Source organism: Neolamprologus brichardi, chromosome 3, assembly GCF_056152115.1.
Source record: "Neolamprologus brichardi isolate AB-2024 chromosome 3, ASM5615211v1, whole genome shotgun sequence".
In the NCBI taxonomy this organism is placed as follows: domain Eukaryota; kingdom Metazoa; phylum Chordata; class Actinopteri; order Cichliformes; family Cichlidae; genus Neolamprologus; species Neolamprologus brichardi.
The window spans coordinates 19,699,908-19,844,086 of NC_142106.1; the positions used below are offsets into that span (position 1 = coordinate 19,699,908).

The following is a 144,179-nucleotide window of genomic DNA, read 5'->3' on the forward strand; positions in this document are numbered from 1 at the left end:
ATCTGTCCAAACAAGAACTGGGTGCTCGCTCCCCTCCAACCAGTGATGCCATTCCTCTAAAGTTAAGTTTGATAGCAAGCAGCTCTCGATCCCCCACATCACAGTTCCACTCGGCCTGAGACAGACAACATGAGAAGAAGGCACGTGGATGCAATTTACCTTCAAATCGCTGTGAGAGGACCGCCCCCACACCAGAGTCCGAGGCATCCACCTCCACCGCGAATGCTTGATTAAGGTCTGCCTGAAATAGAACAGGTGCAGAGGAAAACAGGCGTTTCAGAAGGTCAAAGGCCTGCTGTGCTGCTGATGACCACAGGAACTGCTGTTTGGGAGAGGTAAGATGAAGTCCCAAAGGACTTAATCCTCAGGACAGGATTCTTCTCAACAAAGAAGAATCCTGCCCTGAGGGGTGACGTGGACAGCCGAATAATGAATCTGTGATGTAATGCTCTATGGCCTTGCGCTCAGGCTTAGAAACTCTGTACAAACGGCTGGTGGGCAGAGATGCGCCAGGGAGAAGATCAATACCGCAGTCATAGGGGCAGTGGGGTGGGAGTGACTGTGCTCGACTCTTACTAAACACTAACCCAATTGCCAACTCACGTGTTATCCTTTCATTGAGGCCGTTCAGGAAAGCTCCTCTAAGTACCTTCTCTTTCCAGCCCGTCTCCTCTACCAGGGTCGAGAACTCCATGGAGAAATCAGCCATACTCCTTCTGCCCCATCATATGTTCTCTCTGAGAACATACGATGGGCAGCTATCTCCGGGCTGGAGCCCTTGTCAAAAACACACCTAAACTTATAATCTGGGTAGGAAACATTAGGATTGGTGCTTAAGACAGCTTGAGCCTACTTCAAAGCCCTACCCGTCAATAACTGAACAATGAGAGCGATCTTGGCACAGTCGGTAGCTATTATTATTCAGCTATTATTATAAATAAAAGGGAAACAACTACCTATTGTGGCTAGATGTGGGTGAACTGTGGGGCTTTGTGGTCAGGACAAACCTATACTTATCCCACTTGGGGGTGTCCACAAGTGCTCAACACCAGGTTTGACCTTTGGGGTTCCTATATGGGTTTTTCATAGAAAACAGTGATTTGCTGGGACAAGACAACTCAGATGCCTTTCTGTAGTTCAGCTGCCTGCCTTTCTTTTAAACTTCATTCTGTGTTATCTATCTTGATAACCACAAGTAAAACTGTGCAGGACAAAATATATGGAGAATCTTAAGTGATATGCATGTCTCTTTGAAATATGTAAGAGTGGGCTCTGGCCTGCAGGTCCCAATTTTGATATACGTGCTGGATTGAGCCACTGACCTATGGATAGGTAGATAAACTCTCAGACTATCACCAGTTCTCACCACTGACTGCACCAGATGTCACATTATTTTATGCCAAGTTGTGGACACTAGGATGTGATCAAAACCTACCTTATATTTTCTTCCTTCTCTGGTCTGCTTCAGGTGTATTGACCAACAGTATGCTCCCACCTACATCTTCCTCAAGAAAGTGAAAACCACTACTGAGATCAACATGCTAGCGACAGAAAGAGTCCTTCTGCTGCTTGTCTCACTTCTGTCTTCTTTGTTTCTTTGTGAACATTCACTTGCTTTTTCGCTAAAAAACTGCACAATCCTCTATTCTGAAAATTCAAACAACGTGTCAGTTACATGTGCAGAGCATCACCTCACTGCTATTCCAGATGACATTCCTGGTAATGCAGTATCGCTCAATCTCAGCTCAAATGGCATTTCAAATATTTCCAGGATGGATTTAGGAGGTTTATCTAAGCTTGAAGCTCTATATGTTAAATATAATTGGATTTTGCAAATTGATGATGGAACTTTTGCAGACTTGGTAGAGTTAAAGGTTCTCGACTTGGGTGAAAATTTACTCACAGCACTGACAAAAAACATGTTTCAGGGTCTTTCCAAATTAGAGACCCTATCTCTGAACAACAACGTTATCTCATTTATTTCCCCTGTGGTCTTTCAGCCCCTGGTCAGCGTACACTCAGTAGATTTGAGCTATAATTATCTGCATCAAATTTCAGATATTGATTACATTGTTAAACTTCCAACTTTACAACATTTGATTATTACTCACAACAACTTTACTTCGTTTCAGTCAGATGACCTCCATGTAAATACCTCAAACCTACTCACTCTAAGTTTGGATTCAGTGAAGAAGTTCAGAATTACAAGAGACATTTTTCCTCATCTGCAGTCTCTGGACTTGCGAGGCTGGTCCAAGGATATTGAGTGGGAAGTGTCAAACAAGACCTTTTTGAGGAGCCTAACAAGACTGCACATGAGTGAAACTTCTCTTAGCTTTGAAGTGTACAGAGCGATTCTGCAGACTGCTTACTCTCTTCAAGAGTTTCAGATGGATAATATACAAAAGTGGATAGATGATGGTCTCATTGATGTTGCCTGCCAAATTCCTTCTCTAAGAACAGTTGATGTGAGAAATAGTGAAATTCACAACATAAAAGAGCACATGCTGCAGTCTTGCTCTAACCTTACTGAGCTCAACTTATCATTTAACAATATAAACAGCATGGCTGATAATGCACTCCAGTCAATGACACAGCTCAGAAGCCTGATATTACAAAATAATGAACTGTCCGAACTGCCAGTGGCCGTCCAAGGACTTACCACATTGGAAGTCTATGACCTGAGCATCAATTACATCAGTGAACTTCACTGTCCTTACGTCTGGAATTTAACAAGTCTAACAATACTCGATCTGAGCCACAATCAAATAACCTATATCTTTGACTGTGTTTTTCAAAATTTAAACAATTTGAAAATCTTAAATCTTGAAAACAACAAGATTGTGTCATTTATAGATACCTTCAAAGATAAATTACAGACATTGGAGTTTTTGAATTTGAGAAATATTGATATCATAAATTTCATTCAAGGAGATTTCAGTAGTTTGTCTTCCCTTCAATACTTGTGTGTAGACTTAGACAAGTGTGACAGTGTTGATGAAGGAGGGTTCGAAGGACTTGATAACCTCCAGATTCTTTATCTGTTAGGTGATAATTATTTTTATGACCATTTCAGTGGACTGTCAAACTTAAGCACTCTGATCTTAAATGTTGTTCAAAGCCAGTCACATAACAGCTCTGAACAAAGGGATAGGCCTTTCTCAGATTTACAAAGATTGAAGAAGCTTCATATCAAGGTTCATAGAGGATATTACGATATTTCAAAAGATGTTCTCAGTGGTCTGACTTCTTTAGAGTACTTAATAACAGAGGCATACTTCATGGGCTCTTTGCACCCAGACACATTTAAATACACAACGCAACTGAAACGTCTGAGGATATCTTACAGCAAGCTTTCAGTTTTAATATCTGACGTGTTCTTGCCAATTCCAAACCTGATGATACTTGACCTCTCCAACAATAAACTCCGGTCTTTGGATTTTCTAGCAGAGGCCAAACTGTCGGCACTCAGATGGCTCGATGTCAGTAACAATGAATTGTTCGTAATTAGTGAAACAGTTATCCAATCCCTTCCAGGCTTGACATATCTGGATCTGTCTGCTAACCTTTTAACATGTGAATGTTCTAATTATGGTCTTATCCAGTGGATTCAAAGCAGCAAACAGACACAGGTTGTTAATGCACATCAGTACACTTGCGCGTTTCCTGTCAGCCAAAGGGGAAACAAATTCCTGGACTTTGGTTTTGACTCCTGTTGGATAGATGCTGCCTTGCTCTGCTTCCTTTTTAGCTCTAATCTTGTTATGCTTACTCTCCTTGCATCCTTCATCTACCACTTCCTGAGGTCACACCTCACCTATGCCTATTACCTCTTCCTGGCCTTTCTCTATGATAATAAGTGGAGGAAGAAAGGTATTCCTCACAGCTACGATGCCTTTGTCTCCTACAATGTTCATGATGAAGCTTGGGTCTACGGAGAGTTGCTTCCAGAGCTGGAGGGTCAACAGGGCTGGAAACTCTGTCTGCACCACAGAGACTTTGAACCAGGTATAGATGATTATCATTAGCCTCTTTTTTTTCTATTTTTCTATTTTTAGATCAATATTTAATGGAGCTACCACACAAACTGCCTCATCTTTCCTTTAAACACTATTGTTGCCACTCTAAACTTGTACTGACAAAGATCAGGGTTTACACCACTGTTTTTTGTTTTGTTTTGTTCAAAATTTTAATACAATATCTTTACACAAATACAAATGGCTGATATGAAGTCAAACAAGAATACAAATCCCACGTGACCCACAAAACAAAGTTTACTGCAAACTGATCTTTAAACCTCTAAAAGTAGGCTTTAGATGTGCTGCTCAACTTTCAAAGCATCCTACATGTAGGAAAATGAAAGATTTACTCTGGAAAATGTACAGTGAAGATTGGTCCAGTTTTTTCCTGAAATCATAAAGTTGGGTTTCACATAAAAGAATATAGAAGTACAAAAACATCTGAATTCCAGAAAATATTGAATTCCAGAAAATATTAAAATTAAAGTCTGAGTCAACCCCAGAAGCTTATTGAATTGTACGTTGCTTGTCCATTACACAAAAAGTCCCACCAAAGGCTGTGACTGGAATTTAGACACTACTTCTCAAAAGTGAGAATACCTTTGAAATGTTTTAACTCATAGAAAAGGCTACATTTTATGTTGTCCAAGGAGCTTGGAAACAATAGACTGCAATGACCTGGATGACTGAGAACCTTCACAGACATACATTTTATGTTATTCACCAGTGCTGTTTTAAGTAGTAAATGTTAAAACTAGAAAAATGCTGAAATGTTGGATGTCTCAGATTTTTGTTTAACGTCTCAGATTTTTGTTTAATGTCTCAGATTTTTGTTTAACGTCTCAGATTTTTGTTTTTACAGGTAAGCCCATTGTCGAAAACATTACAGCAGCCATCTATAGCAGCAGAAAGACTATCTGTGTGATCAGCCAGCATTACCTGCAGAGTGAGTGGTGCTCCAAAGAAATCCAGATGGCCAGGTATGGTTACCAACTGTTTGTCCTTACATGTAATGACATCGCCAGCTTCTACACTGATTAATCTGTGTGTGGTGTCTTTAGCTTCCGTCTGTTCGATGAGCACAAGGATGTGCTGATCATGGTGTTTCTGGAGGACATACCAGCCAAGCAGCTGTCTCCGTACTACCAAATAAGGAGTCTGGTGAAGAGGAGCTCTTACTTGAGCTGGCCACAGGCTGGTCAACACACTGGAGTCTTCTGGCAGAAAATACGACAAGCTCTCTCAAGAGAAGAAAACCCTGCTGAGCACACGTGCCTCCGCACTGGACAGCCCATAGTCATCCACTGAAGTTTACCTGAGGTGGAAAAATCATTGTTTGTTTGGAAAAAGCATATATAATTATTGAAAATGAGAATAAATCAGGGTATGCTTTACAGTGAGACTGAGAAGTTGCTCTTCTTATCCTTTTGTATTCGAAGGAGCTTGGAAAGAAAGCGTCTGGACTTCAAGTTGCTTGAAGATGTTTCACCTCTCATCTGAGAAGCTTCTTAAGTTCTAGGGTCAAATGGTGGAGAGTCACAGATTTAAGCCCTGTGGGAGTGTCCCTCCGAGAGGAACAATGGACCCTCTAATGATCCTCTACCTAATCACACGAGCCAAGGTGTGAAAATGGGTGTTGGTCACAATCAGACAAGGTTTTCGGTGAGCTCATTGTGAAACCTAGCCCCACCCTATCATGTGATTTCCTGAGGTCAGGTGGCCCAGGATATCCTTTGGTATCCATGTCAGATTCACCCCCTTACGTTCAAAATACCAAAATGAAGATTGCAGACATGCTCAACTTGAGGCTTTATAATGGGACTTCTCCAGCTGGTGGATAATGCTGTGCTGGCACCATCCATCTTTCATATACAGTTTATGTAAAGAACAAGCATAGTTGTGTTTAGAGCCAAAGGTGCAAATATAAATATAAAAATGGGGTTAGGGTTGTACATATTTTATATATTGTTATATTTAACTACTAATCAATAAGTCTATCATTAAATACTGCAATAATTAACCTTTTGTTAAAACCAGAGAAAAATCCCAATCAGCCAAATGGTTTTAGGCCACTTTCTCTGGTAAATACAGACATTAAAATTATAAGCCAAGTTCTTGCATCCCATTTAGAAAAAGTAATTCCAGCCCTTATCCATCCTGACCAGACAGGTTTTATTAAAGGCAGACATTCCGCTGTAAATATTTGTAAACTATTCAACTCCATGCAGCTTTCAGAGTATCAGAAAACTCTAATCTTATCAGTCGATGCAGAAAAAGCATTTGACAAAGTCTGCAGGAAATTTCTGTTTGAGTGACTATGAGTTATAGTTATTTCCCATATTCTTGTTATAATTGTGTTATTGCTATCATTGTCATTATTATGATTACTGGTGATGATGGTGAAAAAACTGAGTTAATTTTGCCTTAAGTATTATTCTGATTATTGTAATAATTCTTTCCTCAATTGCATTAATCCTGGACTGAATAGAAATGAATGTACTCACACTCGTATTTTTCTGTAAGTTCCCTAATCTGTCCTCCTCTACTCTGTATGTTGTATATTTCGTGATAATAAGAAAATAGGGAAAAAAGAAACGTTTAAAATTTTAATTGTTAGGAATTAAAATTATACTTCTATTTCAAATGCTAAATGTATTGTTCTTTTTTCTCAGTTTACATTGTTTGTATTTACACGTATGATTAATTTAACAAGTGTTACAAAATAATAACTAGTATGTTTTCCTGTTACTAACATTCATACTAACAACTGTGACACAAATATGTCTTTGGTGTCCTAATGCTTATAGGACTCAGTGTCCTTAATTACATTTAATCTTTGGTTTAATCTTCACAACAGCCCACAGCAAGTTTCCCTAATGCTTTACCTGCCTGTCACCACTAACTGAGGGCTTGAGTGAGAGACAGTACTTTCATCTTAGACACATCAGTCATTTCAATTCATTTTGTTCTTATTTTTCAAAACAGCAAAAGAATAGGAGTAACTAACAGTTTTATATGGTTGTTAATCGTAAATGGCACGCTATGAGTGTTTGTATATAGAGCAACAGGACCGCTGAGTCTTTGATGTTATTTATTTTCTGCTGTGTTTTACTTGCATCTATTTGAAAGAGTGAGTGTAAACACAGCAGAAAATAAATAAAATCAAAGACTCTCAGATTTAATTATTCTGAAAATAAGTTTAGGCCTACCACAAGTTTGTTTTGTACTTACATTACTTATATAATCAAAATAAAATATTTGTTGTTCTGTCACAAGTGCAGTCTCTAATTTAAACAACACATTTGTTTTGCATTCCAACACATGAGCTGGAATGTTGTATTATTTTAAGGATGCTTGTTTCCAGTCCAGGCATTGCTGCCTGAATGACTGTCATGGATCGAGGTGATCCATGTAGGTGCAGAAGAAAGTCTTTAACTTCCCTTAAGTACAGTGGCAGTGGATGTGGGTTGGAGATGCAATGAACTTGAACCTGCAGGCGACCATCTTCACTGACCACACTAACTGTGACGGAGGACTCATCTCTCCTGTTGTCCTGCAAGCAAACAATCATATTTTTGGAACATGAACTGAATTGCTTTCTTAAAAATTTTTTTCTGCATTTGGTATAAAACAGACTCCAATTTAGACAATCTCAGGCTCCCTCCCCACCAGAGAGGTGACATTCAATGTCCCACTTGTCAGTCTAGATAGCCCTGAACATCACTCAACATATAATAATGTCATGAAAGCATCATTTTAAAAAGGGCTGTGCAAACATGGCCAATAACTTTCATTCTAATGATCTGCAAAATGATTTGGGCACAAAACAAATTTTGCTGTTAGAAAACTTGCAGACTTCACTATATACAGTGTAGACCTTCTAAACTGAGTTTGGGGGATGTGATCTTTCAAGAAATGCAGACAAACTGTTGTTTGTTTACTTACATCATGTCTTGTAGAATTAACCAGCAATAGCATAGTGCAGCCATATCTCAAGTCTAATAACAGAAGACAGGAAAAGATCAGTAAAGAAACAACTTCCCCAAACCAAAGCACAAATAAAACAATAAGTAAAACAGGCTGATCTAAAGTATGATTAAAGTTCAGCCTGATTAATATAAATGTCACTGACAGTTGCTAATATATTGGAAAACCAAAATACTAGCTGATGTCTTTCTGTCCAACAGCAGGAGTGCTGGTCCCGAGCCTCAAAGACAGCAAGAAGCAAGCAGAGGGAGAAAAAACAGAACATTTTTCAGAAACTGATTTGATCCTTAATGGCTGTGCAGTCATAATAACTTACAACACAGAAGGTCAATGTAGACCCCATACAGCCGAATTAGACTAACACATATAGTATTAAAAACACCATCTACTACTGTGTCTGAATGTGTAGTATTGGCACATTTTGGGCCTAAAGAGATATGTTTTGAGAAAAAGACCACCTAATTCAAATATAATCATTGCATGCTTGTTAAAAGTTAACTTCCAATATATAAAGCTTCTAAGATCTAACACATGACAGGGTTTATATGTAACATAATGTTTCTTATGATTCAACTGTGTAATTTAACTTAATTCTTTAGAAGAACAAGCTATATTACTTTATTCTCAGTTATAAAGCTAACCTAGATGTTAAGCATTTAACAGGCCACTTATCAGGATTATAGCTTTCACAACAAAACTTGTTTTTAAACACGTTTTAACAAAACAAATATTATTGTTAATATTATTATTTAAAATGTAATTCAACAGAAAAGTTGGTTAAATATAAAATCAGTTTGCTTATGTTGTTAAATAAAGTCTAGATTTGACATTAGATATAGATGTCACAGATGTTCAAAAGCTGCCACAAAGCATTAAAAAAAATAGACGTCTCCGAAAACGTCGGAGCATTTTGCAAATATGCGATGTCTTGATAAATCGAGCTTGAACTGATACTTGAACTTTACACAGCTACATTCTCGCCTGAAAATATCTTAAAAGTTTATTTTGTGACCCAGAAAATGTAATATTTAAAGGTTTTTTAGCCACACTCCTCCACCATTGCCGCGCTTACAAATACGCATAGGCTCCGACAACCGCAGCCGACAAATGTGATCCTCATTTTCCCCAGATTACCCTTTCTGGGTCACCAAATAAACTTTTAAGATATTTTCAGGCGAGAATGTAGCTGTGCAGTGCTCAAATATGTACTTAATTGAACCTTGCTTTGACGTTTTCGGAGAGCTCTGTTATCCACCAGCGCGATAGCTGACCAGGAGGACTAGGCCCAATAGAGCGGGTGAGCACAGCTAACTCCTGGCATGTCGTTTTCAACCCCCCTGCAGTCTTTTGCTACTTAGGTTAAACATGATATATATAGTTAGTTAGTTAGTTAGTTATGGCTATGGATTGAAAATACCCCCCACACCCGACCCCTAACGGTTGCACCTCCCAAAAACTTTTGTCTGGGCTCTTATCTCACTTTTTTATTTCAAACAATCAACAGAAAATTTCACAGACATAGTTTTATGTAAGGTTTTTAAGGCTGTGGTGTTAATTTTTAAGTAACATGAGCCCAGTGGCAGCAGCAACACTAGGCTAACACTAACTAGCTAGCACGATTATAAACCTGGTGCTAAACTAAGAGAAGCCACAAAATCAGTTTGAATAAGAGTAAACATTTACTCACCAAGTCAGTGTATCAGGTAAAGATCCACAGCAATGACAATAATCTCTTGAGCTGACGCTTCTCCAGGTTTGCTCAACATATTCCAGAAAAAATGCTGGCACCATGAACATGCGGACTGAGCCGTGCTACGGAGGAGGACGGTAGTGACGGGGCATTTTCAAACCACATCTTTCATCCTTCCGCACTGAGAAGCAAAACTTCCAGCTTACTTAGCTTTTTTAAGTAAAGAAAACTCAAATAAACTGAGTTTATCAGCATTTTTGCATAAAAAGTACTGGTAACTTATTTAAATCGAGTTCTAATAACAAATTGATAAAAATTGAATTGTGCCTACTTAATATTTTTAATTAAACACAATATTACATTTTACAGTGTGTGCCGCAGCGGTCAGTTGAAGAAACCACGAGTTTCTCTGTGAATTTCCCATTACGTCGTAGCGCACTTGGTGCTTGCTCGGAAGTTTAGGGGGGGTTTTTGCTGTAAAGAGAAGTTTTCTTCCCACACACAACGAACACTAATGTTTTTGTCACTTTTTATGGAATCAAACTCAAAATAAGGTCAGTACTTCCACGCATTAAACGCTGCACGCTCATACTGTCTCCCGCAGTCAATATATGATCCATTGTTTATCTGCACACAGCTGTTGCCACGAATGGCGCACTCGCTTACCATTCTTGCAAAAAAAAAAAAAAAAAGAATCACGGTTTTAGTAACGCAGTGTACTTACGGGAAAGTAACGGTAATCTAATAACCATTTTTGCAATAATAATCCCTTACTTTACTCGTTACTTGAAAAAAGTAATCGTTACTGCCCATCTCTGGTGTTGAGTTTGCGGCCTCCCTGTTTTGTCAAATTCATTAGGTTCAGCTGTGTCTTCCTCCTGTGTGCAGTTTCCTTATTTCCCTCTGTGTGCATTTATAGCATGTCTCCTCTTATGTGTGTTACTGGTCTGTCTGTGTTTCTCCCTAGTTGGTGTTCCCTGTGTAGCCCTGCTCTAAATCCCCTCGCGCTTAAGGTTTGTTAGTGATGGTTCCTTTTTTATTGGTTTTCCCTGTGGAAGTTATCCTTAGTGTCCGTCCATGCTTACTTCGTCTCTGTTTATATCCTTACCTCACTAATAAAGCTAACTCGCATCACAGTCATACCTACATTTTGCGTCCTCTCTCACACTACACGGCTTGCCTCGCTAGCCATGACAGTACGGACCAGTCAAAATGGACCCAGCGACACTCGCCACATCAGAGGAGCTCCAGAAAGACACCATTGATTCTGTGGCAAGACTGATCAACCTGTGGCTAGATCTTTCAGAGGGGGAGTTTCATGGTGCTGTAGCAAGCCGGCTACAGCGACTGATTTCTGGCCTCCCCTGGCTACTTGGTTCACTCCACCCACTCGCACAGGATTTCCTCCTCAACATTCTCCATCTTCACCCCCCAGCTGCTTCCGGTTCCCTCCCCAGCCCGGCAGAGAATGTTCTGCCCGGTTCACCAGAGAAGTTGCGGCCCGGCCCGCTAAATGTGGTGTTGCCCGGCCTGTCGGAGCCGTCTCCAAGGAGGAAGCGGTAGCAGCGCTGCAAGCACGTCACCCCACAGCCGGATCTCGGGACTTCAGAGCAGACGGCTGTTGTGAGTGAAAGGGACACTTGTTCTGTTTTTGCCTTTTCTGAGCCTACATTGAGTGTGAAAAACTGTAGTCACTCTGCTTCTTCCAAGCCTGGAGTTAAAATCACCAGGACTGTTAATTTAAAAACTGAGAATGTTAAGGACTTCTGTTGATCTGCATCTGCTCACTCAGAGCAGAGAGCTAATTTGACAAAGACTTTTTTCAATGAGCCTGCTTCTCTGTCGATCTGTGTTTCTACTTGGCCTTTAGCGCAACCTGCAGTTCTGTTACCTGGTCAGGTTGCAGCTCAACCTTCAGTTCAGTCATTAGCTCAGTCGCCACCACCATCATCAATTTCTTTGTGTTGGCCAGAGGACTCTGTGCCTGCTGGTTTTTTGCTGCAAAACAAAAAACTGCCCTTTCGTGTTGGTGGAAAATGCATGTCGACCAATCAAAAATGACATGGCGACATGACATTTGGTTGTTTAGAAAGAGGGGGAAGCTTTAGAAGTGATGGCAAGAAAGGGAGAGAGAGAAAGACAGCAGAAAAAGAACCATTCCTACTCATGTAATCCACACATGGGGCAGCAGGGGACCACCAGTGTGTCTGCAACTGGCCTTGTGCTAGCCCATGTGTGGGCGACCTCTGGCAAACCAGATCTGGGCCGTCATTCTTTGCGGTATGTTGGCCACGTGTAAGCACATTGTGTGGGCCAGATCCGGGCCATACCAATTTTGCTATGTGGGTAAATACAATGTGGTGTATAAACAAATTGTGAGTGAAGAAGGTACACGCTTAGCCTAGGCCTGTTGTGTTGGTTGAGGGTTAAGCCTGTATGCTATGTGTCTTCCCTCATTCAAGCACCTAATGAGTTTTGTGGTTCCTGGTGTGGAAGGGTGGGCTGTGTTTTTAGATAATATAGTGGTATATATCGCAACACCTGGCAAGATCCTCTTAAGTCCATCTGTGCATTCCTTGATTGCATAACTTTGGAAAATCTTACAGCGAACCTTGCCAAGTGTGAGTTTGCTAAGGCCACTTTGACTTACTTGGGTAAGGTGGCTGGACAGGGCGAGGTACATCCAGTAGGAGCTAAAGTGGAAGCTACTGATCACTTCAATTCTCCCACTACTGAGAAAGAACTTATTATTGTGGGTTTTGTGAGAATTTCTCTGCAGTGCTTGCTCCTCTAAGTGACTCCTTAAGTCCCAAGGTTATGTTCCAATGGTCAGATCACATTCAGACAATCTTTGAGGATGTCAAGGCTATCCTTGCCTCTGCTCCAGGGCTTGAGAGACCCCATCTCAGAGATTCTTTCCAACTGAAGGTAGACGCTAGCAAAGTGGATGCTGGGGCAGTATTGTTGCATCAGGATGCAGCAGGTATTGAGCTACTTCTCCCACAAGTTTTATTCCTGCCAGTTTTGGAAAAGGAAACTCATGCTTCAATTCTGGCTTTGAAACATTTTGAAGTATATTTGGGTAGTGGTAAAGTCCTCTCGTGGCATAAGAATCCAACTCAGAGCTTGATAACATGGCTCGTATTTTTACAGCCTTACCATATGCACATCTGACAACTGAAGGCTTCGGAAAATGTGATGGCTGACGCTCTTCTAGAACTTTATGTTCATCATAGTATGTCTTTTTTTTAGTTTAAACAGTTTCTGGTGTTTCCATGTTCCATTCTCTTAAATATGCTTCATAACTACCAAATTATTTCTAGGGATGTTGGTGAGCAGTACAGTTGGTGTAAATAGGAACTGAGTTTTCACTGGTGCACTGATAAGCACATTTTAACTTCATGTGACTCATGGGTAGCGCTGTCAATTGTCCTCATTTCACCCCTGACTTACTGACATTTCTGTTTCCACCTTTTGTAAATAAACTTTAATAAATAATCATATCTTTATATTGTTCATATCTTCGTTATGTAAACTCCTTTTTGTTGCAAGCAAGAGTCAGGTGATGCAACAGAGATTGTGTTTTGGACAAAAACAGTGAAGATTACACAAGGAAATAAGTCTTTATCTAAAAGGTTTTTAATTAAACAGCCTACACAAAACATCAGCATCATAATAGAAACAGGAAATGATACGATACAGCAGTGGGAGCTAAAATTTCCACTGTTGTCTTCCTCAGATTAATAGCACTTGCAGCGCATCCACTCTGAGTTCAGGCCATTTTCATGTCTCAAGGAAAAACTTATGAAAGAGGTAAGACTCTGTTTATAAACCCTAACAATATTATTTGCGTTTACTGGAGAAAAAAAATATGACACAAATGTGGTCACATTAAATCAAAAAATATGTTATTTTGCTTTAAAGCTGTTGAGATGTAGCTGACATTAAAATACACAAAAATCTAAAATCAATATCAGTTAAGCAGTATCAAGGTTTTTCTCAGAACTAGATTTTGTAATGATGGAAACCTAGCACACTGAACTGTCTTATATTTATTTTTATTATCTATGTTGCATTTATATGTTGTTTGCTCTTTGGTTTCTTTGAGAGTAATATTGATGTCAATAGCCAAGAAAATGCTTTTTTATAAGAAAGCTATAGATGATTGGTTTTGAAAAAACAAATCAAAATTTGTACAATTCAAGGGAAAGTCAAGTTATAATGCTGTTGACTCATAATGATGTTCTTAGGCCCAGATAGATGTTGTGTCAGGAAGAACATGTGATGCAAAATCTGTGCCAAATCAAACATACCGATTCTCCCACAGCGAATCATCTCAGAGATTTACCCTTTGAATTTGATTCGATTCAGTTTTATTTATATGCTGTCAAATTACAACAATGGTTGTTTACTTATAAAGCACCTCAAGGTGCTTTATAAGTAAAGACCAAGACAATAATACATAATACAACCCCAACTTTCAGACAAGCCCTGAAGCGCAAGCACTTTGGTGACAGTGGGAAGGGGAAAAACTCCCTTTTAACAGGAAGAAATGTGGCCATTTTTGTTGAATGCTTATAAATCTCAATTTTTACTAATTTTGGTTTTTTCTTTAAAGTTGTAGGAATATGCTGACCTAGTTTTGTTATGTAAATTTGCAATTAATTTTTGGAACAGTTTTTGGAAAGTGATTGGTTTATTAGCATATGGACCCTCGCATTAATCAAGGGATTAAGAGCACCCTGGAGGGGTGTGGAAAAGAGGTTTTTTGTTTGCCAAGTGTCCGATGCGACGGGAGGGTTTGAAAAACTTTTTGACCACTTTTTGAAGTTGTGAAAGCAAATTAAGTTAACTTTCATTTAATTTTAAGTTGTAAGAAGTTATTTGGTTGATTTTTGTTTATAATTTTCCACAAAATAAACGCCATATAATTTTAAACAATGAAGTCAGAAGTCCGTTCTAAAACAAACCTTCCGTTGCCACCCTTGGCCTTTTCTTGGACTTTTTTGGTGTTTGGAACATAAAAGGCCATGACAACCTGTTCAGGGTATACCCCGCGTTTTACCCTATGATAGCTAGAACAAGATCCAGCACCCCCTGTGATGATGATAAAGACAACCAGAGGAGACTGGGTGGAAGGATGGATGGATTGACCTTTCTGCAATTCTGAAATCTAACTTCCCTCTGTGCTGCCTTGATGTTGGCCTCTAGTCTTGCTGTTCTTTGTGGCTGTTATTAGTCAAGCATATCAGGGATCACTGTAGCTGTGGCACAGACCAGCTAGTTGGTTTCACTAACGGTAATGCTGCATTCACATCTGCTAGTAGCACAGAGGGTCCAGGTTTAGCCAACTTAGCCATGATCTTCTCTTTCAGGTCAACATACCAGTTGTTTATGGGGCTTGCCACCTGATCTTGAAGGGTGGAGATAATTATATCTCACTCCTGATTTTAAATCCTGGCTCCACCTTGCCATAGCATTTGTGTTCTACTTCATCCTTCTCTAGCTGTGATAGCAGTTACTTGCGTATCACTGAGCTACTAGTTGTTTTGATGTTAGTCTAGGTGGGTTTCGATTTGTAACCTCTTCATGTAACCTTCTGGATTAGATGAAGCTTTCACTGAAGTTAAATGTATAGTAGGATTCCAGCAGTTCACTATTCTGATTTGTTGTTCCAGTAAACCTCTGAGACATACCGATTAGAGGTGTGTCTCAGAGGTTTACTGGAACAACAAATCAAAATCACAAATTTTTCATCACTAGTTGCAGCAAATCTCACGTTGTTTTATTCTGTGCTAAAATGATGACATGGTAATGTAATCAGACTAATACCTTCAATTTTATTTTTTATCCTGCCCGACTCAGGTGTATTGAACAACAGAATATCCCATCTCTAAGTGGAAACAGTACTGCTTCCCAAGATCAACATGCTAGCTACAGGAGTTTGGCCTCTGCTGCTTTTCTCACTTCTTTTGTGTTTCTTTCATTGTGAACATTTACTTGCTTTTTCACTGAAAAACTGCACAATTATCTATACAGAAAAATCTCATGTGTTAGTCACTTGCACAGAGCGTTACCTCACTGCTATTCCAGATGACATTCCCAAAAATGCAGCATTGCTAAATCTCAAGTCAAACTACATTTCAAATATTACCAGGATGAATTTGGAAGGTTTATTCAAGCTTGAAGTTCTAAATTTGGAAAAAAATTGGATTTCACAAATTGATGATGAAGCTTTTGCAGACTTGGTAGAGTTAAAGGTTCTCATCTTGAGTATAAATAGGCTCGCAAAACTGACAGAAAACATGTTTCAGGGTCTTTCCAAGTTAGAGACACTGTCTCTGGACTGGAACCAGATCTCATTTATCTCCCCTGTGGCCTTTCAGCCCCTGGTCAGCGTACACTCAGTAGATTTGAGCTATAATTATCTGCATCAAATTTCAGATATTGATTACATTGTTAAACTTCCAACTTTACAACATTTGATTATTACTCACAACAACTTTACTTCGTTTCAGTCAGATGACCTCCATGTAAATACCTCAAACCTACTCACTCTAAGTTTGGATTCAGTGAAGAAGTTCAGCATTACAAGAGACATTTTTCCTCATCTGCAGTCTCTGGACTTGCGAGGCTGGTCCAAGGATATTGAGTGGGAAGTGTCAAACAAGACCTTTTTAAAGAGCCTAACGAGACTGCAAATGAGTGGAACTTCTCATAGCTTTGAAGTGTACAGAGCGATTCTGCAGACTGCTTACTCTCTTCAAGAGCTTCAGATGGATAACATGAAAAAGTGGATAGATGATGGTCTCACTGATGTCGCCTGCCAAATTCCTTCTCTTAGAACTCTGAATGTAAGCAGTAGTGAGATTTACACCTTAAAGGAGAACATGCTGCAGTCTTGTTCTCACCTAACTAACCTCAACTTATCATTTAACAATATAAACAGCATGGCTGATAATGCACTCCAGTCAATGACACAGCTCAGAAGCCTGATATTACAAAATAATGAACTGTCCGAACTGCCAGTGGCCGTCCAAGGACTTACCACATTGGAAGTCTATGACCTTAGCATCAATTACATCAGTGAACTTTACTGTCCTTACTTCTGGAATTTAACAAACCTAACAATACTCGATCTGAGCCACAATCATATATCCTATATCTCTGAGTGTGTTTTTGAAAATTTAAACAATTTGAAAATCCTAAATCTTGAAAACAATAAGATTTCATCATTCGATTATTCTTTTAAATTTAAATTACAGACACTGGACTTTTTGTATTTGAAAAACAATGAGCTGATAAATCTCTTTCAAGGAGTCTTCAGTAATCTGTCTTCCCTTCGTTATTTGAATTTAGATGTACGCATGTGTAACAATGTTGAGGAAGGAGGGTTAAAGGGACTCTATAACCTCCAGTTCCTTCTTATGCAAGGTGATATTTATTTTTATGAGCATTTCAGTGGGCTGCCAAACTTAAGCACTCTGATCTTAAATGTTGTCTCTAGCCTGCCACATAACAGCTCTGAACAAAGGGATAGGCCTTTCTCAAATTTACCCAAACTGAAGAAGCTTCATATCAAGGTTCATAGAGGATATTACGATATTTCAAAAGATGTTCTCAGTGGTCTGACTTCTTTAGAGTACTTAATAACAGAGGCATACTTCATGGGATCTTTGCATCCAGACACATTTAAACACACACCGCAACTGAAACATCTCACAATTACTTACAGCGAGCTTTCAGTTTTAATATCTGACATGTTCTTGCCAATTCCAAACCTGATGATACTTGACCTCTCCAACAATAAACTCAGGTCTTTGGATTTTCTAGCAGAGGCCAAACTGTCGGCACTCAGATGGCTAAACGTCAGTGACAATGAATTGTTTGTAATCAGTGAAACAGTTATCCAATCCCTTTTAACCATGAAATATCTGGATCTGTCTGCTAACCTTTTAACATGTGAATGTTCTAATTACGGTCTTATCCAGTGGATTCAAAGCAGCAAACAGACACAGGTTGTTAATGCACATCAGTACACTTGCTCATTTCCTGTCAGCCAAAGGGGAAACAAATTCCTGGACTTTGGTTTTGACTCCTGTTGGATAGATGCTGCATTGCTCTGCTTCCTTTTTAGCTCTAGTCTAGTTGCGCTTACTCTCCTCGCATCCTTCATCTACCACTTCCTGAGGTCACACCTCACATATGCCTACTACCTCTTCCTGGCCTTTCTCTATGATAATAAGAGGAGGAAGAAAGGTATTCCTCACAGCTACGATGCCTTTGTCTCCTACAATGTTCATGATGAAGCTTGGGTCTGTGGAGAGTTGCTTCCAGAGCTGGAGGGTCAACAGGGCTGGAAACTCTGTCTGCACCACAGAGACTTTGAACCAGGTATAGATGTTTTTCATTAGCCTCTGTTTTTCTACTTTTAATGAAGCGAGCACACAAACTCTGTCTTCTTTCCTATAAATACAACTGTTTCTTGTTGTTCCGCTTTTCAGTGGTACCGAAAAAGATCAAGTTTTGACACCACAGTATCTTTTTTTCTCTTTGACAGCACTGCAAAAATATAAACAGCGTCTATAGTGTCAAAACAAAAATACCAATGACATGTGACTCACAAACCGCAGTTTGAATGCTAGATCTAAAAGACTGACCATTTAGAGAAACGCTACAAACTGATCTTTAAACCTCAAAAAGTAGTATATAGCTGTGCTACTCAACTGTCAAAGCATCCTACATCTGGGAAAATGAAAGGTTTACTCTGGAAGAACCAAAGCTTTAACTAAATTGAAAACATCTAAGTTTCTTCCATATTTAAAATGTATGAACATGAAATTACTTTCATTGATTTTCTTTACTGCATTGAAAAGAGAAAAGCACCAAAGATGTATTATGCACTTACAGGCCTGTAAGAAAATCTTCACTAAATTAGATTTCGGCAAACATAAAAGTTGAATACTGTAGAATCTTTTAGCAGCTGCCATTAGTAAATTGGGCACTTTTAGACAGACTTTAAAAATGTTTAGCCAGAGACAATTATCCATCTCCACTGTTCTCCGTTGAGCTTGTCAACTGTTCCAATCCAATACAAATATATGTAGCTGCCCAATTAACAAAGTATAAACTTACGAATTTCACAAAAGAAAATTATAGATTCTCATTAGCTGGAATTTGATTCAGCATCAGTGTACGCCTCAGTGACTTAAAAAATAGTTTTTTGCTTACTCGCCATTGCTAAAAAAAAAAAGTACAACCAAGGAATTTAAGCCCTACTTTAGACTCCACTATTCTCAGAAGTGAGAATACCTTTGAGATCTTTTAACTTGTACAAAGCTAAATTTTATGTAACTTACCTGTGTCATTTTAGAACACAATGCTGACATGTTTGATGTGTCAGATTTTTGTTTTTACAGGTAAGCCCATCGTCGAAAACATTACAGAGGCCATCTATTGTAGCAGAAAGACTATCTGTGTGATCAGCCATAGGGCTGGGTATCGTCACTGATTTCTAGAATCGATTCAATTCCGATTCACAAGGTCCCGAATCGATTCGATCCACGATTCGATTTAATTCGATTCGATTCGATTCACTTCGATTTGAATCTGGGAAATTTTGACAGTCAGAAATATTATAATTCATATCAGTACATTTACATATTTTTGTATCTATAAAAAGGAAGCTGACACAAGCAAGACTTTATCAAAGGTGTGAGCATCACAGCAGATGCCTTTGTGTCAAAGTAGCTGAGGATAAAACACAGAAAAACATGAAGGCAATTTTTCTGGCCTGGGATTTTATAAAAATATTCTGCAGTACATCAAAAACGAAAGAAAACCATTAATCAACACATGAACATTACCTCTGAAGTTACAGCGGTTTTATTAGAGACACGGCTAAGCGTTTTGCATAATTTTAAAAAGTTTAAATTTGTTCAGTATTGAACGGCAGAATTTAGGTTTTCTTTTCAGAAGTATATGAAACGGAAAAAAAACGTCGGCCGACAGCGCTGTAAACAACGGTAGACTTGTGCGTAACAAGCAAGCAAATAATGCAGAAAACAGTACAGAGAGAGAGAGGGGGAGAGAAGGAGAGAGAGAGCGCGAGAGCACGCAAGAGAGAGCTGTGCATCGTGGTCGAAGCAAAACATTAAAAGTAAGACCGAATACATGACGATGTTTATGTGAGGCATAGTTTGGATCTTCTTTTGCTGCTGGTTCGGTCAATATTGTTTGGAGAGACATCAAACTAACAGCTTTAGAATCAGCGCATAAAGGGCGTGAACACAAAGGCCACATCTAACTGATTCTGATCTGCGGGTTGCGCTGTGTGTTTACTCTTTGTGCAGAATCCGTGTTCCTGCTCTCATTTACTGTCTTAGCTGTTTGGTGGTTGTTGAAATTTTGTGAGATTTCACCAGAGATTCTGGCATTTCGGGCAAAATAAATTTATATTAAAAAATCGATTCAGGATTTTAATGAATCGATTTTACGTTATCCAAGCCAGAATCGATTTTAATCGATAAATCGATTATAAAAACCCACCCCTAATCAGCCAGCATTACATGCAGAGTGAGTGGTGCTCCAAAGAAATCCAGATGGCCAGGTGTGGTTACCAACTCTTTGTCCTTACATGTAATGATGTCACCAGTTTCTACATTGATTAATCTGCGTGTGGTGTCTTTAGCTTCCGTCTGTTTGATGAGCACAAGGATGTGTTGATCATGGTGTTTCTGGAGGACATACCAGCCAAGCAGCTGTCTCCATACTTCCAAATTAGGAGTCTGGTGAAGAAGCGCAGCTACCTGAGTTGGCCACAGGCTGTTCAGCACACTGGGGTCTTCTGGCAGAAAATACAACAAGCTCTCAAGAGAGAAGAAAACCCTGCTGAGCACAGGTGCCTCCTCACTGGCCATCAGAGAGTCATCCAGTGAGATTTAACCCAGGTGGAAAAATCACAGATTGTATATATATATTGTTTATATAAACAGAGCGGTCATGCTAATGCGGGAGTGGCTAAAATGCATTACTTCTAATGCCCAGCAGGGGGAAACTCCTGTGGCTTCAATAAGGTTGCTTGTCGAAGTCTATGGGTAAACATGGTAGCTTCAGGATCAGAGAGGTGAAGCTTCTGCAGAAGTGGATAAACTTGCAGTACTTCTAATGCCCAGCAGGGGGAAAACTCCTGTGTTTTCAATAAGGTTGCTTGTAGGTGTCCAGTGGCAAACAGCCCTATGGTGCCTTGACCTGTGACCTCAGCAACACTTTGTTGTCTAGTGGACTTTCCTGGAGTTTATGGACTCAGTCAAAAGTGCCTGTCATGTATGGTTTCTTGTTACTTGTACTAAACTGTCACACGGTCACACGGATGTATCCTTGCTGTCCTAATGCTTAGGCAGCACACTGCTGGTTTCCTTGATACGTCACCTGACTATCACACTACCTGAGGGCTGGAGTGACAGTCAGCAGCAGCAGTATTTCGGTAGCTAATGCTTTTTTGTTGTTTTTTATTGATGCTCTGATGATGTGGAACGGTATGAGTTTTTGTACTATATCATTTTACTGGCATGTGGAAAGTGTATTTAAAATAAAGGTAATTCATTGGTTTGTCTCTTTACAGAAGTTTCAGAGTTTTGAAATAGGTTCAAGGTTCCATTATCCTCATGAAAATTAAGATAAATAATGAACAATAAAATAAACTACCTGTCACCAACATAAAACAACTATAGTGCAGCATATTGAAACATTTAAACCTGAGCAGCATTTTAAAATTATAGCAGCACAGTGACAGCATTTAAAAAAACACACAAAAAACAGATCAGTGTGCTTAAATACAAAGCATAGTAGCATAGTAGAAGCGTAGTAAATAAAATAAAACCAAACAAAAACAGTGCAGCGCATCAGAACAACTGAGTTATCAGTGAGCAATGGAGTTGATCAGTCTTACGGCCTTGATACTTTAGAGCCTCCTGCCTGTGTGGTGGGAGGGTATCAGTTCATGATACTGACCGCAGTGCACTGTGTGAATGCAGAAGTCTTGGGTGCAAACTGTACAGCTTCCTCATGAAGTGCTTCATTAAACATTGATCTGAAGGGACTCAAATGAATTTGACAAAGTGAAACTTAATAATGGTAATAAGGTCACAGGCCTCACTTTTGCCATCGAACAGCTTGTCAGTCGATTCTTATCAACTGTGAACCCCTGAAAATGGAAAACTGTATATTAAAATGTCTCTAATTTCTAAACACTTAATGCAATACTTTAGTCAAACTTTGAATCAAAGGTGAAAGACTGCACTGTAATTACACCTTGATTGTTTGATTTTAATTCCCCTGTCGTGTGCAAATGCAGTTTCTCTAATAAAGGATAGAATAGAATAGAATAGAATAGAATAGAATAGCGCTCTTATTGTACATGTACAACTAAATTATGGAATTATGGGTGCTCCACGCCAACTGTGCAGGAATAAAATATAAATAGACAGCAGGAATAAATAACAAACAGGAGAAATGTATATATAATCAAGAGAAAGATACATTGGAGAACAAAGTGTTTGGAAGTAGTACAAGTTATTGAGTTATGGGGGTTAGTCAGACTGTGGCACAGATTGGTGAGGTGAGTGGGCAGGGGTAGGATCGGGGGGGGGAATTGGGGTGTAAGGGGTCACCTGTGGCAGCACTGTTTTTCCTGAGATAGGAGGATCTGCAGATGACCTCCATGGGTGGCAGAGGGCAGTCAGTAATTTTTTTGGGCAATGTTAATTACACTTTGTGTAGTCTTCCTGTTCTCCTTGTGGCCCCTGTGTACCAAAAACCCAGGCAGTAGGAGAGCAAGCTGTTGGGTCTGTGATTTCAGCAGGCCCGCTAGTTCAGAGCAGGGCTGGACTGGGACAAAAAATCGGCCCGGGCATTTTGACTGGTGACCGGCCCACCATGGTATTATAGGAAAAACCATGAAGCCTTTGAATGAAAACAAACGCTGTTGTCACAGTGATGTACACTGTCTTGTTGGTATATATGTATCAGTCTAATAAACTTAAACCTACATCATCCTCCCTATTCTGGTATTCTAAACAGTACCCGAAAGTAGACTGCTTGGTCAAGTTAACCTCCTGAACTATCTACAACACATGGTGAAAACCTGAAATTAAGACAGAGGAGACTAGAGGTGAGACATGATCATTACTGATTACTGATGACAGATTGAGATATATTTTCATAAATCATTCATTTGCCACATCAATAAACAGCATAGCAGGGCAAAATATGTTTTCTAACATGGCAACCTTTAATAAGTGAAAGGAGACAGAAAGACAGGTGAGAAAGAATAAAACTTAATTGACTTTTTGATGGCGTTTTACACACAGTACTGGTACAGTATGAAGAAAATGTGGGAAAAATACTGGCATCATACACAGTACTTAGCTACTTCTGAAGAAATTATGATGGGACCCTAAAAAAATTACTATGTACAATAATGGATTTCTATACATTTTACATCAGATGAAAACGTCTGTTGTAAGATTCAGATAATTATTTGTTAAAAGCGAGACATTTTTAGACATTTAACAATTTACTCTGACACAAGCCCTCCACTGAGGAGCACTATAAGGACAGCAGCACCTTCTGATCCAGACATGGAGGAAGTGTAGCTGCTGCTGGGCCTTTCTTAGCAGGGTTACGGTGTTGTGGGTCCAGGTGAGATCAGCAAAGACGTGGATGCCCAGAAACCTAAAGGTGGAAACAGATTCCGCCTATTGTTCATTTATAATTAGAGGGGAGTAGACCTGTCTGTGCCTCCTGAAGTCCATGATTCAGGAGTCCATGAGTTCTTTTGTTTTAAGGATGTTTGGCATCAGGTTGTTTCTGAGCACCAGTGGGACAAGTTCTCTACCTCTGTCTCATCTCCATCAGAAATGAGCCCTTGATGATGATGATGGTTTGGTGGGATCATGTACAGTCATAGGCGTGAAGTATGTACACAGTAGGAGACTGAGAAGACCCTGCGAGGATGCAGTGTTGACTGATGGGGGGGGGGGGAATTGAGACCGGTTGGTTAGGAAGAAGTTTCCCACAGAAAACAAATGCAAAACACAATCAACTTTTTAGGAAATGATAATTATATAATCCCAAAAGGTTGATTCTAAGTGGCTTCCTCAGTCTCAGCTGACTGCAGGTTTCATCAATCTTACATTTGCATAATAACTGAACCTAGCCTACTCAATGAACAATGGGCTGTGAGGTTTTGCAGCCATTTCCCAACTCTCTCTGAAAGGTACTTATAGTCTTTGATCAGTTTTTGTTGATCAGTGGTTTTGAAAATTTGCATAATCAAGAAATTATCAAGGAACTGACCCCCAGGGAAATACAGTGGCTTACAAAAGTATTCGGCCCCCTTGAACTTTCCCACATTTTGTCACATTACAGTGCAAAACTTTATTGTGTATATATCAACTGTAATATTTACTCATCTAGAAAATATAAACGTTGAGGTGCCCATGATCTTAATCCAGATGTTTTAGACACCAGCATCTTATAATATTTGAAATTTTTCAACAGCTGTCTGCAGTCATTCATACATAGGGTATTATATACAAAACACTGAGTGAATAAGTGGAGAATTTGAAGAATGTCTTAGGGTCAGAGAATCAGAATCAGACAGTTATCATGACAAAAATGCTGGTAACTATATTGTGATCAAACAAACACTTGATGGTTTCCTTTCTTTTGCCGTCTTTCTCAGATAAGTTGAATAGCAATGCAACCTTAGCAACAGGTTCCTCAACAGAGAAAACAAAACACCGCTGCACCCCGAGATCAGCGTGATAGATAACAAAAGCTGGCCTCTGCTACTCATTTCACTTCTGTTTTTAATTTGTTGTAGAAAGCAAGTGAAAGGTTACTTGACTTGCTTATTCACTGAACAACTGCACTTCTCTATACTGAACATTCAAATTATGTTCTAGTTACATCGAGTTACATCAACATTACATACACTGAATTGCACATATCGCTCCCATACTACTGCCATTTAATAACAGAAAGCTTAGGGAATTAGGACTTGCTGTTAAATAGCTCAAAGGAAGCAAATTTAATTTGGTGTCAACTCTGTTCACCATATTTCCTCATTTGCAGGTGATGGACTTAAGCAACTATATCACTGATGCTGAGTGGTGATGCTAAGACATTTACAACATCACTTTACTTGAGTCAAAGTTATGAAACAATACTGCAAACAACTCATTCAAGTCAAGATCTTTAGCTATGCATTATAAAAAGGTGGATGGGTAAAGATTTCACAGACATCATCTCCCAAATTCCTCCTCTAGTAGTTTTTGATGTAATATTTGCGAAAACTGGCGCTCTAAATGACATCCTGCTAAAGTCTTGGGCTAATCTCACTGAGCTCAGGAACCTGGTCCCAGTTGCTCTCTTCGACCTGAACTCTTAGACCTGAGCTTCAACATTTTCAGCGAACTAACATACTGAAAATCAATTACATTTTCAAAATCTGAACAATTTGACAGTTCTGAAAACAAAATCTAATTTTCTTTGTTGGTAAAACCTGCAAAAAACAAAGCTTTTAAAAGGGTTCAGGCATTCAGGGTTCTGTCTTCCCTCCATTACTTGAATTTAGTATAAGACAAATGATACAATGTTCATAATGGGGTGTTCAAACCCCCAGCTGTTCACAGAAGATGGCTGTTCCTTCTTCAGCCTGGTTCTGCTGGAGGCTTATTTCTATTAAAACTGAGTTTTTCCTTTCCACAATCACCAAGTACTCGCTCAAAGGGGCGTTCATCTGATTGTTGGTGTTCTTCTCTATTAGTGTCAGGTCTATTATACAATATAAAGCACATTGAGGTGAATGTTGTCGTGAGTTGAGACTATAAATAATAATGAATTGAACTGAATTAAAATGTCAAGTCTTCATTTGGTATGTAAGCGTTATGATTAAAAGAAAGCAAATGCAAAATTAGAAAGTTAATATCTAGCCTTACTATACTTATATGACTATAATTGGAATATGTTTCAGTAATCAGGTAAAACAAATTGTGTCAGTGTCCAAATATATACGGACCTAACTATGATTAACATGTGACATTCAACATATGTTGCCAATGTTGCCAAGTTATGTTGTAACTTATCCGTCACCAAAATTTGCATCTACAACAGAATTTTGTTCCGTTAACCTTCCATATGCCCTGATCCAGGATGCCATGACAGTTTGGGGTAAAACGTGATCACTACTGTTGTTTCGACACCATAGCAGCTATTCATAGATAGAAGAGCAGTCATAGAAAGAAAAAAATATAATGGTGTGGAAAAACTTTCAGGATTAGTGAAAAGAGGAAGTTTAGCTTTCTAACAATAGCATTTAGATGAAGTAAGGGACAGGAATCCTGTTGCTTTGTGAACTTTCGATCTATAAAAAAAAAAACTTGAAGCATTTGTATCATTAGTTTCTGTGGTGCAGACAGAGTCTCCAACACTGCTAACCCTCCACCTCTTCAAGCAATTCTCTGACCCAAGCTTCACCATGAACGCTGTAGAGGCATATCTTTTGAATTTTCAGTAAAGAGAAATGTGCACTTGTTTAATGGAAAAAGCACGTTAAGTAACCTTTCACTTGCTTTCTTACAATGAAATAAAAACAGAAGTGAAATAAGCAGCAGAGGCCAAGATCTGTTTTGTTGATCTTGGGCAGCAGTGGTGTTTTAGCTGTTTCCTGGGCAGGTGTGGGAAAATCCTTCGTTAAGGCTGGAGTGGATTTGAGGTGATATATATGCTGTGATGTGTAAGAAGATGTGTTGTGTTAAAAGTGTGACAGTTTCATATGAGAAGGGTAATAAAATAAAGGCAAGTGAGTGGTTCTGTTTTTTCAGTTTTGAGACTGACCTTTGTGCTGCCATTTTCTGTGGCTAGACAAGCTTAATGATGGCATCATCCTTGTCAAATGGGGATAGATACATACCATTGTCTTGACACCCCTGGGTGAGGAAACTTTTGTGCAGTAATGTACATGACATTTCACACAGGATATACAGAAACATGAAGTATTATTAGTGAGTGTTCTTAAAGACCACAAAGTAGAAACAGGAAGCAAGCAACCCACTTGTGCACACAAGCCTTAAGATATTCACTTAAGATGTGAGGGCAGGAAGGATGCCTGCAGAGCACAACTTGTCTGGACTTAAATAAATAAAATTGGACAACGGTCGAGGCTCATCTAAAATACTGGGGAAAAAGAAGACATGCATGCAAGCTGCAGAAAGTAAATTTTTTTTCATTGTGGTGTTTTACTTCATGGACCAGTCAAACTTGGGTTTGAGTAGACAGACTGCAGAAGTAGCAGCATCTGTGGGAGTGACCCATCCAACTTCCTCTTCCTTGTACAAGTGATTCACTCTGAATTTACTCATTACTTATATTTTGTCGGATTGACCTCAATGGTTACAGCTTGTTTTTTTTCTTTTGTTCTGTTATCAAGCTAGTGACAGAAACAACAATTTTTGGAATAGGTAAGTTTCTTTTATCTTGTTTAATGAAAAACCACTGACCTTATATATATATATATATATATATATATATATATATATATATATATATATATATATATATATATATATGTATATATATATATATATATACATATATATATATACATATATATATATATATATATATATATATATATATATATATATATATATACATATATATATATATATATATATATATGTATATATATATATATATATACATATATATATATACATATATATATATATATATATATATATATATATATATATATATATATATATATATATATATATATAAGGTCAGTTTTAATGCAAATAACATTTACTTTGCAAAAACAATTTAAACTGGACTTTTTTTTTTATTAGAGATGGAACAACTTAACTCTAAAAATGATATATTAAAAACCATAGCCATAGTCTGATCTACTTTAAGTCTACAATAGTTATGCTCATATTTTATTACTGAATTACTGCAATTCTAATGAAAATATGTAAGAAAATTCAAAATTATCCTCAGGTGGAGTTAATTTAAGTGTAAACTGTTGGACTGTGTTGGTACATTTACACGTCACATGACACAAACAACAGTAAATAACTATAGGTTAAGCAGTGTGCAGGTTTGTATTGTGTTATCTATGGTTTGTGGGTATGGTAGTTGCAATTCTGTATTTTTCAGAGTTTGGGTATCTACTTCCATGTACTTTACACGACATGTTTTCTGAGAATCCATAGCATGAAATAACTTTAGGCTGATGAGTGACTAGAAAGTAGAGGTTAGCAGTATTAAAGCAGGCAAGTTATTTTATTTTGAACTTAATCAGCAACTGCTCTAGGTTACCAAGCAAGCAAGCAATATTTGTTTATGACCAGAGTCAAAAAGTGTTAGATACAAGGTAACCTTTATGTAGCACCTCATCTCTGCTGCTTCATATTTGTTCCCTAAAATGGCGCCATCTGCTTGGCTTGGGGTTCTTTTAATCAAAATGGGGTTTTTTTTGGGGGGGGGGGTTTAAAAAAAAAGAAACTAACTGTATATTAAAGTGACACTAACGTAGGTATGTACATTTTTTATTAAGTCCATGCCATCACCTATGGATATCTGTAAATCTAACCCTTTGCCATGACATGCAAATACACTGGCTAAGCATCATGAACAGTGAAGCTTTAAATGGATGACTGTGGATGTCTCATATACGGCCCCTGGGCCACACCCAGCTCCTGACACAATTATATCTGGCCTTTGAGATAAATTCATGTGTCATGTGTTGTTAATGGCTCGTTGGTATGTGAGATCTGAAACTTCAGCCTTGCTAAAAATTCATGCAGACAGGGGAGGGAATTTTTTTATGGGCACACCATGCAGCCAATCACATGCAAAGACAGACTGGGGTCATGCCAATATGTGGAAGAAGGAAGGGGGGTAGATATTCCGAAGACAGTAGCTGTGTCCCAATTCAGGGTCTGCATGCCTGAAGTACGCATTTTAAGTGTGATTACGTCACCGCCACACGACGACGGCTGTCCCAATTCGAAGTGTACTTCAAACGCATATTCCAAATGCGCCGTTGATTTCCCCAAACATCAAGCGTGGTCCGGTGCACGCTTCGTGGTCCCATATATCCCACAATTCATAGCGCGGCGGTGGGTGTGGATAATTTTGCCGCAAAATACGGCAGAAGGGAGCGGCCGAAAAGTGAACTGTCAAAAGTAAGTACTGAATATGACGTCACTTATTCATGTGCGAATGTTTAATAATGAAGAACATTAAAACATTGCTGTTGACCACATGTCGGCAGAGTTGTGTGACATTAGTGATGTTTGTACTTTCAGCGTTAACTTAGTTGTAAAGCCATATACATATATATATATATATATACATATACATATATTAATATATATATATATATATATATATATATATATTAATATATATATATATATATATATATGTATATATATATATATGTATATATATATGTATATATATATACGTATATATATATATATATATATGTATATATATATATGTGGATAACTATAACATTGGCCATATTATATTTTTTACCACAGTGAGATGATTTTAGTCTCATGAACAACATTAACTAATTGTTATTTACTAACTACTCTTGAAATGACTGTTCAGTACAGAAATGAAGCCCTTGAATCATGTTTTACGGTCCTGTGGTTTCAGCCTCAGATACTCAACTAATCAAAGTGATGTCATGACAAAAATGAATGACCAATAAAACATTTTTTCTCCTTCATTTCTGTCACACAAAGCTGTATGTAACGTTTCTCGCGGTTAGTATCGTGGTTGCTAGGCAACCTGAACAGCGCGACGAAGGCTAGACCATCCCATTTCACAAGCCTCTCACTTCCGCACTTCTCGTACTCATAGTACGCACCATGCGTAGTACGCGTACTTCAAGCGTGCAGACCCTGAATTGGGACACAGCCACTGAGTGTAGTGGTGCAGGCCAGGTAGACAGAGAGAAGGGGAATGCATACGTGTTGGGAAAAAGTGAAGAAATGAGAAAAAACGTAAAGTGAGCATCATCTGGCTGCAATTCAGTGACATTGGAGACTTCAAAGCTGGGTGCAGAATTTATCAAATTAGGAGCTGGCTATTTTTATTTTCAGTCATTTTCCAATGTGAACGACAAAAGGTTTCAAACTTGTCCAGGCCTTAAATCTCATTTGTTCCCTCTAGTAGTAGTAAATGTATATAAAGGCTTTTATGAAAACACTGAATAAAAAATTGCTTCCTTGAAAAAGGCTAAATGTACAGATCATTATTGAATATTACATAAAATAAACTATATAAAAACTATATACAAAGTGTCTTTGAATACCAGACGTCATGTTGTTGCTATCTGTGGTGTGAACGCTGAATGGTAATGAGTAATTTCTTCTCCTGTCATTTTCAGATGTTATGAACAACTATTTTTTTGCCCCTTCCAAGTTTGTCAGAAAACTGAAGTAAAAAACATTTCAACATACTAGCTACAGGAAGTATGTTTCTGCTACTCAGCTCATTTCTGTTCTGCTTCTGTTTCTATAACCCCTCACATGCTTTTTCACTGAAAAACTGCATAATTCCCTATCCTCAAAAGGAAAATAATACATCCATTTTATGCACAGACCATGACCTCACTGCTATTCCAGACGACATTCCCAGAAATGTAACATCACTGAATCTCTCCTCAAATAAGATTTCAAACATCACCTGCAAAGATTTAAGAGGTTTAGCTAAGCTCAAAGTTTTAAACGCTGAAAGTAATGCGATTGTACACATTGATGATGGAGCTTTTGCAGACTTGGCAGAGTTAACGGTTCTAGTCTTGGCTAGAAATAACCTCTCAAAGGTGACAGAAAATATGTTTCGGGGTCTTTCACAATTAAAAGAATTATCTCTGAATAAAAACCTGATCTCATCCATCTCGCAGGCGGCTTTTCAGTCCCTGGTCAACATAATCTCAGTAGATCTGAGCTACAATTCTCTGTCTGAAATTGCAACTATTGCTCCAGTATTAACACTTCCACATTTACAAAATTTGTCCATTGGGGGAAATGATTTTACTTCTTTCCAGTCCTCCGACCTGCCTTTAAATAGCTCAAACATTAGGGAACTGGATATAATTTGGTGTAAACTCAGAAAATTCAGTATTACAAAAGACATGTTTCCTCATCTGCAGTTACTGGACTTCAGGAGATGTAATAGTAAGATTGAATGGAATGTAACAAACAAAACATTCTTGAGGAGCCTAACTTCACTCTACTTGGATGGGAATAATGTTACTTTTGAGACATATAGCAAGATGCTAAAGACTGCTGCCTCACTTAAACATCTTAAACTGTACTTCATGAAAATTCCGATAAAACTTGGTCTTATAGATATTGCCTGCCAGATTCCTTCTCTACACATTCTCGATATAGGGAGTAGCAAAATTACCCACGCAAATGATAACCTGCTGCGGTCTTGCTCCCAACTTACTAAGCTTAGGTTACCTTTTAATAAGATGCAAACAATGTCTGATCATGCACTCCAATCAATGACACGGCTCAAGCACCTGGACCTGCAGAAGAACGTTTTATCCAAAGTGCCGCTTGCTCTCCGGGGACTCTCCAAATTGGAAGTTCTGGACCTGAGCTTCAATGTCATCAGCGAACTCAACAGCTCTGACTTTAATAATCTGAGGGCACTCACACACCTCAATCTAAACCACAATCGCATTTCCCGAATCACACCGCATATTTTTCAAAATCTGCCTCATTTGAAAGTCCTGAAAATAGAAACAAATGGAATTTTTTCTTTTGAGCATAGCTTCAAAGGAAATTTAGAAAAACTAGAATATTTGTATTTGAACAACAACACTTTGGCAGATTTACAGAAGGGAGACTTCAAAAAACTCCATTCCCTCGATCACTTGGAATTACAATCAGACGACAGTTGCATTGATCATTCGGGAATATTTGAAGAACTTAAAAGTCTCCAAACTCTTAAAGTGTCATGTAGGGGTTACGTAAAAGAGTATTTTAGGGGACTAACAAACTTAAATACTCTGGTCTTCCATATTACCAAAAATCAGAACATACAACATCATGCACATCCTTTCTCTTATTTAACCAAATTGAAGAAGCTTATTATCTTTGATAAAAGGGAAACTCACGAGGATATTCCGTCAGACGTACTTAGTGGTCTGACATCTTTAGAGTACTTATGGATGGAGAAATTTTTTATGGGGTCATTGCACCCCGACACATTTAAATACACCCCCCAGCTGACGTCTCTGAAGATAACAAATAGTGAGATTTCAAATTTAACATCGGAAGTGTTCTGGCCTGTCCCAAACCTGACAATGCTCGACTTCTCTAACAACAAACTCGGATCTTTGGATTTCCTGGCTAATGCCAAACTGCTGGCACTCACCTGGCTGAAACTCAGCGACAATACATTGACACTAGTCAGTCAGAACGTGATCAGGTCCCTCTCTGCTTTGACCTATCTGGATCTAACTTCCAACCGTCTAACATGTGAATGCTCTAGCATTGAATTTAACGAGTGGATTCAAAACAGCACCCGGACACAGATCGTTAATGCTCACCAGTACACTTGTGCATTTCCTGTGAGCCAACAGGGGAAAACATTCCTGGACTTTGAAATCGACTCCTGTCGGATGGATGCTAATTTTCTCTGCTTCATTTCTAGCTTTTTTCTAGTTGTGCTTACTCTTCTTATATCCTTCATTTACCACTTCCTGAGGTGGCACCTCACCTATGCCTACTACCTCTTCCTGGCCTTCCTCTATGATAATAAGTGGAGGAAGAAAGGTATTCCTCACAGCTACGATGCCTTTGTCTCCTACAATGTTCATGATGAAGCTTGGGTCTACGGAGAGTTGCTTCCAGAGCTGGAGGGTCAACAGGGCTGGAAACTCTGTTTGCACCACAGAGACTTTGAACCAGGTATAGATGCTTTTCTGATGACTATGAAATGCTGGTTATGAAATGTTGATTCTGACTGAGTCAAAGTCATGCTCGTTCTTCTGCATCGCTCACTTCCTCTTAATATCTTTGTCAGCAATTTAAACGTCTTTTTTTCAGACTTGGTTTGGACCCATTTCTGTTTTTTGTTTCTATATTTGTTAAGTGTTACGTTTTTATACCAAATAATGTGAAATCAGCACGACAGCCAGTGCAGAATTTTCAAAACCAGCAGACACAAATTAATCAGGACCAAGAATTATTCTTTTAATTTCACAAAGAATTTACCTGCCATTTATATTGTGCATTTTTTTAAACAGGTAAGCCCATTGTAGAAAACATCACAGATGCCATCTATAACAGCAGGAAGACTATCTGTGTGATCAGCCAGCATTACCTGCAGAGTGAGTGGTGCTCCAGAGAAATCCAGATGGCCAGGTATTGTCAACATCTCTGTCCTTGCACCCGATGATGTCACTATGCTCCTATGCTTATTCAACTGTCTGTTCTGTTCTGTGTGTGGTGTCTTTAGCTACCGTCTGTTCGATGAGCACAAGGATGTGTTGATCATGGTGTTTCTGGAGGACATACCAGCCAAGCAGCTGTCTCCGTACTTCCAAATTAGGAGTCTGGTGAAGAAGCGCAGCTACCTGAGTTGGCCACAGGCTGTTCAGCACACTGGAGTCTTCTGGCAGAAAATACAACAAGCTCTCAAGAGAGAAGAAAACCCTGCTGAGCACAGGCACCTCCTCACTGGACACTAGAGAGTCATCCAGTGAGATTTACCCAGGTGGAAAAATCATAGATTGTATATCAATCAATCAATCAATCAAGTCAAAATGCTGTGAAACTGGACCCCTTCTGACCATAGACACATAGCACAAACATCACATTGGAAGACAGGTTGGAGAGAGGTAGAATGATAAGAACAACAATGAAAAATAAACAACATCAGGGACAAGAGGAGGAAAAACAAACTCTACTCAAACTGAGCTAATAACTGGTAGAGCAGTTTGAGGACAGTAAAAAAAACACCTCAGCGCAGAAAAGCACATGAATCTTCACATCTTATACCATGTAAGAAGGATGCGACATGCAATGGGGGGTAGCCATCGCCAGCTTATTGCAAACAAACTGCATTCCAATTTCACTTCAATTTCAATGGTTCTAGAAGGGAAAACAGCTGCCTTGACAAACAGCTGTGCTGCCTTGACCTGTGACCTCAGTGAACACTTTCTGGTCTGGTGGACTTTCCTGGAGTGCCATCTGCTATTTACTATTTCTTTTTCTTTTTTTGCCATTAAAGTATTAATAAAACTTTTTTCATCGTTGATATGCTTGAAAGAAATGCTATGATAATATGTGTTATAACATAGCAACATGGTAAAGCTGTAATAAAGGCAAAACAATGTTTTTACATAACAGTAGTTACATGTTTTATTTATTACATCATTTTCAGTGTTTCCATTAACAGCACCAAAAATGTTTAAAAAAAATCATAACCATAAATTCATAATGGTGTTGTTCTTTTCCTCCCTGTAATTTATTGTGATAGGTTTAAGCACAGTACGAGATCCAAATGTTCTAGCCTAACTGTCCAGTAGCGACCATATTTTAGGTAAATTTTATTCTAATTCAAGTTACTTTCAAATCTGGGACTCTATGTCCCAGATTTGAAAGTAACTTGATAGACACCCACCTTTGACAATTAGTAGGTGTTGGGGATGATAGCCACGGTTTCAGGTCAAAGTATGTCACTTCTGTCACTGTTTACAGATAAATATTTTAAAAAGATAATAAAAAAGCTAACGTTTTATCAGACAATAGCCAATGGTTTTGAAACAACTCTTGAGAAAATCTGTTCCCTCTTTAATTCTCCACAAAGAAGTCTTACATGTGTTCTCAAACTTGATAGGCCAGTACAACTCAAACAAACAAAAAGGCTACCGAAAGGATTGTCTTTGGTACAGATCCTGCGTATTTGAGTTTGTCACCTAAAAATTAAATACTAACAAAACAGGTTTTTGTGTGGGGCCTGCTGACAGCAGTCTCTAGCTACATCAGTGGTTCTCAGATGATGTGCTGATGTGATTTTTTTTTTTTTAATATTTAACACAACATTTATAATTAAGTATATATTCATACTTTCCAGACACTCATTTGCCAACACTGAATTTAACAAAAGAACATGAAAAAAAAAAAGTCTGTGAGTTTTTGGTTTGTAAGTCCGAAAACAATCACAAAGGGTCTGATTGTGTAAATAAAAAAAAAGTATGTTTATTATTTCAAACAGATACTTTTAAGTGCAACAGTGTAATTCATATACTCATATAAAAGGAAAGGAATGGCCAACTTTACTTCAGACTGAAGCCATAGTCGCACAGAAAAACACGGCTGGGCTCGTGATGCATATTCTTTAATCTGTGATAAAATTGTGTTTTCAGTCACTAACTCTGCTGTCACTAAATGGCTCAGCTCAGAGAAGTCCGAATCCAGATTACTAACTTTCAGACTAACTCATCTTGACTTAGAATAGAATAGAATAATCCTTTAATTGTCCCACAAGGGGAAATTTGGTTGTAACAGCAGACAAAAAGACACATATACAAACAAACAGTACACAGGACACGGAACAGAAACATACACAATTTTTCTTACATATTTACATTAAGGACAATGGTTACTATAAACAGAGAGTACTGTACAGTTATTAAATTAAATAAAAATAATTACAGGTAAGAGGCAAACCAGGTTGTAGTGCAAATTGGTTAATTAACTAACTTATTGCAGTTACAGCATTGATGTAAACATCTATGTTTGTTGGGAGCAGTTCTGATTGTACAGTCTGACAGCTGCAGGGAGGAAGGACCTGCGGAAACGCTCCTTCATGCATCTAGGATGCAGCAGTCTGTCACTGAAGGAGCTCTGCAGATCAGCAACATCTACATGCATGGGGTGGGAGACTCTGTCCATCAGAGATGTTATTTTGGCCAGAGTCCTTCTGTCTCCCACCACCTGCACTGGGTCCAGGGTGCATCCCAGAACAGAGCTGGCCTTCCTGATGAGTTTATCCAACCTCTTCCTCTCAGCTGCCGATAAACCGCTGCTCCAACATACAACACTAAAAAATGACAGATGCCACCACAGAGTCATAGAAGGTCTTTAAAAGTGCTCACTGGACTCCAAATGACCTCAGCCGCCTCAGCAGGTAGAGTCTGCTCTGACCCTTCCTGTAAAGAGCATCAGTGTTGTGGCTCCAGTCCAGTTTATTATTCAGGTGAACACCCAGGTACCTATAGGAGTCCACTATCTCACAGACTTGTCATTTCTGTTTCCAGGAATTGACCGGAATTGTTTGTCCAATACATCCATTAATAGACACTTTCAACTATGGAATTAAAAGTAATGGACATGGTAGTTGTTTGTGCACTGCAACTTGGAAACAAAGCCAGAGAAGATTACTTGCTCCCCTCACCTGTGAGACTCTGCTCATATTGGGCTTCAACGATTCTGGAAATCTGTTTTCTTAAGCTGTAGTTGTAAAGATGCAACCTTGGCTCTGACATGAAAAAAAAAAAAAAAAAATTAGTTCACAGAAACAGGAAGGATTTGGAATTACGTTCATTCTATGATACAAAAGAAAGAGGAAACTGGCTGGAAATGTCTATTTTTAATGGTTTCGCTTGCTATTGTGTTAAATATTGCAAGAAAACGGAAATTAAAAAAAACTGCTCTAGAGGAGGGAAGCATTAATCTCTTTGTACGTTATTGGTGCAGCCCTCCAGTTAATATGTTCATCTCTTTAAAATACGCTACAGAGCCAGTCCAATACATCGTATCCCAGCTGCTCTGATCATGTTCTGGATGTGTTCAAGGTAGTGAGCTTGTACAAAGGCATGTATTGACTAAGTACAAGTTCTGAATTGGAAAACCACCTTCACTTCTTAAAGCTGTGAGACGTTACAATTTCAAAGTTGTAATTGTTCCACTTTAGTTATTACCAGGTATTTTATTCTCTCTCCTGTGGATCTATTGAAGGTCTATCCTTCAAGCTTGGGTCCTCTACCAGACGCCTGGGAGCTTGAGGGTCCGGTGCAGTATCTTAGCTGTTCCTAAGACTTTGCTCTTCTAGACAGAGATCTCGGATGTTGTTCCTGGGATCTACTGGAGTCACTCGCCTAGCTTGGGAGTCACTGCACCTAGTGGTCCGATTACCACTGGGACAGGGGTTGGCAACCCGCGGCTTTTTCATCCTTATACTGCAGCTCCATGTGGCTTGGGAAAATAAATTATAAGTATTTAATTGAAGTATATTTTATTTGTGTAGGTGCTTTTTTTAAAATTGTAGATCTAAATTGGAAGATTGTGATCTTGAAATATTAAAATAAAATAACATTTTATTTTTTGTCAGTCAAAATAAGTGTCACACTTCACACCAGAAGGCTGCGCTCATTCAGAATCACAAATGGGTGGTATTGAGAACCTTCCAGATGAACTCGTGTTTGAAACATTGAATGCCATCCCCGACACATAAACACGAAGAAATATGCATTCAGAGTCATCTCGATCTTTGGATCCACATACTATATGAGCAGCTATTCTCCACCATGAACGATGTTAAAAACAAAACACCGCTCATGCCTCACAGACGACAGCTTACAGTCCTGAGCCTAAAAGAGCCTTTGGCAGTGACTGACTTTAGAGATTGGAGCAGATGACTTTTTCCTGGAGGATGTGTGCACTATCTCATACTCAAGAGGGCAACTGCACAAAAGATTTGGCAGCAGTGACATCATATTTGATAAAAACATAACTATCAGCATGGTACTTCTCTACAAAGAAAATGGAGGAGAAATACTGACTTCTCAGAAAAGCTGTCATCACACTGTGTCTCTACTGCAGACACATCTCCAGGGGCAAAGCTTCATACACCTCAAGGCACCAGTTCCTCTCCAGAGACAGCTGGTTGTGTCAGTCAACAGCCATGCTGGAAGTGACAGCACACAAGTGTGTTTGTGTGTGTTTGTGTGTGTCAGTGAGTGAGAGACAGATGTTAGGTGTGCCTCGACGTTTGTTTGCAGGTAAATTCAAGATGCAGGTGCTGGTCCCATGAAATCACACAGTGCACGAAGACAAGCAAGAAAACGTGAGGAGAACCGTTCATGTCACTGCCTTTTGTATCATTACCGCTCAGTAATAACCATGGATCTTAAAACATGTGTTGTGGAGAATGAAGAAGTGCCAGCAGCTGTAGCAAAAGAGTTTGTCCTTTTAGGAAGTTCATGCTTCCATCCTCTGGACTTTTTTTTTTCCTTTCATTTTTTTTCTCGTTATAAACTTATTAGTCCAGCACTCCCAAACAATCCCAGTTTCTCATGGGAAAATAATTTTCCCACCTCTACTCTAATGGTGTATAAACTAGTGGTAAATTAATCGATTGTAAACGTAATTGTAAAAAAAACCTTCTGAAAAGTTCTGAAAGGTTCACTGAGCTTTAAGTCATTTACCAGACAATATATGTTTGTCATTTGTCGCCTTCTTTATTAGCAGGTAAAATGTCATCAGTACCTTTTTTTACTCGCACAATGTGATGCTTAATGGGGCACAGGTGGAGTAAAGGTCAAACTGTTGTAAACTAAATGACAAAAAAAATAAATAAATTATATACACACACACACACACACACATATATACGTATTTCACTTGTGTGTGTAGGTGGCGGAAACCATGACCACATTCGTGCGGAGATGAATTTGCTGAAGCCAGAAGAGAAATGAGGAGGTAAAAACTGAAAGTATAACACCATCTACTGGCTAACATGAAGCAAATAATAAAAGGAGTGCTGGCTTTTTATCTATGTAAAGGCTTAATTTCAGGACAGCTGTCAGTTGTGCTGCCTTGATGTCATACAATCATTGGAGCTTTTTTGCCATTTTAACTTATTTAAAAAAAACAAAAACAAAATTTGTTTCCTGTTTGCATCCTTTCATACTGAGTAAGACACTTAACATCAAGTAGTGAATAGGTAAAGGTGAACACAAGTTATAGTAAAATGCTATCCAATGACATCCAAAATTCTTAATGTTTACCTTGAATAGATTTAAATTATTTTCTTCTTGCAGAGGTTTCCTTACAGAGCAGCCTGATTCTGTATTACCTGAAGACCAGTGGAAACCAACCAGCTGCCATGCTGAGTCTTGAGGAAAGCTGTGACTAGAGTTTCTTTGTAGTTCTGTACAGTTTCTGTTCTACTTCCAGTCTTAAAATTGAACTGCCAAAAACAAGTCAAACCACCACCTTTTAGTTTCAATGTACAACAGACCAAATAAAGTCTATGGTTCTTGTTCATTAACTTTGTTTGAAAAGCATAAAAATGAGCGTCCATTTATTTTCATCTGAAACAAAACAAAATTATAGCAGATAACACAAAAAAGTAATGCTTAATGTGAAAAAAAAATCTAGATAACAACAATAATTACAAATAATAATAAAAATAGTTAACTGGATTTTTTTTTTTTTACTTTTTACATTGAGATTGTATTTTGTAAACCATACTATTCACTTGAAAAGCAGGAAACAAACCAAACCAGTAAAATGAAGGAAAAGAAAAATTACATGGTACTAACTCTTTGTACCATTAGACATACTAATGTTGGCTATTGTCCTTGTTCAGACTTGAAAACCACCAAAGGGCCATCTAAATAATGACACCTTATTGCATTAAACCAACTATAACATCTGGATGCACAGATCAACATTAGAAGGTGAGGGATTTAGTCTGTTTGGCGAATGCATGGTTTGGTTTGGGTTTTGTTCAGTAGACAACAAGGAGTGTGTGTGTGTGTGTGTGTGTGTATAAATAAAAAAACTTGGGGTAAAACTTTATTTAAATTCTGTCCTGAATCAGGACACGTGCAACAACTGAAACACAGAAACAACATGGCGTCATGCCGCCTTGTATTTACACGTGTGTGTATGTGCATTTGTTTTATGTTTGCGTGCATGGGACAAACACACACACACACACACTCTCTGGAAAACACACTCTCTCTTTCTCTCTGGAAAACAAAAATCCACGTCAATATTGAAGAAACGCACAAACGATCTCATCGCAACCATCACGGCGGCTACAAAGCACATGAAATACCTCAGCTTTGTGAAAGGTTGGATTTCCTCCTCTCTCTAAACTGTGAGAACAAAAACAGAAATGTATTTAAAGTAACCTAAAATCAGCAATCTATAAACATGGCTCAGGGATCATCTGCTTCAACACAAAAAAATAAAAAGAAGGTTAGGGACTTGGAACAAAAAGTCACAAAATCTAAAAGAGCAGATAACAAAAAAGGCAAAAACAGAAGCAGGAAACATGGAAAGACACAAAACAGAAGTGAGGTGAAGTTGAAGAAGAAGGAGTAGACTTTTGTAAAGAAGCCAAACAAATGCAACGCAAGAAGGGGGGAAAAAAAACAAAAACTGGGCAACCAATCAAACCACAGCGTACAAGAGCCAATCAGACGTCATTACTGGAAGTGACAGTCCCCCCGTTGACTTTTTGAAAAACTCCTTTTCCCCCCCTCTGTCTTCTAAAGGACCTCAACTTCCCCGTGTCATACGTATAATTACTGCCAATCACAAGGTTTGTATCGTGGAATCACAGCCTCCTAATCTCATTTATGATTTGTAGTCTTCACCATTTCACATCAATGTGCAACATTCTCATATTTAGATGATTACCTCAAAATTAAACCTGTGTGACCACAAAAAGCAAGTTTATTGAGATAACATTGTTTCTTTTGTATTCTCATTTCAAATAATTACATGAAGCTGATTACAAAAATTTATTAATTAAAACGTAGGTCCAAAACGAGGGTTTTCTGTCCATGTCTTCAACAGCAGGAAATGTCAAAGCTCCAGAAGTTTTCGGGTTTTGTTCCCTGTCTGATGATGAATCAATTCATCATTTTTAATTAGGAAATAATCTTTATTAAAGCATTCATATTAAATTTAATGTGAGCAAGAAAACTTAATTTTCCCAAATATTTCTTAATTTGAAATAATGTATTAATGGGAAATGAAAGGTGGGTGTCATCTAAAATACTTTTTGACTCTAGTGATAATGCAAAAGAAAAAAATGTAAGGGGCTGCATACACAGTTATTATTTTTATTTTTTATCTATTAATCTAAAAAAATATTTTCCTTCCTATGAAAAGGCCGAGCCGCTGTCGAGAGCATGCCAAAGTAACCTGTGGTGATATTACCCGAATTTTATAAAAAAAAGTTGGCCGATCTGACGTCGAAACAGGGGATCAGAAGTACATGATGATGCCAAAAGACAAAGTCTGTTTTTCTTCTCAACACCTAAAAGCAGAAATCCTGCTTTTATTTATTTATTTAATAAAAGTTCAGTTTTCTGTGACCTAAAATGCCATTTACATAAAATGAATCGATATTTCTCTAAACATTTGGGTACATGACGGCAGGGCCTTTAAGAGGCTATTAATATGATGCTGCCAGAAATTCTGCTGCTGCTCTTCCATCCCTAAAAATCTCAATTTTGGATGTTTTAAAACAGCTCATGGTGCTTTAAAGTTATTTCATTACAACTGACACCCATAAAAGATATATTTAAAAAAAAACAACCTATACTGCATCTATTGAAAATGAAAAGAGCTTTTTTTTCTCCTAGAAAATTTATTCTGGACTATCTTGAGTCCCCACAGCCCCTTATAAAACCTGAGGTCTATCCTCCATTATATGTTCTGTGGGCGAACATCTCGCCACAGCAGCATCAGTCTCTACTACAAAAAGAAAAGAAGAGACGCTGATTCAAAGTAGGCTCAAGTTCAGTTCACTTCCACTGTATGGCAGCAGTCACACAGGAAGAGGACGAAAGTGCAAATGTCGATGCGCAGTTCAAGCTTATAACACAAAGCAAGTTTAATTAAAACATTACTCACTGAAAACAGGCCAGGAGGACAAGGCATACAAATCAATCGTCTTCATGTGTTATCAGCCCTCGACCGTTCTAGATTCAGTCAGCATGTGTTAACAGGATACTTGGTGACTGGTGGATCATAGTGTGGGCTAATCCTCAGGTTTGAAGCTGAACCATGAAGACACAGGAAAGGTGAAGTCTTGGAAGCAAAGTCGGAGAATTTCACAACATAAATTCGGTTTCATTGAGAACCTGAGAGAAAAAGAAGCCACTGGGAGGACTGAAGACAGCAACACACAACCATTGTCTTTGATTCCTGCAAATTTGTACCAGCTTGAATGTCCAAATATCAGTCTGTTCATCAGAAAGCTCCAAATTACATTTCCTTTTAATTTTAAAGTACAAGTAAACAGTAAACACAACACTTAAATTTAGCCTTGTTAGGAGAATATTTTATTTTTTCATTGCACAACATTTATATTTATTATGTCTACTTATTTGAGCATTGGAAGTTCTCATAAGATCCAGTTTGCCTGGTGGACCAGTATAGCGCTGGTTTTCCAGTCTGCCCTTTGGTCTCATTTCTCTCATTTTTCATCAGGTTACAGCAAAGAGGAGAGAGGAAAGAAAAAAACAAAACCCAAGATCCAAAACCTTTTACAGAGAAGCATAATAACAACAGTTTAGGCTCATAGCATCAAGGTCCTTTGCAAACTGTGTGTATGTACAATTATACAAATAATCATTAATAATTGGTCAATGCTCAATCACATTGAGAATCATCCAGGCAACAGGTAGACTCGGGAGAGTGGGAAGGAAATCAGTCTTTTTTACAAAAATAAATGTCTCCTCTGGTATCAAAATAGACGACAATCTTTCATCTTTCTCATTTTCGGGAACCTTGTGGTGCCACCGACACCACAATGCGACCGCAGCCCTACACAGTCTGCGTACCAATTTGACAAACTGACAGTGATGCCACGTGGCAAAGTGGACTTGTGTTATATACTTTATTTATTTACATGTTCGGCTTCGAGCTGACGAACACATCCTGATGAAACGCGTTTCCACAAATCTGTCTCTAAAGCTCTAAAAGGATTTCTCTATCCCAGGTACTTTAATTCACAGGAGGTGGTGATAATTTCTTGATCTGTGGAAGTAGCAATAGCATCTAACCTCTACTGTGTGGTGTGCTGACTGCAGATTTGAAAGCGCTTCTTAGGTTTCCTAAGGTTCAGAGAGAGGATCCCTGACTAGCAAGTAAAGGACCCAATCCTTGATTGTCAGGGTTTAAAGGTAAATGTGTCTTTTAAAAAAAAAAAAAAGGCAGCATGAGGCCATGGTAACAGACACGTGTGGTGAGGCAGACGGACAGATGGCTGGACAGTCAAACAAAACAAGGCAACGCTATAGACAGGGTTCCTACGTGGCATCTGGATGTATGACTGCCACAGAAGTTTGCTTAGCTAAGGTTAAGGTGACGGAAGAATGACAAGGGAAGTGTTTCCACTGTGTAGCTTAAAGGGTGGGCAGACTTTGATATCTTGTTCCTAATTAAAATCAGTTCTACATTAATTGCACAAATGATCAGTGCAAAAATTGCAACAAAATACTTCTCTTAGCTCGAGTTGACCCAAAAAGTAGGAATCTCCAACAACCGTTTTAGGCCAACGAGTTCGTCAGAGGCCACAAACCACAACAAACCGGCCCCGTGCTGTGTTCCACCTGAAGCTGAAAATGAAAATCTCAAGTTCACACCTCAGTTAGACCACCTCAGGGACGTCGGAGATTGCAAATTCACTGTTTATGGCCAAATAACTCTACCTTGCTAGGGAACAAAATAAGCCTGTCATTCAGACTACTATAGCGCGGTCAACTCTAAACTTGGATCCCAATTCGAACATCTGATGTTAAAGTAACATAGCACAGCAACTGCAAGCGTAGGAGTTTTTAAACTTATTCCCTTCTCGTGCACTTTGGTGATAGAAATTTTCCAAATGGCTTATGTGGGGAAAAAAAACATTATCTGACCCGGCACTGGCCTAAGTATGGACTCGACAGCTATCTTTATTGCACTTGTATTTTGTGATTAGGGGTTTGAAGAAGAAATCTCAAAACTGTCACATTTTCATCCCATTTTCTGAAATTGTTTTCAGCTTCTAAGGTCTGACTGGATCCGTCTTAATTAATTTAATGCAATTTTCTGCATAACTCGTATCAAGAAAATGGAATTTGACATGTGGACAAAAATACAGTCCGAACTAAACTCTGACTCTTCATTCTTTCTGTCCACTTTATCAGAACAGACCAGAGCTGACATGTGCACACATTGATTGTTTTGCAGAGAATAAAAGTTGCATGTGTAGGCCATGCAGGTGGTTTAAACGGTTATCTTGGGTTAACACAACAAAGGATCGACAGAAATGTTTCTGCTCAGCATTGGAAGAGTTTTAAATATTTCGAAAGATGATTGATACATTATAACGGGATGTCTATTGACCCGATTACCCAAGGTGCAGGACTTATTGCCTCCATATGCACTTCTTGTACAGAAACGCCAGACCATATCAATCCTCTAATTTTCTGTGGAGCCCTGTAATCTACAAACAAATAAAAAAAATGGGGGGAAAAAGTGGTTTAAATTTCATCGCTCTTGCAGACAAACATAGGAACCCTGTTTGGAAACCCAACTGTGGACAGAAAGCAACCAAACTAAATACTGTCAGAGTATTGTTAAGCCTAGAATAATATAGACAGGGAAAAAGAGGGGGGGGGGAATTAAAATAAAACAATACTGTGTGTAATTGCTGTTCAAACTGCAGTCAAACTGTGGTAGTAATTATTTCAGGACAAAGCTACCTCTTTACATAAACTACAGACTAAAGAAAACCACTGTTCAGAGTAGCTTGTGTCCTTTCAAAATAAATGTCCACCTTTGCAAAATGTAAATCATCCACCGCAGATACTCACACACACATCAAGAAACAGGCCCTGCCTGGCCTTTTGGCAGGCAAATTAAAATAAGCTTATTTAACAGAGTTTTCCAATAACGCGAACCTGGAGAGGAAGCGAGCAGTCCACCATGATTGGTTTTTGCTGTTGTGCTTCCCTATTCGGGAAAACCAGGTAAAAGAGAATATTCCAGGAGATCCAGAGAAAAGTTACAGAACGAAACCTTAATCTATATTCACGGACTGCATACAGAAATACAGCCTACTGCTTCTTGAAAGTCCTCAAAGTCAGGAGACAAAAAAAAGTCTTGAAATGAAGGACTCGATCTATACTGCGGAAGCTTGTCAGGGTCAACGAAAGGTTCGTAAGGATATCAAGATGCGAGTCTGACTGAGGCAGAACTGGATTTAACCAAGACATCTGTAGACTGAGTTGCACTGGAGAAAAATCCTGGTTAACGCAAGAACCAAGGAAAGGACTGAGGTGAACACACTGGAAAAGACCCACTTAACTTAGTTTCAATATGTCTGGTCCAGACAAGTTGGTTTGGCGAAATCTTGTATCACATATCCATGTAGAAGAGCCAAGAAGAACCCTGGTGCTGGATCTGGGTTTTAGCATCCACTTGGAACCAGAGAAAACCAGAACCAGATCCTAGGCCTAGCTCAGGTTTTGCTCAGTCGAATGCGGTCAGGTTTGGTTCAGATATTTTTTTCTTTTTCATCATTTTCTTCTTTTTTTTTTTTTTAAATATAACAGTCAGGTCTGTTATTTATCCAATCTGAACCTGATTAGAGCCTGGTTTGGGCCGATTCTGGTTAGGTTCTGCTGTGCTGCTCTCAGGACTTGTCCACCAACTGAGGTTGCTCCAAGGACACTTCCTCGTCTGACAGACCCGTTTCCACAGCGATGACAAATGATGCCACTGAGGCGCTGCTCGCCATTGGCTGAAGCTCACCTGAAAGAGAGAAAAAGAGGGCTATTCCTGAGTTTATGAAGACTTAACTTTTGTTTTTAATTCAGATTACAGAGAGGGTTTGGTCTTTTCAGTTTCACGGTTGTCTGAAAGTCTTGTGTGAAACTCCTTCCAATAATAATGATAAATAAGTTCAATTCAAACAGGTAAAGCCAGCTGTTCTAGTCTACAATAACAATGCAAAGACATTTGGGAGCAATCTAATCTCGGTTTTGCTGAACAGAACCTAGAATTAAGACTGTGTTAATGTCTGTGGCTCAGGACTTCAGGCAGGTCATCTAATTGGCAGGTTGGTGGTTTGAGCCCTGCTCCAGTCTGGATGCTAAAGTATCCTTGGGCAAGACACTGAAAACCAAGTTTCCCCTGATGTGTTCATTGGAGTATGAATGTTAGAAAGCACTTAGAAGTAGAAAAAACTGCTTACATAACTGTATGTGTGAGTAGGTGAATGGGATATGTTGTGTATAGACTGCTTTGAGTGCTCAAGTAGAGCAGAATAGTGCTATATAAGAACCAGTCGAAAGAATGTTAGAAAGGATGACATTAAAGCGTGACACAGACATGGTAGTAATACTTCCAGGACAAGACAAGAGAACGTTTTTCTACAGAGAAATGAAAACATCCCCAAACATCTGCCAAAGTGTCACATTAGCTTTATGTTTCTATAATAGTTTGTAGCATGGTTGGTATGGGACCCTTTCATTCAATAAAATTAAGCTAAAATTGTATTTCTGCTTCCTCTTTTGCAGTCACTCAAATAGAGTGACTATGAAATAAAGAGGAAGTTTAATGTGATCAGGGTAAAGATGCATCACATAGTCAGTGTGACTGCAGTAGCCATGACTGAAGTGAGTTATGGGGCACAGACACCACTGGGTGTCAGTGTACGAGCACTTATCAGATGGAGTGAGTCACCTGTGTGGGTGTCCGTGGTGGTGGTCACAGGGCTGTCCCTCAGGGTGTCAGGGTCCTGGTAGTCCTGTGGGAGCCCGACCCGCCGCACGCCGGGGTCCAGCACCACAGAGGAGCCGCCCTCGCTCAGCGTGCCGTCGCTGGATGCCCCGGACACCACAGCTTCTAGGGCCAGAACCCCAACGCCGCCCACCCCACTTACACGGCCCAGGTCCAGGTCGTAGTCCAGAGGCAGGTCGTCCAGACAGTCTGCGTTCAGCTGTAGCAGAGCGACATGAAAGAAAACCACAGTGTGATTATCCAGCTCCAGGAGCCGACTGACATCATGTCATTCTACCTAAGGCTACGTTCACACTGCAGGCGAAAGCACATCAAATCCGATTTTTTTGACCCTATGCGACCCATATCCGATCATGGTATGACAGTGTGAACGGCGCAAATCCGATATTTTCAAATCCGATCTGGGTCACTTTCGTATGTGGTGCTGAATCCGATACATATCCGACGTTTTAGAAAGCGACTGCTGTTTGAACGGTCATGTCGCATTAAATCCGTCTTTTACGTCACTGACACAAGACAGACACTAATTATCAGCACCGGAGAAGCGCCGGAGAAGACATCGCGAACACTTCCAGGCCATCCCGTGTAAATGTCAGTGAAACTGTTGGGAAGACAACGTGAACATTTTATTTGTACTGTATAATCTGCAGATTCTGACAGAAATCTGTAACTATCCTTTGAAGCACCGCTCCTCTAAAACAGCAATAAGGATCATTATTAGGTTATCTACATTATTATGTAAATAACAAAATAACTTAAAGCAAAAATTGGGAAACGTAAAGTCCGAAGTCTTTATATTAACGGCCATCAGTCAAACAATACTGTTTGCTCTGGGTCTAAACGGAGCGCGTTGTGTGTGACGTCTTCTTTTGCGCATGCAGGCCGCTTTGAGCGTTCACACTAGAGCACGTTTGCTGTCGCATTTTATTTGTAGTGTGAACGAGCAGACAAAAAAAATCAGATTTGATCAAAAAAATCGGAATTGAGCATCAAGACCTGCAGAGTGAACGTAGCCTAAGATACAGTGAGGGTCTAACTAATCAACAACATGTGTGACAGCCATTTTTTAAAAGTTTCTTTGATCTACGTCAGACTTCACACCTTTGTTCTGAGACACAAGCTAACCTCTACTTCTAAGCTTAAAAACGTTTAAGCTCTGAACACTGAGGGTCACAGTCTGAATGACTGAGTTTTGTTACAAACACAGAAAAAAATACTTTTTTACTGGAAAATGATAAAAGCAATTTTTAAATCACTGAACAAATTCAACCTAAATGTTAAACGCAATACAAAACAGATGTCTAATGTAGTAAAGTAAACAGTTCCAGCACCAATGACATTCTCGTGTTATAACTGTCAGTATTTAACATTTTCTACTAGGCTTCTACTCATTTTTGTTGCTTTAATGGCCAGTCCAACATCGGGTATGTTTTTAACAACAAACTGTCAGACAAATACTCTCCACTGATACAAGTTAACGTGATTTTCTTGGCAGATGTAAGTCAGTGGGGTGACCTTTGGTTGAGATGTTCGTTTGTACTTTTACTGTGTGTTTTTCTGTTGTTGCGGTGGTGGACTAAAGCTTCTTCATTTTGAGAAATACGCCTCAATAATAGTTAGAAAATACAAAAAACCACTACACAAATAATAGATAAAAACACCAGTTTGAAGGGAAATATGATAAACGGCATCAACAGGTTGGGTAATGGAATCGGCAATCAGTCATTAAAACTAAGAGGGGGACGTGTCCATGAAGGGTGCTGAGCTAAGTGGATCTTTGAGACCGAGGAGCTGCCCAGAGCCCAGTATAAGATAAATGAGGATTATTTGGAGTGAATCATTCAAAGCTACTCCAGTATATATTTTTTTAAAGGAGAAGAAAGAAAGAGCCTGTCAGTTGCATGAAGTATTTTCCTCTCTTTGATGATGACCTTGCTTTTACCCTTAAAGTCGACTTTTGACAACTGACAATATCTCAATAAAAGACATGGTCTAATGGTTTGATGACCATTAGAAAAGGCTCTGGGTTTCTCCAGGGGTAGCTCCATAGGCAGAGACCACCCTCACTAACCCTTGATGCAAACCTAGTCATTTTGTTTCTAAGCATACCTGAAACATGGCAGAAACCCCTCGGTTCAGAGAAAAGCTTCAAAACATTTACACAGTCTTATCAAATAATTATAGTAAAGCTAGTAAAGGATCATTTCAATCGCAGTCATCGAATACAGCATTGTATGTTTTCTCCCTTCAGTTTTTGAACAAAGGAACACTTTCTGTTTTGCAACTGTTTCTTGCAGCTTGAGGAATTTCCCAACTTCTGGTCTAAAGTGGATATTATCTGACGAGTGTCTCAAAGAATTGCAAGTCGTTGGTCTTTCTTTAGAAGTGAAAACGTTTAAACAGACTCAGAAAACATTAATTTATTGAATTAAGCATTTCCAAAACTGATGACGAACACTTTCATGGAAAACACCTCACATTCTGGTGTGTTTATGTATCACTTGCGCAGACAGACAGTGGGTTACGTCTCTGTCGGTAAGACAGCTGTAAAAACTGAGCATGATTCAGACGTCTGGCTTAGATTAAATTAACATTTTGGAGTTTTGTGACGTGATCCCTTCTTAAGGACAAAACTCACTAAAAAGTTAATTTCTTTCTTTGCAATTTTCACACTCTGAAAAGTGGGTAGGACTGTGGCCTTCATTCTGCCCCCCGAGCCCAATGTTTGACACCCGTGTCTTATCTTCAGCTACCATTACGGATCAGAGGATGCATGACTTGGGGCTGCTATGATAGATCAGCGAAAATATATGAAAAGATCCAGGAAGGATATTATCATCACCCGTTATTTAACCAGCCGTAAACACATCATAACTTTATTGTACAGTCCTAAACTATAAAATCACTTCCTTTCAGGGCTGCATATCCTGCTCTGTGCTCACTCTAGGAAATGTAAAACCCAGTTTCACACTCACAGCGATGCCCAGAGCTTTCAGGATGTTCATCTTGCACATGGGACATGTGCGGTGGTCCAGCAGCCACGGATCTACGCAGCTCTTATGAAACAAATGTCTGCAAAGAAGAAAAACAATAAAATATGGTGAAATCAGTCATTCTACTGTGGATCTGAAAACATTAGAAAAATGCTGTGAGGAAAGACATCACACCTGCTTTCACTTAGCGCCGGCACACAAGAATCTGCGCAAACATGCTTTATTATCCCATGAAACTTGGTTCGTAATCTCATACAGTGCGCCGCACAGCCACAGTGTTGTGAGGTCAAAACAAATAGTCATTGTAGTCACAACCAAAAATACATTTCCTCTAATCACAAGAAAACAATCTGCCCTGAGCTCAACTCAGCAGCTTCCATCGGCACAAAGTGGTTTTGTGATCACATGAAAACAACTGGCAACAATTTAACCCTTTAAAACCGGTCGGAGCGGGCACGCTCTGTTTTGCGTAACTATTTTTAAATCCCAGTAGCTCTGCAACCACGTAAGCTAGCGCAATAATTTTTTTTTGCATATGAAACCAGAGGACTTGTACTTACATCTTATGCCATCAGCTTGTCCTCGGTCACAGTTTCATTCCACATATAGCTTTGCAAAAACTGCATAAAAAGCACTTGCAGCAACAAAAACATAATATTCCAGAAACACGCTTTGCCGATCCGATCAGCTGTTCATAACACTTCCTACATTGGATTAGACGTCAGCGCAAACTATCGCATGTCCGCCATGACCTGCCCGAAACCGGAAGTGGCGTCATTTTTGCAGAAATGTAGTTTTTTACCGTCCGGGCCTCAATGAGCCTATACTGGTGTTTTTAAAAGTTATGTTTGACTTTATGACTTTGTGTCGTTTCTGGGATGCTTAGAACTCATATTGCACTGCTGGAAATAGTTTATTTTGATGCACATGCTGCTTTTTTGCAAATTTGCAAATTTTCGTTTTTCCTGCAGTATATAAAAATTGGTGTATTTCAAAAATAAAACTATGAAGGCACTCAAAATAAATTTCCTGTGGTGGGAAACTAGTTTGTGCAACTTTTTTGTATTTACAGTTTTGAGGGATAAGCCTCTTAAATTTCTCTAACTAGAAATATATGTTAAAAAAACAAAAACGATTTTAAATTTTTTTTTGTAGTTTATTGCACTTTTTTGCAATTTATGTAATTACTATGCACTTAATTCATACATATTATTAAAATCTAGGCTATAATGGTTGTATTGATGTATAGCAACTTGAAATGCTCCCAAAAATGGCTCCACAGCATGTAAAAATATAATATAAGCTCTGGCGGACTTGGTTCTACGGTAGGTCTTAAAGGGTTAATAAAAAGTTCGAATCTGCTGCAACAATCACGGCTTCCATTCAACAAGTTCGGTAGGGCTGAACAAAAAACACTCGACGGGGCGTTTTCTGGCTGGTATTTGAACAGTTTACCAGTGATGGTCATCATTGTCTTTAAATATTTGGATGCTTGTCGTTCTTCTCTCAGTTTTCTCTCATTTTCACAAAGAAATATATAAAATTCTACATGCCAGGGTTCAGCACAGACAACAGCCTGATGGTCAAGTTAAAGTCCACCTTGGTCAGTGACGGGGTTTCCATCAGAGTCCAGAACAACTTTACTTGTGAAGCAACTAAAAGAGGCTGAACCCGCAATAATTAATTTTATTTATATTTTTAAAGGATTTTCACATTAGAATCAATCACATGAGGCTACTGTAGGTTAACAGATTGTTTAGTGACCCTCGTAACATAAAACAGGTATTCTTCTTTGTACAAGTGAAGATGTAAATCATATGTAAATTTGAGTGTCCAGGTGCTCCTCCGGGATTGGTGCGTCCAGGGTGGATGGCTCGCACCGATTGGCTGCGGATAAGAAGAGACCGCCGGGGACTGCCACTTCATTCATCCTCGGCCCAACCCAACCGGCAGACCGCTCACTGTGTCACTATGTTACTATGTTACTTAATGTAAGAGCATGTAGGGGTGGACCGCCTTTTTGTTTGATCAGTTTTCTCCTGTTTTTGTTAGGCAGGGAGGAAAGTGATTGTCGTTTGGTTCATTTCTTTTGGGTAGGTAAGTTGTTTATTCCTGAGATAGGCTACCTTTTGTTTGCTGTTTTGGCCTTGGGTTCACCCTGAAGTTATGATATGCTCCCTTCCTTGGTTTAACTGCACTTATTGTAAATAAATCACTGTCACAAAATATTAAGTGTGTGACGTGCTGCTTGGGGTTGGACGGGGATGGGTCAACCTTTATGTTGTGGTCTGGCCGCGCCTAGACGGGCCATAACAGACTGTAAAATGCATTTAGCAGTACATGTCGCCGACTGTTGCAGATTGCTGATTTGGCTGCAAACATCCAGCAACTACTCATCGAGTGATAGTGAAAAAGTCAGAAGTGGAATGCAAAAAGGGATAAGATGCCATTGGCCTTCAAAGTAAAATATGACCCTTTTAAAAGTGTTGGTTTTAACAGTAAGGCACAACTTTTACCTTGAAGTCCAAGGTTTTCAAGTTTTATTACAGCTCAAATAGTGAAATGCAGAGTGTAGACAAGGACACTACAGACGACTGTGGCAACCTGCTTGTGATTAAAACATTCAAAAGCAGAGTTTTGGTGCAACTGAATTCATCTGAATATCACCAGAAATCCCTCTTTCCTCTTGTCACCGTAGGTTGCTAAGGGCTAAAGTGTAGCCCCCGCAGGCTCAGCTGTTGTCAAGAAAAAAGGTTAATATCACAACAAAGACTGATGCGGTCACAGTTTCTGGTGGGACTGTGTAGTCTGACACACAAGCAGCAAAAACAGTCAGTGACTCGCGGTGGAGCCAACATCTTTTTCCTGTAGTCGACAGCAGCAGCACAAACCAGTAAACATGAAGAAAGGCCTTGTTTCAGCTGCTATCCAAGCCCACTATGTGTTGCAGAAACAGCCCAACTGAAGTGAGAAAAAGTTAAAACCACAGCTGTCTTATTTAGTTTCCATTACTATTAAACGTCTTCTAATCTTTGTCCTCCTCATTCTAGCACTGACACCTGCAGCACTATATTTCAAAGCACTAAGTAATTACTTTGTAATTATTTCACTGATATAGATTATTCACATCACTGCTAATTAAAACATGGTATATTCTTATAGACAGCGCAACCCACCAGCAAATAAAGCATTAAAAATCAGCTGTTTTCAGTAACCCAAACACACTATCCCTGACTAACAGTCGTGTCAGCTCTGAGTCATTTCCCTGCAGACTAACACTTTGAGCTCATAACCTGCGACAGCTACAGTGTGAAGACGTCAGGAGACTCTCTGAGGTCTTTTTCAGTCTCGATGACTGTTTCTTTTGTGGCAGCTAAGCTCCTGCAGGTTACAGTGGCCTGACGAACACCAACTGACTCAAAAACACCATAAAAATACTAAATTAGCTAAAGAGCCCCCACCAAAAAGAAAAAAAGAATAATTGGCACTGTATAGAAGATACTATCCTGATAGTCTTCAAACTCAGCACTCAGTCCTCAAACATAATACGATCCCCATCTTTCAGTCCTTACTTCCACATTTACGTAAGGTGTTTCTGAGGCTGTGGTTACCTGCAGGGCAGGATGCGGACCACGTCGTTGGCCTTATAGCCCTCGATGCAGACGGCGCAGTTGTCAAAGTCGGGCTCGGTCTCCTGGTCGCCCTTCCTGATGGTGCGAAGCTGCAGCTTACTGATGGCCTTCTTCGCTGCGTCACCAAGACGCCGCTGGAGAGACACAGTGAGTCTTTACTTTGAGCTTGTAAAATGTGATTCATGTTTTACAAGCTGAAAACAGAACACTTTCCAATAATGGGCTTGTTATTCAGTAGAGATGAACTACATACTACTTTACTCTTATACTGTAAAGGATAAACCTCTTCTTCTGAACCACCTCATTAACATAGGTTCTAGTTATATGATGCTGTTCCTTCTGTCGTCATAAACTAAGCAGAACAGCAGGAGACGCAGACCCGTGTTCGCACCTGGTTCCGGTCCCGCGCGTTGGCGTATCTGAACCTCTGGATGTAGTAGAAGACGAGCCAGGCGAGGGAGATGATCATCAGCACGATGAAGGAGATCGATACGAACACCACCGACGTCCTGCTCACGTACTTCTGCAGGTTCCTCGTCCCGATGGTGATCGTCATGGTGACCGTCACATTTCGTTCCAACAGCGATACGATCTCGCGGCCTTTTGGCTCCGGGATCATGATGGCGACGACCTCGCTCGCACCTGAAGATGAGGACAGGTGAGAAGCACTTTAAGTCAGTGACAAATGTAAGTCATGCTGGTATAATGTTAGGCAACGATAAAAGGAAATAACGCGATAGAGTAAAACGCACATGCGCAGTGCCTTTATTTTCATATGCACATGGCGGAAAAAGTATGGCAGCAACGGAAAATGAGAAGGGCGAAATTGGATTGTTGAATGAAACGGATGGACCAGAACTGGTTTGTAAAAATGCTGCAACTTCAGTGGTGTGGAACTGGTTTGGCTTTCGTCCGTCAGATACACAACAAAGCACAATATTTGGTAGAGCATGCAGGCGGGTCGTTATTACCAAACCAATTTTATGTGATACACGGCACTTAAAAATCTGTCAAAAATGTTTTAGTAAGACTTTGCTAAGCTATGAAGCTGCACCGCTTGATGGAGTGTTGGAGCGTTACGGCTACCGTAGTCAGGAGCCTCGCGGAGTGATACGCACTGTGCTGCATTGTGTGTGTGTGTGTGTGTGTGTGTGTGTGTGTGTGTGTGTGTGTGTGTGTGTGTGTGTGTGTGTGTGTGTAACCTGTGTATAAGTTTTGTGGATATTATACATGGTTATGGTCATAATATGTCAGCCCATTTCCACCGGAAATGCCTTTTGGTTAAACTGTCAGCAAGGAATTTGCATTTGTTTAAGTGAAAATACATTGATGGGTTTTTTTGCACTAATAAAGTTGTGGAGTTGTAAAGTATTTTGTCTCGCGTCAATTATATCGTTATCGCAAATTTTCAAATATATATTGTGAGAAATATTTTTGGCCATATTGCCCTGCCCTACCCCTTAGTACATATAATAAATAAAGACGTGGTTTTGATGACCATTAGAATATATGTTTGATTTTTCCAAGGCAGAGATCACCCTCACTAACTTCTTATGCAGATCCTTCTTATAAACAAGTGCATTTTTAAGTCTTATAAAAGTTACAAACTCTTGACTCCTGCTGCTCAGGAGCCAAGAGTTTGTAACTCCAAGCATTCTTCTCAAAAAACATTGTTTGGAAACTTTGTCCCAACAGGGTTGCACAACCTAACACACATGTGCTACACTTTTTCCATTTGCTCTAAAACTTCTTTCTAACTCATCCCAAACCAAAAGGGGTTTCACTCTTCACTAACATGGTTTGACCATTTTCTCCTAAACCTTCAGCTCGCTGTAGGATCAACCTGAGACCAGCAAGTCCTACTTTATCTGTTACTCGCAGTTGCCACTTCCTCCAATTAGTTTTATCCTATTTATGCATCATACAATGTCGTACTATTGTTTGTTTTAACTGTGCCTTAGTATAAATGAAGCTTCAGGCCAACTTTACTTCCACTCACTGTGAGAAAACTTTCCAAAAGAAAAAATTAAGCGTTTCCTTTTCAGGGTCTAACAAACATTTAAACTGGGAATCTTAAGTACCCGCTCAAATAATGAGCTCAGTTATCAGCACAAAGCTTTAGACTGCTCTAAACGCTCAGTTTGATAAAGTTTTTTTCCCTACTCCTGACATGACATGACTATAAAAGTAGAAGCTCCGCCCACCTGCTGTTCAAACTCAGTTTATGAGGGGCAGCTAATCAGAACAAAACTGGTTAAATTAATTTAATAGACATTAAATGTTGAACAAACTAAATAATGCAGTGGTCCCCAATCCCCGGGCTACGGGCCGGTACCGGGGTGTGGAATTTATGGTTTTGAGGGTTTTTAAATTGGCTTTTAGTGTTATTTTTTTTGTTGTTTTTAAATCATTTTTATCCTCAACTCTGTTTCCCTGGGTCTTTTCCCGCATGCTATGAATAAAACGCCTTTTTTTGGTACTAATTTTTTGTTGTATTTATCCACGACACCTTAAAGCCGGTCTGTGAAAATATTGTCAGGCATAAACCGGTCCGTGGTGCAAAAAAGGTTGGGGACTGTTGAAATAATGAACAGATGTGCCAACTTCAGCTCATTAGTGTTTCTCACATTGATTTCAAGTTTGGATTTTATGCGTCATTAAAAATAAGTGGCTTAATTCCACTCAAAGCTAAACCTGAGCTAAAAGCTAAAACTTTCGTTTTTGTCAGAAAAGTCCTTCAAAATCAATCGTTTTACCAGAACAGCATCTAAAACTCAAATATATCCTGTCCAGTCATTTACAACACATTTCAGGCTAAGCTGCAGACCATTCAGTTTTTCTGTGCAGAAACAATAACTTCCAATCAACTAATCGACTATCAGCGTTCAAATGACCTTACTTGCATGTTATGCAATGAATTCAGCCAGACTTTAATATTTATTTAACACCATTTATGGATGTGGAAATGTTGATCCGCTTTTTATTTATTTACCTTTTCAGTGTCCAGAAAACTGACTGTTCACTCGACCTCCTTGTTGTGGACGTAACCTCACAGAGTTTGTACTCGACAAACACACCCGCACTAGTAGCCTGTTTATTGATCCAATAACAGCTTCTGCTCAACAAATCCCCCCCATCACTATGGAGACCAGCTCCTCTCCCACGCACAAGGGACTGCCTCTCTAAAAATACTCCGAATACGCGATCTGTGATGCACTGCATATTCAGCATTGGGATGAACACAAGATTATATAAGTGACTCTGCGACTACTATAGGATTATTGCAGGATTTCTATAATCCTACGGCAGATCTGAAACCTCTTAATCACAGGCAGTTTCTCTTGTCAGAGATTTTTTTTTTTTAAACCACAGCACACCAACACATCAACAGAAGAAGAAAAGTAGGAAAGCTGGTTGGGCCTGTTATCAGTTTTTATTTCAGCAGCAGTTCATAACAACAGTCATCTGGAGGCGGTTTATACTGCAGGGTAAAGACCGTACAGAGAGAGAACCCCAACAACCAGATGATTCCTGATAAGAACCCGGAAGCTATGGGCGGGACACGCTCCTTTTTAAGATGAAGAGCGCTCCATTTGTAACTGGCTCTGGGAGGGCACCAATCAGCAACGACCGGGGGAGTGAAGGTAAAGAGAACAGAAGCGCACAGGCCTCTGTGACCCTGTAAGGGTCTGTGAAAGGTGCAGGTTTAGAAAGCTCCTGTTTCCAGTGTACTCACATGTGTCCAGAGGACCAGATTACTGTGATACTGACATCAAACAGTATAGTCAGATTTATCTGATCAATATTTTACATGATTATTCATCAACTTAATCATCATGCATTTAATATAATTTTTTAAGTGTGTGGTTACAGAAGTTTTTCTTGAAATAGATTTTTTTTAAAAAATGAATAAATAAATAAAAAGTGGAAATGGTTGGACACGCGGGGTTGTTGATAGGAAGTTAAGCCAAGAAGGTGGGGCGTTTCTCACCAAAAACACCATCTCATTAAAGGACAGCGGTGGAGATATCTGTGGGTATAGGCAGCTACAGACAGCCATAAGTGATCTTGTCAGAGGTTTGAAGGCAGTAACATTGTTCCTAAAAGTAGTTCTAGATCAAACTTGTTGATCAAAGATTCTCGTTGGCTTGAGCTGAACTAAACTGTGACTTTTTCAGTAAGGAAAACCTCTTTAAAAGGAAAAGGGAAGGTTTGGTTGAGTAAGCAAAGGGATGGGATGGCTGTAGCTCAGGACATAGAGCAGGGTCATCTTCTAATCAGAAGGTTGGCAGTTTGATCCCCGACTGCATACTTTGTTCAAGACACTAAGCCCTGAGTTGCTCTCTGATGTTCATCATGTGTGGATGTTAGAAAGCGTTAACTGCATTTGAGTGCTCAAGAAGACAAACAAAAATCTGTCCATTTACCACTCACATTGGAAGGTGTTAATATCTAAATGTATGGTGCAGGATAACCAATCAGACTCTAGCTTTCATTGGTTCACGTCAAAGTTCTTCCAGAAGTCATGCCCTTAGCAGCTTCCTTTGAAATGCTTCCAACATTCTTTCGAAGCTTCTATCTTAACGAATGGGAAGAAAACAAATATCTGACACTTTACTTCCACGCCCAGCAGGCATGCTTGCTACCACAAAGCTGAAATGTTGTGAAACTATTGTGCACATGCACTCTTTGTTAATTTTCTTCATTTGAGCACCATGTCTCCTCTTTACATGATTTCCATTTCCAATTTACCAAGCTGACTTCTCGAGAAGGCAGACCACACAGGTGGCAACACAACAGAAACAAACATCAGGCCAAAACATTTTATAATGTTAGTGGATCACAAATATCCAGTGATCGGCACAACTGTCCAACTTTGTTAAACCTACAACCTGAAGTGTTGATCTAGGACAAATATTTGGCACTTTTGTGGGCTCGAAGGGCTTGGAGGAGACTTAGAGTTACATTTTTGAACTCCGAGGTCAGATCAGGGTGTGCAGCTGGTAACGATTCGGTGTGTTGCTAAAGGTTGCTCATGGCGCTGGATTGTGAGCTGCACCTCTGAGCCAAACCACAACACCAAGCTTCAACAGCTGCTTATTCTGAAGCTGAAAACACACAAATGCACAAAGACTCATGAATACAGCAAGTTCAGTTCTGCACAACCGAGGAGAAAATTTAATTTGTGTTCGCCTGTCATTTTGGCTGTGTTGATTTAGAGTTGAGGCCATCCTTGTGACTGAGGCCTGACTCAGTACAAACGCACCCTCGTGTCACCCTGAACGCACAGAAAAAAATCCCAGAGGAAGGTTTGTTACCAGACTAAGACTTTGCTTTGAAGCTTTGAAGAAAAAGTTCAATTTCACAATAAAGATTTGACAAGTAGAAACAAGTTCATCTGCAACGTTGAAGTGTTTAACTACAAAAATGCACTCAAAGGAAAAACTCTTTCACAGGTGGTACAAGAATGTCTCACTACAAGTTTATGGCCAGACATTGGCACATTTAGGCAAACGTTTCACAACAAGCTGGGGATTAACTGCAGGAGAAACTGGGAGCAAAGGCTGGCGTCAGAGTTTGTACAGTAACTATATTCAAAAATAATGGAAACAAACCATCCTGAGCCTGGCAACGGAAATATTTTCTCTTCCTCACGACATGCAAATGGATATGCAAGTTGCAGTAAATCAGCTACAGTGTTATATTTCTCCCAACTTCTCTTCAAGAAATTCCTGTGTGGTCATCATAAAGGTACATTTTTTTCTATTTCACAGTTCGCTTAAGGAGTTCCTCAAGGCTTAGTCCACGCTCTTCTTCATTTACACAGAAACATAAGGCTGATTTATACAGATATATTTACGATTTGAATCTCGAACCTCAGAACTCCTAATGTCCAGAGTCCAATCTGTTCTTATTGTAGAGAACAAAAACATGTTTACTTCAACATTTTTGCTCTGTGCCATTACAGGATGTACCGACTGGTAGAAGCTTGTTTGACTTTTGCAACACGAATCACATCAGCAACTCCAGTATGAGTTTGCATTACAATTAGCACATTACGAACAGATAGCAACCCATGCTACATGAATCTAGTGATGATTGATTAATGTAACAAAGAAATGTGAAAACAGTGAATAACAAGACCAGATCTGCCCCAGAATTTTAATAAATTAGCCAAGATTATCCACTCAAGACAATAGTTGGTGTGCTTTGATAATATTGTGCAAAATTACTTAGCTATAGGGATGGTTATCGTTTAGGTTTTATCCGATCCCGGTGCCAAACCGGTACTTTTGAAACGGTGCCGGTGCTTAAACGGTGCTCAAACCGGTGCTTAAAGAATGGAGAACACAAAATTGGTCTAAAAACCTCTCATGTTCAGCTGTTTTTTTGTAAAAAGATAACAATGTTAGCCTTTTCTGCAGCTATGGGGCATATATGGCATCACTCTTGGCTGGAAGCAGTGCTTAAACAATGGAAAAAACACAAACTTTGTCCAAAAACCTCTCATGTTTAACTGTTTCCCACTTTTTCTTTGGTCATTTTAGCCTTTTTGGCCAGGGTGAAGGGAGTATCTGCCATCAAACAAGAAGACAGCCACATGTAGCTATGATGATGTTTGCTAGTTCACCTTACATGATCTGACACTGGAGCTGAGACATGCATCACACCCTTCAGTTGACCCAGCTGCTGTCAGTGAAAAAGTGCCTCTCAAGAAGCCAAACTACACAACGGGACTGAAAAACCAGCAGTAACAGGTCTGATGGAGTGATGAATACAAATTTAAACTTCTGCTTTAAAAATCATTTTCAGTATGTAAAAACTGTCATGGGTTGGGGCTAATACTGCAGACAGTGTTGTTGGAGATATTACAAGAATTGATTGTTCTGATCTGTTGATACACTGCTAAAAAAAAAGAAAAACAAAAAAAAAGGATGTTAAAAACTGTAAAGTAGCAGCATAATTACTAAAGATGAAAGGAATCAATTACTTCAGACTGCCAGCATTTTATAAATGCATTTCAAGCATTTTGCCTCCTGGTTCATTAAAACAGGAATATCTGATCAATTTAATTTTTGTTTATTTTATTGTGTAACTTGAAGGTTTTCGGGTTTTTATTCTAGACTAAATGATGGAGACAACACACGAACACAAAAATTGATTAGTCTTGCCCTAAAAATAATCCCCTGGGATCGTTATGTTATGATGAGATTTTTATTTTCCAGTTAAACCTACAAACTACACGATAACTGCAATTTGGTCAGTCTCTTTAGTAAGGTTGTTTTTTGTTTTAAAAACTCAAGTAAATCTCTACATGGAACCAATAGCAGACGAGCTTCAGATCTGTGAAGGCTTTGAGCTCCTCTGCAAATGTTTCTGTATTTCAGGTGTTATGTCATTTTTCTAACTATAGAACGCAGTGAGACCGATTCAGCTCGCAGTCATCAGCAGCTCCCAACTAATCTGCCGGATAAACGGTGGGACGATAAAGCAGCTGATTCCACATAGACCTTTTTTTCCAGGTGGATTAGCAGTGCTTCAGAGTGAATTCCTGACCAACCGAGGAATTCACCAACTTGATTTTCACTCTGACAGTACTGATTTCCATCGATATCAGATTTTTAAAGCCCCTCTACAACCAGAAATCCTGCATGTGGATGTTTTGGCATCACTTTCCTGCCACATCAACTTATTTTGCCATAAACTGACCAAAAAGCTAAATAAAGTCTCAGTTTTCCAGAGTGCCAGAGTCACTGCGTTATTTGTTGTTTATTGTAAGCTGTGTTATTTTTACTCTTTATCATGCTGCTGCAACAACAATTTGCCTTATGGGACCAATAAAGTATCCATCCATCCAATCATGACTACTGGAATAGTTTCTGGGTTTTTCCAAGGGTGGCTCCACAGGCAAAGACCACCCACACCTCATTTTCTTCTATAAGCAGGTCGGAAATATGACAGAAACCTCTCAGCAGGGTTCTCGTAGGCTTTCAAGAGATAAAAAGTTAAACTAATGTTATTTTGTCCACGTCTATCAATTCAATTTAATTTCTAAATACATTAAATTGTAAAGAGGTCGGTTGCCAGTTGTGGTGTAACAGAAAAGAAGAGACAAAACATTAAGGCCTTGTGACCGGGATTTCCTCATGTGGAACTTCATTATTTAGGCGAGAAACAGAATGTCAGGGACACAGTGGCTCATTATAGTAATGGGTGATGTACAGATAGGAAGTTGTGTTGTCACTGGTTGGCTGTGCTGCACAAACTAATAAAAAACAAAAACCTACTGTGAAGCCAAGAATGGCTACAAGCAACCACAAGCAGGACAAATTAATCGAATCACCAAAAACAAAGTGTTTGTACTGAGGAGTATTATGCCTACAGGCTCAGTAGTAAACATGCCTTTAAAAAATTGCCTGGAAAAGGACCAATGTGAGCTCAGCTTTGGGCAAAATATAGGAGAGGACCTGTTACGTGATCACTGTGTACCCTTCTGGACAGAGGCATGAAGCCATCAGTCCTTCTGCTGGTTGAACTATTTAAAAATTAAAACATTTACTGTTTACAGCAGAGTTTCAAAATCACATTTCAAAACTGGAGCAAATTCTTCCCTTTTTCTCTTGCCTCTGTCACATCAGCACCTCATTACTGAGTATTTTACAAATCAGCACACTCATTTCTCATCTACAGCTGTTTTATTCAAAATGCGATGGCTCGATGCCTGACAGGCGCCCGCAAATCAGGCCACACGTCCCCTGTTTTGGCTTCTTAACACTGGCTCCCAATACATTTTAGAAACGATCTGAAGACTTTATTTGTTTTTAAGTCATTAAATTGTGTTTGCACCTTCTTACCTTTCTGATTTTCTAAAAGATCACTGAGGTCAGCTGACCAGATGCTTCTGGTTGTACCATGACTCAGATTAGAGCCTTTACAGTCTGGCCCTTCAACTTACAACTTCACCAAAACCCGTCTGAAAATTCATTTTTATTCCTTCGTATTTAAACCCGATGGCCTGATCAGTTTGTTTGCTGTATTATGTTTCTTTATGGCTCCTATTGTGGTACTCTTATTTGGTTAACACTTGTTATTTCGCCCGCTGCTTCACTTTACTAATGTTTGCATTAACTCTCTGCAGAGCCTCAGGACTCATGTTTCTAACATTAACTTCACTGTTTGTCATTTCAGCATGCTGAACAGTCGGTTGTCTGTGTTTGCATACCTTCAACTTCACATTTTTGAGGCTTGTTTGTGTTTGCTAGACTTCCTGAAACAGCAGCAAAAGCCTGGAGAGGCAGAGAGAGCTGCTGGTGCTGTCCAGGCTGCACATCGATGCAGCGCTGCTCTAACAGTGTGCAGGAATCAGTTAAAATATGTCAGCACTACACTGGAATTATTAACAGCAAGCAAATAATTTTCCTGCTTGTTTCAATCCATTTAATAACACACAAAACAGAACCAAAGTTTTTTGCTCAATTAACCAAAGAAATGCCCCTTAGAAAAGTCATGATTTTCCTTTGGAGAAAGTTAATTTTTCTTTATTGTGCAGCAAAAACCCTGCAAATAATTGTTGGTCGCAGCTGATTGGACAGTAAACAGCATCTTTTGGTTTAGGACCGACTGTTTGATAAAGGAACAAAGGTTCAAGACCACACTCTAAACAAAAACATTTTGCACAGTTGCCTGCCTTCTGCAGATGATTCATGATAAACCTAATCAGCAGATTAATCGTGATTCATCCTCACCTACTGCGAGTATTTAATCTGCAGCTTTTCTGCTGATCAGTGAAGTCAGTTTCCAGTCAAAAATGTTACTGTGTTGTTATATAATGTGGTGAAGAGGCAGGAAAGCAGGAGGAGAGAACGAGTGGAGGAAACCAAGCAGGGCCTCAAGTCAGAGTCAAACCCAGGCTGCTGCATTTAGCCTTTGTGGCATATAGTCGCCTGCTCAGCCTGCGAGATAAACCGGCACCCGGTGAAGTCTCAGCAGCAATGCTCTAACTCAGGAGTCGGCAACCTGCGGCTCTTTAGTCCGTATAGGTTTGGTAAAATAAAAATAAATTAGAAGTATTTAGCTGAAGTGTATTTTATTTATGTTAGTTCTTTTTAAACTTGTAGTCTAAATTGTTAGATTATTGTGATATTGAAATATAAAAATAAAATTATATTCTATTATTTTTTTCATCGCTCAAAATAAGCGTCGCACTTGCGGAAGCCGGTGTACCCGCCCGGCTGTAGCTTTTCAGCCCACAGCCCGACACATACTAACGACAGACGTTGTTGCACAGACGTTAAGGCGGCGAGGCGTGATTGCAGGTCCCACTCAGGTGCGTCCGCTGCAGACCACGCCCCGCCACACACATTAACCAGGTAAAATACATATTTAGGCAGAATTGTGCAAATATCTATTTTTCATTTTTTAGCAGCATAGTGCTTTTTTTCCAATTATTTTTTAAAAGTCAGGTCAAGGCTCCAAAAGCCCAAAGGCGATATAAGGGTGGCTCACAACAGTTTTTGTTTGCTGGATCATTTTAGTTCAGCTGGGTGTCTTTTCTTTTGTTATATTTCTTTAAGAGTTCAAAATGTGTTAATTACATAAATAAAATGTAATTTTCTCTGTAGCACTTCATGGATTTCATAAGCAACACACCTTAGTTGTTCACACAAAGCATAAAGGTAAAAAACAATATATACAGTGTTATCTTCATTTTAGATGTCAAAAAGTATTTGCGGCTCCCAGTGTTTTCTTTTGCGTGGAAACCGGGTCCAAATGGCTCTTTGGGTGTTAAAGGTTGCTGACCCCTGCTCTAACTGAATCTGACTTTCTGGCATGTGATGGCCCTCACTAAGTACATGAGTCAACTTTTAATAAGAAGCCAAATGATTACATGTCCAAACAACACAGCGTCGTTGAACTTGTGGATGACCGGCCAGCTGTTGAACTTCTGGAAAAATTATTTAACCGGCACTCAACTGTGCAAAGACTGGTTTGCAGAAAATAACCCGGACACAGAAAAACGTCATGAGAAACTGGATTTAAAGCAAACCAACCACCCAGGGCTTTTTTTCCCCCCTTCCTGAATTCATGGCATCTAAATATGGGTGTGTAGGCCTGCCAGGGATCCCTGAAGGAGTTTCCAGCTGTCAGAGAAACAGCTGTTACTTCACTCAGCAGCAGAGCGACTCAAAAGAACACCACTTACGGTGCTACAGAGCAGTCAGCCCTGTTATGTAACAGCGCTAAATCGTGACCAACATCAAACGTCACATGGAGTTTGTCTGGACATAATCGAATGACAGGAGCCTGTTTTCCATAATCAGTCACTGTGGATGCAGCGGGGCCGGGAATCCCTGATCCACACGACTGTTTCTGTCAGAGAGGCACTGTGTGGATGACGGCCACTGACAGCATCGTTTAACAAATGGAAATAAACTGATAAAGAAGCATCACAGACCTTCAGTCAGCAACTCTGAGACAATCTCTGATTTCTATCTCTTCCAATCCAGTGGATGCAAATAAAAGGTCAAAAAATTACTACTTTCTTGTTAAGAAGTCTCCAAAATATTCTTTTTTCTATGAGCTAAATGCTGAAAACTTAAATCTCAAACAAAAGAGAGAAGACTTGACAAAACTTTACAAAATACAGCTTCACAGAAAGAGCCCTTGGTGGTTGAGTCTGCAGCAATGAGCCCATTCAACCTGTAACGAGTCTGCATTTGTGATCGTTACTACACAGAGGGGATCTTCGGACTCAAAATGGTCTGTTCGATAAGCGACTATGCCCGTAAGTACAACTGTGCCACACATACAGCACTGTGTCCCAAGCCTGCCCTCATTTCTTTACATTTTGAGTCAGACTTCCCTTTAATTTGTTTACACTGGTCTTGAGCAACAGCTCTGCAGGCTCTCTGAAGGTCTTTCAACATTTTTCTTATGACTTTGGCTGCCTTTCCACATATTTTCAGATCAGTCCTTGTAACAGACCAGTTTCACAGGAATGTTTTGTTGTGTGTTAACACTGACCTATGAATCATTTAAGCATGAAAAACCCACCTAACTCACAGGACCAATGTTGCGTCAATAAATAACACAACTTATCAAATATTTTAAATTCCGTATTTATGCACTTTGTTACTAGCAGCCTGTTACACAAGTACATAATTTGTTCCCAATTCTTTAGTTTGAAAAATACAGTCTGACAGACGTTAAATATTTTTGCACCAACAAAGTGATTCCTAAAGAGTTATTAGCTGAAAAATCAGCATCTCTCAGTCCTTAAAGATGTTTTGGAAACTATACAAGTGGCGGACAAAAGATGAAGTAGCCGACTTCAAAACAGAACAGAAATAAGCAGCAAAAACCCGACTCCGGATCTGCGAGATGCAACCGACCCTTCAGTTGATCTCAGGTTGGAGGCTTTGCCACAGTTTGGCGCTGCATTTCAACCAGTGGTGTTGGACACCTTCTCAAAGCTGATGGAATTATGAGCACAGAGAAGTACTGTCAAATTATAACCCACCATGCAGTACGGCCAAGAAAGCGTTTGATTGTTGACAGCTTTATTTTTCAGCATGCCAATTTTACCTAACACGCAGCCAATACAGTAAAAGCATACACAGATAGGAAGGGAAAAAAATGCACACACGTAGTTGAAAACTATTGGTCATGGACTGGTCCCACAGCCCAGACCTCAGCATTGTCGTTTGGATCATCGCGATAAAGAACAGAACTAAAAGGACCCAAAACATGAAGCCTGGAGAACCGTTCCTGAAGACTACTTAAAGAAATTACAAGAAAGTTCAGGTTGTGTTGACGAATTAAGGTCATCATATCAAAAACTGACTTTCAGTTTCACTTCATTTGTACCACCTGTTACATACTGTATTTCAATACATGGAAATACAGTATGTAAGGCAGGTATTTCCCATTTTCCTAGCAAAATATAAAGAAATGAGGGGGCGGAGTCTGTGCGGCACTAACAGAATAAGCACCTCATATGTCAAAGGAGACGAAAGGAAGATGTATCCTGGTGTGTTTATGGTACAAATCTGAGCATCAAAGACCTGGAGACAAAGATGACTGCAACATTAATGATCCTTCTACATACAGGTCATCTACAGACATCTGTTCAGCTTCACTTCCACAAGATAAGAGTTTATTGCCCAAAACTCTTTATGACTCGAGCTGAAAGACACAGTGAGTGTGGAGCATTTTAATGCAAATTGAATCCGATTCAGCACGGGTAGAGTAACGCACTGAACAGAAATACAACAGGTGCTGAGGAACATTAAAATCCACTAATGTTTTTAGACATGATGGATTTCTTTATAACAAACCTGCATCCTTGTTCCAAACTCCAAAACTTTTCTGCTAGATAATCTTGGCTTTCCTGCCTGAATCTGCTGTGCAACTCACTTTTTAGATATTCAAATGCATGCCCGCCCGCATCAGTTCATGAGGAAAATGTTAATATTCATAGATATACAATATGAGCATATAGAGAGTCACAACCATGAATATAAATGAACTCAAATAACTGTACACTCTGTCCTGAACTGGGGTGTTATAACCCGTGTAGCCAACTCAAACTTTTACTGAGCAGACTTCTTGCAGCGGTGGCATCAGATTACAGCACCACGCTCATAATTCAGCGAGGTCTTTAAAAAGAGCCACTCTGTAAAGCAGACTGCATGACCAGGTGCCTGATTTCATACGTCTGTGGCAATAAGACTGAACTCAAATATTAAAAGGAAAGGTCCCATACTTTGGTTTACATCGTGTGTATTTTGTGATTTATTTTTATTATTTTTTTCCAATTTGCGACCCAAAAAATCCTCGCGGGACTATTTTGAAAGGTCAAACGCCGATAATCATTTAGCCCCTGTGCTTCCTGCCAGTACGCTGATCAGACTGTGCAATTCGCCAACTCCACCGCCCTGAAGATGCTGGACCTTGTTCAGATGTGAAGACCTCAGTGAGCAAGAGACACACTCTAACCAGAACGTGCAGCAGGTGGAGGACTGGTTCATGTGTCAGTAGGGTGAGCTCACAAAGGCCGAGGAGCAGAACAAGAACTGCAAGCTTCAGTTCAATGCTGTGGAGTCTTGAGTCTGAGAAACTCAGAGTCTATGCTATTCCTTGTCACAAGGAAAGGATAGCATGACTCGAAGTTTTCAAGAGACTGAGAGAGTACTTTCTTTTTAAGAACAGCTTTTATGGGTGAACTGACAAGTTTCCTGCTTCAGGGTCGGCTATCCCTCCACAATAAAAGGAGCCAGCTGAGGTGGTTCAGCCATTTGATTAAGATGCCTCCTGGGTGAGGTGTTTCGGGTATGCCCTCACAAGAGGAGGCCCTGGGTAGGCTCATGTCATATCCTGACATGACAGAGAGATTATGTCTCTCAACTGGCCTGAGAAAGCTGAGAGAGCCAGAGGAGGTGGACAAGGAGAGGAAGGGCTTCTCCACTCAGACTGCCACTGCCTAGAAAAGCAGCAGGAAATGGACGGACGGGTGGTTTGGTGGGTGCAACCGTGAGATTTCATGAGTGTGTTTACTTCAGACTTAACTTGTTAAGTGTTCTAGCCATTCACTTCACCCTATAATCCAGGGATGGCCAACTCCAGGCCTCAAGAGCTGGTGTCCTGCAGGTTTTAGATGTGTCCTTGAATGGCGAAATTACCTCCTCAACATGTCTTGAAGTTCTGGTAATGAACTAGTCATTTGATTCAGGTGTGTTGACCCAGGGTGATATCTTAAACATGCAGGACACCAGCCCTTGAGGCCTGGAGTTGGCCATCCCTGCTCTAATCTAAATGGGGCAATTTCTTGCCCCAACAGGTGAGACCAAAACACCAACCACAACATATAAAAATGAGTCAAACCAATGGGTGGTGTCAGTGTGGCTATGTTCTACTTCTTCTACTTGACACCAACTTAACCTGTACACACATCTACATTTTACCCTCAACTATTTCTCAGAGTCCACAGTAAAGCAGTCCCCAGTTTAAGTGCACTCCTCCTTGGACTTGACATCAAACTAAATGACTCTGAAAGATGCAACACATCCCGTATAACAGAAATACCTCGTGAGTTGGACTCTTTCCATGACATTTTTATTAAGAAATTAAGATGAACACTGAACACGTTACCTTTAATCCCCGTAGTTCACCCCAGCAGCAAACTACCCAACTTAGAAAAGCTAAGCAAAGCCTCCTTCACAGAGGGAGGAAATCGAGTTAAATGCGCATTTATTTGGGTGAATAAAGCAGAGCATCATCTACCTGGGTGAGGCATGGTGATGGTGTCGTTAGTGTTGGTGGAGCCCACGTTAAAGATGACCACCGCAGAGGCGTTGTGAGCTGCAGCGTGGCGGATCTTGTCCTTGTAGGTGCAGTTGCCCCGGGCTATGAGCGCCACCCAGGCCCCGGTCTGAGCGGGCACCGCGAAGCGGGTGTTGGGGTCGCAGGCCTGGCGGTCGAGCGGTGCTGCGGGCAGGACCAACACCCCCTTGGCGTCCCGCTTCGGAGAGTGCTCGCCATATCGCCCGCACTCCGTCTTCTCGGTGCGCAGCTCCGAGGTGGCCGGGTCCACGTAGGTGATGTTGACGAAGGCGGTGTACCACTCCTCCCGCTCGGCCACGGTGAAGTCCAGGCACAGCAGGTGGACGAAGCAGAAGGAGAGCAGCCACGTAGAGAGGGCCAGGCTGCGGCAGGCCGCCACCAGCGAGCCCGGGGCCATGACGAGCCTCCCCGGGGTGAGAGCGAGCTGTGTGTCGGTAGGTCGGAGGAGCCCGGTAGCTTCAGCGCTGGAGCCTCCTACTCCACCATGCTAAAAGGCAAAACCACCAGGAGCGTGTTTAACTTTATACTCCCCTTTTTTCACACGAAAGAAAAAAGAATCTGTTTTTAGCCGCTCCCCTCCACTACTCTCAGGCTACCTAGCAGCAGACGCCTGTTAGCAGTCTCCATTTCCAGCCTCCACCGTTAACTCGATGAGAAACACCCACGAAAAAACCCCTAAATGCGCACAACTGAAATGAGAAATCACCACAGCAGTGACGCGACGTGAGCCCACCGAAGTGAAGCACCAGGCGGTTGGCTGAGTGCGCGCACACGTTAATAATTTGTTGGAGATTTAAAGCTAAGTGCAGCTGCAGCAGCAGGCCAGCGCGGCTGCATTGTTTTGACTGGGCCACGGTCCACTGGTAAAGTTACGGAAATGTGGACTGTTAGTTCCGGTTATAACTCTGCAAAGTAAAAGCATTTTACTTTTTTAATTATAAGTATGTGATGCTCGATTAAATCTTTAATCCACTAATAATTCGCTTTAATTCATTGATAAATAATGTCCAGCAGGTGTTCTGACAGTCAACCTTTACCAAAGAAATTCTAAGGTATTTTAATTTGAAGGTCACCACACGTTGTTTACCTGAAGGATTTAAAGCGCTCTGTTGGATTTAAAGAAATCAATTCTAAACAGCGCCACAAAGCGACACGAGGCAAAATCTACACTCTGATTATAGTTACAAAACTGGGTCATAGTTATAATGCCTTTATTATTTGTTCTGAAGAGGGCTAATTAATAGCAAATTAACTGTATATTATATTTTTGTCTTTTTATCTTTTACATTCTTCACCAAATAACTTTTCATGTTCGTCTTTATATAATCTTCAATAAAGCCATATTTAAAATTATATTCACATTTCTTGACTGTATAAGGCAAGGCAAGGCAGGGGAAGGCAAGTTTATTTATATAGCACAATTCAACAACAAGGTGATTCAAAGTGCTTTACAGAGACATTAAAAAACAAATAAAAAGTATGATTTAAAATCGATTAAAAAAACCGTAGATAAAATCAGAACAGTAGATAAAATCAGTATTTAAAATGTAAGTTTTGAAATTTAAGCTTAAAAGTGTGGATTTGGTGCTTTATTCAAATGCAGCTGAGAATAGGTGAGTCTTCAACCTGGATTTAAATAAACTGAGCGTTTCAGCTGATCTGAGGCTTTCTGGGAGTTTGTTCCAGATATATGGAGCATAAAAGCTGAATGCAGCTTCTCCGTGTTTGGTTCTGACTCTGGGAACTGATAAAAAAAAACAGATCCAGATGACCGGATAGATTTGGAAGGTTCATACTGGGTCAGAAGGTCACTGAGGTATTTTGGTCCTAAACCATTCAGAGCTTTATAGACCAGCATCAGAACTTTAAAGTCTATCCTCTGACGGACAGGCAGCCAGTGTAAAGACCTCAGAGCTGGACTGATGTGGTCCACTTTTTTGGTCTTAGTGAGGACTCGAGCAGCAGAGTTCTGAATGAGCTGTAGTTGTCTGACTGATTTTGTAGGTAGACCTGTAAAGATGCTGTTACAGTAATCAAGCCTACTAAAGATTAATGCATGGACTAGTTTTTCCAGGTCCTGTTGAGACATCAGATCTTTTATCCTTGAAATATTCTTGAGGTGATAGTAAGCTGACTTTGTTATTGTCTTAATGTGTTTTTCTAAGTTTAGGTCTGCATCCATCACTACACCCACATTTCTCGCCTGGTTTGTATAAAGGTACAGTTTAACTGTGTCCACTCCATCCAGGCCTTATAACTTTGTATGGAACTTTTATTTAAAGAAAACAAAGCAAAAAAATAAATAAATGTTACAACATTATAAAATAGTCTGACAAAAATAATGATCTTTGTTGTTACTATAAAACAACACGTACTACCAAAATTGATATCATAAACACACTGAAAGCTCTCTGACACACAGAGAGAGAATTTATTCAGGACCTTCTCTCTTTACCTGTTTATATATAGGTAGTCACTAATATTCTGCTTCCAAAGACTGAAAAGAAAATATGCAGACATGTAAGGCATGTACAGGCCAGCTAGGATTAGATGGTGAGTACACACTCCAGATTTCAGCAAGAGAAAATAAAGACACAATAAGCCAGGTTCTCGACCATAACTTTCCTAATGAGGCAGAGGACATAGGTCAGAATAGCGATATGCATCCAGTTTCTGAGAAGGACAATGGTATAGAGCATCAATCGGAAGACACAGACACATCTGATGAGTCTGAGGAGGAAGTCTCAGGTGCTCAAGCTGCTCCCACCCCTCGTGAAATGTGCAAATCCTTAAGTGATAAAGTGTCCTAGAGCTCAGTATATATATGGTTTCTATATTGACTTCCCTTCATTGGCTTCCTGTTAAATCCAGAATTGAATCCAAATTCCTGCTCCTCACATACAAGGTCTTAAATAATCAGGCCCGGTGTTATTTTAATGACCTTGTAGTACCATATCACCCCATTTGTGCCCTTCACTCGCGCACTGCAGGCTTACTTGTTGTTCCCAGAGTGTTTAAAAGTAGAATGGGAGGGAGAGCTTTCAGTTTTCAGGCCCCTCTTCTGTGGAACCAGCTTCCAGCTTGGATTCAGGAGTTAGAGCCCCTCTCTAGCTTTAAGATTAGGCTTAAAACTTTCCTTTTTGCTAAAGCATATAGTTAGGGCTGGACCAGGTGACCCTGAATCCTCCCTTAGTTATGCTGCAATAGACGTAGGCTGCCAGGGGATTCCCATGATGCACTGAGTTTTTCCTTTCCAGTCACCTTTCTCACTCACTGTGTTAATAGACCTCTCTGCACTGAATCATACTTGTTATTAATCTCTGTCTCTCTTCCACAGCATGTCTTTATCCTGTCTTCCTTCTCTCACTCCAACCAATCACAGCAGATGGCCCCGCCCCTCTCTGAGCCTGGTTCTGCCGGAGCATTGTATTGTATTCATGAGTTATTCAGTAGTTAGAGTTAGAGCCCCTCTCTAGCTTTAAGATCAGGCTTAAAACTTTCCACCCCTTGGTAAACCTGGTTCTGCTAGAGGTTTCTTCCTGTTAAAAGGGAGTTTTTCCTTGCCACTGTCGCCTAAGTGCTTGCTCATAATGGGTCATGTGACTCTTAGGTTTTCTCTGTATTCTTTGCATTATTGTAGGGTCTTTACCTTATAAAGCTTCTCGAGTTAATTGTTGTTGTACAAAGGAGTATTAGGGACACATTAAAAAAAATATTATGGGTCACATTGAAAATAAAGTTGCAATTTTGAGATTCAAATCGTAATTCAATTTAGAAAAAATGTCAAAATCTGGAGATTACAGTTGTTTCGAGACAAACTGCAATGGTTGCTATACCCTCTGAGTTAGTGAAGTTGTGCTTCAGAATCAGTTTTAGTAACAAGGCTGGAAACGATTTCTCTTTTAGCACATAAACACAGTGTGGCAATCAGCATCAGGGCCTTGAGAAGAAGGAAGGAAGTAGCGTACAAATATTTCTTTACTGTACTTAAGTAGAATTTGCAGTAGCATTTTACTTGAGTACTTATTTTTCTGACGTTTTACTTTCTACTCCTTACATTTTCAAAACAGACTCGTCAATTTAGGTTTAACACCTTTAAGGGTGAGTTATTATTTTGTCACTGCATGCTTCCCACATTAATAGTTTCTGACCATGCCCAACACATGTTGTCTTTCTTTTCCTTTAGAGTGTTGGGCCCGCTGAGCCTTGTCCACAAACTTGTAAACCTCTTCTAAGATTGGAGAGGGTAGAAGGGTTACCAGTTCCTGCAGAGTCTGGCTAATCTTGATCTGGAGGGCATCTATAGTGAAGTGGACCTGTCTTATCCTTTCACTTAAAAGCTGATTTTGTGCTTTCTGTAGAATCAAGTCTGCTCTGTATCCCCTGACAGTGGATCCAAGCCGCAGGCTCTTAGGAACAACTCTGCTTTGTCTGCATCTTAGGTTGCAGACAATAATCCCCTAGTTTCCTTGATTCCCTTTCATACTCGTGCACCAGTTGAAGGGTGTTCAACTGGTGCGGGACAACCCAGGAAATTTCACACCTTGCTTTAAAAACACACACACTCCTCATTCTGAACCTACACAACTCAGAGAGGAACACACACCTGAAGACAGTCAGGAGAAATGGGTAAAGAACTTTTCAGACCGGAATCTCACTGAACCTGAAAAGAGAGTATTAGCCAAAGGACTCAATTTTGCCATTTCTCCGCAACAGTTGCCCATAGTGGACCTCATCACAACCACAGAAACCGCCATACAGATTAATAAATTATCAAAGACAGAAGCAGAGCAAATCAGGATGAAAGTCTCAGCCACCCTCTCCAGTGCCAAAGTCCCTCCGTCCAACCTCACAATACAAGAAAAGAAGCCCGTCGCTTCCCTGAGCAAAGACCACAACATCACTATGTTACCAGCTGATAAGGGAAGATGCACGGTGGTCCTAAACACTACAGATTACCATACAAAGATCACTACTCTCCTCAGTGACAACAATACCTACGAAGCCTTAAAGTGAGACCCCACAAGCAGCTACAAAAAGAAAGTTATAGCTTGCCTTCAGGACCTTGAAAAGGACAAAATTATTGACCGCCTTACATATCACTGCCTTTATCCAGGGGATGCCATACCCTGCATTTACGGACTTCCTAAGATCCACAAGGAAGGGATCCCACTCATACCTATAGTCAGTAGCATAAACTCAGCCAATTATAACATTGCAAAACATCTTTCTACCATCCTTGCTCCTCTCGTGGGGAACACCCCACACCACATCAAGAACTCCACTGACTTCACTGACAAGGTCCAGAAACTTACCCTGGATCCAGATGAAACCATGGTGTCCTTTGATGTAGTCTCTCTCTTCACTTGCATACCCACCACAGAGGCAGTGGAGACTGTCAGAAAACGACTACAAGAAGACAGCTCCTTAGAAGACAGGACCAACTTCACACCCGATCAGATCTGCACACTGTTAGACCTCTGCCTTACAACAACATACTTCAAATACAACGAGGGCTTCTACAGACAAAAACATGGCTGCGCATTGGGCTCCCCCGTGTCACCCATTGTAGCCAACCTTTACATGGAGGAAGTGGAAAGGAAGGCTCTTGGCTCTTTCAAAGGAAGAGTACCCAGCCACAGGTACAGATATGTAGACGACACCTGGGTCAAAATCAAGACACAAGAAGTGGAATCCTTCACTGCGCACATCAACGCTGTGGACAAAAACATCAAGTTCACCAGGGAAGACACAAAGGACGACACAAGGGACCCACACCCAGTTTCACACCTTGGCTCAGGCGATTAGAGGATCATCAGGGGGTCCTTTTGTCCCTCTGTGGGGGGATACTCCCACTAGGTTTATATCTGGGACTCACCACCATTTGACCTTAGAACTGAAGAAGCTTCTTGGATGAGAGGTGAAACGTCTTCAAGTAACTTAAAGAAGTCCAGACGCTTTTCTTTGCAAGCTCCTTTGACTATGATGACCTGACTGAGAACCTTCACAGACACAAAGGATGACTGTTTGCCTTTCCTGGACTGCGCACATTGAAGAGAATGGCAACCTCAACATCGAAGTTTACCGGAAGCCCACACACACGGACCAGTACCTCCTGTTTGACTCCCATCACCCTCTGGAACACAAACTTGGAGTAATTAGGACCCTACACCACCGGGCAGAACATGTTCCCTCTAAGCCTGAAGGGAAAAAGAAGGAAGCACTCGAAACATGCGGTTATCCTAATTGGGCTTTTATAAAGTCAGCTAAGCGGCACAGAAAAGAGGGTCAGACACCAGCGAAGGAGGATAAGAAAGCCAGACGCAACAACATTGTCATCCCCTATGTAGCCGGTGTATCAGAGAAACTCAGGAGAGTTTTCTCCAAGCATGACATCCCGATACAATTCAGACCCAGCAACACACTCAGACAGAAACTGGTAGGGGTGCAACGATACAACAAAATTCACGGTTCGGTTCGGTTCGATACTTTGGTGTCACGGTTCGATATTTTTTCGATACAAAAAAAATGTTCATGCCTTTTTAGTAATTTGTCATTTATTAAATTTTCACGGCACATTCTGCACCACATCTCTGTGCGTTCATCATTTGTTTGAAGCCAGCTCACCTCCTGCAACCACTTTTCCGAGAATACGCGCTTCTTTTGTGGTTCGGACTCCTTCTGACATTTCTTTGGAGGTGGAGGAACATCACAGTAATTGCTTAAAGGAGCTTCTTCGACATCTTTAAGAGTTCTAAACAAATGTCTGTCCTCCTCCTTAAAATCTTATGTACGCAAACACGCGTTGCAACTTCTTATCTTGTGCGGGTTTTTATTTTGACAGCGAATGCGCACCGGCGGACCACTTATGTGCAGCCCTGGTTATTTAGCTCGTCATATTGCAGCCACAGAAATTCTTTTGTCCATGAAACCATAAAGCTGCACTTTCTTTTTGCCTTATAGTCTGATTTGTCATAACCTTTCCGTTTTGTCACTTCTTCACCCTGACCTGTCTTATTTGGCTCAGCAGAACTAAAATATATATCCTGCTGCTTTTACACACGCACTAACATAACGCTCAGCGATTCTCTGCGCGATCAACCTCTCACATGTTTAAGCTGCAGGAGATTTCACTTGTCATGTTTGCATAGTAAGCTAACGATTGATAAGACGATGTCAGAGGAATTGGTGCGCAAATTATCATCACTCACCAATCAGTACTGTCGCTTTCTATACACAGTTCACGCGATTGCAAAGTGAAAGCAAAAAACAAGCGCAAATTCAAACGCGATTTCAGTATGTCACATATTGACAGTGGCCGATGCCAATGACATAATTACCCAGCTACATTTCCGAAAGAATGCAAAAGCATTGACATATATTTTTCCTTCCTACGATAGGCCGACGGGCAGGGCAGAGATAGATTTTGGTAGCCCGACTGGAAAAAAGCCCCAGGACGTCGGGCTAGCGATTTTGCGAGCCCTGTATCTGATTGAGGAATCACTCATCTTTGGAAAAGAGAGTTTATTATGGAGAAATGTCTCTTTCCAAAATAAAAGCTATACTATACGCTTCTTCTGGGCTATATTCTCAGCAGCATATTAAACATATCAGGTCCCCATAAGGAGAATCATGTGCTAACGGCTGTCTAAATGACTCGGGTAAAGTTTGTAGCATGCGTGCTTGCTTTTGTCTGCTTCCACTTGTCTTTGCACTAGGATGATGTCAGAGTAAATGTGCAGTCATATTGGTTGTGTTCCCACTAGTGCTGTCAGCGTTAATCTGAAATGACGTTAAGGTCACAACACGGCAAATCTCCGTTAACGAGCTACCGCGGATCACCTCATGAGTGGGGCTGGAAGATGTCAACACATTAACGAGCTAACTGCGCTAACACACTAGTTCCCACCAATTGAGCATTGCTGGCACATCCAACATACTGTTTTACTTTTGTCCATGACACGCTTACCTTCAGGGTCATAGTCACATGAAAACCAAAATAGTTCCAAACGCCAGATCTGAATGAGGGTGGGGGAGGTTCAATTTGCCATGTTGCAACGAGCTTAACTTCTGTCTAGCTAGCTTGCCCTGCGGTCAGTGAATCTGTGTTCGACTACTCCGCCTAGGCTGCACTGTCGAGCGCAGATCCACTGAGCGCTCAACACAGACAGCATCGTCAGAAGGAAAGTTGATAAAATAAATTAAAAATGTTGTATCGTTCGATACATATGCGTACCGAACCGAAAGCACTGTATCGAACGGTTCGATATCGATACGAGTATCGTTGCACCCCTAGAAACTGGTTCACCCGAAAGACAAAACTCCAAAACACAGACTTAACAATGTGGTGTATGCTGTACAGTGTAGCAAGAAATGCCCAGACCTCTACATTGGAGAGACCAAACAGCCACTTCACAAGCGCATGGCACAACACAGAAGAGCCACCTCCACAGGACAAGACTCAGCTGTCCATCTGCATCTTAAGGATAAAGGACACTCTTTCGAGGATGCCAATGTTCACATTTTGGACAGAGAGGACAGATGGTTTGAAAGAGGAGTGAAAGAAGCCATCTATGTCCACTGTGAGCGACCATCTTTGAACAGAGGCGGTGGTTTACGACACCAACTCTCTGCCATCTATAATCCAGTTTTGAGATCCCTCCCCAGACGCCTTAACACCCACTCACATCCTGGGCCATCTGACCTCAGGAAATCACATGATAGGGTGGGGCCAGGTTTCACAATGAGCTCACCGAAACTCTGGCTGATTGGGACCCACACCCGCTTTCACACCTTGGCTCAGGTTGTTGGGTCTGTCTAGCACAGGCCCACCGCTGGAACGAGACAGTTTAACTACACAGCCAAAAGCATTGAACACCAAGTAGGCAAAGTTCTTCGTGTTACTCATGCATGAGGGAGGCCTGTCTGGAGCCAAGTGTTGTTCCACCCACTTGACCTCCGTCAGACTCTCAGCCAGGTTCCCCATAGCACTCCTTTTATTGAGCTCACATGAATATACATAGGTTCATTAACATATGACGTCTACATACACACAAAGAGTACCTTGCCTGTGCGTTGCGTAAGTATGTGTGTGTGTGTGGGGGGGGGGTCAAGATGTGACCCTGTGAAGACTCCCCAAAGCTAGAGCCAGGAGTCTAGCGGTCATCTAAACAAAAGGCTCTTAGCCTAAAACTGACATAGCTACGTTTATCCTACCATAAAACAATAAGACAAGGTACGACCTCTCCCATGCTGCCAGGATGTGGGTGTGAATGCCAGAACACTCTGGAATGCACACAAAGCCTTTGCAGACTATTAAGAATCACACATCCTATCACTACACAATCGATTATACACCTCTAAGCATATATGGTTAAATATTTCTAAGCATAAATGACAATAAACAATACAAATCTAACATATATGAATAAACTTAACCACACCTCAGGACAGCTCAGCCACTCTGCTGTTCTCATTACATTATATTTCTCATCTTACATGGGCACTTTAAATGCAGAAACTATGACCACATGTTTCAGAGGGATTGTGTTTATTATGAAATAAATATCAAAACTTTATCTTTGTCCAAACATTGTTCGGGAAAATTTTAAATATGTGTGGGATTCAGATGGAAAACATGAAAATTTCAACATTTTTTTTTTTTAAATGTTTATTTATAAGATTTTAAGTTCAAAGTTACATAACAGCACACCAGACAAAGGACATAAGATTCAAAAACAATAACATTTAAGCACAGGGAAAAAAAAGAAAGAAAAGAAAACAGAAACCAAACACAACAAAAAAAAAACCCAAACAAGAAAACAGGAAAGAAAAGGAAGAAAAAAAAAACAAAAACAAAAAAAAACAAACAAAAAAACCCTAAATAAATAAATAAATAAAAATACACCAGTTAGCCAGTACAAATCAAAAGTTCAAAAGAAACACCATTGTCCAAAGATGATCTTCTGTGTGAGGTTAGACAGGGCAACAGAGTTTTCACCAAGACCAGAAGATGTGGGAAACATGTCCAGGAAGGAACCAGGGTCCGGCAGAGGTGCAGTTTCACACAAACACAAAGTGCAGTCAAATGGGTTAAAGTTTATGTTAAATTCCCATTGATATGATTGAGAAAAGGGCCCCAGATTTCGACAAACTTAAAATGGGTGTCAGCCAAACGATAACGAACCTCTTCAATATACAAACAAGCAATCATCTCACGTAGCCAAACCCTGAACAGTGGAGGAGATGGTGATTTCCAGGCTCTAAGAATAAGTCTTTTAGCTACAATCATGCCAAACATTAAGGCTTTCTGAAGAGGACGTCTGAGTGCCAATGAGGTTAGGGAGCAGAAAATTTCAACATTTGAATCAATCTGATTTTTTTTAATGTGGATTCCAGCGTTGTCTTTACTACATTTGCGCTTTCTTAAATCGTCTGGAAAATTGCAAACAGGAAAGTGGTATATGCTTTTTTAAGTACCTATTAATGGTTGATTTAAATGTTTTAACAAAAATATTGTTAAAAACTATGAAAACAAATGCAAAGGTCTTCAGACACAAACTTTTACAAACTGTGTTCCACACGTGTCCATTGTTGATACACAGTGTTGGGGAGTAACGGAATACATGTAACGCCGTTACGTATTTAAAATACAAAATATGAGTAATGTCACGGTTCTGGGTCCGTTGGACCCAGTATTTTGAGTTTCTTATGTTTTGGTTTAATTTTGCATCAGGGATTGTTTTCTTGTTGTGTTAATGATTATGATGTGTATTATTAGTTTCATGTTTCTGTTTATTTGTGTTTAGGATTTGTTCTTCGGTTGTGTCTGCTTAGTATATGTCTAGTTCCATGTGTCATTTTCTGTCTGTCTCTCAATGTCGAGTCTGCGTCTTAGTGTGATGGTTTCTTGTTCCTGTTTTATTGTGAAGGTCTGCGTCTCATGTGAGTGTGTTCAGTTTTACCTCTGGTCTCGTTAATGACTCCCAGCTGTGTCCCCCACCTGAGTGTATTTTAGTCAGGTCTTGTGTTTGTAGTCGCTGGTCCGTCTGTGTTTCCACCCTGCTTCATCTGTGTGTTTCCCTGCAGTCTACCGTCATCTGTTTCCGCCCGCTCTCATTCATGTCCAGGTTCGTGTTCTGTAGTCAGTTTGTTCCCAGTTTAGTTTAGTCTTTGCTCCGTTCGCCGTTTGTCCATTTCCTTTTTGTGTTTAATAAACCACCCTCACACCTGTACAAGTGCCTGCGTTTGGATCCTCCTTTATTTTCCACACGGCTCATCTCACTCGCCGTGACAAGTAACTGTATTCCGTTACAGTTACCGTTTAAAAAGGTGGCATTTAGAATACAGTTACTTTGTTGAAATAAATGGATTACACGGCGGTATTTTCCTGTTTCATATTGTGGCGGGTCAGGACTGTTTGGGTTCTGTTGTCCCAGGCGGCAGCATTACGGTTGCCATGGTTACAGGGTGACGCTCTCTCTGCGTGTTTCCTGTGTGAGAGAGGCCTTTTTGTTGTTGTTGTGCTAAGCTAATAGGCAGAATGCTACCGGTATAGCTCTAAAGAATGTAGCATCATAGGCAGTGTAGTCCGTGCTGCAGGGAGAATGGACTGCCATACCCGTTATGTGTCTGTGAGCGAGGGAGGGAGAAAAAGGAAAAGTACGAGCTGTCATCAAGCAAAAACGGGAGCTGGAAGCATGCAAATATAATAATAACCACTGCAGCCAAGAAGAGTGCCTGACGAGCCCAGCTGTAAGTAAGCTATTAAGACTCGACTGTACACCGTGTTCGTGTTTTCCTCCAAAAACAATAAGTTCCGTTGGAGCAGCCTTTCAACGCCTCTCTCTGTCTCTGGCAAGCAAAGTTGACCCAGACAACAAAGTAAAGCTAGTTTTCGGCTACGAGCCCCACACGAACCCGACGTATTAGCCAGAGGTCCCTTTACTACGGAGTCGCGGACCTTCAGTAACAGTAATAAATCACAGCAATAGTACATTCATGTAGTTGTAAACAGCATGATAATATATTAAGTAATCCAAAGTATTCAGAATACGTTACTCTCATCGAGTAACGTAACGGAATACGTTACAAAATACATTTCGGGGCATGTATTCTGTATTCTGTAATGGAATACATTTTAAAAGTAACCTTCCCAACACTGTTGATACACATGTTTTTTCTACATTTCATCTCGGGGAACATTAACATCTCAGGGTTGAGATGTTAATGTTTATAATTTGGGAAGACTCTAAATTGTAATTTGTAAGATCAGTCTGTAATAACAATAATCTAAAGTTCAAAGGTTAACAAGTATACTAAATTTACATCTGCTATGAACTACTGTAGTTGTTTACATGGACCAAAGTGTTTCCTCCCAGGAGCAATGACATTTTTCTTATATATGGATGAAACTATTTTTAGAAAATATGTGGACAGACTGGAGCTCCTGCATTTCTGGTAGATTAGAGAGGACTTAACAGGTATTTTGAAGCAGACACTGAGTTTAACCCTTTTTATACAGCAGAACCCATTTATAAAAGACCAGTCAGCAGATCAGTAGGTGGAAAATTGCTTTAGGGACCATTTTTGAGTTTAGTGTCATGAACTTGTGTTGAGCAGGCAGGATTGGACCCAATTGCAGACCCAGGCAGGCAAAAAGTAACTCAAAAAGAGCTTTATTGCTGAACACAAGGAAAACCGACATTAACAAAACTGAGAATACAAAATATACTACGCCACATGGGAAGCAAAACCGGACACACCGAACATGGAAACACGACAAACAGGAAACAGAGGGACATAACACAGGAGTGGAGGAGACGAGAGGGAGCGAGGGAGCACGAGGGAGTGAAAGAGGAGACAAGAAAGACAGGCTTTCTTGGCTGGGGAAACATGGATACACATGGCAAGCATTGGAGAACAAAGAATGAAACACAAGGAGGGAAACAAGACACAAGAACTCAACATATATAAATACAGCACAAAGCGAGAGACACAGAAGGCAAAGACACAAGCGGGAGTTTAATAATCGAAAGCTAAACAGGGAATAAGAAAAACTCACAATAGAATAACTAAGACTATAAATGAACCTGAATATAAACCATAATTCAAAATATTACTAGAATACAAGAAACTCAAAATGCTGGATTAAAAAGACCCGGAACCATGACAATTAGGGTTAGGGTTTCCTGATTATGTCTTCTGTATTCTCAAAACCAAGTCTGATTAAACTATTTAGAAGTTAAGTTACTAAAAATGTAGTTATGGGCCTAATAATTCTGAAAATGTTTGTCTCAAACTAGAAAAATCAACATTACAACAAACGAATGTGTAAGTTGTACGAGCTAATGCATAATGGATAAATTGTTTGTCAACGTTGGGCACATGCAAAATGAATAGTTTGTGAGAAGTTTTTATTTGAAAATCTTCGCTATTGTTTTCATTTTTTTCTAACAATACTTTTAGATAACTCTTATTTATCTAAGTTAATTCATAAATGTAGCCTATAGTTCTGTTTGTCCTTCTTTCTTGCAAAAGCTCTGATATAAATGGTATGATCCAGTGTAACTTTTGTCTGCGAAAATTTTGGTGGTCTGCTAAGTAAATTATTTTGATGAGCTTTTGCAAGCATATATGTTTTCAGCTTATTTTAAAACCAGTGTCTCCTTTGCATTAAATGTGTGGCTCTTTTCAAAGGACATGACTGCATCAATGTTTATTTTATAGTGTTAGTATTCATTTAATTGACTGAACAAAAGTAACAATACAATCAACAGTAATGACCAAGAGAGAATTATATACAATAATAATACATAGTTACAGTTTTGCAGATTCCCTATTTAGAAGAGTAACGTGAAGTTTACTGACACAATATTCCTATTACATTACTGGAGACTTCTATATATAAATATATCAGAGGCAAAAATAAATGAATTTAGCTATAGTATTAAACTATATCCATGAGAAAGAATAAACTACATTTATGAAGTTCCATTTATTAAAGGTAAAATTACAAACAAGCTGTTTACTGAACACCTTTTAAATGTAATCATGCTAGTTAAGAGTTGATCCAATGACTGTAGTCTTGTATCTATTTCCTCGCTGATAACATTGGAAATAAAAATGACACAGTTAAGCATATATGGCAAAAACAGCAGCTTTAGAAATGATTTCAGTTTGTCAAACACAAAATCAGCAAAGTAGGGAAAAACGACTAAATATCAGGAGCAATGAGAGACTCTTTGGCTAAACAGACAGTAAGTAAAATCATTTAAAAACATTTGTCTGTGAGAATTTTGGCAGCTTAGTAAGTGAATTATTTTTGATGAGCTTTTGCAAGTATGTTTGTTTTCAGTTTATTTTAAAACCAGTGTCTCCTTTGCATTAAATTTGTGTCTCTTTTCAAAGAACATGACTGCATCAATATTTATTTTATTTTGTGAGAATTCATTTACCATGAGCAAATAATACAACAAAAAAACATAGTTACCGTTTTGCAGATTCCCCAATTACAAGAGTAACATGAACTTTAATGACAGAATATTCCTGTTGATCCAGTGACTGCAGCCTTATATCTATATCCTCCCTGACAATATTGGAAACAAGAATGATAATGACACACTTAAGCACATATGACAAAAAAAACCTGCTTCAGCCCTGATTTAAAACTTCATTTTGTTCAAACGCGAAATCAGTAAAATCTGGAAAATATTTCCAAACCAAACTATACAATGTTACCTTTGCTGAATAAAAATCATGAGCAGTGAGAGCCTCTTTGGCAAAACAAACACAGTAAGTAGCGCCAAATCAAACAAAAACAACAATTAACTAGAAGACAATTAATAAGATCTGAAAGTAGAACTTATAAAGAGTGACTGACAGGTGATCTATGTGAAGATTAAACACCATAACAATGAAACTGGAAACTGAAAGACACATTTAAACTAACTGCGTCTTCTATCTTTTACAGTTTAATGAATTCTGCAGTGTCTCCTTCAGAAAATAAAAATCCAACATAGAGCGGCTGAGTGAATGTGGTCTGGACTCTGTGGAGGAGAGTCATGTTTTTAGAGACACTGTAGAAAGACAGAATACCTGCTCTGTGATCCAGGTACACTCCTACTCTGGAGGACCGAGGACCTGAGAGGTCAGTTTGAACTTTGTTGTGCCAAAATTCATAACCGTTTCTGTCACAGCGCACTGCCCAAGATATATCATTATATCCAAATGTTGTCCTTAATCTGTTGATATCCTTGTATGAGACTGCTATATCAGTTTCACTCCCTCTCCACTCCACCTCCCAGTAACAACGTCCAGTCAGACTCTCTCTACTCAGGACTTGATACCATTTAGTGAATCTATCTGGATGATCAAAATAAGGCTGTTGTTTTTTAATTGCTTTTGCTTTTCTATTCCCTTCAAATAATACCACATTTAAATGTGCTGTGTTTGGATCCAGTGTGAGTTCCCGTGAATATTTTAAGAATCCAGCTCTGGTCTTTGGCTCTGGTTGTGGTGGTGACAGTAAAACATCCACTTCAGTCAGTGAGATGTTTGTCCATTCCTCTCTCAGAATGTCCTGTAGTTTATCTCTGGTCTCTGACACAGCTGCTGTCACATCCTCAAAGTAGCTCAGAGGACGAATATTGATGCTGGATGAGTGTGTAGACTCACTGAGTGCTGACAGTGAGGGGTAGTTGTGTAGAAACTGGTTGTGATCCTCTGTGTGTGAGAGCTGCTCCAGCTCGCCGTCTTTCCTCTTCAGCTCAGCGATCTCCTGCTCCAGCTTCTCCTGAAGCTCTTTGACTCGACTCACTTCAGTTTCCTGCTGGGATCTGACCTGCTGCTTCACATCAGAGCTTCTTTTCTGGATGAGACGGATCAGCTCAGTGAACATCTTCTCACTGTCCTCCACTGCTTTATCAGCAGAGCCATTGATGGCCTCCACCTCCTGTTGAAGCAGCTTCACATCTTTCTCTCGCTCCTGGATTCTCTGCTGGATGTTTAGTCGTCTCACCTCGAGCTCCTTCTGCTTCTCAGTCCTTTCTGCTGCAGCTGGGACTGTTTCATGGCCTTTATGTTCATCCATTGTGCAGAGATAACAGATACTCTGCTGATCAGTACGACAGAAAATCTTCATCACCTCATCATGACGAGAGCAGATGTTCTCCTGGAGCTTCTTGGAGGGGGCCACCAGCTTGTGTTTCTCAAAGGCAGGAGACTCAAAATGAAGCTGAATGTGTTTCTCACAGTAGGAGATCAGACACACCAGACAGGACTTGATGGCTTTCAGTTTCCTCCCAGTGCAGACATCACAGGCCACATCTTCAGGTCCAGCATAGCAGTGATCAGCTGGAGCAGCTTGGAGTCCAGTCTTCTTCAGCTGCTCCACTAAAGCTGCTAACATGATGTTTTTCTCCAGGACAGGCCTCGGTATGAAAGTCTTCCTGCACTGAGGGCAGCTGTGGATTCCCTTCCTGTCCTCTTCATCCCAGAAACTTTTAATACAGTTCCTGCAGTAGCTGTGTCCACAGGGAATAGTCACCGGATCTTTCAGGAAATCCAAGCAGATGGAACAAGAAATTGTTTCACCCGCCAGCTGAATTCCTTTGTCCGCCATTTCTCCTCTCCGTGTCAGTGACTGTGTGAGTTTCTCTTCCTTATAACCGAAACTAGTCTGAGCTCTGATCTCAACAACATGTTTCTGCAGTGAATGGAGTCTGTCAGCTCTTACACGTCACCTCATGTTGGTTACACCCATCTTCAAACTGTAGATCTAAAGGGGAGGGAACCAGGAAATACATTTAGTCTGGAGCTGCTGTGGTTTAGGAATAAGAGGGAGGAGTTATCAGCCTTTCACATACAAAAAATGATTGGAAGTGGACCGTGTGTGTTTAACCTGAAAAACAAATGACAGCTCAGTTTGAAGATGGTAAAAATGTTAGAGTTGGTGCCACAGTTACGAAAATGGTCTCCTGTAATATAAAAGACAGTTTGCCCAAATATTTTTGAACATCATTATTATCTTTAATATGCACAAAATGGAAACAAATTTTCTTCCTCCAGCCAACAGAACAAAAATGGAAAGTGGTGAAACGTCAGCTTTGAACAATTACTGCAAGTCCCCAAGTCGTCAGTCTAAGATCCTCGATTCTCAGGTAAATTTAAAGTTTAAATTTTTTTGAGAGATGAGTACTGTTTTAGCTCAGACAATATATATATGCAGGCAGATAACGAGGGCAAAGGTAAAAGGGAGGACAGCTAACTAATCGCAGAAGACCAGAAAAGAACTACATACAAAGCACAGGTAACACAAGACATTCAAAATAGGACAGGAAATAAGAAAACAGCAACAAATGCTAAGATTAAAACGTGGCATTGAAAGACAAAAATGTAGACGAACACAATGGATTCTTAAAATATTCACATGAAATCATACTGGATCCAAACACAGCACACAGATATCTGTTTTTATCTGAGGGGAACAGAAAAGTAGAGAGTAGAGAGTCTGACTGGACGTTGTTACTGGTGGAGTGGAGAGGGGGAGAGGTTGAAGTAGCAGTTCCATCAAGGTATATTAGGGAACGAATTTAGATACAATGACAAATCATGGGCACTTCATTGCTATACAGACTGTTGTGGAAAAATGTGTAACAAAGTCCAAACTGTCCTCTCAGGTCCTCGGTCCTCCAGAGTAGGAGTGTACCTGGATCACAGAGCAGGTATTCTGTCTTTCTACAGCGTCTCTGAAACCATGACTCTCCTCCACAGAGTCCAGACCACATTCACTCAGCCGCTCTGTGCTGGAATTCGGTTTTTTGATTCTGAAAACACTGTTCACTAAACTGAAATAGAAACAACTATTTGAAGGAGAGTTGGTTAAATTGTGTCTTAGTTTCCAGTTTCTTTGGTCTCGTGACTGTTGCTGTGGGCTCACTGTTGTGCTGTTTTTTCTCATCTGTGTTGTCTAGTTATTTGATTGACTTTGTTGGGTGGCGCTCCACTCTTGATTTCTTTAGCCATGGAGGCTCAGACTGTACATGATAAATTTTATTTAGGTTTGTACACATGAAGATTTAAACTTATGTGTGATCAAAATTATATATTTTTTAAACTGAAGCTTCACATAATAAATAAAACTACTGATTGTGTAATTTATGCCTAACTGTATCAATATTATAGTGCATTTTATTACTAAAATAGATGCAGGGTTGTTACCATTGTGGATCTACTCTTAACCAACATCTACATAAGCATTTTTTTATTAATTAATTTTAGGTGGTTATTTCAATTTTATAAAATTTGTATGTTATACAGTTTTACAAAATACAAATGACTTTTTTTTTTTTAATTAAATTTGTAGTTACTGTAGAAAACAAAATTGCATAACTTGTGTGACCCACTTTATGGGCTTACACTTTGGGAATCACTGATGTAGAGTTTGAAATTTGATGGTCATGACAGTGAAAATTGCAACTACATGTTTACTCTGACCTGTGTGGTCACTAGATGGTGATGTTTGATTGTGTTTGTCCATGTAAATGCTGTAATATCACTTCCTGAACTCACTCATCATCATTGTGGATTTAATTCCTTTTGTTATTGAAATTTTAAATTTAAAACTTTGTAGTGTTAAAATTTTACCTTATTATTGATTCATGGTTGAAGATGTGCTGTTTTGACCACCCACTGGTTCCAGATAAATGACTCCATCTATTCAGAATTTAGTTATTATGGTTTCCCTCCACTAAATTATTACAAACAATTGAAATATCCAGATTACTAATGCTTGTTTATTTTAGTCAACATCATAAACATTAAATTGGCACAGTTTTGCAATTGAAACTAAAATGTAGTACTGATGGTCAAGTTTGCTTATATAAAGAAACTGCAGGGCTGTGCAGAAATGCTTAAAGGGGCGGGTACTAAAAGTTAAAAAGGGGCACATTGAACAGCAACCCCCATTCATCAAGAATCTGAGGCTATGTCCACACGTACACGGGTATTTTTGAAAACGGAGATTTTCCGTTTTCGTTTTAAAAAATAATCGCGTCCACACGTAAAGGCAGAAATGAAGGAAAACGCTGCTAGGAACATGCCAAAGCAGCAGGTGGCGCTATATTCCTAACCGTGTAGAAATGTTGGCCAATCAGAAGTCTAGAAGCCTCGGTGGGAAATAGTAAACAAAGCTGGGGCACAGAAGCAGAACCGAGTCGTATGTGTGGAGGGACAGTAACTGTGTGTGTGTATATGTAAGCATTTAAACACTGCAGACAATTAACAATTTACAATTAACAGTAACAGTATTGTAGAAATTAATTTCACCGAAACAATAACGTGGCGCACACTGTGACATCAAAAAAGGCGCACACCTTTGATGCTGCGTTTTCTCCATTTTCTCTGTTTTTCTCGTCCACACGTAAATGCAAAAACTGAGTTTTAGAAAATATCCACCCTGGCCAGAGTTTTTAAAAATCTCCGTTTTCAGTGACCGAAAACACCGTTTACGTGTGGACGAAAGGTGCAAACGCATAGAAAAATCTGCGTTTTCAAAAATACCCGGGTACGTGTGGACGAGACTGTGTATAGATTTTTTTTTGTTACATTGTTACCCTACCAAGACCACCAATTTCTTTTGCCCTCATAATATTCCAGTTTCAGTTCATTTCCCAGAGTTTTTTTAATCTGTTGCTGTATGGTTCCAAGTGCCATCACCAATCTTTGCATTTTATTATTATCTCATAACACTTATTTTATCAGCTACAATCTCTCATATGGACTGTTTACATTCTACAGTCTCAGATCAACACAGCCCTGCTCTCCAGCACTATCAGCAGCAGGAGCAGCAGAAACCCCTCAACAGCAACATTGTACCCATCAGGTAAAACACAGACTGTGTTTGGGTTGCATTTTCCCCATCTGTTGACAGTGATATAGTATGATGTGATTCCATATTAGATTTTTGATGAATGTGTGTTGTTGTTATTCAGCCTGGTTCGATGAGCCCATTTAACTTTGAGAACCCGCCCCTTCAAACATCTCTGCGCGGCCCTGATGTCATTTGTGCAACCCACCTTCTCCCCATCTCTACCTCAACTGAGTTACTCAAACCTCCATCATCAGCACCACCAGTGTCTAGACCAGCGATGTCGAACTCCAGGCCTCGAGGGCCGGTGTCCTGCAGGTTTTAGATCTCATCCTTGGTCAACACACCTGAATCAAATGATTAGTTCATTACCAGGCCTCTGGAGAACTTCAGGACATGTTGAGGAGGTAATTTAGCCATTTAAATCAGCTGTGTTGGATCAAGTACACATCTAAAACCTGCAGGACACCGGCCCTCGAGGCCTGGAGTTCGACACCTGTGGTCTAGACCCTGGAGGTTCATGTCATAAGTTACCAGTCTCAGTTTATGCTATTTCTAAATTGATTCAAAACCCCCCATAATTCTGATAGGAGGACATTATTCTGCCACTGTTCTAAGTGGATCTCAGGCCCTTGTAGAGCAAAATTTAGTATTGTGGTCTAGACAACCCAAAATGTGATGTCCACATATGTGGACGCCAGGTCCTAGGAGGTTAAACAAATGTGGGAAAGCAAAAACAGCAGGTGTGACTTACTTCCCATTTCCAAAATGTTTCACTCCATTTTGTTTACTCGAGAAAAAAATGTTTCTTCCTCACAACAAAAGCTCAAAAAAAAAAACTTAACCAATCCTTAAACAGTCCATGGATGGATTCAACATTATGACTTATGACAGGGAATTAACTGCATATTAGTGGAAGTGAAAGCACTGATTACACAGAAGTCTTTGTGTGCATAGAAATAAAACTACAAAAATATCGGCCCCAGCATGTCTCCATGGCTAAACTTGTATACAACAAACACTCCTGACCTACATGGCCAAATTGGACTTCATGAGATGCATATAATTCAGGGATTTACTTTAACACCAGTGTTGTATTCTGGTCAATGCAGGAAGAGTTTATGATCAATGATATAAGTTATTAAAAGCAGGGATTATTTTAGTAATTTTTTCACATTTGATCAGATACTGAACTTTGATACTTATCAATATTATCAATTATTATCTTATCAATAAATGTTTCTGGGGTAAATGAAAAAGTGGAGACAATTTAGCAGATTCATGTGTTTTTGGAGTCCCGGACCACAATGACTTGTGCTGCTGCATATATCATTACCCATTTGGTTTAATTTAATATTAGACAGAAATAAGTCGAGTGTTTAAGTGTTTATTGCAGAAAAATGTTGGTCATTCAAATTTCTACACCCACAATAAACATTTTATGAACACAGAAATAAAAATAACACTGTCATCACATTATAAAACAAATTAATGATAAAAGAAATTATATACACATATATGTACATAGATACATTTTATGCATTCTTATCCATAGCTGCCATCTGGAGGTCTGTAGAGTTTGGGGAAGGTGAGAAGCTGGACGCTGCTGAAGGCGAACTTCCTGCTGCCAATGTTTTTCTCCACGTTCTCCATCCTGCAGCCATCCCTGCATACATACATACAGAGCAGGGCAGAAAGAGACACAAATACACAAATTAACATTGAGGCATGGACATACAATGGTTTAAGATTAGCATTTTTCATAAATATCTAAAACCAGTGGCAGTTTTGTTTAGTGCTGCTTGTTTAAAAGATTCAAAATCAAGAGGAAAAATAAAGTAAAATGTAAATTGCTGACAGATAGGAAGAATAAATGAAATTAGAAAAGTAAATAATCACTCAACCATGAATACATTTTCAGGAGAGAATAGTTAAGGACACTGGACCACAGGAAGAACCACTTCTATTTATGTCTGTGAAGGTTTCATTCATTCATTCAGGTCATCGTAGTCGAAGGAGCTTGCAAAGAAAAGTGTCTGGACTTCTTTAAGTTGCTTGAAGACGTTTCACTTCTCATCCGAGAAGCTTCCTAAGTTCTAAGGTCAAATGGTGGAGAGTCCCAGATTTAAACCTAGTGGGAGTATCCCCCCGCAGAGGGACACCTTGGCTCAGGCGATTAGAGGATTATCAGGGGGTCCTTTTGTCCCTCTGTGGGGGGACACTCCCACTAGGTTTAAATCTGGGACTCTCCACCATTTGACCTCAGAACTGAAGAAGCTTCTCGGATGAGAGGTGAAACGTCTTCAAGCAACTTAAAGAAGTCCAGACGCTTTTCTTTGCAAGCTCCTTTGACCACTTCTATTTATGTTTTGTAGGACATACAAGAGATTTAGGAGACTTTCACCACTTTTCTCATCCATCTTGGAGCAACTGTAACCTCATTATTTACTCAGGGATTATTAAACTATTTTTCATCAACAATTTTTATTTCATTTTAAACTTTGATAACAGAACTGAAAAATAAATACATAAATAAATAATTACACACACACACACACACACATACAAAAAAAACAAAGACAAAGGGAGGTTATCCTATTCTTTCTTTGCACACCAATCCCCGCACCACCACTCTCTCATTACTTTGTTCTTCAAGTTACAGAAAGCCAGCTTGTAAAGGGGGACCAAATGCAATCAGATTGATGCAATTTATCTAATAAACCATAAGTCACTTTTTCGTAAAACACCAACTTAGCCATCGTCATTAGCCACTCCTCATAGGGAGGGGGGCTCTTTTTCCGCCAATGTCTTAGCCAGACCCATTTGGCCGTAGTAAGAGCCAGGATAATCCATCTATTTGTATAACTGGAAAAGTCTCCATCAGAAAGTTCTGTGGTTATATCAAGTATGGACAGTTTTGGTGAGATACCAAATCTCCTTTGGAAAACACTGAAAATTACCCCCATTATGTTTTCCCACCAATCCCGAAGTCCCGAACATAAGATATGTAAAATCGAAGCATTTTGACCATCACATCTCCAACATTCGTCCGTGGGGGCCAAGTTCCATTTATACAGTCGTTGCACTGTTCAATGCCACCTATTGATTATCTTAAGTTGAATAAATCTACTGCCTGTTTCTTTATACACAGTGTTAACATTATGAATACATGAATCCCATTCAACTGAAGATATGTCCAATGCCATGTCCTGGGCCCAATAGCCCTTAACTTTAAAGAGAGGGTCAGCTGACCGTTCTTGCAATAAATGATAAATTTTAGAAGTGATACCTTTACCCAAGGATGATCTTGAGAGCAGGACTTCCACAGGGCTGCCCACAGGAAAACTCAAAGGAGTTCCCAGCCAATTTGATAATGAACTATGTATTTGGACATATCTCCAGAATTGATTACGCTGCAACTTGTATAACTCCACAACTTTATCAAAGCTTAAAAAACATTTGGTCCCCCAGTCAAACAAATCTGATACATAAAGGATGCCTGCCTTACGCCACTGTAACCAGTCAGCCGATGTCCCTCCAATTAAAATTCTTTTATTCCCCCATAGCGTTGCCGAAGGAGATTTAATAAAGTCCCAGCGACCCGCCCTATGTAATTTACACAACAATGTCTTCACATTTGCAATTATAGGATGGGTAAGAAATAAGAAATAAATAAATAGCGCAGCTTGTAAAATGTACAAGGATAGAAGTGTTAGAGGCCAAGAACAGCAGGTATGTCAGAGGTGGAGATAACTGTGCCAAAGACAGTCAGCAGCATTAAAGATTTGAATCCAACTTGTGTGAGAGATAATCTAGGGGTACAATCTTACAATGTAGGGGTAGGGGCTGATGGGGAATGGTAATGAACAGAGTTCAGCCTTCTGACAACCTGGTGAATGAAGCTGTTCAACAGTCTAGTGGAGCGAGCCCGGACACTCCTGTACATCCTCTCCGAAGGCTGAAGAGGGAGTGTGAAGGGTGTATACTGATCATGTCTGAGTTAAGAAAAATAAATACATAAAATAATAAAATCGCTTAAAAATAAAATTGTTTAAAAAACTCCCTCCCCCCCAAAAAAGATAAAGATAACATACATTGAGAAAAGAGGAGAAAACAAAATACATTTAAAAAAATTAGAACACCACTGGTTTAAAATACAAAAAAATGTTTTTCAAACTGTTTTAAAGATATCTAATGTTGACGACCTCCTGATGCGAAGAGGCATTTTGTGCCCTAATTCAGAAGCAGCCACTTCTACAAACCCATCTCCTCTTTTAATCTGGATCTTGGGAGACAGCCAGGAGCATTTTCTCAGCAGACCTTAGTGATCTAGTGAGAGTGTGTAAGTACAACAATGAGTGTCCACAGCAAAATTGCTGGAAATACAAATACCATCAGATTTCGATTCACTGCACCCTGTGATACCATCAGCAAAGCATCTGATTGGCAATTCCTTCATTTTTCAGAATGACATTGATGCCAAACACACTACCAGCGCAGTAAAAGCACATCTGGATAAATTAACAAACTTATCACACATGGAACTCAAATCCAATTTGGGATCACCCAGACAGAGAATAGAACAAAAGCCAACATCCAAAGAAGAGCTTTGAATGTCCTTCAAGTAGCCTGGAGAACTATTCCTGAAGACTTTACAGAAATTACAAGAAAGTTGCCTAAGAGAGTTCAGATTGCGCTGGTCAAAAACATGGTTGTACCTTTTATTCACTTTTAAGCTCATTACACTTGTATAAACTGTTTTCCCCATCTCTACTGTAAATAGCTGCATTTGTTTCCCATTTCCCATGGTGTTCACAATGGTGCCGAAACCCAGCCGCCATGTTGGACTCCGAGCCTGCACAACCAGTACAGCTGCTACAGCTGTTAGTCCAAATATTGGTGAATATCGTGGTCTTGCACCATGAGGAGGTGGCGGTGTACAAAGTAAAGCTGGACAGGCTGCAGAAGCGACAGACCGAGGTGCTGGAAAGGCACTGGCGGTGTTGATGCACTGGGGAGGGCGACGACCCGCAGTCATTTCTGGAAACCTTCCGGGCCACAGCAGAGGCATGCCAGTGGCCTGCCACGGAATGGACACCATGGTTGCTGCCAATGCTGTCGGGAGAGGCTCAGACGGCGCCTGTCATCTGCTTTACGGGGCAGTTTTGAGGACATCAGCCATGCGGGGCTTGATTACCTCTCCCCGGAGGATCACCACCGTCGTTTGTGTGGGCCTATTAGCTCCACGATGCAGGGGCTATGTGGCTGCAGCCCGGACCATTGGAGGGGGAGGCATGCATACTGGCAAAGGTGGTCTTGGAGCAGTTTGTGGATGGTCTGCCAGGGAAACAGCGGTCTGATGCCTACCATGCACTGGGGCACCAGTCCAGGGAAAAGATGGCCTTCTGTTCGGCTTGTTTGGAGCCCCTGACACTTTCTAGCATCACATGGACCAGGTAGGGGGGCACACAGTGCACAGGCCGCCACCTTCCTGGATGATGTTATCATTCACAGTAACACCTGGGTGGAGCATGTGCAGAAGGTGGGCGTGGTTCTGGAGTCTCTGATCTAGGCAGGGCTCACAGCCAACAGTATCTGGGGTACCACTTGGGGGGTGGGCAGGTGCATCCACAGGCGGAGAAGACAGCCGCCATTGCATCTGGCCTGTGCCCCAAGACCGAAAAGGAGGTGAGGAGGTTCCTGGGGCTGGTTGGGTATTGTCGCCGGTTTGTGCCTGGGTTTGCAGACCTGACCAGCCCCCCATCTCACGGGGGCTGGTCAGATCTTGTCTAGTGGACGAAGCAGTGCCAGGTGGCGTCTTGCAGATGGACGCCTCAAACGGAGAGCTGGAGCCAATTTGTCCCAGCAGGTAAGGGGGGTTGACTGCCGTAGGTGCAGCCAGATATGGCCCTGACCTCAGTCTGGCAGTGGGTGTGTGTGGTGTAGGGCTGTGAATAAATGACTGAACAGTGACTGAATGCTGTGGGTCCGTGGTGTTCACACCAATCAAAAAAAAGGGAAAAAAATGTATAGTTCAAGGATTTTTCAGTAGTACAGGATATGTGACAGCATGGGATGAGCTGGCCAAACACATGGACTCAGCTGGAATTAACTGAGCTCCAGAGGGGGACTCATTCTCTCATGAATGTTTCCAGAAGCAGTTTGCCTGGCTAAGTGCTCAATTTTAAACGCCTGGAAGTGATTGGAACACCCAAATTCATTGATTTGGAAGGATGAAAAGAATACTTTTAGCAATACAGAATATCTTATAATAGTCAGGACTATGAACTGCAATGTGACTGGTTGGCAATCACAAATAGGTCCATAGGAGCATGATCATATGACCAAGCATCAGTCTTTTACAATTTGAAGGAGTGGTAAAACATTCCAGCAAAGTTCAAACTGATGATAATAAAAATGTAAAGTCATAAATGCTGCTAAAGTTCAAACTGCACCCTGTTCTGTAGTCTAAATGAAACAACTGACAGCTTCTTTCTTATTAAAATATCGAGTGTTGCTGAGAGAAGAAATGGAGCAGAAAGGATTTCAGCTGGATTCAGAGAAATTCTCTTGTCCCATCTGTTTGGATCTACTGAAGGATCCGGTGACTATTCCCTGTGGACACAGCTACTGCATGAACTGTATTAAAACACACTTTGATGAACAGGACAGGAAGGGAATCCACAGCTGCCCTCAGTGCATGGAGCAATTCACAACGAGGCCTGTACTGGTCAAGAGTACCATGTTAGCAGACTTACTGGAGGAGCTGAAGAAGACTGGACTCCAAGCTGCTCCAGCTGATCACAGCTATGCTGGACCTGAAGATGTGGCCTGTGATGTCTGCACTGGGAGGAAGCTGAAAGCCATCAAGTCCTGTTTGATCTGTCCAGCCTCTTACTGTGAGAAACACCTCCAACCTCACTATGATGCAGCTCCATTAAAGAACCACAAACTTGTTGACCCTTACAGAAAGACCCAGGAGAACATCTGCTCTCGTCATGATGAGGTGATGAAGATTTTCTGTCGTACTGATCAGCAGAGTATCTGTTATCTCTGCTTGATGGATGAACATAAAGGCCATGAAACAGTCCCAGCTGCAGCAGAAAGGACTGAGAAGCAGAAGGAGCTCGAGGTGAGACGACTAAACATCCAGCAGAGAATCCAGGAGCGAGAGAAAGATGTGAAGCTGCTTCAACAGGAGGTGGAGGCCATCAATGGCTCTGCTGATAAAGCAGTGGAGGACAGTGAGAAGATGTTCACTGAGCTGATCCGTGTCCTCCAGAAAAGAAGCTCTGATGTGAAGCAGCAGGTCAGATCCCAGCAGGAAACTGAAGTGAGTCGGGTCAAAGAGCTTCAGGAGAAGCTGGAGCAGGAGATCGCTGAGCTGAAGAGGAAAGACGGCGAGCTGGAGCAGCTCTCACACACAGAGGATCACAACCAGTTTCTACACAACTACCCCTCACTGTCAGCACTCAGTGAGTCTACACACTCATCCAGCATCAATATTCGTCCTCTGAGCTACTTTGAGGATGTGACAGCAGCTGTGTCAGAGACCAGAGATAAACTACAGGACATTCTGAGAGAGGAATGGACAAACATCTCACTGACAGTCACTGAAGTGGATGTTTTACTGTCACCAGCAGAGCCAAAGACCAGAGCTGGATTCTTAAAATATTCACATGAAATCACACTGGATCCAAACACAGCAAATATGCATCTGGTATTATCTGAGGATTACAGAAAAGCAACAGTAAAAAGACAAAAGCAGTCCTATTCTAATCACCCAGACAGATTCACCTTCTATTATCAGGTAATGAGTAAAGAGAGTTTGACTGGGCGTTGTTACTGGGAGGTGGAGTGGACAGGGAGAGGAGTTTGTGTAGCAGTGGCATACAAGGATATCGGGAGAGCATGGTACTCAGATGAATGTGTTTATGGTGGAAATGACAAATCTTGGGCATTACGTTGTGACACACATAGCTATGATTTTCACTTCAAGAATCTCTCAACTCCTGTCTCAGGTCCTCGGTCCTCCAGAGTAGGAGTGTACCTGGATCACAGAGCAGGTATTCTGTCTTTCTACAGCGTCTCTGAAACCATGACTCTCCTCCACAGAGTCCAGACCACATTCACTCAGCCGCTCTATGCTGGACTTTGTCTTTTAGACTACAAAGTCACCGCAGACTTTATTAAACTGAAATAAACAAAAGTCATTGAGGGACAATTGGTTAAAATGTGTGATTTAGTTTCCAGTTTCTTTGGTCTCCATTGTTGTTGCTGTGAACTCTGTGTCGTGCTACTTCTCTGCACAGAGATCATCTGTCAGACACACTTCATGTGCGCTACTTTGATGTCTTATCGTGTTTCATTTAGATAATGATTGACTTTGTCTGGATGGCTCTACTTTCGGTGTCTCTAACCATTAAGACTCTCAAAGCTCATGGTGAGTTTTTTTCAGCTACACTGAATGAAACCGCATACATATGTGAACTTCTCTCTTCTCGAAATGTTTCAGGAATATTTTGGCTAATGTATATTTTTTAAATTCAATTTATTCATGGACCGTAACAGAAAAACCGGCAGATTCATTAATTCATTGTACAGAATTTGTTCTCACGTTGTAAAACAAACAAAAAAACCCATTTAGAATTACATTCACATTTATTTTTAGATTTTGTTGTTCGCTGTGATCGTCTCTCGTCATTACTTGATTGTTCACAGCTCATATCCTGAGTCATACACACTGATTGTGTGAATGTTGAAGTCTTGAAGTGACTGTTCTGATTTGGTGTTATATAAATAAAAACTGTTTTGACTTTGAACCAAATTGAATGACGTGAATCTAAAAGTTTACTCCAACTATAGGATACAGACAACTTCATGTTAAAGGATGATTCTGCTTTATTTTAGCCTGCTGTATTTCCCATTATGTGTCTATTGTGATTTAATGAGTCATGAACTTCACCCTCCACCTGTGCTGTGCAGTTACATAAAAACAATGAAAGGCACAGAAATAATAATAATTTTTAATATGAATCATTTTAATGACCGAAAACACAAATAAAAGGGTTTAAAATGAGGTGTATGAGGCTAAAATATGGAGATGACATGTGTCAGGCACTTCATTCATTGCATTCTGTGTATTTTTATGCATTAGTTTTCTTACTAACACTTACTACTCGCAGGGGGTTTACAGGACTTTTTTAAATAGAGTGAGGGGGACCCGCAGGACATCACAATATTTGATTAGTAAAGACAGACGTATTACAATGTGTTACATTGTTGCACAACAGAAATTTATTTTCTATTAAATTATTGTTTTGCAAAATAAGTTCACACATAGATCCTTTACTTAACTAGTTACTGGTCATCTTACTCAAATATGTATACTAAGGTTTTAGGATCAAAATATAAAGTACTCATTAGATTACAGTAACTGATCTTCAGCAAGTATGATCACCTCTATAAAAGCAGAAGCTTCGGCAGTGTGCTGCTCACAAACATTCATGTTTGTGCTGAATGAAAACACAATGCCACAATCTTCCCAGCAGTGAATGTTTCAGTAAATTCACAGCAATGTCAGAGCATCCAAAAAACAGAGCTACATCTCTGACTCTACAGGCCTCAGTTAGCATGTTAAATCTCTGAGTTGCTAAGTGGCAGCCAAGAAACCTAAAGTATTTAGAGCATTTCTGTAAAGAGGAGTACAAACATCTTACTGCTGAACTTGCCAACAAGGGTTTCGTCACCAAGTAGGAAGTCCTGTTTCACTCAGTGACATGAAAATTAATTGATAACTTTTATGTTGTGGTTGTTATACTGCCTCTCTCCATTAAAATTACAGACTGTTCATGTCTTTGTACTACAGTAAAGTACTAGAGTAAACGTTTCTGCTACAAATTAATTGTATCCTAATCCTCGCTATAAATTGAAAGATAAAAAAAAGGAAAGCATTATCAACCTTGTCTCAGTCACAAACTGTGGTCTGTTAATAATAAAGTCAAAGGACAAATTTCAAACTTCAAAGCCATAACAAATAACCGGTCTGCTTTTCATTCAAACTTGTTCCTCTGTTGGTCTCTAAACAGAATGAGTAGCATAGCAGAGAAATGATGTGCGACAGGGAAGAAGAGTGGGGTGGACTTTGAGGAGGGGTGCACATTATTGAGTGAACACTTGAGCACAATCTAAAAATTTCACTTTATTAAGATTTGTAACTTTATATTTTATTAAAGTGAATCTAATTTACTCTTTTTTTTGTAGACATATGGTTCCTATGACTGTATATATAGTGTTGGGGAGTAACGGAATACATGTACCGCCGTTACGTATTTAAAATACAAAATATGAGTAACTGTATTCCATTACAGTTACCGTTTAAAAAGGTGGTATTTAGAATACAGTTACTTTGTTGAAATAAATGGATTACACGGCGGTACGTCCCTGTTTCATATTGTGGCGGGTCAGGACTGTTTGGGTTTTGTTTGACAGCTACGTTCTGTTGTTCCAGGCAGCAGCGTTACGGTTGCCATGGTTACAGGGTGACGCTCTCTCTGCGTGTTTCCTGGGTGAGAGAGGCCTTTTTGTTGTTGTTGTGCTAAGCTAATAGGCAGAATGCAAAAACGGGAGCTGGAAGCATGTAAATATAATAATAACCACTGCAGCCAAGAAGAGTGCCTGACGAGCCCAGTTGTAAGTAAGCTATTAAGACTCGACTGTACACTGTGTTCGTGTTTTCTTCCGTTGGAGCAGCCTTTCAATGCCTCTCTCTGTCTCTCGCTGGCAGAGTTGATCCAGACAACAAAGTAAAGCTAGTTTTCGGCTACGAGCCCGACACAGAACCCACCGTATTAGTCAGAGGTCCCTTTACTACGGTTCGGAGCCGCGGACCTTCAGTAACAGTAATAAATCACAGCAATAGTACATTCGTGTAGTTGTAAACAGCATGATAATATGTTAAGTAATCCAAAGTATTCAGAATACGTTACTCTTATTGAGTAACGTAACAGAATACGTTACAAAATACATTTTGGGGCATGTATTCTGTATTCTGCAATGGAATACATTTTAAAAGTAACCTTCCCAACACTGTGTATATATACATATACAGCTATAAATAAGCAAGAACATTTCCCTAAAAATGTAAATACCCCTCCCAAACTTTAAAACATGCCCAATGTGGGATTTACATTAGAGGATACTTACTGACTGACATATTGTTTGTTTTAGTCTTTGGTATCATTCTTGTGAATAAAACTTTCCAACAAAAGAAAGAGAAAAATAAAGAAAGCTGCCTCTCCTTAAACTGAATTAAATCTCATGAACACGCTTCGTCTGAACAAACCTGACAGAAAACAGTAAGAGTGATAGTGATGCAGTCCACTTCCCAGTGTTCCCAGTCTGTGCTGCTCTACTGGTATTTTGCCAGCAGTATAACGAGGCTGAGGATGAGCCAAAGAACCAGGAGGTGAGAGGTCACCAGGAGAAAGGCCACTGGGTAAAGGTGCCGTCTGGGGGCTTTGGGGGCCAAACACTGTGGGAGTTCTGAGGGAGTCTCCCCTGGATCTAACCCAGAGACAGGGAACCCTGACTGGGTGTAACAGCCAAGCATCTGCCCCCAGGACAGACGAGATCTGGAGGATGAGCAGGGGTGTTTGTGTGCAAGTGTGAATGAAAGCCAGGGGGGCAGAGAAGGAAGAGATATGAAGAGAAAGAGAGGGAATTGATGGCATGAAGTAAAAGAACAAAGAGAGAAAAAGATTAAACTGAAAAAGTTTTGCAACATTTACAATAAGTGGAGAACAAAACGGGGAAAAAGGAAAAACAAACGAGGTGAACAAACAGAAATAAAGGAAGGCAAGAGGAAGAGGATTGTTGTGTTTTTCAGGAGAAACAAAAACACACCTTCTCATCCAGTCCAGTGCGATGCTGAAGTGCTGCTGGCTGAGTGTGTGTCGCTCCCGCAGTAAGGCGCACTGCTCCAGCGTCACCGACATCGCAGTGCGGTCCTTCGCACTCTTACAGCTCGTCAGCCGCACACCGTTCACCTTACGACACACCTGCACGTGACAAAAACACAAAGCAGAGAAAACACATTAATATTATGTGAAGTGTTGTAGCAGAGGTCCTAGTGTAAATGCCCCTTGAGTAAGTTCAACATTGACAGTCAGCTGAGCCCTTTCTGTGGGGCTTGGACGTTCTTCCTCTGTACAAGCATATTATTGCTTGTCAGGTTAATTAGTGGTTCTAAACTGGTTACATGGAGTAAAGGAGTCCCCATCAGGAGCACTGGGGTATTTCCCGGTGGTTCCCACCAGGTGATCCCTACAGAGTCAGGTCTTAACCCTTTAAAGCCGGTCAGAGCGGGCACGCTCTGTTTGGCTTAACTATTTTTAAATCCCGGTAGCACTGCAAGCCCGTAAGCTAGCGCAATAATTTTTTTGGCATATGAAACCGGAGGAGTTGTACTTACATCTTATGCCATCAGCTTGTCCTCGGTCACAGTTTCCTTCCACATATAGCTTTGCAAAAACTGCATAAAAAGCACTTGCAGCAACAAAAACATAATATTCCAGAAACACGCTTTGCCGATCCGATCAGCTGTTCATAACACTTCCTACGTTGGAATAGACGTCAGCGCGAACTTTTGCATGTCCGCCATGACCTGCCCGAAACCGGAAGTGACGTCATTTTTGCGGAAATGTAGTTTTTTTTTTTTTACAATCAGGGCCTCATGAGCCTATACTGGTGTTTTTAAAAGTTATGTTTGACTTTATAACTTCCTGTGTTGTTTCTGGGATGCTTAGGACTCATATTGCATTTATTTTGATGCACATGCTGTTTTTTTTGCAAATTTGCAGTATAATATTTATTTTCGTTTTTCCTGCAGTATATAAAAATTGGTGTATTTCAAAAATAAAACTATGAAGACACTCAAAATAAATTTTCTGTGGTAGGAAACTAGTTTGTGCAACTTTTTTGTATTTACAGTTTTGAGGGATAAGTCTCTTAAATTTCTCTAACTAGAAATATATGTTAAAAAAGCAAAAACGATTTTCAATTTTTTTGTAGTTTATTGCACTTTTTTGCAATTTATGTAATTACTATGCACTTAATTCCTACATATTATTAAAATCTGGGCTATAATGGTTGTATTGATGTATAGCAACTTGAAATGCTCCCAAAAATGGTACTACAGCATGTAAAAATATAATATAAGCTCTGGCGGACTTGGTTCTATGGTAGGTCTTAAAGGGTTAAAAATCTTACATGAGTAAATCTGTTTCAGGTGCTTACCTTAGCAGCGATCCACAGAACCTCCACGTTCTTCCTCTTCTTGGCCTCAATGCTGCTTTCCAGAGAAGACAACAAGTCTGCCAGCGACTGGATACCAGCTGACAGAAGAAGAAGGAAGTTCAGTTCAGTCATTGTTTCACTGTTAGTGATCAGACAACCCTCTGTGAGCAAGCAATTAGCAAGAGTGGGAAGGAAAGCACCCTTTTAACAGGAAGAAACCGCAGTAGTGATGAAAACGCCTTACCCATGTCAGGTAGTCTGTCCCTCAGTGTGTTACAATAAGCTTTGAGACGCTCACAGCTCTGCTGGTTTATTCTCTCCTGCAACGAACAGTCACCAAACCTGAAAACAAACATCAGCTTCTGAGTAATTTTACCAAAAATGGAGAGAAATTTCGCAGCTTACAGGAAGCAACCTTCTAATTTTTTGTTGTTGTGATATTATAATGTTTAATGTTCATAATAAAAGTTGGCTTAAGTTTCAAATAATGAGGGAAATGTCAAAAGCCAGGTATGAACAGTAAATGTTGTTTTCAAAGCCTTTTCTCTACCTAAACCTGATCTCTTTTTTTCTCACAAAATACAACCACTACATCTTGAAACTCCTCTGGGTTCTTATTTGGGCTTTTAATTTGAAGCATTCCAGACGCTGGCCAATCAGAAAAGAGTGGACTTTTAAAAAGGTGTGCCTTAAAGGGGCTGCTTGTTTACAAAGTAACCAAAGCTAGTCGAATCCTAAAAAACGAATGTGCAGCTTGAGATAGCTTAAAGTCATCTGATTAATAATCTCTAATGAAGATTAAACTGTTGATGAAGATGTGCACCAACAGCAGACACATTAATAATTTTTTTCCACTACTACTTCCAGCAATTTTATTGAGAGGTAGAAAAATATATTGATGTTCACAGGAGTTTTAATTTTGCTCATTAAAGAGTGAAAAGCGGTTTGTTTACCTCTCAGCATAACTCTGATGCTGGTTGATTCCAATGTTAAACAGAACAGGATCGACAGGAATCAACAGTCCGTCTTTTAGTTCCTGTGGAAGTGAGCTGAAGGTCTCCGGGGGCAACGGGACTTCAACAATAAAACTGCCCCTAGTTGGAGATGAACGCACAAAGTGAGGAAGCTGCACACTCATTGCGTGTATAGATGTGTGTGTCTGTGTGTGTATTCCCACCATGTTCCACTGAGTGTCGGCAGCAGGTCGTCTGGTTGTTCCGTTTTGGCCTCGGTGATGGTGAACGCTACTCTCTTTAGGTCAGCCACACCCACTTCCATGTCTTCCAGCATCCCAATCTCATCACCTGACACACAAACACACCTTAAATGTGTAAGCACTGCATGTAGAAGAAGTGTACATGAATGGCTCAGTCACACTAAAATAAAGGACAGCCACTTCCTTGAGTGGCTGCCCCGTGATTGCACTAAAATTTTCACTTTCAGCGACCACTTTCCATCGCAAGGCCTGACACACACCTTACTGCAATCACTCTCAGACAGAGCGGCGAAGATTTCCAAATCACAGACAAACGGCCAGCACACTGCCATCAGTCTCAGTCAGTCTGCACCAATAACTTATTTGCAACACATCTTGCAATAAGAGACTCGAATGAACTGGTTGACAACTCTTTGTTTTTTGGGCACTTTCCCAAATAAATCAATGGATTTTTCCCAGATTAATCACAGTTAATCACTGTATCATCACAAACAGATTGTACGTACCATATTTTTCAGACTATAAGGCGCACTTAAAATCCTTTAATTTTCTCAAAGATCGACAGTGCGCCTTATGTATGAATTTTGGTTGTGCTTACTGACCTCGAACCGATTTTATGTGGTACGTGGCTTTATCGGAGCATTATGGCTACCATAGTCAGGAGCCTCGCGGAGTAAACTGGGTCCAAAACTCCGTCCACTTCAGGTCCCAAAGTCAAACGAACACTGCGGCATCTCTGAGAGTTAAAAATTATCTAAATTCTTTCATCTTCAATCAAATGATCAGTGTTGCTGCTTTAACAGGTGTAACAATTAAGTTTAACATTCAGAAGACATGAAGACAGAAAACTAAACAGCAATGAGGTTTGTCGGGTTACTGAAGTTTGGCTAACTGGAATATAATGATGTGCTACATGATGGCTAGCGACACAGCTATGTTAGCATAACATTAGCACAGTGAAGCTGGAGGATGAACGCCAACTTTTTCCACTCGATAAAAGTTAACGTGAGGGTTCCTGAAGGTCAGGGACAAATGCAATCGCATGGCAGGATGCTGTAAATGGATCAAACTTCAGTCAGGAGAACAACTGAGATAATCCATCCACAATACGAGGTTAGTCATTAATATAAGAGATAAGATAAAAACTTTATTAATCCCTCGGGTGGGTTCCTCTGGGAAATTCGGTGCATCAACACGGGAATAGAGCAGCTGCGAGAGAATTCAGGAAGTGGAGGAAGCAAGAAGAATGAGTTGAATAAAGTTTGACTTATCTGACTGCTTTGTTTTGCTTAATTCACCTTATGGACCAAAAAATACATTAATTGTCAACTTGACCCCTTTCAATTGCAGACTGATAGTCGAATAACTCCACAATTGCCATTTTAACACATCAATCACTCAATTATGAGACTTGGTCCCCGTCTTTAAAGCAACCATGTCAAAGGCAATAAGATCACAGGTTCTTCAAACATGGTAACAACAATTTGGTCTCACCAATGACTGTTTTCCATAGTGTGACTGTGTGTGACTAGTGTGTATTTACCGTGGGTGCTCAACAGGCTTTCAAATTGAGCCAATACTCCTACAGTGTGAAGTTGCCGTAGAAAGTCAGGATCCTCCAGGCCTCTGTAAAGCTTCAGCATGACACCACAAACTACTGCTGAGAGCTGGAAGACAAACACAGTTTCTTTAATACAGAAAACTACAAACTCCCACTAAAATTACACCCCCCCCAATAAAAAATAAATAAAAACCAGAACATGTTCCCTTGTAAATCTCCGTCATCCTCACCGCCTGGCTGAAGACGGCGTGACGTCTCTGGGCTATGTGTACAGGGCCCTGAGCGACCGTCACATCCACTGCCTCCTGCAGGACCACAAAGGTCATAGCTACCTGGGCCTTCCCCACCGCCTCACGCACGCAGTCCCTAAGAGTGACCACCAGAGGGAGAAGGTGCTCTTGCCAGGTGCACCCAGAGAAGGAGGAGAAGGAGGAACGAGAGGCTGGAGGGAGAGCGTGAGAAAGTTTGGTGTTTTAATCAGAAATTTACAAAAAGAAAACAAAAAACATATCTGAAAATGAGATATCTAAGAAGAAGAAGAACTAGCAAAACTAAGTTAACAGGAAATGCAGCACTGATGAGTGAGATGAAGTGATCTTTCAAACAGAAAGAAAACAGTGAAGCATTAAAAATTGTTATTCAAACGTGCTCTGTGCATGTATTAAACCCTGTTCATTGTCAAAGTCTGATTGAAATTTAAAAACGGAGGTATTCTCCGACCGTCTCAGCACATGGACTGATTTTGATTTAAAGGACTCGAGATGACTTACACCTACGACTGCACGGCCACTAACAACTCCAACATCATTGTGAAGTTTGCGGATGACACTACAGTGGTGGGTCTTATCACCAACGGTGATGAGACGGCTTACAGGGAGGAGGTCAGCGCCCTGACCCACTGGTGTCAAGATAACCATCTCACCCTCAACGTCGCAAAGACAAAGGAGTTGATAGTGGACTTCCGGAGGTGCAGAGAAGTACACACCCCTATCACCATCAACGGCACTGCTGTGGAGACTGAGCAGCTTCCGCTTCCTTGGTGTACATCTGGCTGAGGATCTTACGTGGTCAGTACACACAAATAAAACAGTGAAGAAGGCGCAGCAGCGCCTCTTCTTTCTCAGGAGACTGAAAAGATTCGGCATGAGCCCCCGCATCCTCAGGACCTTCTATCGCTGTGCCATTGAGAGCATCCTCACTGGATGCATCACCACCTGGTACGGCAACAGCACCGCTTACAACCGCAAAGCTCACCAGAGAGTGGTGAGGTGTGCTGAACGGATAATTGGAGGTGAGCTTCCCTCCCTCCAAGATAGCTACAGGAAGCGGTGCCTGAGGAAAGCGGGGAGGATCATCAAGGACTCCAGTCACCCCAGCCATAAACTGTTCAGACTACTTCCATCAGGAAGGAGGTTCTGCAGCATCCGGTCCCGAACCAGCAGACTGAGAGAAGCTTTTTCCACCAGGCCATCAGACTGCTGAGCACTTCATAGACACCTCACCTCCACTACTGGAACTTCAACGTTATGCACTACATACTGTACATTAATGCCACTGTTTTGCACATGTCCAACTACCAACCTCTGTATATTTTATATATTTTATTTATTGTTTACTCTATTTAATTTGTAAAATATGTATACACACACACACACACGTAGAAAAACATATTTAGTATACACATCCAGTAATGCCTACACTCTTATATTGTACATATATTTATTAGTCTCAGATTTAGCCATTCTTATATTTTGCTTGTTTTATGTTATTGTATTTTTGCACAACTCTGTTGCTTGTGAAGCTTGCACACAAGAATTTCACTCGCATGTACTGTACCAGCGTACCTGCACCAGCGTACCTGCACATGTGATGTGACAATAAAAGTGATTTGATGTGATTTGATTTGATTTGAAATAATCCCGAGGTTAAATTAACCATCACAAGATTCATACACAGCCAAGATGCACATCGCTAAAAAACTGTATCTAGCTTATTAACGTTATTGCAAGCATAATCTCAGTGAGAATGCTGGTTGGCCTGCCAGATTATCAGCTAGCATAATCCATGATATTAACACGTGTACAATGTCACGTGATACTTCAAGACTTCCTCCTCCAGAGTAAATACACGTGGACACACAGCATACTGACAGCCAAGGTAAGTATGGACTGAACAGCTGAATCTACTAATGATGAACACCGGTCACAGCGCTTGAGGTGACTTGGGTAAAACCTTATCTAAAACCTTTTGCAAAATAATCAATTGACAAATTTGTTTTTTTATCGCTAATTTAGTGCTAAATTTAGAATTTTTTCAAATATATTAAAACATATAAAAATGATTTTATACACAAACAGTAGCAGAAACATGTGAACTCTGAAATGTGATTTACCGTTACCTGTGTTCTGAGAGTTCGTGTCCCCTTCCTGCGGCTCTGGTGACATCACCGTCTGAAGCTGCTCCTCTTGCTGCTGCAGTCGGTCGACCATGGCAACAATGCAGTTGATGCTCTTTCCGACATTCACCCACACCCTGTCCTACACAAAAACAAGCACATATAAAAACTGGAATCATACAACGCTGTCGGAAACACGCAGACATCACACACACTCCAACTTGCCCACTCCTCCTCGTCGTACTCCGTGTCATGTCGGCCACCATCCTGCTCCTGATCGGCGGGATAGTTCTCACACAGCAGCCCGTTGCTGTGGACGTGGCTGCTGTTGGCGTTTGCGATGCACTGGTTATGGATCTCCAGCAGGGCGCATTTTACCAACTCCTCTTTGAGCGCTTGCACAAACTGCTCGGTCTGGCAGACGACAAAGTATGGGGAAACATCAGATTTCTTGGTGTCCAAACGACTGCCGGTTAGCTGCATTCTTCTTATTCCTTCCTCACCTGTTCCATCAGGCTGCCCAGGACCTGCCGCAGCCGGGCGGCGTTCAGCTCCTGCGCGACGGAGAGCAGCTCCTCTGCGAGCCCGAAGACCAACGGCTGCAGCTGGGCCATCCTTGTCAGCAGCTCCTTGGCTCTAGAGCTCTCCTCCTGGGAGTAAGAGACACAGCTGGAGAGGAAAGAAAGGAGGACGAGGAAAACTTTACCAACAAGCTAAACTGAAAGAGACTGAAGAGTCCAACAAGTCCACCTGTGTAGATTACACACTCGGGATGTTTACAGCAGATAACAACATGAATTTGTATTGAATCCTTAGCTGCAACATTTTGGCTTTTTAAAACCAGATGTGAAGGACATGGGTTACATCCAAGACTACTGCGCGCTCGTAATCTAGCAGATTTAGCCTAGGCGATCGATTTAACTCTAGGTGGGGCCATTATTTCCAAACTAAACATGTTGTAATCAAAAAGACGATTGATGCTATAAACTCATCACCGAGTTTACTGGGGTCAAAGTGAGAAGTAGGATTATTTTTGCATTCTATAAAATCGATTTCCCCAAAGCTCTGCCTGAAAACGTGCTCAGCCTACGAGCACCGTGATGTCCCCCTATGCTCAGGACATTTCTGTTCTTAAACCTCAAGCTGAGCATTTTAGAGTTAAAGTTCACCTTTAAGTATTTATCCTTCATGACAAGCTTGTTAGACACTACAGTGACTGATATTAGGGCTGCCACAAACGATTATTTTTGCGATTAGTCGACTAATCAGATCATCATCCATTGAGCGTAAAAGTACAGCTTATTGCACCAGCAGCATCTGCTCTCATATAACTATCATTAGCTTACAGCTTTAAGTGTTTTAGGTATGTGCTAACTAAAAATAAAGACAAGATGATAGTTTATTAAATTTTAATGACATTTGCAGATTGTTTCGGTGAATTTTAATAAACTTCTTGCTATCTAAAATATAACAGGACACCGGAGTTTATTCTCGAGCATCTCACACTTCTGATAATCAGCTGTCTGCTTGACGTTTATTCAGCTGTGTAAAAACTATAACTTTAATCTCAGCAAACCGATTTACTCAGGAACAAATAAAATACTGAAAAAAGCCAAACAACAACATTTTAAGTTATCTAAGTGACTTATATATCATGTTTAACCTGAGTAGCGAAAGACAGCGGTGGGCTTGAAAACGATTTGCCGGGAGTCTGGTGTTGTCACGGGCTCTAGTAAGCCTTGAACCCGGCTCGCTATCGAGCTAGTGGGTAACAGACGTCTCCGAAAACGTCGGAGCGCTTTTGAAAATATGTGGTGTCTTGGTAAACTGAGCAGATATTTGAGGTTTACACAGCTACATTCTCGCCTGAAAATATGTTAAACGTTTATTTTGTGACCCAGAAAGAATAATAAGAGTAATATTAAAACTAACTAGCTGCCGCCATTGTTGTAAACTGAGCTGGGCTGCGCTATGAATTCTGCTTCTTCTTCTTCGGGGTTTAACAGCAGCTGGCATCCTTGTACATGCAGTGCTGCCATCTTCTGTTTCAGTCCGTTATTACACTCTTAAATCCTACCACTTATTCCTGCGTCTTTTGGGATCTTACAAAGCTTCAAACGACGCGTGGACTATTAAATTAGTCGTCGACGATTTTAATAGTGGACGTAATCGTGACTAGTTGACTAATCGTCGCCCTAACTGATATTAAACCTCAATGCAGAAAAAACACAGCAAATTTGATTTGATTGGTTTGCACAGTCTCCAGTTTTCACGTGTGGACACACAAATCTGTTTTTATCTCTGTGAATCAATAAAAACAGACCAGAGCTGGAGATGCCTCTTTATGCAATACAGTGATGCCTCACTGTAACGCAGATCCCTTTTCGGTTATTTGTTTTTGTGTGTGTGTGCAATTTTGCATGCTTTTTTTTTTTTTTTTTTTTGTTAGCACATTGTGTTCTGCGTCCTGATTGGCTCTAGACCATTGTCAATCAATCTCATGTCGTGTCTCCTGCACAGTACAGAAAGCGTTCACTTTGTCAAATTTATCTAAATCTTTGATCGTTAGCAGTGTGACTCTGAAGTGCTGTACTGTATGTTTGTAAGTTTTCTCCCCAACAAACACAACAATGTCCACAAAGCATTTTGCAGCTTCAAAGACACCTGCAGGTTCCTTAAGTTCATAATACTGGACTTATTTTTCTACAAAGGTTTGAACTTTGAGAGTGTTGCAACAAGAGAGAAAAGTGTGAAAATGTTTGAGCCTGTCTGAGAAAAGTGTATAACGTGTGTAGCGAAGGGTTTTACAGCCTTAAAACATCTATAATAACTGTAAAAAATAAAGGTGGCTACTTCGCAGATTTCACCTACCGCTGGTTATTTTTGGAACGCAACTTTATCACAACTGTGATAAACGAGGGGCCGCTGTATAACACTGACTAACACGTTCTTATATTTCTCTCTCCTACAGCAATGGATAAAAGTTTTGTTAGTGGCACAAATTTGGTGTTTGACACACTAAATCACATTAAGATCTGGGGATGAATCCAAAATGTTAATTCGATGATCTCTGTGTCACTTGGTTGGACCTAGGGGTGGGTTTTTATAATCAATTTATCGATTAAAACCGATTCTGGCTTGGATAACGTGAAATTGATTCATTAAAATCCTGAATCGATTTTTTAATATAAATTTATTTTGCCCAAAATGACAGAATCTCAGGTGAAATCTCACAAAATTTCAACAACCACCAAACAGCTAAGACAGTAAATGCGAGCAGGTCCACGGATTCTGCACAAAGACGCAAACACAGCGCAGACCGCGGATCAGAATCAGTGAGATGTCGCCTTTCTCACCTGACGGCACGGACACGGTCGAGGCTGAAAGCCGACAGCTCGCTGATTCTGATCTGTCGGCGGGTCCGTGCTTTGTGTTCACGCCCTTTTTGCGCCGATTCTAAAGCTGTTAGTTTGATCTCTCTCCAAACAATATTGACCGAACCAGCAGCAAAAGAAGATCCAAACTACGCTTCACATAAACATCGTCATGAATTCACTCTGACTTTTACAGTTTTGCTTCGACCACGATGCACAGCTCTCTCTCTCTCTGTACTGTTTTCTGCATTAATCGCTTGCTTGTTACGCACAAGTCTACCGTTGTTTACAGCGCTGTCGGCCGCTGTGTCTTTTCCCGTTTACATACTTCTGAAAAGAAAACCTAATTTCTGCCGTTCAATACTGAACAAATTTAAACTTTTTAAAATTATGCAAAATGCAAAACGCTTAGCCGTGTCTCTAATAAAACCGCTGTAACGTCAGAGGTAATGTTCATGTGTTGATTAATGGTTTTCTTTCCTTTTTGATGTACTGCAGAATATTTTTCTGCTGTGATGTTCACACCTTTGATAAAGTCTTGCATGTGTCAGCTTCCTTTTTATAGATACAAAAATATGTAAATTTACTGATCTGAATTATAATATTTCTGACTGTCAAAATTTCCCATATTCAAATCGAATGGAATCGAATCGAATTTAATCGAATTAAATCGAATCGTGGATCGAATCGATTCTCGAAATCAGTGATGATACCCAGCCCTAGTTGGATCTTACGTTGTGCTGGAAAATCGCTCGTAGAAGTTTTTAGTGTCACACAGTGTGATTTACTTAACGCAGGAACGATCGTCACCAATTATTTGCGATAAATTGTCACCAATTTGTGGCAATGAGAAAACTTTTGATTCATGAGTTCATGTTTATAGATATTTAACTTGAGTTCAGCTCAATTTAATTTACAGCACGCATCTACAATCTCTTTAACTCTAAACGTACATCACGGCTATTCATCCCTCTGCTGACTGAGATAATTCCATAAAAATTAAAGCATCAGTGCGCCGACTCCACAATGCAGCAACGCTAATCCCGACAGAGTCGAGATTATAGAGATTAACCGACAGCAGCCAACAATATTATGTTTGAGTGTGACGCTGTTGGAGGAAGGAGGAGAAAGAGAAAATAAAGGGTGGAGGTGGAGACGTTACCTTTCCCTGAGGTTTGTATGTTTCCTGAGGAGTTTCTTCAGCCCTCCGTGTTTAAAGGCCTGGTGATGATCGGCCGCAGCACCAAAGGTTATAACGTCATACCAAACACCTGAGGACAGAGATGAGTGAGTGAGAGAGCTTTGTAGCATCTAAAGCACAGAGAGAGAGAGAAAGGTGAAGATGGGAAACTAAACACTTTATAATAACCATCATCAGTAAATCATAATGTGGTGTTCACAGCTGCTACATGATACATGATAATGCCTACAAACTGGTAAACAATTCCAATTAAACCAGTTTAACCAGCCACATAAAGTTCATAGATGATGTTTAGGAATGTTTAAAGTAAGCCGGTGGCAGTAGTACCAGTCTGTGAACCTTTGTACCCCATTTCACTCACCCGTTTCATTTTTACTTTTGCTTTCAGCGGCTGTTTACTTTAGGAAAACCTGTGGTGTGAGTTACTATAAAACAGCCTCCGACCGAGCGCTGTCTCGCTGTTCATACCACACATGCACCACAGGCCTGAAGAAGAAGGAAGCCGCAGACTGAGCCACGTTGACATAAAATGTTATTTTCTGCTTTTATTCACACAACCAACATAAAGGGGAATTACAACACTACTAATGATGGCAAACATTTTTTATTATTAACAGTAAAATAACTACTTGATAAAGTTTAAATCACGATTGTTTGTTTACATGTCTGATGGTTATTGTAAAGTCTCGTCAAAAGTCAATAAAAATAAACAACAGAAATAAGAAGCAGTTAAAGAAAGTTCGGTTATGATTTAGAAACACTTAAATAATATTTCAATATTTGAGCATTTTTACTTTATGTCAACATAACAAATACATCTTTTTATTCTTATTTATTCAGCATCGACTGGGATGCAACAAAAACCTGCAGTAATTTACCTGCAAGCTGTTCACAAAACACCATTGAAATTAGAGGGATGCACTTGTAACTGCTGCAAACGGGAGCAGGAAAGTGTGCTGCACTGTGAGACGCTTCATACCGTGCAAACAGGACACGGCATCAAAGATGGCTACCGCTGTCAGAAAGCGCTGTACGGTACCCTGCAGGGCAAATCTGCTACGTAACGCTAGAATGATACAGTTCTGCCACAATTAACCGCAGTCAGTGTGGAGCGGTTACCACCGAATACTGTTACGACTTGACTCGTGAGCCACAACTACAATTAGAGACTGATGCTACAGCTTTTAAACCAACAAAAAAAGTCTTATTGAAACCTCTCGATGTTCAATTTTACAGGTAACGTGTATAGCTTAAGCTATGATTAGATACATATCCAAATATGTAGTTCCAACCTTTAACCCAGGGGTGTCAAACACGAGGCCCGGGAGCCAGAATAGGCCTTGAAAAGACTTAAAGCTGGCCCACTGAATGACTTTGAAAATAAGTTAGCTTTTTTACTTTTAACTGTATTTTGTATTTTTTTTTTTTGTATTATTATGTTTTACAGCTTTTTCTAGTGATAAGGGACCCCACCCCTGGGGTAGTATGAATTCATACCACACACTACAGCAGAGTAATTAAGTAATCGATAAACAAGGAAATGACAGTAAAGTTCCTGTTTTTTTATTATTTACCGCAGAAATGTGTTTTTTATTCTTTATATTGAGTCAACAGGGGGAAAACAACCTTTTCTGTGAATTAATTTAAATTCTTTAATTAAAGAACAATCTGGATGATCCACTATCAGAACATTTTCTGTAACTTTAAATATTTCTCATGTAGTTTCACTGAGCCCACGATTTAAAATGAGTTCGACTTCCCTGCATTAAACAGTCTCTGTGAGGCCAGCGGTGGTTTCAGACACCAAATCATACGTTAGCTTAGCTCATCTCTAAGAAGCAGGAGGCTCACGGATGTACCTGTGCTGTCGGGACTGGTGACCTCCATCCTCTGCGTGTGTAGGTTGGTCGGAACAAACTGAAGGTGTCTGTCTGACTTACTGGTGCTCGACTTAAAACAGGATGAAGCTGCGGATATATCAGGATATATCAGTTCTGTGTACTTCCAGATACTATCTGTGGAAAAAGCTAAAATCCGCATGAAGATCACGTCACCTCACCCGAGACTTTTTCGAGCTCAGCGAGCAGTTCCTGATAGCAGCCGGTCACGTGGTTACAGTGGCTGAGGACATCATGGCGAAGGCCATCCCAGTGGGGTGAAAGGTCACCGAGTTCTTTCATTTCCTGAATTCTAACAGGAAAAAAAAACAACTTCAGGCTGAAAGAAACAAAGAGTTTCAGTCTGTTTTTTCTACTCTTGGATTTTTATGATGTCATAGGCAGGTGATATCCTTGACATGATGATATCACAGAAGCCCCGCCCACCTGCTGTTGTCAGGGGCAGCTGAAAACAGTGGTTGTCTAATTTTTGTTGCGTGTAATAACATTACACCCACACGTATGTCCCTCCATACGTTTTCCCTGCTTGTTCATCTCATATGTGCAGTTGCTCTCCACAAAGGGAGGAGCTAAAACATCCTGTTCCTTACAGAGGATCACCTGGGGTGTTGCACCAACGCCAAGAAAAATATAAACAAGGAAGAGTTTGAACTACTAAAGAATAAACTTCAGTTTCAAGTTGATTTTGATCCGGTTTTGATCTTACAGACTTTTATTTTTGCATAGGTTTTTTTAATTTCTATTTACATGTATATATGTAAACCCAGCCAAAAATAACATCATGAACAACTTCCAGGAAGCACAGTGTGAAAACAGGCACGACCTCATTATCTCATCTCTGCAGAGATGCACTAATCTAACGTTAGAATCGGATATCCATCCAGTCCTGACTCAACGTGCTGGATCTGTGTCAGCATGCCGACTTATGGACACGTCTGTTTCAGTTCTATGTTGTCTTGTGTTTACTTCAGCATGTAACAGCAGCTAGCAGAGCGCTAACATAGCTTGGAGGAAGTTAACATCAAAGACTCAGCAGTTTGGGCTAAACTAAGAACTTTTTCAAGTTGTTTAAATGTACATTTTATTTACACAAGTATAGTAAACACGTCTGCTTATGTAATCATCAGAAATGCATATACTGTCAAATAAAACAAGACTCAAATGTTAGTCATCACCCCCTGAAGGCCCAGTCTGAGCAAAGAACAAGCCCTGCATACCTGTTTGTATGTTCCTGTATGAGCAAGCTCAGTAACTGTTTGGGTAAAGAGAAAGAAAGCGGCGTCTCTGACATCTGTTCCCTGACCAGCAGCCACCTCTGATCTTCTGTCTTAAACCTGTTCACCTTAGAGACCTGAGCACACAGCACTGCACACACACACACACACACACACACACACACACAGGTTAAGGACGGAAAACTGATATAAAAGCAGAAAAACATATCCTGTAGACTGTGTGCCTCACATGCTCTCATCATCGGACTGTTGTCTTTGTCGTGGACAGAGCCGTGAATACTGTCACACAGCGTGGAACACTGGGGCAGGAAAACGGAAAGATTAGAAAGTAGGTCAAACGTAATTTGTTATTATTTATCTCTTTTCTTGCACTTTTAAATGAAAGCTAGACTGGACAGTGATAAAGCAGCTTCACTGTGACTCATCTACCAACCTAGACCTCAAATGTGCCAGAAAGAAAACCACAGAGCCAACTGTCGACTTGAGACGAGTCCACGGTGCATCAAACAAGCACCACTGAAAGAGAAAGACAACTTTGTGCTACCTTATGTTCAGAAGGAGTTTGACTCTCGCTGTCTCCCTCCATCTGCACGCGGGACACCCGCACCTCCCCCACCTCGTTCACGCCATCCATCGTCCTGATGAAGAAAGAGTGGACACTTCATACTCAAAGAAGAAAAAATCACAAAAATGTAAAGACTGAGCGGTAAGGGTACCGTGAGTAGGGCATTTGATGCTAATTAATTCAACAGAATTCATGAACATATCAGAAATATGGGAAGTACACAGACTCTGCCTCGTATGTGGATTTGCTCACATGGACAGTCACTCCTGAGAGGCCCACTGTGAGCCAAGAAAACCTGATTCACTTTTCAGTTCCTCTTCATAGTTCAATTCATAATTTGGAACGGACCAATGAACACAGGGGGACATATTAAAATATTTCAAAGCAAGCCTTCTGAGAAAGAAGACAGCAGAGCGACTAGTGGGAAAAGCTAGAGAGACTGAATGAAAAGCTAACTAAAAATACAACGACTAGCAAGACAAAGCTTCAATCACCTGCTACCTGATTCACCAATGAAACAAACGGGAAGAAAAAAATAGAAAGCGAGGTATACAAGGCTAACCTGAGCCACAATCAGCTAACGAGAAAGACGAAGCAACTACAGAGAAGACAAAAGTTACTCAAAACAAGATTACCAGACAACTTAAGGTGGTCAGAAACCAGAGAACCAACAATCCAACACAAACCATAAACAAACTGCAACTATCAAAAAGAAGCTAGTGAAAAAAACATACTAGAAACATAAGAAAAGTTCAGGAGGGAACATGTTTAAGACGATAAAGTAACAATTAGCTGGAAATGAAAAGTTACTTAAACAAAATAACTAACTAGATGGTAAAAATGGAAACAATAAATGAAAATACAGATGGAGGCAAAAACTAATTATTAACTAGAAACAAAATTACAAGCAATACACGGCTAAACAGAACAACGAGGCAATGCTAAAGAGCAAGAGAACTGGAGTAGAAATAGATACTGCACACTTTTATGGCCTCCTTTTATGTTGTTTTTTTCCACTGATGTTTCAGAAAATTCTTATTTAAAGAGTTTTAAGCATTGAATCAACCCACAGACTGATTGGATAACATCTGGCAACAAGCAACACGAGGGGGAAAAATGTGTATTCCCTTACTGGTTGAGGTCATTCACATGACACTTGTCACAGTAAGGCGCACGGTGCTGCACCAGGATTAGCTTTTTGCAGGGTTGCATCACAGTTTTTCAAGCTGAGTGTTTGAGAGTGTTTGCAAACAAGTTGCCATCTTCAATGCAAACTAGAACAACCAAAGCAACGACAAGTAGGTCATTGCAAGCTCTTTGTGACCAGTTTCAATTAGACAATTTCGTGGTGCATGTGCAAAGACAATAACGGACGATTCTTTTCTAGATAATCTGTATTCACCAGCAACCGCTTCCCAATATACATTCTTCCTTAAGCTTCAGCTACACAGGACTAGGGACCAGTCAGGGACCTCCTGACCCCCTGATAACCCTAAAAATAAAGCTAAATATTAACAAAAGAAAGACAAAAAAAAAGGTACTAAGAAACAAATCACCATTAAGATCAGGAACCAACATAAATATGAAGTAATGGCTGCCAATTACACAATAAGCACTAGGAAAAGTTAACTAAAGACAAAATAGCACCTCTAAATGATAGAAGAACCAACAAAACACACTGAAAGACAAGAAAGAAATTCCATTAAGGTGGTAACAAATATTTCTGGATAAAGATGCCTTGCTTTTCTAAGTTTATTTGAAATGCTTCTTTGTGAAGTCACAAAAATTTGCAGTTCTGCCAGCCTGCATGAGGTATGTGTTAGTAGTGAGGCACACCTGGATACAACATGCCAGCACAGACACACCTACTGCACTCCGCCTGCTCATGCCTGGACCGCGCTCTGGATCTATGCCTCTCTCTCCTCGTCTTCATTCTTCCTGTCCTCCTTCGATCTCTCGGAATTTGCTTTTTCATCTAATCTCGTCTTTACGGCTGCTCGTCTGTCTCTCTAAAGATGCTGTGGTGACAAAACAGGAAGGAGCTGCCTTTTTCGACTTTCTACAGAGGTGGAGCCCCACGCTGTCTCCTCACTTCCTCTTGCGGTCTACAGTATCTAAGCAACGGACAATCCTGGAAGCTTTTTATGACGTGCAATTCGTTGACTTCAAAACATTTCTATGATAGGAAATGGGGTAAAGCTGGGAGAGAGCATGCATGGTGAGGAAAAGAGTGTGTGCAGAGGTAAACTTAAAATGAACTTCAGATGCCTGCAGGGTGGATTTCTGGTGATTTCTCTGGTGGGCGGGGGAGGAGCTTAGGTTAGGGAAAGTTGTTGATGAGTAAACCATGCAGAATAGTGATGAAAGGTTAGTAAAACTGGATAAGGGGGACACAGAGTAATTATAAACTTTATTTTAAGACAAGATTTGATGAATATGGTTAAAAGGGGAAGATTTAAGTGTGTTTACCTGAGGCTAAGTGAGACGTGAGGCTCCTTGACCCTGAGCAGATCTCTGATAGAGAACGAGGTAAAACCCAGGAAGCTCCTCTGAGACAGAAACAGAGCAAGACAGTTGTTTCATCTCACATCAAACTGCTTTTTCATTGTTTAAATTCTCTTTGTGACTCACATCATAGCTATATAAATATATACAATTTCCGCTGACAACAAGCTCTCTGTGAAAACATCAGCTTTAAAGTAGATTATGATGATAAGACGTGTTTCAACTTGTGTTTTTTAGAATCAGGTCAAAAACATCGACTACACAGTTTCACATTTCAAACCATGTATAACATTAACACTGAACCATAACGGGAACTCTAATAGCCTCATCTGACAGTGTGGCTGCAGACTGAGAGACTCAAGGACAAAACCTTCTTCTTTTAGAGGCCTGATGGTTTTCCTTAATAACAAATAAGCAGCAGCACTACTTATGTATCTCAAGTCACTGGAGATTGAAGCTTATCCTTGCAAACACTGGGTGAGAGCCAGCGTGTAGCAGAGGAGTAAAAATATCCACAGTTTGGTTCAAAACTCGACTTTTAGGCACAGTTTTGGTTTGACACGCTGACTTCACAGCTTCCAAAAGACCAGCAGGCCTTTACTAGGCATTAAAAGCTACAGTAATACCACAAAGAGGACCTTTGCAGTGCGGTCACGATCTCAGTTTCAGAACTGTTACGCCCTAGAAAGCCTTCACAGGTCAGTTTGGAATCAGCACGTAACCGTGGGAAGAAGCCAGAGCACACGGGGAATTTCACAAACTGGTTTTGTGAGCAAAATATAGTCACTGACTAAAAGCTACTTCCAGCTGCCCCGTCTTTCACGAGTGGTCACCTACTGCAGCATGCATCTCCTTGTGTTTGACTGGGCAGATTTTTACACAGAATGGCCCCAAAGGGATCTGGGTTGTAAATAGGGCTGCCAGGATTAGTCGACTAGTCACGATTACGTCGACTATTAAAATCGTCGACGACTAATTTAATAGTCGACGCTTCGTTTGACGCTTTGTAAGATCCCAAAAGACGCAGGAATAAGTAGTAGGATTTAAGAGTGTAATAACGGACTGAAACAGTAGATGGCAGCACTGCATGTACGAGGATGCCAGCTGCCGTTAAACCCCGAAGAAGAAGAATTCATAGCGCAGCTGTCAACAATGGCGGCAGCTAGTTAGTTTTAATATTACTCTTATTATTCTTTCTGGGTCACAAAATAAACGATTAACATATTTTCAGGCTAGAATGTAGCTGTGTAAACCTCAAATATCTGCTCAGTTTATCAAGACACCACATATTTTCAAAAGCGCTCCGACGTTTTCGGAGACGAGCTAGCTCGATAGCTAGCTGGGGGCAAGAGTCACTAGAGCCCGTGAGAACACCGGACTTCCGGCAAATCGTTTTCAAACCCACCGCCGCCTTTCGCTACTCGGGTTAAACATGATATATAAGTCACTTGGATAACTTAAAAATGTTATTGTTTGCCTTTTTTTAAGTATTTTATTGGTTCCTGGGTAAATCGGTTTGGCTGAGATTAATGTTAGAGTTTTTACACAGCTGAATAAACGTCAAGCAGATTAAACTCCATTGAAACAATCTGCAAATGTCATTAAAATTTAATAAACTCTCATCTTGTCTTTATTTTTAGTTAGCACATACCTTAAACACTTAAAGCTGTAAGGTATTGATAGTTATATGAGAGCAGATGCTGCTGGTGCAATAAGCTGTATGTTTTACGTCCAATGGATGATGATCTGATTAGTCGACTAATCGCAAATTAATCGGTGACTAGTCGACTATCAAAATAATCGTTTGTGGCAGCCCTAGTTGTAAACCACTACACTATGGAGCCACACACTGACAGAGCCAGAGAGTAACACCAGTGCTATGGTTTCACTGTGCATTTCTTCTGCACCTAAAAATGAAACAGACCTTTACAGCACCATCATATTTGGCCTATTTTAGCTCTTGAACTTTCCAAAGTACTTATTGAAAGCCTCTCTTTCCTCTGCGACTCCATACTCTTACTGCTGGGTGGATTCAAACACCAAAATCAAGACTGTAATGATTTTGGAAAACAAAAGCTGTCTAACGGTGAATGGATAAACAGGCCTTCCTCTACACTTGATAAAGATGTGAGGTACTCAGTCTTCTCAGCTGAGACTATGTGCGTACAGCATCTTTCCTTTTAACTGAATTCTGTGTTAGGCAGCTTGTGCCCGTCACTACACAAACCACAGCTGCAACTGCACAGGCCAAAGTTTATTAAGAACTTAAAGCGATGTTCAGGCCAGATTAAAGCTGTACAACACGTGCCCTACGATGTCAGAGCCGGGCTATAATCAGACTGATATCATGCAGTCTGAACCCGACGTAACAGAGCCACAGAGTAAAGGCTCTGCTGTGAGCACAAACCACAGTGACGGTGAAAACTATATAACGCTTAGCCAAACAGCCCTCGCAGGGAAGACGTATTCCACTCCAGGGTATGTACAGAGCTGTCACACACTTATGAATTAATAAAGGACCAAATACACATCCAAACTCATCATCTCCACAAGATCACGGCCCTGTTATCATAAATCCCCACGGCAACGACACTGAAATCATTCGGCTGCCATGACGATAATCGGAAACTCAGAGGATTACCTTGACGAGTGAAAAGCACTCAAATCACCCAAAACACACACAAACACACACCACACTGAAGACAAAGTGAATGAAGTAAGCTGCATTTACATCAGTTGTCTGATATCTTTTATCACATCAAACATGGTTTCATTTCACTGAGTCTGAGACTTTTTTAAGCTGATATTCAACCATCAAAAAAAATACAAATAAATAAAAACAGCAGACATAAAAAGAGACCAACCCACACAGAAAGTAGCTCCCACGTGACGATTCATTCATCTGAGTAATGTTTGTACAAACATCTAATGAATTTGGATATCTGGCCAAACATTTTGTAACAGGTTTTCATTTCTGTGTGTAATGTAAGGCCGATAGTTTCATATTCATCCTGCATCTGGTCCACAGCAAGCAGCAGTGTAGGCGTACTGATGCATCAACTTGCAGGAAATTTGGCCGCCTAGCCGAGAGACATAGCGGCTTTCTTTTTTGAAACCGAAAAGGAGGTTTAACCTTTTCATTTTTTAAACATGCTGATTTGCTTTTTAAGTTTCTTACTCAGTTCTTACCTTCCTTTTATTTGCTTGTTAGTTCTGGATCAAATGAATTCGTCTGTGAGTTTGTGCAGTGAAAACTAGTCGGTCAGAATAAGGCAGTCATTTTTTAATTGTTTAGAAAAAAAACAACAACACTTATTTGTGTGATTACTATATTTAGATTATCACAATGCAGGACATATTACTGCAGACACGCTATGACGTGTTCTCATTGCTTCCCAAGAGCAGAGCCAGCCTGCAAACAAACTTTTCCTAAAGCCTTAAAACGTTCTTCAAATAAGTAGAAATTCATCTTTGTCAGAGACCCTTGTAGGACGCTGAAAAGAGAAAACCACTAGAAGACAGACAGAAGGAAACCGGATATTGATGGGTTAACTTCAGTCATGCAAACAGTTGCCTCATTTCCTCGTTTGCAGCTCAAGGTTAGGGTTACAACACGCAAACATGCAAACACACACCGAGCTAATCTGCCTACTCAGTTCTTGGGAAAAGCAAGAGGCTTTTAAGATTAAATGCAAATCACCATCAAACCTTGACACAAACACACACGACAATAAAACAATCCCTGTTGTGTTATTTCCACAATAACGACATTGAACTGATGCATCATCTGCACCACCAGCTTATCAGGAAACAGCATCAGGGTTATGCAGCGATCACAAACAGGGCCGAAGCAAAACCCTGTATTGCAGAGTGTGAAAGACGAGGAAGTTAAGGTTCACATTTAAGCCTGAACAAGCATCAGCTGCGAGACCAAACATATATCAGTGTTTTATCAAAAAAAGTCCCCTGTCTAAAACTAATTTCCTCTGGAATATCCCTTAAAGTTAAAAAGCCCACTCAAGACTGTCAACCTTCCTCTACACATACAGAGCATGTTTCCATTCACTTAGCGTGGTCTTAGTCACTATGTAAGCGTGCTGAGGGCTACTTTTGAAAATTTCCGGTCTCTAAACTCAGCTGAAGGCTCGTAGAAGGCTTTGATCTCTGCCTCAAAGACCATCGTTGGAAACCTGCGATAAACTGTGTATTTGCTTCTATTTTGTTTGTGCTTCAAAACAATAAGAATCGTCCAGTATTTGATGCCTGGCCGGTCAGGTCTGTGGCTAAAGTAGCTGACTGTAGCTTAGGGATGGACGGCTATCTATCAAAGCAGACACATCGCTAAATTTAGTTATATTTAATCCCTTACAGTTGAAACTATCCACAGAAACTGAAACAGATTTTTGTAGGGCTGTAAGCGGGCTTATTTCTGCTGCTAGCAAGGAGTTTTTAACATGGGAATCTACGGGGTTTGATACATGTGGACTTTCCCTACCTGTCCAGCAGAGATGCTGTGGCCGTCTCCTGGCGGTCGGAGACAGTCGGTGCATGCCTTCATGGCCCTCTGCATCCTCAGAAAGTTGGTTTTTTTAAAAAGTGACTTCCTGTTTCTGCTCTGACTCTCACTATTTCAGTCTATATTTCTTTCTAGGATTTCCTGCTTTCTAACATCAGCTGAAGATTTCATTAACCAGCTGAATCTATACAATGACACACAAAGGAAGTGAGTCACAGGTACACATCCCAATACGTTAAGCGTGTGAACTTTTAAAACAATCAAACTTTTCTTTATTCTTAATATCAAACTGACTTTAAATAAGCTCCTGTAAGCTGCTGCCACCTCACCTGTGTCTGCTCATCAGTCTTTAAGGACATTTATTAATAGTTTAATGTCACTTTTCTAATGTAATGATTCCATGTTGCCAGGTGCTCACTTCATGCAGGCAGCTTTTACTGCAGTTTCATGCATTTAGATAAACACAGGTCCTACTGCTGGTACAATGCTGCGATTTGGTTGCAATCTCAAAACTGTACGCTCATTATTAACAAATATATTTGAAATGAATTTGAACCCAAAACAAAAGCAGATAAGTTTACAAATCTAAACTGAAGCTGCTGCACAGACACACTGCTGGACAATCAGAAATACAGCCCAGCTACAGCACCTGCAACACTCATCTGCACCTGAACGCATCCTCGATGTTAAAGCCTATTTGATATTTTAACGCTGACTTTGGCAGCAGCTGTACGAGCAGATTTCTCCTGCTCGTGATGCATTTCCAAGCAGGCGTTCAACAAAACTGTGGATAAAACAAGAGAAACGTGAAGCAGAAGGAGAGCGGGTTCATTGGTCCAGGAACTAAGCGTCGCAGAAAACATCGAACACAAAAAATAAACTCAGTGTCGCCTTTGGTTGTCCCTTCTGATCCGTCTCCAGCTGAAAAGACCAACGCACACCGGCCGAGTATCCTCCCGCTCCCTCGTCCCTCCCCCTCCTATTTCGTCATGGCCGACTGGATTAAAAACACACGCCCCTGAGCATCATGGGAAACAATTGAACTGGCTGGCAGCTTGGAGTTTGGCAAAGAGGACGGAGGGAAAAGAGCTGAAAACGGAAATATTTGCTTTTCTGTAATCTCACTTTCTCTCTCAGCGGCTGTTCGAGTGTTACTCTTTCAACCAGCTGTGTGTGTGTGTGTGTGTGTGTGTGTGACAGATTAAGTGACCCAAAAGATAAAGTGAGTGTGCGTGTGCTGAAAAGCTACCACTGCTGGTACTACACATGCACATAACCACACCCCTAATCCTCTTAAACACACAATTTTTCAGACACACAGAAAAAACACACACCTGGATACACACACTCACATATATACACTCACTGTTGTGGAGTCGTCGCCATGGTAAATGGTGACTTTGATCCTGCAGTGTCGGTATAGCGGGAAGTCATCACAAAAGCACACTGATGTCAGAAACACACCATCATCTGATCCCTGAAACACACACACACACACACACACACAGAATGCAGTTTGATCAATTCAGGGGGAAATAATAAGCCTAACTTGAACCTAGACTTAATATAACGCAGCTCATGTACCACAAATGGTGTGTGAAAGAGGTTCTCACAAAAGTAGTAATAAAAGCGAAGAACAGCACTTGGCAGCCTGTGTGTGTGTCTGTGTGTACCTTTGCTATCTCTGCGCTGCAGTGCTTCCTGACTGTGTGAGTGTGTGTGTCGATGACAGAGATGTGAATCTGGATTTTGTCTCTGATGATATCCAAACCGTGACACTCTGAGAGAAGAAGGGCCGTGGGAAAGACGTAAGGAACAAAAACACACGGTATGACACAGAAAATCAGCAGTGTTATAAATGAAAGCTTTAACGGTGTGTTTGTGTGTGTGTGTGTGGACATACCCACTGTCAGGTGCAGCGGAGATACTGTAGCAGCAGTTTCTGCTCCACCTGGTGGCCACAGAACAGCATTACATCAGCTGTGAACTATTCAAACCTGTTAGTTTAACACACATCATGTGCTATTTTTATAAACCCTGTGGCAGCTGGGATAGGCTCCAGCCCAACCACAACCCTGATAAGGATTAGAGGAAGAGAATGGATGGATGGGTTTGTCCACTGCTTATCTGAGTTCAGGTCATGTGGGCAGCAGTAAATACAATAAAAAAGTATAATGTCTCTTTAACACTGAATTAAAACAACAAAAACTTCTTTGACCGACATGCTCACCTGCACCTCCATCACTGTCAGGGCTATCCGTGGTGGTTTGTGTGTGTTCCTGCGTGTGCGTGTTAATGAGCGTGCGCAGGTGTGTGATGCGTCTCCTCAGCTCCTCGATGTTGGCGTCTCTCAGGCTGATGAGCCATGACGTGCACTCTGCAGAGCTGCTCGACTGCAGGAACACGGGAGGGTCGCCGCTCTCAAAGCCTCAACACACACACACTAACACATTTTACTGTGCTCACATAGTATGCAAACAGCTTCGTTAATGTGTGTTTGTGTGCGTGTTACGTACTGACAGCAAGCAGTCTGCTATTGTGTGGAAGCTTCATGACGTTACATCTCTCCAGCAGCAACACCTCCTCCAGCTCACCAGCCTGCGTTAAAGTTTCATGTTTTCTCTTTAATAAAGAACAAAAAGACACGTTTCCTGGTTTTTTTGGGGTCTTTATGTTGACTCTCACCTGCTTCTTCAGGATGAACAGCAGGTTTCCTCTCAGACGGCAGAACCGCTCTGTGAGACCTGTGAAAGCACAGAACGGCTCACAGATTTCTGAACACTAAGATGGAAAAATCTGTCTAAAGAGAGCTCTGCAGAGCAGCGTTTTCTTTCATGACCTTTAGATTGTGAGTCAGGAAACTGTTCTACCGGTGGAGACTCAGAGGTTCCAGGAAGTAAAGTTAGAGTGAGTCAGGCAGGAGATGGAAACAGACGAAGATGACTGCAGAGCAGAAGAGAAAAGAGATACAAAACAAAGGAGAAGAAAACAACAGAAACATGAGAGATCAGGAGCGAACATACGAAAAACAGAACTAAAGATCAAAAAAGAGAACTAGTAAAAAAATAAAGACGATAATTAAAAAGAAAAAATAAGAAAATGAAGATGAGAGGCAAAAGATAAAAGAGAACAAAATAGAACAGAAGATAACAAGAAGCATAAAAATTAGGACAAATAGGCGAGAAAAAAATAGCAAAGAAGACAACGAAGGACGACAAAGGAGAGCAAAACACTGCAGTGAAAGTGAAGTTGAATAAATAAAAAAGAGAACAAATGAGAAAAAAAATAAAGATTATTTCCATTAGCCTAATACAGGTTATGATAAAGGAGAATAGAACTGATCAGAATCTCTTACCTGCCTCCTGCCGTCCGACCTGCAGCGTTCCTTCTTTCTGGAAGCTCCCAGATGTTTCTTCTTTGGACAGAGACAGCAGCTGGCTGCGGTTCACCCTCAGCTTCATCCTCCTCATCATCATCTGCCTGCTGACCCCGCCATTATGATCTTCTTCTTCATCACTATCCTCAGCATCATCAGGGTTCCGTGAGCGTCACTGCTTTCTAAACAGAAACACACAGAACTAATGTTTAAAGTTTGCACTACAAAGAAAACTGGAATATTCTGAGTACTGTGGCTATATTATTTAAGTAGCAATAGCACTGCACACGGTTTACATACTTACATCCTTAAGCTAAGGCTTTGTGAAAACAAATACATGAACATAAAGCGGAACAAGTGCACCTGCACGGTGCCACACCAAGTTAATGCTTAACATCAGTTGTTGACATGACGGGAAAATGTTTATAAAAAACAACCGAAAACTCGACTAAATATCCGCACGTGAGATAAAGTGATTCACAAGTGTTTTCCGTTTTTTCAGTGTCTCTTACCGGCACAAAAAGTGGGTTTTGGAGGGGTAATGACCAACTTTACCAGCCGCGGTGTGTTTGGATAGACTTAGCCAACGCCACAGCGAAATAACGTTTGATCGAATCAAGTATCGCGAGAGTTATCTATCTTCCCAGATGCGCTACTAACGTGGAACTGAAATATGTCGCGAGAAAAACATCATTAGTCAGTTGAATTATATCCCATCGATTTACTGTTAAAAATGTGAAAGCTTGTGCTTTTAAACGTTAGAGCGTTAACACTGGCTGTGCTAATATGGCTGTAGACGATGTGCTCTAGGATGTTGAGGACTATTTAGAAATTCTCTAATACCTCATATTGCTATCACCGCCCCTCCAGGTGAGGACAGGAGGTTAACGCAAGCATCCCCTACAGAAAAACGAAAAAACTTCCGGGTGTGTGTGACTTTTTTCCTCGTTCTTGATTTTGTTTCACAACTTTTTAATTAGTCCAGTTTTCAGCGTGTAACGTTTAAATATGCAGAGCTGACGGCAGGAAGAAAAGCAGAAGCCCGGAAGAAGAAAAAGCAGAGTTTTTTTTAAAGCTGTGAAGGTAAAAACTGTCTGCAGTGTCTCGAATGGGCGCTGTCTGTTTCTGTTTAACTTATTTGATGTCACCAAGAGGGACTTAAACACTCTTTAATCCGCCTTTAACACGTATAAACTGATGTGAAAATTGGATTTAGTTACTTTGTCATGTGTGAAAATACTTAAGAAGTTTCTTGCAAAACTTTAAAAAAAACTCTACTTGTATGAGGCTTTTAACTTCCAGCTCGATGTAGCAATAAACTGGAAACTGAGTGAATAAGAATACAACAGGAAACTATTACTACACATACAGGCTATTACTAAGATTAATGTCGTAAAATGATGCAGAAGTTCATTCACTTGTTCTGTTTTTTTTTTTTGTTTGTTTGTTTGCTTTTTACCTAATCATTGTTAGTTTAGGTTTTCTCTCCATTTTTAACCTGCAAACTTTTCACTAATCCAGCTGCAGAAAATCTTTAGAGTTAAATAATAAAAATTACGAAGAACTAAAAAAGATGTAAACAAAGCACAGGCATTTGGTGTGTGTGTGTGTGTGTGTGTGTGTGTGTGTGTGTGTGTGTGTGTGTGTGTTTTCATACAGTTTTAATTGATTTCTTTATTTTATTATATTAGTGTCATTGTTATTTTTTTTATTGAAGATTTCATTATTAAAAATGTAAACATTTTTAAATAAAGCATATGAAGTTGTGCGGTAAATGGGTAAATTTGACTACATTTTATTTATTCTAAATTTTAATTAACTTTAATTGTTTCATGAATTTCTTTTTCAAGGTTTTGTAAAACTTAAAATGAATTTAAAAAATAATGTATATGCGTAACAGTAGTTTAAACAAAAAGGTTTTAAATTTCTGGCTTTTATTTGGCTCTACGCTGAGCAACAAAAATGATAATGTTGTGTTCACCGACTTGTTGGTGGAAGTAAAGCATATTTCCCTTTTAATAAGCAGAAGTTTAGATTAACTTGATTTTTCCTGTTGCATTATTTATTTTTTAAATGCGGCCTTTTATATCACGTTTGCATAATAACTTTGTCTGGATAATTTCTGCCTTGTGATGTTACACATGAGTTCAAAGGTCACAGTTTGCCTGCTGATCTGTCTTATCGCACACTTATAATGAGAGGTTTGTACTTTAAGTAAAGTTAAGTAAAGATTTAACTTTATTACCTGTGTTACAGTGGCTATTACTTGTCCATGTCATAAGAGTGCTTCACTGACTCACAGGCCCCGTAAATGCAAACACGTCCCAGCTCGTGAATGATTCATGCAGCTTTTGGGTAAAGTTGTTCAGTCAGCGTGTGTTTAAACTCCCTCTTTAATGTTGTCAGTCTGTTTTAAGATGGCATGAGGTTTGTTTTGCAAGATGCAGGGTGTGTTTAAAGCATTTGGAAGTCAGATAAGCCTTCATTTGTGGACTTTCATTTTTTTTAGAGCTGTGCACTTCTGTGACCAATAGGTGGCATTAGATTCCAGACTGAAAGAGATGCTGATCCTGTTTGTGCTTTTATTCCACCATGTTTTCCTTTAACTAAAGTAACCTTAGAAGCAAGTCTCACAATGCATGGCATTTATTTTGACAGTTATTTTAAAGCAATATTGAATATATAAGCAATACATACACAGATTTTGTTTAAGAGGCCACCCAGGCATAAAAACCACATCTATGGAATCAGTCATATTCATATTGGCTTAAACAAAAGGTGTACAGTTGCATCACGTCAGTGTTGTCCTGGTTAAACATCCAAAGATAGTTGGACTTTAAAAGAGTTCACTTACTTTTTTTTGTTTATTTTATGGAACACAAGATGAATAACAGTATTATTACTGATAATAATAATTAATCAATAATCAAGTAATAGTCAGGTGTAGCTTAGCTTCTATTAAAGAGCTCATTCTAATAAAAACAGGTGGTGAAATGATTAGGTAGAAACACCACTCTGAAAAACTTTTCATAACAATCACGTGAACAAGTTTTTTTACAGCACAGATGATTGTTTTCTGTTTTTCTAGTAAAAAAGGAGCGAGGGAGGAAGAGGAGGATGGCCGTGGTGGAGCAGAGAGGAAGTGTCACCGTGGTGTCCGCTGTCACAGAGGAAGAAATTCCTCCAAAGGTGAGCTTGTTTGATGGTATGAGCAATAACAGAGTTTAGTAGGACCTGCTTTTTGTGAAGAAGGGGGGAAATATTGTTGTGCAGATGGTGGCAGGAGGCAGAAACATGGACATGCAGATAATGGCACATAATGCTGGATCTGAAAATTTTAGTAGATGCCTTTTAACAGAGGCTTTCACTGAATTTAAATATAATTAAAATAGAAAAAAAAGACAAGTTTAGAGACAAAATTGGTTAAGATGATGGAGGACAAACAATCCATTCAGTACGCTGGGCTGGATGAGTGAGTGTAAAGGCTGTATTGTGAGGTCTTGTTGGGAGAGTGATGGCAATTTGAAGTGGCACTAACATATCACATCACTATCAAAAAAAGTGTTACAGAGATGGATGTTAACAAGCCTTCTTCAGGTTCCCCCAAAGAGGCATTTTCAGACTCTTACTTGTACTAGCTGGATCTTGTTGACCAATTTTTCCTTTTTGTATTGAGCTGAACTAAACAGCGAGTGAGTCAAGGCTTTTAAAAAGTACAGAAAATACGCTGCAGTTAACAGAAGATCTGTGCTTGATTTAAAACCCATAACAAACAAGAGCTTTGTGCTGAAAATGAAAGGAAAAAAGTAGAAAATTATAAGTGTTTCATAATCATTGGAAAAAAGTGTTCAGCTTATCAACCAACCCATACACTCATGTGAGCTGTAGCCATCCTGAATAACTGATTGTACTCGTCTTTAACAGGGCAGGCTGTGGTTTAAAGACCACACCCAATGCTGCTGGTTTCCAGTAGAGTAAACATCAGCTCATTTGTATAATCCACAAACAGCACTGTGGACGCTTTTCATTGGAACTAAAAAATGTCCAGTGTAAAAACTAACATGTTCTACTTTAAAGCCCTCAATTAAAATCCTGGAAAATCTTAAACAACCAGTAAAAGTTTCATGTGAAGGACAACAGACTACATGCCATTACTCCTGCCGCCGCTCAGCATCAGAGCGATGTGTAGATTTAAAACCTGTGGTTAGTGCACTTGTTTTTACATGTAATGCATGTGGCTATGCAACCTGGCAGGTAAAAACAAAAGGGGGCAGATTCTGTAATCTTATTAGCTGCTGCCATGACAACAAAGGCAAACTGGCGCGATGAACATTCACAGTGAGCAGATGAATCAGTGTCTGATTCGAAGACCGTTGTTGTGGTTAATATTAAGTGTGTGACAGCGGGAGGCAGGAGTGGTGCTCCTTACATCTACATGTAGTTGCTTTTTGTAAACTGAAACGTGTCAGCTGCTGCTCGTGAATATCCAGCAGGTTGTTGTTTTGCTTTTTTGTTTTCACGACCGGTGACACTTGACTGAAATAAAACGATGGTTCTTGTTTTTCATGCTTTCAGTGGTCACATGAGAAGGTTGACGCCACACACGTTACACTTTTAATACGAGTAAATTTGTGAAACCTTTTCTTTACATACTCTTTACATTCCACTGAAAATGAACCTTTGCTAGACAGACCTCAGGGTTTATGCGTGTGTGGAGAAAATGTAGGCTGTCATTAGGGGTGGGGGAAAAAATCGATACTGTGTAGTATCGTGATATTTTGTTTGCTAATAATGAATCGATACAGGGGCAGCAGAAATCGATATTTTGTTACAAAAAAAGTTTTTGTGGACTCTGATTTCAGAGCATGTTGATCCTTTTTCTGAGCAAGAATCCTGACATTCCTTCACTGTCCAAATGTGTTCAACAGTTTACTTATTTTAATTTAAGACATGTTTTATTTTAATTAAGTTTAAAACTTTTTATTTAATGTAAAATTATATTTTGTTTTAATTTACTTTCAAATTCTTCAGTTGCTGAATGGGCTGCATAGTTTTCATAAATTTCATAGTTCAGAATAGCTATAATTGTACCAGATGGTTGCATTCAGTTAAGTTGGACTAGACTGTAATACAAACTGTTCAAGTTTGTCAACAATAAAACTGAAATGAGAGAAAGACTGAGTGCGAGACTTTGATATTAGATAAAATGAATATTGATAAAGTTTACCTTTATGTACAGAATCTGAATATCGCAAAATATTTTTAAAAATTGCAATAATATCGTATCGTGTGTTAAGTATTGTGATAATATCGTATCATGGGATGTATGGCGATTCCCACCTCTAGCTGTCATGCTGACAAATTTCTTCACAGGAAGAAATGATAGTAATAACGAAGTCTTCTAACAACATATGCTGATGACCCTAATTTTATCTAACTTTTACAAGTTTCAATTGGATATAATTTCTTCTTCTCTACAACTTCATTTGTTTAGCACAATTAAAAAATACAGTTTTGCAAAGCGTCTGAATAAAAGCTTACATTACACATAAGTGTTCAAACATACGGTCTTACATTCTTTCCTGCATACACACAAACACAAGAATAATGGGAGAAAGATTCATCTATAAAAATCTGTTCTCAGCAGTCGTTTACAGTGAGCCACAACCTCAGCTGACCTGATGGGCTGAGGAAGGCTGTTCCAAAGCGTGATCACCTCGCAGACTGTGGTCAGATTATCAGAGAAAGTGACTGATGTTATAAGGCAGGGGTCTCGAACTCCAGGCCTCGAGGGCCGGTGTCCTGCAGTTTTTAGATGTGTCCTCGATCCATCACAGTTGATTTAAATGGCTAAATTACCTCCTCAACATGTCTTGAAGTTCTGGTAATGAACTAATCATTTGATTCAGGTGTGTTGACCGAGGGTGAGATCTAAAACCTGCAGGACACCGGCCCTTGAGGCCTGGAGTTCGAGACCCCTGTTATAAGGTATCCGTACATCTGCTATATCGGTAATAATCTGGACATGTGGGGCTTTATATCTTTTTAACAAAGTTTTAAATGAATTCTGAATTTCACTGGAAGCCGGTGAAGGAAAGCAAGAATAGGTGTGATATGTGAGCCAGAGGGCTGAGAGATGCACGTGAATTAGTTCGAATAATCAAGGTGGAAGAAAATTAAAGCGTTTACTGAAAGTTGCATATTATTGGATGCCAGTAAAGGTTTGATTTTATTTATTTTTATGTTGGATTTTAAATTGTAATGCTGATTTAAAGAAAACAGTGAGGTTCTTAGCAGATGAGCTGATGTTGTTGGTGAGGGGGGCTGATGTAATGTTACCTCATTTGAGATGTTATGAGGGCCAAACACAAATGTTTCTTCTATTGCCACCGCCAGAGCTAAATAAATGAAAAGAACACAGAAGTCCCAAAAACGGTGGATCCTCCATTTCACTCAAACCTGGAATACAAACTTGTTGGATGGTCTGTACCATACAGCAATCCACGCATCACATAAATCCATTCTCCACAAAAAAAGCCACCATTAACACGGTCAGGAGGTCCAGTTCAGTGACCTGAGTTACTGGAGGCCTAAGAGATGATGGATTACCACAGCTCTGTATCTGGAAACTTGTCAAAGTGACTACACTCCTATCTTTATGCCTTAGAGCAGCGGTCCCCAACCTTTTTTGCGCCACGGACCAGTTTATGCCCGACAATATTTTCACGGACCGGCCTTTAAGGTGTCGCGGATAAATACAACAAAATAAAACCAGAACCGGTACCAAAAAAAAGAAGATTTATTCATAACACACGTGAAAAGACCCAAGAAAACCGAGTTAACAATAAAAACAATAACAAAATAACGCTGAAAACCCATAAAAACCCTGAAAACTATACATTTCACACCTGAGCCTTAACTATCGCGGCCCAGTACCAAACGACTCACGGACCAGTAGCGGTCCGAGGCCCGGGGGTTGGGGACCGCTGCCTTAGAGGTTTCCAAATGGATGATTTATAAAAACATGAGTCATTGTGCAGTTATGATGGAGGGAACCATCCTTAGAGGCCAAAACAGCTTTTTATTTGCAAACATGTATATTTTGGATATAAACTTGGGGAGCACTTTGGAGCCAACCTCAAGTGAACATTTTGTGCTTCAGTCCCAGTGGTTGTTGTGCTGGTTAATCCTATTCCTTCCACATTAAACTGTCTCTTTAATCTCTCATTTTTCTTTTCATGTATAAATTAGTTAGATTAATTTGATGACAACACTGTAAAATATATTAACTAGATTGATGGTTTGAGTTGTTGTCTAAAAACAACATAGAATCTGGTGGGTCACCAGTCATGGAAACTTTGATGGCCTGATTCAAGCCACCTGTGAAACCTCAGATTTGAAAATCTGCTGTTTGATTCAGAAGTTATACACATAAATGGAGACCATTGGTAGCACTAGAGTTATTCAGGAATAAACATTAAACATGATGAAAAGAATAAATGAAATGCCCCCATCCATCTTCACTTATCCAATTCAGTGTCATGTGTTAATTTTATTTACCAAACATTGGTAGAAACTACTACAGACTCCATTAGTAAAAGAAGAAAAGTATTGAAGAAAAGGTATGAACCACTGAACCCAGATCTCTTCACAGCTTAAATCACAAAAAATAACAGCATGTCTGGCCTATAGTTAATAGATAGAGAGGATATCTATAGTGGACTGATAAGTGGAGAAACAATTTCTCGATAAACCTTTGTTATTGGACCTTTAATAACTCGCCACAGAAATCCGGACCCTTACAGTCACATATAAGCTCCTCTAACCTTTGGAAAAATCCAAGGTGGGCACTGAGAGGCTTGATTTGCGTCACTGTGTGCCTCGCTGTCACTTCAATGTGGCACAAAACCTTTGAGCTAATTTCCTGCAGCACAGTGAGCCTTCCAGGTATGTGTGTGTTTGTGTGTGTGTGTTTGTGTGTGTGTGAGTGTGCGAGTTTTGGGAAAGTGAGTCATTATTCCATTAGAAAACATATGTAAGATATGCTTACTGGGTACAGTAACAGCTTACTGCTGTTGGACAGTTAGGATCTACACCCTGGCACTTTGTCAAAATTAGGAGACCACACTAAACGAACTGCCCCTTGTATGTTTGTCAGTTGCCTCTGTTTTGGCAGATAAGGGTGACCAGTGTGAAATTAGTCAAAAGAAATGCTTTATTTTCCAGGGGTGGCATATCTGTAGCTCACTGGATAATTATTTAATCGTGCAGTTTATAGCAAACCTACTGAAAAGTTTCAATTAATTGATTTTTGTAGCTAATTACTGTGTCATTTCTTTTCGTTGCTGTTGGGTGCTACTGGTTAATGGAGATTGTTAGAAGTGACAACACTGGGCCTTTGGCTTAAGCTAGTCTATGGGGTAAGGTGTGTTGTGGAAGTTTTCCACTTAAATAAAGCCTGCAGACGAGCGGTGAGCGGTAGCTAACATTCTTTAATCCAAACACACAAAGAACATACAACCAAGCTTGATGGAGAGCCTGCATGACCACGGGGCAGGTCAGCAGAGTCTCACTGAGCCTAGCATGGCTCTCAGTTAAATACCTTCTCCAGGAACAAAAGGCAGTACACAGCTGTTTCACATCTTAAGGTTCACACTCCCTTGCTACTTCCCAGAGTCCTCGAAGAGACAAAAGATTGGTCCTCTGGAGTTCCTGTTTCCCCCAACATCCTTACTACACCCCTTACCATTTGTCTTAAGTATGAGTGTCAGACATGTTAAAATCCAGTGGCACCAAGGCATTACAATAACGTGATTAATACATAAATGAAAGAAATTCCTATACAATCGCATGTTATTCATAGACATGCCAAAACCTTGCATCAAGGAGGTGATCGATTGCTAGCAAAAACAATTGTTTGAAACTGCTTGATTTGCATTTGTTTAATTTGCGAGTATAACTGAGACCAGTCTAACCCCACAGACCAGTCAAAATTAGAATTTTGAGAAGGTCAAAGAGATCTGCAAGTACTTTTAGATACAACAAGCTGCTTGGGCACATCATGTCCTCAGTAGACCGTATAATGATAGAAGCCATTAATTAAACAGTGATGTTTTTTTTACAGGAAGCAAACGGTAATGGCAGCCACGCCAGCAACGATGTCACTGCCCCCACAGCTGAGACCACTCCAGATGTTCCAGAGGAACAGAAGCAGAGCAAAGGTAAAGAAGTGAAGGACTTACAGCTGAACACCACCCACCTCTAATGCCAGTGGTGTAGGATATTCCAGTCCATTGGTAGACTATAATTTGGCCCGTTTATTCAAGTACCTTGCATAAAGTTTTAATGTACTTTTATTGTGCTTTGTACCCCATCTCACGTATTTTAAATCTTTAGTTACTATTATTTAGCGTTTTTTAAATACAACTCTCCCAATAAATTGGGAAGAAATATTATTAGACATAAATGTACCCAGCACAGTACAGGTAATTCAAATCCTCTCTAGCTGCAATATTCAAGTGATATACACGTTGCCTAGTCAATAATAATAATCATCCAGTATTGTAATGTATATGATTCCACATACAGAATATTTTTACTTGAGGTATTATATTTTGATGCTCAGCTTTGTCCACTAGAGGGCGCTCCAGAGTGTGAAAACTGCAGCAAAGTCATTAGACTCCTGTTGTATCCAATCAAATGCACTGTTATTACTGCGGGTACAAGCATCACTATACTGAAGTGTAACTGTATGCACATTTTTTTTCATAGAGAAGTGCAATATTATTTATGTGTCTTTCCAAAAAGTTAACATTTTAATAACTTTAACAGCTTTTGTAGATCCAGTCTGATCCATAAATTTTAATAGTTGAAAGAGATAATTGAAATATTATGATTACTTCTTTTTCTTTGCCATGTGTTGTGTAAATGGTAGGTTCATTAAATATAATTAACATTAAAAATATCAGATGAACTCCATTGTATTTTCATTGCTATTGAATATGACTTTATAATGATTATATAAAATTTTGACCCCAACTCCAGGTTTCTCACTCACACCTGAGATACCCAAAGGTGTGGTGATTCAAGGTAACAACAGCAACCCTGCCAGCGAGAAGTTCAGAAGAGTTCGCAACTGGAGCATCACCAAATATAAGGTTGGAGGATTTTGACTAGACTTCCTATTACTGTACTTTGGTGCCAGATATAATCAATTACTATCGATCTGGTCTCCCCACAGTATACCAAGCAGGCTCTTTCGGAGAAGCTTGGCCGTGGGTCTCGTACCGTGGATCTGGACCTGGAGCCCCGCCTCGAGCTGCTCAAAGACGACCGACAGCGCTATGAAAATGTGACCAGTCTGGCTCAGACGCTTGCCAGTCAGCTCTCTCAGCTCACAGTTACCCAGAAGAACCTCGGGGATGCCTTCACAGAACTCAGCGTCAAAACCCCAACTCTGCACGTAAGTATTGGGGATACAAGCTGCTACTTTAAGTCTACCTGCTAATGCTAACAGGATTACATACAATAACCTTTGATGTATTTAGAATTACTAGATCCAGTGCTGAGGACATGCTGAACTCTAAGTTTCTTTGTCCAAAAATTATATATAAAAATCCCCAAGTTATCCTGTAAAAACACAATCTGATGATTGTTTACTGTTTTTGGTCATCATATTGATTGTGACTTGCTGAAATATTTTCCCGAATGATAGATGTCAACACTCAGGTATAACTTCCACATTAGTTCCAATAAAGGAGTAAAAGTCGAAATCACAAGTAAAGACGTCAGAGTTTACCTGCTAGTGCAGACAGATTGTTTGGTTCCCCACCATAGACAGTATGAAAGACCTCACTAATTAAATAATATTAATGATAATAATAATTAAATAGTGAAATCCTGTGAAGCCCAGATCTGAGAGCTTCCGTCATTAAATAGCTTGGTATCTTGAAACCAAAGTAATGAGAAGGTGGTAGCTGTGACTTCCAAATATTCACTGGCTACATAACTAGCATGAGCTAGTGTTATTCACTGTGGGCACTTGGAAGAAGCACAAACGTCACAAAAATTAGATTTTCAGAGTCCTTCACACTGAAATCTCTCAAGCTGTTAGAGGGAGAGTCAGACAAGCTTACAGCATTTTAAGAAATTGGCGATAAAAAGGCTTTAATATATGGAAAAAGCTACACAGAGTCCATGTAAAAAAAAATTTGATATCTTGTCCAATCATAAATTGGAATCCAGAGGACAATATCGCCATTAAAGATCTCGGGTTCAAATGATTTGCCATTTTTCTGGTTGTAAACTAACCTAACAGATGATTCAGGTTTATTTAACCAGCTATAGTTCCCATCGATGTGGCTATTATGTCTCTATGCGTCATGCTTACTTGCATTTTCTTTGTAATATAAATACCAGCTGGAGTTTGGCATAAATGCAGACGCTCAGAGGTTTCTCTCCAAGAGCGGCGAAACGCTGACGGAAGCCATCAACGCCTTCACATCTGACATGAACACACTGGTCAACAAAACCATTGAAGACACAATGATCAATGCTAAGCAGTATGAGACTGTCAGGTGGGTTAAAAAGCACACTTCCTTTTTTCCCTTTCTCAATAAATTCATGTGCTGTGACAGTGACTCTGCAATCAAACTAACATCCAACCAGAAAGAAGCAGGGAGGTTAATCTCCGCACCCACGCAGCAGGAAATTGAGATCAAATGAGAGATACCTAACCACTACAATACAACAGGGAGCTTCAGTGTACACATCCGTGTCAATTTCCTGTCTTCCAGGATCGAGTATGATGCGTTCCGGGTCGATCTGGAGGAGCTGAACATGGGCCCCCGTGATGCTGTCACCTTGCCCAAACTGGAGCAGGCCCAGAAAGACTTCCAGACTCAGAGGGAGAAGTACGAGAAGATCCGAGACGACCTGTCAGTCAAAGTCAAGTTGCTGGAGGGGAACAAGGTGACAAGTATTGGATTGATCTTTCTTTACTTTGTGCATCTGAAGTTAGGGAATAAAGATGGAGGTGACGACGTATGCGTGAACCATGTGACAAGTGAAATAGTTTTTAGCATCTTTTAAGGTTTCTCATCGTTTCCATGCATTTTTTCCCCAAATTATTCGACTATAAAATATTCTGTCACATTAAGCCATATTTTGTTGATATGACTACTTTTTATTAGGAGATGATGATAATAATAATAATGTTTATATAATAAAAAAAAGTTGATCAGTTTTTCCCAGTAAAATACTCTTATTTAAATGACAATACGATGCTAAAACAAAGCGATGTGCACCGTTTTTATGCCTGGTACAATAAATTCCCAATCCAGTGTCACTGTTATAGTTTAGAGTTTTAGCTAACTTTCTAATCTTCAGTGTTTCTAAGTTGGAATAACAATAACATAAATAACCACATATGAATTGAGTAAAATTATTGTAGTGTCATCTAACACAGTTAATAAAAAAGTGTTATTTTTTCTTTCCTATGCAGGTCAAAGTCCTCCGTAATCAGTTGTGGATGCTCCACGGCGCCTTTGCAGCTCACAGCTTGTCCTGTCAGAATTTCCTGGAGAAAAACATCCAAGAGGCCGGAGAACATCTCAACAACGTCAGCACCGATGTCCCCTCCTTCCTGGAAGAAAGTTGACACAGCAAAGCAACAACCAATAGTGTCGTAAGGCAGAATCAGAGGGAGTCAGAGGAACATTTGGCATTCATGGATTCTCTGTGAGAAAAGTTCGGGAGTACTCAGCTAGAAATGTTTAATGAATGCTAGAGGGTGATTAATTCATTTATACCAGAGTGGAATTTAATTTTTTAGATTTGGGATGAATTTCCAGCCTCACAAAGAGCTCTGGAAACAAAGTTGAGTGTTCGCTACAGAAAATAGGGAGTTAGCAAAAATAATTTATTTGGGATGTAGAAAGGGTTTCATGGGTTCTGGTGTAACTCATGGAGGTCTGGAAAGGCCTTGAAAAGGTCTCAAAATGTGAGTCTGTAATAAGTCTTAAAAATAATTCTGATTTAAGAGAAATATCATCTCTCATTCATTCAGTAAAATGCATTTATTCATAGACATACAAACATTTGCACTCTCCTGGGTTTCTTACCTCTGTTTCAATGCATTGGGGAGTAAATCCATCTAATCCTCCAGGAGTCAGTAAGCCTTTCTTTGAACTTCCAAAATCCTCAGCCACTGCAGTCACAAGCTCACAGCTCCCGAAAGTGCCTCAACACCACTGCTGGAAAACAGTTTCATAGTCAAAAAAGGCTGCTACAGTTCGTTCATTAAGAAAATTAAATCTGAGTGTCAAATATCTGAAGATAGCAGCAGAATCTAACTGGTGTGAAAATATCAGCTAATTGTTTTGGGGTTTTTTAAACTTCTGTTGATGCTGAAACCTAAACCTAAAACAATTCAGTAACTTTTGGATTTGATGTGCGTATTTGTATATTGATAAAAACCAAAATGCCAAACTCAAATCCAGCAACTGGTTACGTATGATTCAGATTTTGTGTTTTATTTATTTTGACTGCTGAAGAATGGCCACCTCCAAATGTAGCTATCTATCACAGTATCACTGTTCTTGGCTGGTTGCCACTTTCTTCTATGGTTTACATCACAAGCACCTCTGTCACCTCTAAAGGTCGGTCACAACAAAACACTGATCGTGATGTCGATAGTGAGCATTGGTTGTCAGTATGCCAGAGATTTTGGTTTAAACCCCTGGTCTGATTGGCTGTTGGTCATGTTCTTCGCTTGTTCACGGTGCAAAAACTTGTTGGTCCAATGGTTTGCTAATAGCCAAAAATGTTGTTGTTTATCTAGTATGTTAGCACTGCTTGTTGTTTAATACCAGTCTTTCAGGCTATATTTCACCAGTAAAAAGGTTTTCCTTTTTATTTTGGACGTTCACATTAAGAGTTGCATGTTAATAAAAGTTTTAGATTTTTTAAATAAATAACCACCCAGGCACTGTTTTTTTTCAGTAGGATTTATCTTGCTGTGTGTTGGTCATAATACATTGTTTGTTTTTTAGAGAAAGACAGCCTTTTAGGGAACATTTGAGCAAAGTGTTTAATGGGTAAAGCTGTAAAAAAAGTTTTACTATATGTCGACGATGGTGCCTTATAAGTATAGAAATGTTGGCTAAAAACAACTTTCCAGCAATATTTAACTATCAGCCAAATATTAGAGTTGAACTAACACTCCTATTAATGTACAGGTTCCTGCACACTTCTGTTTTATTATTTTCATCTGTAAGCTACACGTTCACATTAAGAGTTGCATGTTAATAAAAGTTTTAGATTTTTTTAAATAAATAACCACCCAGGCACTGTTTTTTTTCAGTAGGATTTATCTTGCTGTGTGTTGGTCATAATACATTGTTTGTTTTTTAGAGAAAGACAGCCTTTTAGGGAACATTTGAGCAAAGTGTTTAATGGGTAAAGCTGTAAAAAAAGTTTTACTATATGTCGACGATGGTGCCTTATAAGTATAGAAATGTTGACTAAAAACAACTTTCCAGCAATATTTAACTATCAGCCAAATATTAGAGTTGAACTAACACTCCTATTAATGTACAGGTTCCTGCACACTTCTGTTTTATTATTTTCATCTGTAAGCTACACGTTCACATTAAGAGTTGCATGTTAATAAAAGTTTTAGATTTTTTTAAATAAATAACCACCCAGGCACTGTTTTTTTTCAGTAGGATTTATCTTGCTGTGTGTTGGTCATAATACATTGTTTGTTTTTTAGAGAAAGACAGCCTTTTAGGGAACATTTGAGCAAAGTGTTTAATGGGTAAAGCTGTAAAAAAAGTTTTACTATATGTCGACGATGGTGCCTTATAAGTATAGAAATGTTGACTAAAAACAACTTTCCAGCAATATTTAACTATCAGCCAAATATTAGAGTTGAACTAACACTCCTATTAATGTACAGGTTCCTGCACACTTCTGTTTTATTATTTTCATCTGTAAGCTACACAACCAAATAAAGACTAATGAAACCAGTTAAGTTCCAGGTTTAGGCTTTTTACTTTCTGAGCTCAAGAAATTTTTTTTGGTGAGGAAAGATCAGCTGAAGTTAGCATTTTCGGGGGCGACTCGGGAGCCAATGCACTACTTTTATATTCGTAGATATGCATTATTTGAGGATGATGAATACATTTGCTACCTTGTTGTTTTTGTTTTTTCCCAAATGAAACCAAAAATTTGGGGACTCTTCCATTGATGGACAAAAAAAGCAGATGAAATGGTAAAATTGTGTTGAAATAATATTGGGGGGGTTTGATTTGCTCGTGCCTGTTCCTGTTATTTTGTCCATGTACCATATTTTCTTGCACACTTTGCACTCTATCCAAACCATAGTCTGCCATATGCATTACTCATAATATTTAGGTAATCTTCATTGAATGACTCCCTTATGTTATGTTGGCATGTATGAATACTCTTATGTTTGTGTCTGTATACCTCAACAAGACCAAATATGCAATGACTGTAATATGCAGTGCAATAATGTCCCAACGACCTTCTTGCATGTAAATGTGTAAACTGCCAGTGACTTGAGTTCCCCTTTCCTGATTTATCTGTGACTTTAAAGGGAATTTCCACTGGGTGTAAACTGATACTCCTGTGATGTGTTTGGTGACCAAAATCACTTTCAGGCTCGACATCTTTAAGAAATGTTTTGGTTTGACTTTAGATTGTTAGAGGAAAACTTGCAACATTCTGATTGTTTTAAATTATATTTTGAGCTTGAATCCACACTTTTGTTCCAAGCTCATTATTCTTGTTTGTGTGTGGTGAATATATTAATTGACTGCTAATTTATTATTTGACAATTTAAAAAAAGTAGTTTTTAAGTAATCTTATCTCAAGGTCCATTTACTAGATTATTTTTCTTAAGCTTTCAGTTGCATTTGGGAGAACACCTGGTAATATTGGCTTAAAGAGAGGTTTCTGGGATTGCACAGTCATCAGTTATAGGAAATCTGCAAGACAAAGTTGAAAGCTAAGGAGAAAATCTAATAAGATGACCTTGAATTGGTTTTTGTGGGTTTGTATTTGATGTGTATATATTTTTTTCCCTTTCATTAAGTCAGATGGTGGTTACACCCATCTTGCCAAATCTAATATGTCTAGAAAAGATAAGCCACAGTCTTTGAATTGCCTTGAATTGACTGAATTGAGTTGACTTTGTCTGCTTGTTTTTTATTGAAGCAGAAAGAGTTTGGGGTTTTCACCAGGCAAATGAAAGTTTGGGGATTTTTTCCAACAACACCACCACAGTTTGTTGTCAACTGGCTTTGTTTCAGCAATTTGATTATCAGTCAGCTTTTTCTCAGGATTTTATCCACAGGGCTAAAGTAAAACTAAAAGTGAAAATATAAATTTTGCTTTATATTAGACTTGAAGAAAAAGGACCAAAATGTATGTAGATACAAGGCAAAATTATTTTACTCTGTATATGTTAATAAACCTTTGAAATAAAATCGATAAGTGTACAAATATGATAGATTTTGTTCATGAATTTCTGATTACGGCTTGATTTTGACAGTTTGACTCTGTAATCATTTCAGATTTTACTCAGATTCATTAAATCTTTTAATTTCAGTTTCACAAATTCCCAGTCAGATTTTGGGTGTTTTCCACTGCCAGGTGCTTTGGGTTTTTTTTCCTTCGCCAAAGTCTGTTTGGTTTTCTTTGTTGTTGTTTTATTTTATTTTATCCTCACAGACTGAAAAGTATTTTCGGTGGCCGGCTATCATCAGGTGAAATCAGTTACAAAGAGTGACTTGATTTCTAGTAAATTTCTGCAGCCAGCTGTAGTTTTATGGAAGATACCAGCTTGACTACTGTACAAACCCTGCCCCTTTACTCTCTGAGCTGTAGTCAAACTTGAAAAAGTGCAACGCAATACTGCTACGACCAGCACATATTAAAAGTTTCCAGGTTAACTTTGAAGTAGCACAATTTACATCATGCTCTTCACCATTGTTACTACGCTTTGGCAAGCAGTTTGCAAGTGTTTGCAGACAAGTCAGCAGCTTCCATGCAAACTGCTGTTGACTTTGGCAACCTGCTGGCTCCTAAAGCAATCACAAGCAGGTTTTTGTTGCAGTAACCGACACCTAATGACTGCAAGCAACCTCCAGCAACCATTCACCAACCGGTTGGAGAATACATATTTGTTTTCCTTCACAGCCAGAAGTTGCCAGAGGGTCGCTGAAAGATCAATGCACGATCTGATATCGTCGTGTTGCTGTTGTTCCCAGATCAACACAGTAAATGTTGTTCCGGGATCAACATTGCAAGTGACCAATCAGAATGTTGTGACGTCATACTTTTGCGACTTCGGGAAAAACTGTCGTAAAACAAAAAACTGTACTTAAGCTGCGAGAAACCGCCTCTGTCCGCCGATCAACGGACCCTGACCCTGACCCTAACCCTTTTATAAAGTATAATTATGTATGCAAACCTCTTTTAAAAAACTGAAAATTGTTATTGAACTTAGGTTTAATATCTGAGAGACTCAATAAAAATATTCCGTTTATTAAATTAACTGAATGATTTTTAGATGCTTTCCAAGATCTGCACCTGTTGTGGAATCGAGACTAAGCCTGCCTCCTTTGTGGATAGAAGAAAGTCATAAATAAGGTCATCTATTTTTATCTTTATTTATGGTTATGTATTTTTATATTTGTTTAAAGTTACCGATTTTTATGCTTCAAATAATTATTTGAAGCATAAAAAATAGACATGGGGTTTTTCTTAATCTTTGAGTTTAAGAAATGTTTAGCTCTTCAAGCAGCTCATTCTTCTTTACTTGAGTAGCTTCACATGATTTAGTTTGGCTCTTCATACAACTGCTGTCTGAAACACTCCAATTTAGTTCCCTTTTTTTTAAATCCCTGCACTAAAAGCTCACTTTCATCTCATTGACCAGCATCTGGAAGCTTGCCGAGGGGCAGCATCCAGCACTTGTAAATTGTTAAACTACTTTCTGGATGTGCAGATAAAACATCAGCTATAGACTCAAAAAGACTCACATTTATGTATTTGTATCAAAGTATTTAAAATTTTGACCATCCATCATTTTAATATTTAATATACTGAATTCCAGAAAAAAAAAGTGTATATTATGCAAGCAAAATATGTTCTTCACTCAGCAGACTCTTTAATGACGACAGATGCTGGCCTAACCTCGACTTTCCTTCAAGCTCAACTTAACACCAGCAACAAGAAACCTTTAAACATCAAATCTAAGTGTCCACAGTGTTATTATAATTGTTTTCCAAGAATAAAAGGACTAGACTTGAAGCAGGGTGTATTAGTATGCAGTGTTGTGATTCTTGCTTTAAATGGAGGGGATCAGTGAAGCGATTTTAGAATAAGACCCTGGTCTGTTTGTGGTTCTGTTGCTCTGATTGCTTTAAAGAGAGGCAATTACTCACCTGGCAACACCAGCACACAAAACTGATTCTACTATTTGTCTGAGCGAGTCTGTGAATGTGTGTTCCTGCATCCAGGCTCATTTTCCCAAACATTTCACCAGCGGGATCGAGTTTCTCAGAAAGACTCCCACCTCTCTTGTCTCAGCTCCAGTTTTGTTTTTTTTTGTTT

The 144,179-nt window shown here is 40.0% G+C and overlaps 8 protein-coding genes across 10 annotated transcripts; 5 read left to right on the plus strand and 3 right to left on the minus strand.

The window, feature by feature from the left end:
* The first annotated feature begins 1,538 nt into the window (after positions 1-1,538).
* On the plus strand, positions 1,539-6,383 carry LOC148103782 (uncharacterized). Its single transcript, XM_087833446.1, has 4 exons — positions 1,539-4,008; positions 4,882-4,999; positions 5,081-5,339; positions 5,459-6,383. The coding sequence occupies exons 1-3, from the start codon at positions 1,539-1,541 to the stop codon at positions 5,325-5,327; spliced, it is 2,835 nt and encodes a 944-aa protein (XP_087689572.1). The 3' UTR covers positions 5,328-5,339; positions 5,459-6,383.
* A 9,240-nt stretch (positions 6,384-15,623) lies between these two features.
* LOC102784769 (uncharacterized) lies at positions 15,624-20,633 on the plus strand. Its single transcript, XM_087833470.1, has 4 exons — positions 15,624-18,090; positions 19,116-19,194; positions 20,255-20,305; positions 20,387-20,633. The coding sequence occupies exons 1-4, from the start codon at positions 15,624-15,626 to the stop codon at positions 20,631-20,633; spliced, it is 2,844 nt and encodes a 947-aa protein (XP_087689596.1).
* A 6,498-nt stretch (positions 20,634-27,131) lies between these two features.
* On the plus strand, positions 27,132-34,163 carry LOC102776447 (uncharacterized). Its single transcript, XM_087833462.1, has 4 exons — positions 27,132-27,221; positions 30,173-32,711; positions 33,050-33,167; positions 33,262-34,163. The coding sequence occupies exons 2-4, from the start codon at positions 30,260-30,262 to the stop codon at positions 33,491-33,493; spliced, it is 2,802 nt and encodes a 933-aa protein (XP_087689588.1). The 5' UTR covers positions 27,132-27,221; positions 30,173-30,259; the 3' UTR covers positions 33,494-34,163.
* A 7,479-nt stretch (positions 34,164-41,642) lies between these two features.
* Positions 41,643-69,381, minus strand: rnf150b (ring finger protein 150b). Its single transcript, XM_087833478.1, has 6 exons — positions 68,473-69,381; positions 53,582-53,832; positions 53,170-53,324; positions 49,541-49,637; positions 46,509-46,764; positions 41,643-45,575 (listed from the first exon to the last, which is right to left on the minus strand). The coding sequence occupies exons 1-6, from the start codon at positions 68,927-68,929 to the stop codon at positions 45,457-45,459; spliced, it is 1,335 nt and encodes a 444-aa protein (XP_087689604.1). The 5' UTR covers positions 68,930-69,381; the 3' UTR covers positions 41,643-45,456.
* Positions 69,382-82,263: 12,882 nt separating this feature from the next.
* LOC148103783 (E3 ubiquitin/ISG15 ligase TRIM25-like) lies at positions 82,264-85,161 on the minus strand. Of its 2 annotated transcripts, XM_087833487.1 has the most exons (2): positions 84,350-85,161; positions 83,548-83,657 (listed from the first exon to the last, which is right to left on the minus strand). In XM_087833487.1, exons 1-2 carry the CDS (start codon positions 85,151-85,153, stop codon positions 83,601-83,603), a joined length of 861 nt encoding a protein of 286 aa, XP_087689613.1. In that variant the 5' UTR covers positions 85,154-85,161; the 3' UTR covers positions 83,548-83,600. The 2 variants fall into 2 exon arrangements, with proteins under 2 accessions (XP_087689608.1, XP_087689613.1); XM_087833482.1 differs by having other exon boundaries at positions 82,264-85,161.
* Positions 85,162-89,776: 4,615 nt separating this feature from the next.
* On the minus strand, positions 89,777-126,132 carry LOC102785354 (type II inositol 3,4-bisphosphate 4-phosphatase-like). 2 transcript variants are annotated; one of them, XM_087833562.1, is made up of 26 exons: positions 126,050-126,132; positions 125,517-125,719; positions 124,847-124,905; positions 124,678-124,759; positions 124,392-124,589; positions 124,065-124,112; positions 123,835-123,941; positions 123,528-123,638; positions 117,610-117,689; positions 115,120-115,213; positions 114,805-114,874; positions 114,558-114,705; positions 113,502-113,632; positions 113,302-113,409; positions 111,404-111,512; positions 107,371-107,536; positions 107,093-107,281; positions 106,871-107,009; positions 104,703-104,914; positions 104,455-104,578; positions 102,873-102,999; positions 102,649-102,789; positions 101,940-102,037; positions 101,696-101,793; positions 100,304-100,458; positions 89,777-90,065 (listed from the first exon to the last, which is right to left on the minus strand). In XM_087833562.1, exons 2-26 carry the CDS (start codon positions 125,635-125,637, stop codon positions 89,945-89,947), a joined length of 3,036 nt encoding a protein of 1,011 aa, XP_087689688.1. In that variant the 5' UTR covers positions 125,638-125,719; positions 126,050-126,132; the 3' UTR covers positions 89,777-89,944. The 2 variants fall into 2 exon arrangements, with proteins under 2 accessions (XP_087689688.1, XP_087689689.1); XM_087833563.1 differs by lacking the exon at positions 89,777-90,065 and adding an exon at positions 99,497-100,032.
* Positions 94,929-96,602, plus strand: LOC148103784 (tripartite motif-containing protein 16-like). The gene has a single exon (XM_087833756.1). The coding sequence runs from the start codon at positions 94,929-94,931 to the stop codon at positions 96,600-96,602; it is 1,674 nt and encodes a 557-aa protein (XP_087689882.1).
* Positions 126,133-126,203: 71 nt separating the features above from the next.
* On the plus strand, positions 126,204-138,837 carry LOC102785652 (arfaptin-1-like). The gene is made up of 8 exons (XM_087833836.1): positions 126,204-126,620; positions 128,626-128,726; positions 134,662-134,758; positions 135,582-135,694; positions 135,778-135,999; positions 136,956-137,113; positions 137,333-137,507; positions 138,040-138,837. Exons 2-8 carry the CDS (start codon positions 128,655-128,657, stop codon positions 138,193-138,195), a joined length of 993 nt encoding a protein of 330 aa, XP_087689962.1. The 5' UTR covers positions 126,204-126,620; positions 128,626-128,654; the 3' UTR covers positions 138,196-138,837.
* Positions 138,838-144,179: the final 5,342 nt, after the last annotated feature.

What these genes read in the sequence shown, in the direction of transcription:
- LOC148103782 (XM_087833446.1), top strand. Translation starts at nt 1,539, where the DNA reads ATGCTAGCGACAGAAAGAGTCCTTCTGCTGCTTGTCTCACTTCTGTCT. An exon ending in CCACAGAGACTTTGAACCAG is followed by an intron (nt 4,009 to 4,881) that starts GTATAGATGATT and finishes TTGTTTTTACAG; the next exon opens with GTAAGCCCATTGTCGAAAAC. An exon ending in AAAGAAATCCAGATGGCCAG is followed by an intron (nt 5,000 to 5,080) that starts GTATGGTTACCA and finishes TGGTGTCTTTAG; the next exon opens with CTTCCGTCTGTTCGATGAGC.
- LOC102784769 (XM_087833470.1), top strand. Translation starts at nt 15,624, where the DNA reads ATGCTAGCTACAGGAGTTTGGCCTCTGCTGCTTTTCTCACTTCTTTTG. An exon ending in CCACAGAGACTTTGAACCAG is followed by an intron (nt 18,091 to 19,115) that starts GTATAGATGTTT and finishes TTGTTTTTACAG; the next exon opens with GTAAGCCCATCGTCGAAAAC. An exon ending in GTGATCAGCCATAGGGCTGG is followed by an intron (nt 19,195 to 20,254) that starts GTATCGTCACTG and finishes ACCCCTAATCAG; the next exon opens with CCAGCATTACATGCAGAGTG.
- LOC102776447 (XM_087833462.1), top strand. Translation starts at nt 30,260, where the DNA reads ATGTTTCTGCTACTCAGCTCATTTCTGTTCTGCTTCTGTTTCTATAAC. An exon ending in CCACAGAGACTTTGAACCAG is followed by an intron (nt 32,712 to 33,049) that starts GTATAGATGCTT and finishes TTTTTTAAACAG; the next exon opens with GTAAGCCCATTGTAGAAAAC. An exon ending in AGAGAAATCCAGATGGCCAG is followed by an intron (nt 33,168 to 33,261) that starts GTATTGTCAACA and finishes TGGTGTCTTTAG; the next exon opens with CTACCGTCTGTTCGATGAGC.
- rnf150b (XM_087833478.1), bottom strand. Translation starts at nt 68,929, where the DNA reads ATGGCCCCGGGCTCGCTGGTGGCGGCCTGCCGCAGCCTGGCCCTCTCT. An exon ending in ACGCGCGGGACCGGAACCAG is followed by an intron (nt 53,325 to 53,581) that starts GTGCGAACACGG and finishes GTGTCTCTCCAG; the next exon opens with CGGCGTCTTGGTGACGCAGC. An exon ending in TGAAAGCTCTGGGCATCGCT is followed by an intron (nt 46,765 to 49,540) that starts GTGAGTGTGAAA and finishes GCTCTGCTACAG; the next exon opens with CTGAACGCAGACTGTCTGGA.
- LOC148103783 (XM_087833482.1), bottom strand. Translation starts at nt 85,153, where the DNA reads ATGGCGGACAAAGGAATTCAGCTGGCGGGTGAAACAATTTCTTGTTCC.
- LOC148103784 (XM_087833756.1), top strand. Translation starts at nt 94,929, where the DNA reads ATGGAGCAGAAAGGATTTCAGCTGGATTCAGAGAAATTCTCTTGTCCC.
- LOC102785354 (XM_087833563.1), bottom strand. Translation starts at nt 125,637, where the DNA reads ATGATGATGAGGAGGATGAAGCTGAGGGTGAACCGCAGCCAGCTGCTG. An exon ending in GGACAGACTACCTGACATGG is followed by an intron (nt 101,794 to 101,939) that starts GTAAGGCGTTTT and finishes TTCTTCTGTCAG; the next exon opens with CTGGTATCCAGTCGCTGGCA. An exon ending in GCACTGGACTGGATGAGAAG is followed by an intron (nt 100,033 to 100,303) that starts GTGTGTTTTTGT and finishes CTCATCCTCCAG; the next exon opens with ATCTCGTCTGTCCTGGGGGC.
- LOC102785652 (XM_087833836.1), top strand. Translation starts at nt 128,655, where the DNA reads ATGGCCGTGGTGGAGCAGAGAGGAAGTGTCACCGTGGTGTCCGCTGTC. An exon ending in GGAGCATCACCAAATATAAG is followed by an intron (nt 135,695 to 135,777) that starts GTTGGAGGATTT and finishes GTCTCCCCACAG; the next exon opens with TATACCAAGCAGGCTCTTTC. An exon ending in AAGCAGTATGAGACTGTCAG is followed by an intron (nt 137,114 to 137,332) that starts GTGGGTTAAAAA and finishes CCTGTCTTCCAG; the next exon opens with GATCGAGTATGATGCGTTCC.